Source organism: Pelophylax lessonae (genome assembly GCF_965119305.1).
Source record: "Pelophylax lessonae genome assembly, chromosome: 6".
In the NCBI taxonomy this organism is placed as follows: Eukaryota; Metazoa; Chordata; class Amphibia; order Anura; family Ranidae; genus Pelophylax; species Pelophylax lessonae.
Genome location: NC_138773.1, coordinates 152147275 through 152291453, shown reverse-complemented (window position 1 = coordinate 152291453; position 144179 = coordinate 152147275).

Here is a 144179-nt window from a genome sequence, read left to right as displayed (position 1 = left end):
TGAGACTCTAAAAGACAAAAATCCAGTCATTTTGGCTACAATAGTTTTTCAGACCTTTGTTGACCAAACGTAGTTATTATGACTAAAAAGGGCTTTTTAGACACTTGGAGACCTAGATAGAGTCATTTTGACCAAAAACATTTTTTCATGCCATTGGTTACCAAATGCAATTATCTTGTCCAAAACCGGTTTTTAAGACTCTAATAGACGAAAATACAATCATTTTGACTAAATTTTTTTTCATACCTTTGCTGACCAAATGCAGTTATTTTGACTTAAAAGGGCTTCTTAGACACTTGGAGACCAAAATAGAGTCATTTTGACCAAAAAAAGTTTTCATATCACTGGTTACGAAATGCAATTATCTTGTCTAAACCCGGCTTTTTAAGACTCTAAAAGACAAAAATACAGTCATTTTGGCTAAAAAAGTTTTTCAGACCTTTGGTGACCAAATGCAGTTATTTTGACTAAAAAAAGGCTTTTTAGACACTTGGAGACCAAAATAGAGTCATTTTGACCCAAACAAATACCAAATCTAAATGCGGAGTTTTCAGACTCTAAAAGACAAAAATACAGTCGTTTTGGCTGAAAAAAGGTTTTCAGACCTTTGGTGACCAAACGTAGTTATTTTGACTAAAAAAGGCTTTTTAGACACTTGGAGACCAAAATAGAGTCATTTTGACCAAAAAAATTTCAGATCACTGGTTATAAAATGCAATTATCTTGTCTAAACCCGGCTTTTTAAGACTCTAAAAGACAAAAATACAGTCATTTTGGCTAAAAAAGTTTTTCAGACCTTTGGTGACCAAATGCAGTTATTTTGACTAAAAAGGCTTTTTAGACACTTGGTGACCAAAATAGAGTCATTTTGACCCAAACAAATACCACATCTAAATGTGGAGTTTTGAGACTCTAAAAGACAAAAATACAGTCATTTTGGCTAAAATAGTTTTTCAGACCTTTGTTGACCAAACGTAGTTATTATGACTAAAAAGGGCTTTTTAGACACTTGGAGACCTAAATAGAGTCATTTTGACCAAAAACATTTTATCAGGCCATTGGTTACCAAATGTAGTTTATCTTGTCTAAAAGCAGTGTTTTAAGACTCTAAAAGACAAAAATACAGTTATTTTGGCTAAAAAAAGGTTTTCAGACCTTTGGTGACCAAACGTAGTTATTTTGACTAAAAAGGGCTTTTCAGACACTTGGACACCAAAATAGAATCATTTTGACCAAAAAAAATGTTTTCAGATCACTGGGCACGAAATGCAATTATCTTGTCTAAAACCGGCTTTTTAAGACTCTAAAAGACAAAAATACAGTCATTTTGGCTGAAAAAAGTTTTTCAGTCCTTTGGTGACCAAACGTAGTTATTTTGACTAAAAAAGGCTTTTTAGACACTTGGAGACCAAAATAGAGTCATTTTGACCAAAAAAAGTTTTCAGATCACTGGTTAGGAAATGCAATTATCTTGTCTAAACCCGGCTTTTTAAGACTCTAAAAGACAAAAATACAGTCATTTTGGCTAAAAAAGTTTTTCAGACCTTTGGTGACCAAATGCAGTTATTTTGACTAAAAAGGCTTTTTAGACACTTGGAGACCAAAATAGAGTCATTTTGACCCAAACAAATACCAAATCTAAATGCGGAGTTTTGAGACTCTAAAAGACAAAAATACAGTCATTTTGGCTAAAATAGTTTTTCAGACCTTTGTTGACCAAACGTAGGTATTATGACTAAAAAGGGCTTTTTAGACACTTGGAGACCTAAATAGAGTCATTTTGACCAAAAACATTTTTTAGGCCATTGGTTACCAAATGCAATTATCTTGTCCAAAACCGGTTTTTAAAACTCTAATTGACGAAAATACAATCATTTTGACTAAATTTTTATTCATACCTTTGCTGACCAAATGCAGTTATTTTGACTTAAAGGGGCTTCTTAGACACTTGGAGACCAAAATAGAGTCATTTTGACCGAAAAAGTTTTCAGATCACTGGTTACGAAATGCAATTATCTTGTCTAAACCCGGCTTTTTAAGACTCTAAAAGACAAAAATACAGTCATTTTGGCCAAAAAAGTTTTCAGACCTTTGGTGACCAAATGCAGTTATTTTGACTAAAAAAGGCTTTTTAGACACTTGGAGACCAAAATAGAGTAATTTTGACCCAAACAAATACAAAATCTAAATGCGGAGTTTTGAGACTCTAAAATAGTTTATCAGACCTTTGGTGACCAAACGTAGTTGTTTTGACTAAAAAGGGCTTTATAGACACTTGGAAACCTAAATAGAGTCATTTTGACCAAAAACATTTTTTCAGGCCATTGGTTACCAAATGTAGTTTATCTTGTCTAAAAGCAGTGTTTTAAGACTCTAAAAGACAAAAATACAGTCATTTTGGCTGAAAAAAGGTTTTCAGTCCTTTGGTGACCAAACGTAGTTATTTTGACTAAAAAAGGCTTTTTAGACACTTGGAGAGCAAAATAGAGTCATTTTGACCAAAAAAAGTTTTCAGATCACTGGTTAGGAAATGCAATTATCTTGTCTAAACCCGGCTTTTTAAGACTCTAAAAGACAAAAATACAGTCATTTTGGCTAAAAAAGTTTTTCAGACCTTTGGTGACCAAATGCAGTTATTTTGACTAAAAAGGCTTTTTAGACACTTGGAGACCAAAATAGAGTCATTTTGACCCAAACAAATACCAAATCTAAATGCGGAGTTTTGAGACTCTAAAAGACAAAAATACAGTCATTTTGGCTAAAATAGTTTTTCAGACCTTTGTTGACCAAACGTAGGTATTATGACTAAAAAGGGCTTTTTAGACACTTGGAGACCTAAATAGTCATTTTGACCAAAAACATTTTTTAGGCCATTGGTTACCAAATGCAATTATCTTGTCCAAAACCGGTTTTTAAAACTCTAATTGACGAAAATACAATCATTTTGACTAAATTTTTATTCATACCTTTGCTGACCAAATGCAGTTATTTTGACTTAAAAGGGCTTCTTAGACACTTGGAGACCAAAATAGAGTCATTTTGACCAAAAAAGTTTTCAGATCACTGGTTACGAAATGCAATTATCTTGTCTAAACCCGGCTTTTTAAGACTCTAAAAGACAAAAATACAGTCATTTTGGCCAAAAAAGTTTTCAGACCTTTGGTGACCAAATGCAGTTATTTTGACTAAAAAAGGCTTTTTAGACACTTGGAGACCAAAATAGAGTAATTTTGACCCAAACAAATACAAAATCTAAATGCGGAGTTTTGAGACTCTAAAATAGTTTTTCAGACCTTTGGTGACCAAACGTAGTTATTTTGACTAAAAATGGCTTTATAGACACGTGGAGACCTAAATAGAGTCATTTTGACCAAAAACATTTTTTCAGGCCATTGGTTACCCAAATGTAGTTTATCTTGTCTAAAAGCGGTGTTTTAAGACTCTAAAAGACAAAAATACAGTTATTTTGGCTAAAAAAAGGTTTTCAGACCTTTGGTGACCAAATGCAGTTATTTTGACTATAAAAGGCTTTTTAGACACTCTGAGACCAAAATAGAGTCATTTTGACCCAAACAAATGTTTCAGGTGATTGGTTACCAAATGCAATTATCTTGTCCAAAACCGGCTTTTTAAGACTCTAATAGACGAAAATACAATCATTTTGACTAAATTTTTTTTCAGACCTTTGGTAACCAAATGCAGTTATTTTGACTAAAAAGGGCTTTTTAGACACTTGGAGACCAAAATAGAGTCATTTTGACCAAAAAAATGTTTTCAGATCACTGGTTACGAAATGCAATTATCCTGTCTAAACCCTTCTTTTTAAGACTCTAAAAGACAAAAATACAGTCATTTTGGCTAAAAAAGTTTTTCAGACCTTTGGTGACCAAATGCAGTTATTTTGACTAAAAAGGCTTTTTAGACACTTGGAGACCAAAATAGAGTCATTTTGACCCAAACAAATACCAAATCTAAATGCGGAGTTTTGAGACTCTAAAAGACAAAAATACAGTCATTTTGGCTGAAAAAAGGTTTTCAGACCTTTGGTGACCAAACGTAGTTATTTTGACTAAAAAAGGCTTTTTAGACACTTGGAGACCAAAATAGAGTCATTTTGACCAAAAAAAATTTCAGATCACTGGTTATGAAATGCAATTATCTTGTCTAAACCCGGCTTTTTAAGACTCTAAAAGACAAAAATACAGTCATTTTGGCTAAAAAAGTTTTTCAGACCTTTGGTGACCAAATGCAGTTATTTTGACTAAAAAGGCTTTTTAGACACTTGGAGACCAAAATAGAGTCATTTTGACCCAAACAAATACCAAATTTAAATGCGGAGTTTTGAGACTCTAAAAGACAAAAATACAGTCATTTTGGCTAAAATAGTTTTTCAGACCTTTGTTGACCAAACGTAGTTATTATGACTAAAAAGGGCTTTTTAGACACTTGGAGACCTAAATAGAGTCATTTTGACCAAAAACATTTTATCAGGCCATTGGTTACCAAATGTAGTTTATCTTGTCTAAAAGCGGTGTTTTAAGACTCTAAAAGACAAAAATACAGTCATTTTGGCTAAAAAAAGGTTTTCAGACCTTTGGTGACCAAACGTAGTTATTTTGACAAAAAATGGCTTTTCAGACACTTGGAGACCAAAATAGAGTCATTTTTACCAAAAAAATGTTTTCAGATCACTGGGCACGAAATGCAATTATCTTGTCTAAAACCGGCTTTTTAAGACTCTAAAGGACAAAAATACTGTTATTTTGGCAAAAAAAAGGTTTTCAGACCTTTGGTGACCAAATGCAGTTATTTTGACTTAAAAGGCCTTTTTAGACACTTGGAGACCAAAATAGAGTCATTTTGACCAAAAAAAGTTTTCATATCACTGGTTACGAAATGCAATTATCTTGTCTAAACCCGGCTTTTTAAGACTCTAAAAGACAAAAATACAGTCATTTTGGCTAAAAAAAAGGTTTTCAGACCTTTGGTGACCAAACATAGTTATTTTGACTAAAAAGGGCTTTATAGACACTTGGAGACCTAAATAGAGTCATTTTGACCAAAAACATTTTTTCAGGCCATTGGTTACCAAATGTAGTTTATCTTGTCTAAAAGAGGTGTTTTAAGACTCTAAAAGACAAAAATACAGTCATTTTGGCTAAAAAAAGGTTTTCAGACCTTTGGTGACCAAACGTAGTTATTTTGACAAAAAATGGCTTTTCAGACACTTGGAGACCAAAATAGAGTCATTTTTACCAAAAAAATGTTTTCAGATCACTGGGCACGAAATGCAATTATCTTGTCTAAAACCGGCTTTTTAAGACTCTAAAGGACAAAAATACTGTTATTTTGGCTAAAAAAAAGGTTTTCAGACCTTTGGTGACCAAATGCAGTTATTTTGACTAAAAAAGGATTTTTAGACACTTGGAGACCAAAATAGAGTAATTTTGACCCAAACAAGTGTTTCAGGCGATTGGTTACCAAATGCAATTATCTTGTCCAAAACTGGCTTTTTAAAACTCTAATAGACGAAAATACAATCATTTTGACTAAATTTTTTTCAGACCTTTGGTAACCAAATGCAGTTATTTTGACTAAAAAGGGCTTTTTAGACACTTGGAGACCAAAATAGAGTCATTTTGACCAAAAAATGTTTTCAGATCACTGGTTACGAAATGCAATTATCTTGTCTAAACCCGGCTTTTTAAGACTCTAAAAGACAAAAATACAGTCATTTTGGCTAAAAAAGTTTTTCAGACCTTTGGTGACCAAATGCAGTTATTTTGACTAAAAAGGCTTTTTAGACACTTGGAGACAAAAATAGAGTCATTTTGACCCAAACAAATACCAAATCTAAATGCGGAGTTTTGAGACTCTAAAAGACAAAAATACAGTCATTTTGGCTAAAATAGTTTTTCAGACCTTTGTTGACCAAACATAGTTATTATGACTAAAAAGGGCTTTTTAGACACTTGGAGACCTAGATAGAGTCATTTTGACCAAAAACATTTTTTCAGGCCATTGGTTACCAAATGCAATTATCTTGTCCAAAACCGGTTTTTAAGACTCTAATAGACGAAAATACAATTATTTTGACTAAATTTTTTTTCATACCTTTGCTGACCAAATGCAGTTATTTTGACTTGAAAGTGCTTCTTAGACACTTGGAGACCAAAATAGAGTCATTTTGACCAAAAAAAGTTTTCATATCACTGATTACGAAATGCAATTATCTTGTCTAAACCCGGCTTTTTAAGACTCTAAAAGACAAAAATACAGTCATTTTGGCTAAAAAAGTTTTTCAGACCTTTGGTGACCAAATGCAGTTATTTTGACTAAAAAGGCTTTTTAGACACTTGGAGACCAAAATAGAGTCATTTTGACCCAAACAAATACCAAATCTAAATGCGGAGTTTTGAGACTCTAAAAGACAAAAATACAGTCATTTTGGCTGAAAAAAGGTTTTCAGACCTTTGGTGACCAAACGTAGTTATTTTGACTAAAAAAGGCTTTTTAGACACTTGGAGACCAAAATAGAGTCATTTTGACCAAAAAAATTTCAGATCACTGGTTATAAAATGCAATTATCTTGTCTAAACCCGGCTTTTTAAGACTCTAAAAGACAAAAATACAGTCATTTTGGCTAAAAAAGTTTTTCAGACCTTTGGTGACCAAATGCAGTTATTTTGACTAAAAAGGCTTTTTAGACACTTGGTGACCAAAATAGAGTCATTTTGACCCAAACAAATACCACATCTAAATGTGGAGTTTTGAGACTCTAAAAGACAAAAATACAGTCATTTTGGCTAAAATAGTTTTTCAGACCTTTGTTGACCAAACGTAGTTATTATGACTAAAAAGGGCTTTTTAGACACTTGGAGACCTAAATAGAGTCATTTTGACCAAAAACATTTTATCAGGCCATTGGTTACCAAATGTAGTTTATCTTGTCTAAAAGCAGTGTTTTAAGACTCTAAAAGACAAAAATACAGTTATTTTGGCTAAAAAAAGGTTTTCAGACCTTTGGTGACCAAACGTAGTTATTTTGACTAAAAAGGGCTTTTCAGACACTTGGACACCAAAATAGAATCATTTTGACCAAAAAAAATGTTTTCAGATCACTGGGCACGAAATGCAATTATCTTGTCTAAAACCGGCTTTTTAAGACTCTAAAAGACAAAAATACAGTCATTTTGGCTGAAAAAAGTTTTTCAGTCCTTTGGTGACCAAACGTAGTTATTTTGACTAAAAAAGGCTTTTTAGACACTTGGAGACCAAAATAGAGTCATTTTGACCAAAAAAAGTTTTCAGATCACTGGTTAGGAAATGCAATTATCTTGTCTAAACCCGGCTTTTTAAGACTCTAAAAGACAAAAATACAGTCATTTTGGCTAAAAAAGTTTTTCAGACCTTTGGTGACCAAATGCAGTTATTTTGACTAAAAAGGCTTTTTAGACACTTGGAGACCAAAATAGAGTCATTTTGACCCAAACAAATACCAAATCTAAATGCGGAGTTTTGAGACTCTAAAAGACAAAAATACAGTCATTTTGGCTAAAATAGTTTTTCAGACCTTTGTTGACCAAACGTAGGTATTATGACTAAAAAGGGCTTTTTAGACACTTGGAGACCTAAATAGAGTCATTTTGACCAAAAACATTTTTTAGGCCATTGGTTACCAAATGCAATTATCTTGTCCAAAACCGGTTTTTAAAACTCTAATTGACGAAAATACAATCATTTTGACTAAATTTTTATTCATACCTTTGCTGACCAAATGCAGTTATTTTGACTTAAAGGGGCTTCTTAGACACTTGGAGACCAAAATAGAGTCATTTTGACCAAAAAAGTTTTCAGATCACTGGTTACGAAATGCAATTATCTTGTCTAAACCCGGCTTTTTAAGACTCTAAAAGACAAAAATACAGTCATTTTGGCCAAAAAAGTTTTCAGACCTTTGGTGACCAAATGCAGTTATTTTGACTAAAAAAGGCTTTTTAGACACTTGGAGACCAAAATAGAGTAATTTTGACCCAAACAAATACAAAATCTAAATGCGGAGTTTTGAGACTCTAAAATAGTTTATCAGACCTTTGGTGACCAAACGTAGTTGTTTTGACTAAAAAGGGCTTTATAGACACTTGGAAACCTAAATAGAGTCATTTTGACCAAAAACATTTTTTCAGGCCATTGGTTACCAAATGTAGTTTATCTTGTCTAAAAGCAGTGTTTTAAGACTCTAAAAGACAAAAATACAGTCATTTTGGCTGAAAAAAGGTTTTCAGTCCTTTGGTGACCAAACGTAGTTATTTTGACTAAAAAAGGCTTTTTAGACACTTGGAGACCAAAATAGAGTCATTTTGACCAAAAAAAGTTTTCAGATCACTGGTTAGGAAATGCAATTATCTTGTCTAAACCCGGCTTTTTAAGACTCTAAAAGACAAAAATACAGTCATTTTGGCTAAAAAAGTTTTTCAGACCTTTGGTGACCAAATGCAGTTATTTTGACTAAAAAGGCTTTTTAGACACTTGGAGACCAAAATAGAGTCATTTTGACCCAAACAAATACCAAATCTAAATGCGGAGTTTTGAGACTCTAAAAGACAAAAATACAGTCATTTTGGCTAAAATACTTTTTCAGACCTTTGTTGACCAAACGTAGGTATTATGACTAAAAAGGGCTTTTTAGACACTTGGAGACCTAAATAGTCATTTTGACCAAAAACATTTTTTAGGCCATTGGTTACCAAATGCAATTATCTTGTCCAAAACCGGTTTTTAAAACTCTAATTGACGAAAATACAATCATTTTGACTAAATTTTTATTCATACCTTTGCTGACCAAATGCAGTTATTTTGACTTAAAAGGGCTTCTTAGACACTTGGAGACCAAAATAGAGTCATTTTGACCAAAAAAGTTTTCAGATCACTGGTTACGAAATGCAATTATCTTGTCTAAACCCGGCTTTTTAAGACTCTAAAAGACAAAAATACAGTCATTTTGGCCAAAAAAGTTTTCAGACCTTTGGTGACCAAATGCAGTTATTTTGACTAAAAAAGGCTTTTTAGACACTTGGAGACCAAAATAGAGTAATTTTGACCCAAACAAATACCAAATCTAAATGCGGAGTTTTGAGACTCTAAAATAGTTTTTCAGACCTTTGGTGACCAAACGTAGTTATTTTGACTAAAAATGGCTTTATAGACACGTGGAGACCTAAATAGAGTCATTTTGACCAAAAACATTTTTTCAGGCCATTGGTTACCCAAATGTAGTTTATCTTGTCTAAAAGCGGTGTTTTAAGACTCTAAAAGACAAAAATACAGTTATTTTGGCTAAAAAAAGGTTTTCAGACCTTTGGTGACCAAATGCAGTTATTTTGACTATAAAAGGCTTTTTAGACACTCTGAGACCAAAATAGAGTCATTTTGACCCAAACAAATGTTTCAGGTGATTGGTTACCAAATGCAATTATCTTGTCCAAAACCGGCTTTTTAAGACTCTAATAGACGAAAATACAATCATTTTGACTAAATTTTTTTTCAGACCTTTGGTAACCAAATGCAGTTATTTTGACTAAAAAGGGCTTTTTAGACACTTGGAGACCAAAATAGAGTCATTTTGACCAAAAAAATGTTTTCAGATCACTGGTTACGAAATGCAATTATCCTGTCTAAACCCTTCTTTTTAAGACTCTAAAAGACAAAAATACAGTCATTTTGGCTAAAAAAGTTTTTCAGACCTTTGGTGACCAAATGCAGTTATTTTGACTAAAAAGGCTTTTTAGACACTTGGAGACCAAAATAGAGTCATTTTGACCCAAACAAATACCAAATCTAAATGCGGAGTTTTGAGACTCTAAAAGACAAAAATACAGTCATTTTGGCTGAAAAAAGGTTTTCAGACCTTTGGTGACCAAACGTAGTTATTTTGACTAAAAAAGGCTTTTTAGACACTTGGAGACCAAAATAGTCATTTTGACCAAAAAAAATTTCAGATCACTGGTTATGAAATGCAATTATCTTGTCTAAACCCGGCTTTTTAAGACTCTAAAAGACAAAAATACAGTCATTTTGGCTAAAAAAGTTTTTCAGACCTTTGGTGACCAAATGCAGTTATTTTGACTAAAAAGGCTTTTTAGACACTTGGAGACCAAAATAGAGTCATTTTGACCCAAACAAATACCAAATTTAAATGCGGAGTTTTGAGACTCTAAAAGACAAAAATACAGTCATTTTGGCTAAAATAGTTTTTCAGACCTTTGTTGACCAAACGTAGTTATTATGACTAAAAAGGGCTTTTTAGACACTTGGAGACCTAAATAGAGTCATTTTGACCAAAAACATTTTATCAGGCCATTGGTTACCAAATGTAGTTTATCTTGTCTAAAAGCGGTGTTTTAAGACTCTAAAAGACAAAAATACAGTCATTTTGGCTAAAAAAAGGTTTTCAGACCTTTGGTGACCAAACGTAGTTATTTTGACAAAAAATGGCTTTTCAGACACTTGGAGACCAAAATAGAGTCATTTTTACCAAAAAAATGTTTTCAGATCACTGGGCACGAAATGCAATTATCTTGTCTAAAACCGGCTTTTTAAGACTCTAAAGGACAAAAATACTGTTATTTTGGCAAAAAAAAGGTTTTCAGACCTTTGGTGACCAAATGCAGTTATTTTGACTTAAAAGGGCTTTTTAGACACTTGGAGACCAAAATAGAGTCATTTTGACCAAAAAAAGTTTTCATATCACTGGTTACGAAATGCAATTATCTTGTCTAAACCCGGCTTTTTAAGACTCTAAAAGACAAAAATACAGTCATTTTGGCTAAAAAAAAGGTTTTCAGACCTTTGGTGACCAAACATAGTTATTTTGACTAAAAAGGGCTTTATAGACACTTGGAGACCTAAATAGAGTCATTTTGACCAAAAACATTTTTTCAGGCCATTGGTTACCAAATGTAGTTTATCTTGTCTAAAAGAGGTGTTTTAAGACTCTAAAAGACAAAAATACAGTCATTTTGGCTAAAAAAAGGTTTTCAGACCTTTGGTGACCAAACGTAGTTATTTTGACAAAAAATGGCTTTTCAGACACTTGGAGACCAAAATAGAGTCATTTTTACCAAAAAAATGTTTTCAGATCACTGGGCACGAAATGCAATTATCTTGTCTAAAACCGGCTTTTTAAGACTCTAAAGGACAAAAATACTGTTATTTTGGCTAAAAAAAAGGTTTTCAGACCTTTGGTGACCAAATGCAGTTATTTTGACTAAAAAATGATTTTTAGACACTTGGAGACCAAAATAGAGTAATTTTGACCCAAACAAGTGTTTCAGGCGATTGGTTACCAAATGCAATTATCTTGTCCAAAACTGGCTTTTTAAAACTCTAATAGACGAAAATACAATCATTTTGACTAAATTTTTTTCAGACCTTTGGTAACCAAATGCAGTTATTTTGACTAAAAAGGGCTTTTTAGACACTTGGAGACCAAAATAGAGTCATTTTGACCAAAAAATGTTTTCAGATCACTGGTTACGAAATGCAATTATCTTGTCTAAACCCGGCTTTTTAAGACTCTAAAAGACAAAAATACAGTCATTTTGGCTAAAAAAGTTTTTCAGACCTTTGGTGACCAAATGCAGTTATTTTGACTAAAAAGGCTTTTTAGACACTTGGAGACAAAAATAGAGTCATTTTGACCCAAACAAATACCAAATCTAAATGCGGAGTTTTGAGACTCTAAAAGACAAAAATACAGTCATTTTGGCTAAAATAGTTTTTCAGACCTTTGTTGACCAAACATAGTTATTATGACTAAAAAGGGCTTTTTAGACACTTGGAGACCTAGATAGAGTCATTTTGACCAAAAACATTTTTTCAGGCCATTGGTTACCAAATGCAATTATCTTGTCCAAAACCGGTTTTTAAGACTCTAATAGACGAAAATACAATTATTTTGACTAAATTTTTTTTCATACCTTTGCTGACCAAATGCAGTTATTTTGACTTAAAAGTGCTTCTTAGACACTTGGAGACCAAAATAGAGTCATTTTGACCAAAAAAAGTTTTCATATCACTGATTACGAAATGCAATTATCTTGTCTAAACCCGGCTTTTTAAGACTCTAAAAGACAAAAATACAGTCATTTTGGCTAAAAAAGTTTTTCAGACCTTTGGTGACCAAATGCAGTTATTTTGACTAAAAAGGCTTTTTAGACACTTGGAGACAAAAATAGAGTCATTTTGACCCAAACAAATACCAAATCTAAATGCGGAGTTTTGAGACTCTAAAAGACAAAAATACAGTCATTTTGGCTAAAATAGTTTTTCAGACCTTTGTTGACCAAACGTAGTTATTATGACTAAAAAGGGCTTTTTAGACACTTGGAGACCTAAATAGAGTCATTTTGACCAAAAACATTTTATCAGGCCATTGGTTACCAAATGTAGTTTATCTTGTCTAAAAGCAGTGTTTTAAGACTCTAAAAGACAAAAATACAGTTATTTTGGCTAAAAAAAGGTTTTCAGACCTTTGGTGACCAAATGCAGTTATTTTGACTAAAAAAGGCTTTTTAGACACTCTGAGACCAAAAAAAGTCATTTTGACCCAAACAAATGTTTCAGGTGATTGGTTACCAAATGCAATTATCTTGTCCAAAACCGGCTTTTTAAGACTCTAATAGACGAAAATACAATCATTTTGACTAAATTTTTTTTCAGACCTTTGGTAACCAAATGCAGTTATTTTGACTAAAAAGGGCTTTTTAGACACTTGGAGACCAAAATAGAGTCATTTTGACCAAAAAAATGTTTTCAGATCACTGGTTACGAAATGCAATTATCCTGTCTAAACCCTTCTTTTTAAGACTCTAAAAGACAAAAATACAGTCATTTTGGCTAAAAAAAATTTCAGACCTTTGGTGACCAAATGCAGTTATTTTGACTAAAAAGGCTTTTTAGACACTTGGAGACCAAAATAGAGTCATTTTGACCCAAACAAATAGCAAATCTAAATGCGGAGTTTTGAGACTCTAAAAGACAAAAATACAGTCATTTTGGCTGAAAAAAGGTTTTCAGACCTTTGGTGACCAAACATAGTTATTTTGACTAAAAAAGGCTTTTTAGACACTTGGAGACCAAAATAGAGTCATTTTGACCAAAAAAAATTTCAGATCACTGGTTATGAAATGCAATTATCTTGTCTAAACCCGGCTTTTTAAGACTCTAAAAGACAAAAATACAGTCATTTTGGCTAAAAAAGTTTTTCAGACCTTTGGTGACCAAATGCAGTTATTTTGACTAAAAAGGCTTTTTAGACACTTGGTGACCAAAATAGAGTCATTTTGACCCAAACAAATACCACATCTAAATGCGGAGTTTTGAGACTCTAAAAGACAAAAATACAGTCATTTTGGCTAAAATAGTTTTTCAGACCTTTGTTGACCAAACGTAGTTATTATGACTAAAAAGGGCTTTTTAGACACTTGGAGACCTAAATAGAGTCATTTTGACCAAAAACATTTTATCAGGCCATTGGTTACCAAATGTAGTTTATCTTGTCTAAAAGCAGTGTTTTAAGACTCTAAAAGACAAAAATACAGTTATTTTGGCTAAAAAAAGGTTTTCAGACCTTTGGTGACCAAACGTAGTTATTTTGACTAAAAAGGGCTTTTCAGACACTTGGACACCAAAATAGAATCATTTTGACCAAAAAAATGTTTTCAGATCACTGGGCACGAAATGCAATTATCTTGTCTAAAACCGGCTTTTTAAGACTCTAAAAGACAAAAATACAGTCATTTTGGCTGAAAAAAGTTTTTCAGTCCTTTGGTGACCAAACGTAGTTATTTTGACTAAAAAAGGCTTTTTAGACACTTGGAGACCAAAATAGAGTCATTTTGACCAAAAAAAGTTTTCAGATCACTGGTTAGGAAATGCAATTATCTTGTCTAAACCCGGCTTTTTAAGACTCTAAAAGACAAAAATACAGTCATTTTGGCTAAAAAAGTTTTTCAGACCTTTGGTGACCAAATGCAGTTATTTTGACTAAAAAGGCTTTTTAGACACTTGGAGACCAAAATAGAGTCATTTTGACCCAAACAAATACCAAATCTAAATGCGGAGTTTTGAGACTCTAAAAGACAAAAATACAGTCATTTTGGCTAAAATAGTTTTTCAGACCTTTGTTGACCAAACGTAGGTATTATGACTAAAAAGGGCTTTTTAGACACTTGGAGACCTAAATAGAGTCATTTTGACCAAAAACATTTTTTAGGCCATTGGTTACCAAATGCAATTATCTTGTCCAAAACCGGTTTTTGAAACTCTAATTGACGAAAATACAATCATTTTGACTAAATTTTTATTCATACCTTTGCTGACCAAATGCAGTTATTTTGACTTAAAGGGGCTTCTTAGACACTTGGAGACCAAAATAGAGTCATTTTGACCAAAAAAGTTTTCAGATCACTGGTTACGAAATGCAATTATCTTGTCTAAACCCGGCTTTTTAAGACTCTAAAAGACAAAAATACAGTCATTTTGGCCAAAAAAGTTTTCAGACCTTTGGTGACCAAATGCAGTTATTTTGACTAAAAAAGGCTTTTTAGACACTTGGAGACCAAAATAGAGTAATTTTGACCCAAACAAATACAAAATCTAAATGCGGAGTTTTGAGACTCTAAAATAGTTTTTCAGACCTTTGGTGACCAAACGTAGTTGTTTTGACTAAAAAGGGCTTTATAGACACTTGGAGACCTAAATAGAGTCATTTTGACCAAAAACATTTTTTCAGGCCATTGGTTACCAAATGTAGTTTATCTTGTCTAAAAGCAGTGTTTTAAGACTTTAAAAGACAAAAATACAGTCATTTTGGCTGAAAAAAGGTTTTCAGTCCTTTGGTGACCAAACGTAGTTATTTTGACTAAAAAAGGCTTTTTAGACACTTGGAGACCAAAATAGAGTCATTTTGACCAAAAAAAGTTTTCAGATCACTGGGCACGAAATGCAATTATCTTGTCTAAAACCGGCTTTTTAAGACTCTAAAAGACAAAAATACAGTCATTTTGGCTAAAAAAGTTTTTCAGACCTTTGGTGACCAAATGCAGTTATTTTGACTAAAAAGGCTTTTTAGACACTTGGAGACCAAAATAGAGTCATTTTGACCCAAACAAATACCAAATCTAAATGCGGAGTTTTGAGACTCTAAAAGACAAAAATACAGTCATTTTGGCTAAAATAGTTTTTCAGACCTTTGTTGACCAAACGTAGGTATTATGACTAAAAAGGGCTTTTTAGACACTTGGAGACCTAAATAGTCATTTTGACCAAAAACATTTTTTAGGCCATTGGTTACCAAATGCAATTATCTTGTCCAAAACCGGTTTTTAAAACTCTAATTGACGAAAATACAATCATTTTGACTAAATTTTTATTCATACCTTTGCTGACCAAATGCAGTTATTTTGACTTAAAAGGGCTTCTTAGACACTTGGAGACCAAAATAGAGTCATTTTGACCAAAAAAGTTTTCAGATCACTGGTTACGAAATGCAATTATCTTGTCTAAACCCGGCATTTTAAGACTCTAAAAGACAAAAATACAGTCATTTTGGCCAAAAAAGTTTTCAGACCTTTGGTGACCAAATGCAGTTATTTTGACTAAAAAAGGCTTTTTAGACACTTGGAGACCAAAATAGAGTAATTTTGACCCAAACAAATACAAAATCTAAATGCGGAGTTTTGAGACTCTAAAATAGTTTTTCAGACCTTTGGTGACCAAACGTAGTTATTTTGACTAAAAATGGCTTTATAGACACGTGGAGACCTAAATAGAGTCATTTTGACCAAAAACATTTTTTCAGGCCATTGGTTACCCAAATGTAGTTTATCTTGTCTAAAAGCGGTGTTTTAAGACTCTAAAAGACAAAAATACAGTTATTTTGGCTAAAAAAAGGTTTTCAGACCTTTGGTGACCAAATGCAGTTATTTTGACTATAAAAGGCTTTTTAGACACTCTGAGACCAAAATAGAGTCATTTTGACCCAAACAAATGTTTCAGGTGATTGGTTACCAAATGCAATTATCTTGTCCAAAACCGGCTTTTTAAGACTCTAATAGACGAAAATACAATCATTTTGACTAAATTTTTTTTCAGACCTTTGGTAACCAAATGCAGTTATTTTGACTAAAAAGGGCTTTTTAGACACTTGGAGACCAAAATAGAGTCATTTTGACCAAAAAAGTTTTCAGATCACTGGTTACGAAATGCAATTATCTTGTCTAAACCCGGCTTTTTAAGACTCTAAAAGACAAAAATACAGTCATTTTGGCCAAAAAAGTTTTCAGACCTTTGGTGACCAAATGCAGTTATTTTGACTAAAAAAGGCTTTTTAGACACTTGGAGACCAAAATAGAGTAATTTTGACCCAAACAAATACAAAATCTAAATGCGGAGTTTTGAGACTCTAAAATAGTTTTTCAGACCTTTGGTGACCAAACGTAGTTATTTTGACTAAAAATGGCTTTATAGACACGTGGAGACCTAAATAGAGTCATTTTGACCAAAAACATTTTTTCAGGCCATTGGTTACCCAAATGTAGTTTATCTTGTCTAAAAGCGGTGTTTTAAGACTCTAAAAGACAAAAATACAGTTATTTTGGCTAAAAAAAGGTTTTCAGACCTTTGGTGACCAAATGCAGTTATTTTGACTATAAAAGGCTTTTTAGACACTCTGAGACCAAAATAGAGTCATTTTGACCCAAACAAATGTTTCAGGTGATTGGTTACCAAATGCAATTATCTTGTCCAAAACCGGCTTTTTAAGACTCTAATAGACGAAAATACAATCATTTTGACTAAATTTTTTTTCAGACCTTTGGTAACCAAATGCAGTTATTTTGACTAAAAAGGGCTTTTTAGACACTTGGAGACCAAAATAGAGTCATTTTGACCAAAAAAATGTTTTCAGATCACTGGTTAGGAAATGCAATTATCTTGTCTAAACCCGGCTTTTTAAGACTCTAAAAGACAAAAATACAGTCATTTTGGCTAAAAAAGTTTTTCAGACCTTTGGTGACCAAATGCAGTTATTTTGACTAAAAAGGCTTTTTAGACACTTGGAGACCAAAATAGAGTCATTTTGACCCAAACAAATACCAAATCTAAATGCGGAGTTTTGAGACTCTAAAAGACAAAAATACAGTCATTTTGGCTAAAATACTTTTTCAGACCTTTGTTGACCAAACGTAGGTATTATGACTAAAAAGGGCTTTTTAGACACTTGGAGACCTAAATAGTCATTTTGACCAAAAACATTTTTTAGGCCATTGGTTACCAAATGCAATTATCTTGTCCAAAACCGGTTTTTAAAACTCTAATTGACGAAAATACAATCATTTTGACTAAATTTTTATTCATACCTTTGCTGACCAAATGCAGTTATTTTGACTTAAAAGGGCTTCTTAGACACTTGGAGACCAAAATAGAGTCATTTTGACCAAAAAAGTTTTCAGATCACTGGTTACGAAATGCAATTATCTTGTCTAAACCCGGCTTTTTAAGACTCTAAAAGACAAAAATACAGTCATTTTGGCCAAAAAAGTTTTCAGACCTTTGGTGACCAAATGCAGTTATTTTGACTAAAAAAGGCTTTTTAGACACTTGGAGACCAAAATAGAGTAATTTTGACCCAAACAAATACCAAATCTAAATGCGGAGTTTTGAGACTCTAAAATAGTTTTTCAGACCTTTGGTGACCAAACGTAGTTATTTTGACTAAAAATGGCTTTATAGACACGTGGAGACCTAAATAGAGTCATTTTGACCAAAAACATTTTTTCAGGCCATTGGTTACCCAAATGTAGTTTATCTTGTCTAAAAGCGGTGTTTTAAGACTCTAAAAGACAAAAATACAGTTATTTTGGCTAAAAAAAGGTTTTCAGACCTTTGGTGACCAAATGCAGTTATTTTGACTATAAAAGGCTTTTTAGACACTCTGAGACCAAAATAGAGTCATTTTGACCCAAACAAATGTTTCAGGTGATTGGTTACCAAATGCAATTATCTTGTCCAAAACCGGCTTTTTAAGACTCTAATAGACGAAAATACAATCATTTTGACTAAATTTTTTTTCAGACCTTTGGTAACCAAATGCAGTTATTTTGACTAAAAAGGGCTTTTTAGACACTTGGAGACCAAAATAGAGTCATTTTGACCAAAAAAATGTTTTCAGATCACTGGTTACGAAATGCAATTATCCTGTCTAAACCCTTCTTTTTAAGACTCTAAAAGACAAAAATACAGTCATTTTGGCTAAAAAAGTTTTTCAGACCTTTGGTGACCAAATGCAGTTATTTTGACTAAAAAGGCTTTTTAGACACTTGGAGACAAAAATAGAGTCATTTTGACCCAAACAAATACCAAATCTAAATGCGGAGTTTTGAGACTCTAAAAGACAAAAATACAGTCATTTTGGCTGAAAAAAGGTTTTCAGACCTTTGGTGACCAAACGTAGTTATTTTGACTAAAAAAGGCTTTTTAGACACTTGGAGACCAAAATAGTCATTTTGACCAAAAAAAATTTCAGATCACTGGTTATGAAATGCAATTATCTTGTCTAAACCCGGCTTTTTAAGACTCTAAAAGACAAAAATACAGTCATTTTGGCTAAAAAAGTTTTTCAGACCTTTGGTGACCAAATGCAGTTATTTTGACTAAAAAGGCTTTTTAGACACTTGGAGACCAAAATAGAGTCATTTTGACCCAAACAAATACCAAATTTAAATGCGGAGTTTTGAGACTCTAAAAGACAAAAATACAGTCATTTTGGCTAAAATAGTTTTTCAGACCTTTGTTGACCAAACGTAGTTATTATGACTAAAAAGGGCTTTTTAGACACTTGGAGACCTAAATAGAGTCATTTTGACCAAAAACATTTTATCAGGCCATTGGTTACCAAATGTAGTTTATCTTGTCTAAAAGCGGTGTTTTAAGACTCTAAAAGACAAAAATACAGTCATTTTGGCTAAAAAAAGGTTTTCAGACCTTTGGTGACCAAACGTAGTTATTTTGACAAAAAATGGCTTTTCAGACACTTGGAGACCAAAATAGAGTCATTTTTACCAAAAAAATGTTTTCAGATCACTGGGCACGAAATGCAATTATCTTGTCTAAAACCGGCTTTTTAAGACTCTAAAGGACAAAAATACTGTTATTTTGGCAAAAAAAAGGTTTTCAGACCTTTGGTGACCAAATGCAGTTATTTTGACTTAAAAGGGCTTTTTAGACACTTGGAGACCAAAATAGAGTCATTTTGACCAAAAAAAGTTTTCATATCACTGGTTACGAAATGCAATTATCTTGTCTAAACCCGGCTTTTTAAGACTCTAAAAGACAAAAATACAGTCATTTTGGCTAAAAAAAAGGTTTTCAGACCTTTGGTGACCAAACATAGTTATTTTGACTAAAAAGGGCTTTATAGACACTTGGAGACCTAAATAGAGTAATTTTGACCAAAAACATTTTTTCAGGCCATTGGTTACCAAATGTAGTTTATCTTGTCTAAAAGAGGTGTTTTAAGACTCTAAAAGACAAAAATACAGTCATTTTGGCTAAAAAAAGGTTTTCAGACCTTTGGTGACCAAACGTAGTTATTTTGACAAAAAATGGCTTTTCAGACACTTGGAGACCAAAATAGAGTCATTTTTACCAAAAAAATGTTTTCAGATCACTGGGCACGAAATGCAATTATCTTGTCTAAAACCGGCTTTTTAAGACTCTAAAGGACAAAAATACTGTTATTTTGGCTAAAAAAAAGGTTTTCAGACCTTTGGTGACCAAATGCAGTTATTTTGACTAAAAAATGATTTTTAGACACTTGGAGACCAAAATAGAGTAATTTTGACCCAAACAAGTGTTTCAGGCGATTGGTTACCAAATGCAATTATCTTGTCCAAAACTGGCTTTTTAAAACTCTAATAGACGAAAATACAATCATTTTGACTAAATTTTTTTCAGACCTTTGGTAACCAAATGCAGTTATTTTGACTAAAAAGGGCTTTTTAGACACTTGGAGACCAAAATAGAGTCATTTTGACCAAAAAATGTTTTCAGATCACTGGTTACGAAATGCAATTATCTTGTCTAAACCCGGCTTTTTAAGACTCTAAAAGACAAAAATACAGTCATTTTGGCTAAAAAAGTTTTTCAGACCTTTGGTGACCAAATGCAGTTATTTTGACTAAAAAGGCTTTTTAGACACTTGGAGACAAAAATAGAGTCATTTTGACCCAAACAAATACCAAATCTAAATGCGGAGTTTTGAGACTCTAAAAGACAAAAATACAGTCATTTTGGCTAAAATAGTTTTTCAGACCTTTGTTGACCAAACATAGTTATTATGACTAAAAAGGGCTTTTTAGACACTTGGAGACCTAGATAGAGTCATTTTGACCAAAAACATTTTTTCAGGCCATTGGTTACCAAATGCAATTATCTTGTCCAAAACCGGTTTTTAAGACTCTAATAGACGAAAATACAATTATTTTGACTAAATTTTTTTTCATACCTTTGCTGACCAAATGCAGTTATTTTGACTTAAAAGTGCTTCTTAGACACTTGGAGACCAAAATAGAGTCATTTTGACCAAAAAAAGTTTTCATATCACTGATTACGAAATGCAATTATCTTGTCTAAACCCGGCTTTTTAAGACTCTAAAAGACAAAAATACAGTCATTTTGGCTAAAAAAGTTTTTCAGACCTTTGGTGACCAAATGCAGTTATTTTGACTAAAAAGGCTTTTTAGACACTTGGAGACAAAAATAGAGTCATTTTGACCCAAACAAATACCAAATCTAAATGCGGAGTTTTGAGACTCTAAAAGACAAAAATACAGTCATTTTGGCTAAAATAGTTTTTCAGACCTTTGTTGACCAAACGTAGTTATTATGACTAAAAAGGGCTTTTTAGACACTTGGAGACCTAAATAGAGTCATTTTGACCAAAAACATTTTATCAGGCCATTGGTTACCAAATGTAGTTTATCTTGTCTAAAAGCAGTGTTTTAAGACTCTAAAAGACAAAAATACAGTTATTTTGGCTAAAAAAAGGTTTTCAGACCTTTGGTGACCAAATGCAGTTATTTTGACTAAAAAAGGCTTTTTAGACACTCTGAGACCAAAAAAAGTCATTTTGACCCAAACAAATGTTTCAGGTGATTGGTTACCAAATGCAATTATCTTGTCCAAAACCGGCTTTTTAAGACTCTAATAGACGAAAATACAATCATTTTGACTAAATTTTTTTTCAGACCTTTGGTAACCAAATGCAGTTATTTTGACTAAAAAGGGCTTTTTAGACACTTGGAGACCAAAATAGAGTCATTTTGACCAAAAAAATGTTTTCAGATCACTGGTTACGAAATGCAATTATCCTGTCTAAACCCTTCTTTTTAAGACTCTAAAAGACAAAAATACAGTCATTTTGGCTAAAAAAAATTTCAGACCTTTGGTGACCAAATGCAGTTATTTTGACTAAAAAGGCTTTTTAGACACTTGGAGACCAAAATAGAGTCATTTTGACCCAAACAAATAGCAAATCTAAATGCGGAGTTTTGAGACTCTAAAAGACAAAAATACAGTCATTTTGGCTGAAAAAAGGTTTTCAGACCTTTGGTGACCAAACATAGTTATTTTGACTAAAAAAGGCTTTTTAGACACTTGGAGACCAAAATAGAGTCATTTTGACCAAAAAAAAATTCAGATCACTGGTTATGAAATGCAATTATCTTGTCTAAACCCGGCTTTTTAAGACTCTAAAAGACAAAAATACAGTCATTTTGGCTAAAAAAGTTTTTCAGACCTTTGGTGACCAAATGCAGTTATTTTGACTAAAAAGGCTTTTTAGACACTTGGTGACCAAAATAGAGTCATTTTGACCCAAACAAATACCACATCTAAATGCGGAGTTTTGAGACTCTAAAAGACAAAAATACAGTCATTTTGGCTAAAATAGTTTTTCAGACCTTTGTTGACCAAACGTAGTTATTATGACTAAAAAGGGCTTTTTAGACACTTGGAGACCTAAATAGAGTCATTTTGACCAAAAACATTTTATCAGGCCATTGGTTACCAAATGTAGTTTATCTTGTCTAAAAGCAGTGTTTTAAGACTCTAAAAGACAAAAATACAGTTATTTTGGCTAAAAAAAGGTTTTCAGACCTTTGGTGACCAAACGTAGTTATTTTGACTAAAAAGGGCTTTTCAGACACTTGGACACCAAAATAGAATCATTTTGACCAAAAAAATGTTTTCAGATCACTGGGCACGAAATGCAATTATCTTGTCTAAAACCGGCTTTTTAAGACTCTAAAAGACAAAAATACAGTCATTTTGGCTGAAAAAAGTTTTTCAGTCCTTTGGTGACCAAACGTAGTTATTTTGACTAAAAAAGGCTTTTTAGACACTTGGAGACCAAAATAGAGTCATTTTGACCAAAAAAAGTTTTCAGATCACTGGTTAGGAAATGCAATTATCTTGTCTAAACCCGGCTTTTTAAGACTCTAAAAGACAAAAATACAGTCATTTTGGCTAAAAAAGTTTTTCAGACCTTTGGTGACCAAATGCAGTTATTTTGACTAAAAAGGCTTTTTAGACACTTGGAGACCAAAATAGAGTCATTTTGACCCAAACAAATACCAAATCTAAATGCGGAGTTTTGAGACTCTAAAAGACAAAAATACAGTCATTTTGGCTAAAATAGTTTTTCAGACCTTTGTTGACCAAACGTAGGTATTATGACTAAAAAGGGCTTTTTAGACACTTGGAGACCTAAATAGAGTCATTTTGACCAAAAACATTTTTTAGGCCATTGGTTACCAAATGCAATTATCTTGTCCAAAACCGGTTTTTAAAACTCTAATTGACGAAAATACAATCATTTTGACTAAATTTTTATTCATACCTTTGCTGACCAAATGCAGTTATTTTGACTTAAAGGGGCTTCTTAGACACTTGGAGACCAAAATAGAGTCATTTTGACCAAAAAAGTTTTCAGATCACTGGTTACGAAATGCAATTATCTTGTCTAAACCCGGCTTTTTAAGACTCTAAAAGACAAAAATACAGTCATTTTGGCCAAAAAAGTTTTCAGACCTTTGGTGACCAAATGCAGTTATTTTGACTAAAAAAGGCTTTTTAGACACTTGGAGACCAAAATAGAGTAATTTTGACCCAAACAAATACAAAATCTAAATGCGGAGTTTTGAGACTCTAAAATAGTTTTTCAGACCTTTGGTGACCAAACGTAGTTGTTTTGACTAAAAAGGGCTTTATAGACACTTGGAGACCTAAATAGAGTCATTTTGACCAAAAACATTTTTTCAGGCCATTGGTTACCAAATGTAGTTTATCTTGTCTAAAAGCAGTGTTTTAAGACTTTAAAAGACAAAAATACAGTCATTTTGGCTGAAAAATGTTTTCAGTCCTTTGGTGACCAAACGTAGTTATTTTGACTAAAAAAGGCTTTTTAGACACTTGGAGACCAAAATAGAGTCATTTTGACCAAAAAAAGTTTTCAGATCACTGGGCACGAAATGCAATTATCTTGTCTAAAACCGGCTTTTTAAGACTCTAAAAGACAAAAATACAGTCATTTTGGCTAAAAAAGTTTTTCAGACCTTTGGTGACCAAATGCAGTTATTATGACTAAAAAGGGCTTTTTAGACACTTGGAGACCTAAATAGAGTCATTTTGACCAAAATACCAAATCTAAATGCGGAGTTTTGAGACTCTAAAAGACAAAAATACAGTCATTTTGGCTAAAATAGTTTTTCAGACCTTTGTTGACCAAACGTAGGTATTATGACTAAAAAGGGCTTTTTAGACACTTGGAGACCTAAATAGTCATTTTGACCAAAAACATTTTTTAGGCCATTGGTTACCAAATGCAATTATCTTGTCCAAAACCGGTTTTTAAAACTCTAATTGACGAAAATACAATCATTTTGACTAAATTTTTATTCATACCTTTGCTGACCAAATGCAGTTATTTTGACTTAAAAGGGCTTCTTAGACACTTGGAGACCAAAATAGAGTCATTTTGACCAAAAAAGTTTTCAGATCACTGGTTACGAAATGCAATTATCTTGTCTAAACCCGGCATTTTAAGACTCTAAAAGACAAAAATACAGTCATTTTGGCCAAAAAAGTTTTCAGACCTTTGGTGACCAAATGCAGTTATTTTGACTAAAAAAGGCTTTTTAGACACTTGGAGACCAAAATAGAGTAATTTTGACCCAAACAAATACAAAATCTAAATGCGGAGTTTTGAGACTCTAAAATAGTTTTTCAGACCTTTGGTGACCAAACGTAGTTATTTTGACTAAAAATGGCTTTATAGACACGTGGAGACCTAAATAGAGTCATTTTGACCAAAAACATTTTTTCAGGCCATTGGTTACCCAAATGTAGTTTATCTTGTCTAAAAGCGGTGTTTTAAGACTCTAAAAGACAAAAATACAGTTATTTTGGCTAAAAAAAGGTTTTCAGACCTTTGGTGACCAAATGCAGTTATTTTGACTATAAAAGGCTTTTTAGACACTCTGAGACCAAAATAGAGTCATTTTGACCCAAACAAATGTTTCAGGTGATTGGTTACCAAATGCAATTATCTTGTCCAAAACCGGCTTTTTAAGACTCTAATAGACGAAAATACAATCATTTTGACTAAATTTTTTTTCAGACCTTTGGTAACCAAATGCAGTTATTTTGACTAAAAAGGGCTTTTTAGACACTTGGAGACCAAAATAGAGTCATTTTGACCAAAAAAATGTTTTCAGATCACTGGTTACGAAATGCAATTATCCTGTCTAAACCCTTCTTTTTAAGACTCTAAAAGACAAAAATACAGTCATTTTGGCTAAAAAAGTTTTTCAGACCTTTGGTGACCAAATGCAGTTATTTTGACTAAAAAGGCTTTTTAGACACTTGGAGACCAAAATAGAGTCATTTTGACCCAAACAAATACCAAATCTAAATGCGGAGTTTTGAGACTCTAAAAGACAAAAATACAGTCATTTTGGCTGAAAAAAGGTTTTCAGACCTTTGGTGACCAAACGTAGTTATTTTGACTAAAAAAGGCTTTTTAGACACTTGGAGACCAAAATAGAGTCATTTTGACCAAAAAAATTTCAGATCACTGGTTATAAAATGCAATTATCTTGTCTAAACCCGGCTTTTTAAGACTCTAAAAGACAAAAATACAGTCATTTTGGCTAAAAAAGTTTTTCAGACCTTTGGTGACCAAATGCAGTTATTTTGACTAAAAAGGCTTTTTAGACACTTGGTGACCAAAATAGAGTCATTTTGACCCAAACAAATACCACATCTAAATGTGGAGTTTTGAGACTCTAAAAGACAAAAATACAGTCATTTTGGCTAAAATAGTTTTTCAGACCTTTGTTGACCAAACGTAGTTATTATGACTAAAAAGGGCTTTTTAGACACTTGGAGACCTAAATAGAGTCATTTTGACCAAAAACATTTTATCAGGCCATTGGTTACCAAATGTAGTTTATCTTGTCTAAAAGCAGTGTTTTAAGACTCTAAAAGACAAAAATACAGTTATTTTGGCTAAAAAAAGGTTTTCAGACCTTTGGTGACCAAACGTAGTTATTTTGACTAAAAAGGGCTTTTCAGACACTTGGACACCAAAATAGAATCATTTTGACCAAAAAAAATGTTTTCAGATCACTGGGCACGAAATGCAATTATCTTGTCTAAAACCGGCTTTTTAAGACTCTAAAAGACAAAAATACAGTCATTTTGGCTGAAAAAAGTTTTTCAGTCCTTTGGTGACCAAACGTAGTTATTTTGACTAAAAAAGGCTTTTTAGACACTTGGAGACCAAAATAGAGTCATTTTGACCAAAAAAAGTTTTCAGATCACTGGTTAGGAAATGCAATTATCTTGTCTAAACCCGGCTTTTTAAGACTCTAAAAGACAAAAATACAGTCATTTTGGCTAAAAAAGTTTTTCAGACCTTTGGTGACCAAATGCAGTTATTTTGACTAAAAAGGCATTTTAGACACTTGGAGACCAAAATAGAGTCATTTTGACCCAAACAAATACCAAATCTAAATGCGGAGTTTTGAGACTCTAAAAGACAAAAATACAGTCATTTTGGCTAAAATAGTTTTTCAGACCTTTGTTGACCAAACGTAGGTATTATGACTAAAAAGGGCTTTTTAGACACTTGGAGACCTAAATAGAGTCATTTTGACCAAAAACATTTTTTAGGCCATTGGTTACCAAATGCAATTATCTTGTCCAAAACCGGTTTTTAAAACTCTAATTGACGAAAATACAATCATTTTGACTAAATTTTTATTCATACCTTTGCTGACCAAATGCAGTTATTTTGACTTAAAGGGGCTTCTTAGACACTTGGAGACCAAAATAGAGTCATTTTGACCAAAAAAGTTTTCAGATCAATGGTTACGAAATGCAATTATCTTGTCTAAACCCGGCTTTTTAAGACTCTAAAAGACAAAAATACAGTCATTTTGGCCAAAAAAGTTTTCAGACCTTTGGTGACCAAATGCAGTTATTTTGACTAAAAAAGGCTTTTTAGACACTTGGAGACCAAAATAGAGTAATTTTGACCCAAACAAATACAAAATCTAAATGCGGAGTTTTGAGACTCTAAAATAGTTTATCAGACCTTTGGTGACCAAACGTAGTTGTTTTGACTAAAAAGGGCTTTATAGACACTTGGAAACCTAAATAGAGTCATTTTGACCAAAAACATTTTTTCAGGCCATTGGTTACCAAATGTAGTTTATCTTGTCTAAAAGCAGTGTTTTAAGACTCTAAAAGACAAAAATACAGTCATTTTGGCTGAAAAAAGGTTTTCAGTCCTTTGGTGACCAAACGTAGTTATTTTGACTAAAAAAGGCTTTTTAGACACTTGGAGACCAAAATAGAGTCATTTTGACCAAAAAAAGTTTTCAGATCACTGGTTAGGAAATGCAATTATCTTGTCTAAACCCGGCTTTTTAAGACTCTAAAAGACAAAAATACAGTCATTTTGGCTAAAAAAGTTTTTCAGACCTTTGGTGACCAAATGCAGTTATTTTGACTAAAAAGGCTTTTTAGACACTTGGAGACCAAAACAGAGTCATTTTGACCCAAACAAATACCAAATCTAAATGCGGAGTTTTGAGACTCTAAAAGACAAAAATACAGTCATTTTGGCTAAAATAGTTTTTCAGACCTTTGTTGACCAAACGTAGGTATTATGACTAAAAAGGGCTTTTTAGACACTTGGAGACCTAAATAGTCATTTTGACCAAAAACATTTTTTAGGCCATTGGTTACCAAATGCAATTATCTTGTCCAAAACCGGTTTTTAAAACTCTAATTGACGAAAATACAATCATTTTGACTAAATTTTTATTCATACCTTTGCTGACCAAATGCAGTTATTTTGACTTAAAAGGGCTTCTTAGACACTTGGAGACCAAAATAGAGTCATTTTGACCAAAAAAGTTTTCAGATCACTGGTTACGAAATGCAATTATCTTGTCTAAACCCGGCTTTTTAAGACTCTAAAAGACAAAAATACAGTCATTTTGGCCAAAAAAGTTTTCAGACCTTTGGTGACCAAATGCAGTTATTTTGACTAAAAAAGGCTTTTTAGACACTTGGAGACCAAAATAGAGTAATTTTGACCCAAACAAATACAAAATCTAAATGCGGAGTTTTGAGACTCTAAAATAGTTTTTCAGACCTTTGGTGACCAAACGTAGTTATTTTGACTAAAAATGGCTTTATAGACACGTGGAGACCTAAATAGAGTCATTTTGACCAAAAACATTTTTTCAGGCCATTGGTTACCCAAATGTAGTTTATCTTGTCTAAAAGCGGTGTTTTAAGACTCTAAAAGACAAAAATACAGTTATTTTGGCTAAAAAAAGGTTTTCAGACCTTTGGTGACCAAATGCAGTTATTTTGACTATAAAAGGCTTTTTAGACACTCTGAGACCAAAATAGAGTCATTTTGACCCAAACAAATGTTTCAGGTGATTGGTTACCAAATGCAATTATCTTGTCCAAAACCGGCTTTTTAAGACTCTAATAGACGAAAATACAATCATTTTGACTAAATTTTTTTTCAGACCTTTGGTAACCAAATGCAGTTATTTTGACTAAAAAGGGCTTTTTAGACACTTGGAGACCAAAATAGAGTCATTTTGACCAAAAAAATGTTTTCAGATCACTGGTTACGAAATGCAATTATCCTGTCTAAACCCTTCTTTTTAAGACTCTAAAAGACAAAAATACAGTCATTTTGGCTAAAAAAGTTTTTCAGACCTTTGGTGACCAAATGCAGTTATTTTGACTAAAAAGGCTTTTTAGACACTTGGAGACCAAAATAGAGTCATTTTGACCCAAACAAATACCAAATCTAAATGCGGAGTTTTGAGACTCTAAAAGACAAAAATACAGTCATTTTGGCTGAAAAAAGGTTTTCAGACCTTTGGTGACCAAACGTAGTTATTTTGACTAAAAAAGGCTTTTTAGACACTTGGAGACCAAAATAGAGTCATTTTGACCAAAAAAAATTTCAGATCACTGGTTATGAAATGCAATTATCTTGTCTAAACCCGGCTTTTTAAGACTCTAAAAGACAAAAATACAGTCATTTTGGCTAAAAAAGTTTTTCAGACCTTTGGTGACCAAATGCAGTTATTTTGACTAAAAAGGCTTTTTAGACACTTGGAGACCAAAATAGAGTCATTTTGACCCAAACAAATACCAAATTTAAATGCGGAGTTTTGAGACTCTAAAAGACAAAAATACAGTCATTTTGGCTAAAATAGTTTTTCAGACCTTTGTTGACCAAACGTAGTTATTATGACTAAAAAGGGCTTTTTAGACACTTGGAGACCTAAATAGAGTCATTTTGACCAAAAACATTTTATCAGGCCATTGGTTACCAAATGTAGTTTATCTTGTCTAAAAGCGGTGTTTTAAGACTCTAAAAGACAAAAATACAGTCATTTTGGCTAAAAAAAGGTTTTCAGACCTTTGGTGACCAAACGTAGTTATTTTGACAAAAAATGGCTTTTCAGACACTTGGAGACCAAAATAGAGTCATTTTTACCAAAAAAATGTTTTCAGATCACTGGGCACGAAATGCAATTATCTTGTCTAAAACCGGCTTTTTAAGACTCTAAAGGACAAAAATACTGTTATTTTGGCAAAAAAAAGGTTTTCAGACCTTTGGTGACCAAATGCAGTTATTTTGACTTAAAAGGGCTTTTTAGACACTTGGAGACCAAAATAGAGTCATTTTGACCAAAAAAAGTTTTCATATCACTGGTTACGAAATGCAATTATCTTGTCTAAACCCGGCTTTTTAAGACTCTAAAAGACAAAAATACAGTCATTTTGGCTAAAAAAAAGGTTTTCAGACCTTTGGTGACCAAACATAGTTATTTTGACTAAAAAGGGCTTTATAGACACTTGGAGACCTAAATAGAGTCATTTTGACCAAAAACATTTTTTCAGGCCATTGGTTACCAAATGTAGTTTATCTTGTCTAAAAGAGGTGTTTTAAGACTCTAAAAGACAAAAATACAGTCATTTTGGCTAAAAAAGGTTTTCAGACCTTTGGTGACCAAACGTAGTTATTTTGACAAAAAATGGCTTTTCAGACACTTGGAGACCAAAATAGAGTCATTTTTACCAAAAAAATGGTTTCAGATCACTGGGCACGAAATGCAATTATCTTGTCTAAAACCGGCTTTTTAAGACTCTAAAGGACAAAAATACTGTTATTTTGGCTAAAAAAAAGGTTTTCAGACCTTTGGTGACCAAATGCAGTTATTTTGACTAAAAAAGGATTTTTAGACACTTGGAGACCAAAATAGAGTAATTTTGACCCAAACAAGTGTTTCAGGCGATTGGTTACCAAATGCAATTATCTTGTCCAAAACTGGCTTTTTAAAACTCTAATAGACGAAAATACAATCATTTTGACTAAATTTTTTTCAGACCTTTGGTAACCAAATGCAGTTATTTTGACTAAAAAGGGCTTTTTAGACACTTGGAGACCAAAATAGAGTCATTTTGACCAAAAAAATGTTTTCAGATCACTGGTTACGAAATGCAATTATCTTGTCTAAACCCGGCTTTTTAAGACTCTAAAAGACAAAAATACAGTCATTTTGGCTAAAAAAGTTTTTCAGACCTTTGGTGACCAAATGCAGTTATTTTGACTAAAAAGGCTTTTTAGACACTTGGAGACAAAAATAGAGTCATTTTGACCCAAACAAATACCAAATCTAAATGCGGAGTTTTGAGACTCTAAAAGACAAAAATACAGTCATTTTGGCTAAAATAGTTTTTCAGACCTTTGTTGACCAAACATAGTTATTATGACTAAAAAGGGCTTTTTAGACACTTGGAGACCTAGATAGAGTCATTTTGACCAAAAACATTTTTTCAGGCCATTGGTTACCAAATGCAATTATCTTGTCCAAAACCGGTTTTTAAGACTCTAATAGACGAAAATACAATTATTTTGACTAAATTTTTTTTCATACCTTTGCTGACCAAATGCATTTATTTTGACTTAAAAGTGCTTCTTAGACACTTGGAGACCAAAATAGAGTCATTTTGACCAAAAAAAGTTTTCATATCACTGATTACGAAATGCAATTATCTTGTCTAAACCCGGCTTTTTAAGACTCTAAAAGACAAAAATACAGTCATTTTGGCTAAAAAAGTTTTTCAGACCTTTGGTGACCAAATGCAGTTATTTTGACTAAAAAGGCTTTTTAGACACTTGGAGACAAAAATAGAGTCATTTTGACCCAAACAAATACCAAATCTAAATGCGGAGTTTTGAGACTCTAAAAGACAAAAATACAGTCATTTTGGCTAAAATAGTTTTTCAGACCTTTGTTGACCAAACGTAGTTATTATGACTAAAAAGGGCTTTTTAGACACTTGGAGACCTAAATAGAGTCATTTTGACCAAAAACATTTTATCAGGCCATTGGTTACCAAATGTAGTTTATCTTGTCTAAAAGCAGTGTTTTAAGACTCTAAAAGACAAAAATACAGTTATTTTGGCTAAAAAAAGGTTTTCAGACCTTTGGTGACCAAATGCAGTTATTTTGACTAAAAAAGGCTTTTTAGACACTCTGAGACCAAAAAAAGTCATTTTGACCCAAACAAATGTTTCAGGTGATTGGTTACCAAATGCAATTATCTTGTCCAAAACCGGCTTTTTAAGACTCTAATAGACGAAAATACAATCATTTTGACTAAATTTTTTTTCAGACCTTTGGTAACCAAATGCAGTTATTTTGACTAAAAAGGGCTTTTTAGACACTTGGAGACCAAAATAGAGTCATTTTGACCAAAAAAATGTTTTCAGATCACTGGTTACGAAATGCAATTATCCTGTCTAAACCCTTCTTTTTAAGACTCTAAAAGACAAAAATACAGTCATTTTGGCTAAAAAAAATTTCAGACCTTTGGTGACCAAATGCAGTTATTTTGACTAAAAAGGCTTTTTAGACACTTGGAGACCAAAATAGAGTCATTTTGACCCAAACAAATAGCAAATCTAAATGCGGAGTTTTGAGACTCTAAAAGACAAAAATACAGTCATTTTGGCTGAAAAAAGGTTTTCAGACCTTTGGTGACCAAACATAGTTATTTTGACTAAAAAAGGCTTTTTAGACACTTGGAGACCAAAATAGAGTCATTTTGACCAAAAAAAATTTCAGATCACTGGTTATGAAATGCAATTATCTTGTCTAAACCCGGCTTTTTAAGACTCTAAAAGACAAAAATACAGTCATTTTGGCTAAAAAAGTTTTTCAGACCTTTGGTGACCAAATGCAGTTATTTTGACTAAAAAGGCTTTTTAGACACTTGGTGACCAAAATAGAGTCATTTTGACCCAAACAAATACCACATCTAAATGCGGAGTTTTGAGACTCTAAAAGACAAAAATACAGTCATTTTGGCTAAAATAGTTTTTCAGACCTTTGTTGACCAAACGTAGTTATTATGACTAAAAAGGGCTTTTTAGACACTTGGAGACCTAAATAGAGTCATTTTGACCAAAAACATTTTATCAGGCCATTGGTTACCAAATGTAGTTTATCTTGTCTAAAAGCAGTGTTTTAAGACTCTAAAAGACAAAAATACAGTTATTTTGGCTAAAAAAAGGTTTTCAGACCTTTGGTGACCAAACGTAGTTATTTTGACTAAAAAGGGCTTTTCAGACACTTGGACACCAAAATAGAATCATTTTGACCAAAAAAATGTTTTCAGATCACTGGGCACGAAATGCAATTATCTTGTCTAAAACCGGCTTTTTAAGACTCTAAAAGACAAAAATACAGTCATTTTGGCTGAAAAAAGTTTTTCAGTCCTTTGGTGACCAAACGTAGTTATTTTGACTAAAAAAGGCTTTTTAGACACTTGGAGACCAAAATAGAGTCATTTTGACCAAAAAAAGTTTTCAGATCACTGGTTAGGAAATGCAATTATCTTGTCTAAACCCGGCTTTTTAAGACTCTAAAAGACAAAAATACAGTCATTTTGGCTAAAAAAGTTTTTCAGACCTTTGGTGACCAAATGCAGTTATTTTGACTAAAAAGGCTTTTTAGACACTTGGAGACCAAAATAGAGTCATTTTGACCCAAACAAATACCAAATCTAAATGCGGAGTTTTGAGACTCTAAAAGACAAAAATACAGTCATTTTGGCTAAAATAGTTTTTCAGACCTTTGTTGACCAAACGTAGGTATTATGACTAAAAAGGGCTTTTTAGACACTTGGAGACCTAAATAGAGTCATTTTGACCAAAAACATTTTTTAGGCCATTGGTTACCAAATGCAATTATCTTGTCCAAAACCGGTTTTTAAAACTCTAATTGACGAAAATACAATCATTTTGACTAAATTTTTATTCATACCTTTGCTGACCAAATGCAGTTATTTTGACTTAAAGGGGCTTCTTAGACACTTGGAGACCAAAATAGAGTCATTTTGACCAAAAAAGTTTTCAGATCACTGGTTACGAAATGCAATTATCTTGTCTAAACCCGGCTTTTTAAGACTCTAAAAGACAAAAATACAGTCATTTTGGCCAAAAAAGTTTTCAGACCTTTGGTGACCAAATGCAGTTATTTTGACTAAAAAAGGCTTTTTAGACACTTGGAGACCAAAATAGAGTAATTTTGACCCAAACAAATACAAAATCTAAATGCGGAGTTTTGAGACTCTAAAATAGTTTTTCAGACCTTTGGTGACCAAACGTAGTTGTTTTGACTAAAAAGGGCTTTATAGACACTTGGAGACCTAAATAGAGTCATTTTGACCAAAAACATTTTTTCAGGCCATTGGTTACCAAATGTAGTTTATCTTGTCTAAAAGCAGTGTTTTAAGACTCTAAAAGACAAAAATACAGTCATTTTGGCTGAAAAAAGGTTTTCAGTCCTTTGGTGACCAAACGTAGTTATTTTGACTAAAAAAGGCTTTTTAGACACTTGGAGACCAAAATAGTCATTTTGACCAAAAAAAGTTTTCAGATCACTGGGCACGAAATGCAATTATCTTGTCTAAAACCGGCTTTTTAAGACTCTAAAAGACAAAAATACAGTCATTTTGGCTAAAAAAGTTTTTCAGACCTTTGGTGACCAAATGCAGTTATTTTGACTAAAAAGGCTTTTTAGACACTTGGAGACCAAAATAGAGTCATTTTGACCCAAACAAATACCAAATCTAAATGCGGAGTTTTGAGACTCTAAAAGACAAAAATACAGTCATTTTGGCTAAAATAGTTTTTCAGACCTTTGTTGACCAAACGTAGGTATTATGACTAAAAAGGGCTTTTTAGACACTTGGAGACCTAAATAGTCATTTTGACCAAAAACATTTTTTAGGCCATTGGTTACCAAATGCAATTATCTTGTCCAAAACCGGTTTTTAAAACTCTAATTGACGAAAATACAATCATTTTGACTAAATTTTTATTCATACCTTTGCTGACCAAATGCAGTTATTTTGACTTAAAAGGGCTTCTTAGACACTTGGAGACCAAAATAGAGTCATTTTGACCAAAAAAGTTTTCAGATCACTGGTTACGAAATGCAATTATCTTGTCTAAACCCGGCATTTTAAGACTCTAAAAGACAAAAATACAGTCATTTTGGCCAAAAAAGTTTTCAGACCTTTGGTGACCAAATGCAGTTATTTTGACTAAAAAAGGCTTTTTAGACACTTGGAGACCAAAATAGAGTCATTTTGACCCAAACAAATACAAAATCTAAATGCGGAGTTTTGAGACTCTAAAATAGTTTTTCAGACCTTTGGTGACCAAACGTAGTTATTTTGACTAAAAATGGCTTTATAGACACGTGGAGACCTAAATAGAGTCATTTTGACCAAAAACATTTTTTCAGGCCATTGGTTACCCAAATGTAGTTTATCTTGTCTAAAAGCGGTGTTTTAAGACTCTAAAAGACAAAAATACAGTTATTTTGGCTAAAAAAAGGTTTTCAGACCTTTGGTGACCAAATGCAGTTATTTTGACTATAAAAGGCTTTTTAGACACTCTGAGACCAAAATAGAGTCATTTTGACCCAAACAAATGTTTCAGGTGATTGGTTACCAAATGCAATTATCTTGTCCAAAACCGGCTTTTTAAGACTCTAATAGACGAAAATACAATCATTTTGACTAAATTTTTTTTCAGACCTTTGGTAACCAAATGCAGTTATTTTGACTAAAAAGGGCTTTTTAGACACTTGGAGACCAAAATAGAGTCATTTTGACCAAAAAAATGTTTTCAGATCACTGGTTACGAAATGCAATTATCCTGTCTAAACCCTTCTTTTTAAGACTCTAAAAGACAAAAATACAGTCATTTTGGCTAAAAAAGTTTTTCAGACCTTTGGTGACCAAATGCAGTTATTTTGACTAAAAAGGCTTTTTAGACACTTGGAGACCAAAATAGAGTCATTTTGACCCAAACAAATACCAAATCTAAATGCGGAGTTTTGAGACTCTAAAAGACAAAAATACAGTCATTTTGGCTGAAAAAAGGTTTTCAGACCTTTGGTGACCAAACGTAGTTATTTTGACTAAAAAAGGCTTTTTAGACACTTGGAGACCAAAATAGAGTCATTTTGACCAAAAAAAATTTCAGATCACTGGTTATGAAATGCAATTATCTTGTCTAAACCCGGCTTTTTAAGACTCTAAAAGACAAAAATACAGTCATTTTGGCTAAAAAAGTTTTTCAGACCTTTGGTGACCAAATGCAGTTATTTTGACTAAAAAGGCTTTTTAGACACTTGGAGACCAAAATAGAGTCATTTTGACCCAAACAAATAGCAAATCTAAATGCGGAGTTTTGAGACTCTAAAAGACAAAAATACAGTCATTTTGGCTGAAAAAAGGTTTTCAGACCTTTGGTGACCAAACATAGTTATTTTGACTAAAAAAGGCTTTTTAGACACTTGGAGACCAAAATAGAGTCATTTTGACCAAAAAAAATTTCAGATCACTGGTTATGAAATGCAATTATCTTGTCTAAACCCGGCTTTTTAAGACTCTAAAAGACAAAAATACAGTCATTTTGGCTAAAAAAGTTTTTCAGACCTTTGGTGACCAAATGCAGTTATTTTGACTAAAAAGGCTTTTTAGACACTTGGTGACCAAAATAGAGTCATTTTGACCCAAACAAATACCACATCTAAATGCGGAGTTTTGAGACTCTAAAAGACAAAAATACAGTCATTTTGGCTAAAATAGTTTTTCAGACCTTTGTTGACCAAACGTAGTTATTATGACTAAAAAGGGCTTTTTAGACACTTGGAGACCTAAATAGAGTCATTTTGACCAAAAACATTTTATCAGGCCATTGGTTACCAAATGTAGTTTATCTTGTCTAAAAGCAGTGTTTTAAGACTCTAAAAGACAAAAATACAGTTATTTTGGCTAAAAAAAGGTTTTCAGACCTTTGGTGACCAAACGTAGTTATTTTGACTAAAAAGGGCTTTTCAGACACTTGGACACCAAAATAGAATCATTTTGACCAAAAAAATGTTTTCAGATCACTGGGCACGAAATGCAATTATCTTGTCTAAAACCGGCTTTTTAAGACTCTAAAAGACAAAAATACAGTCATTTTGGCTGAAAAAAGTTTTTCAGTCCTTTGGTGACCAAACGTAGTTATTTTGACTAAAAAAGGCTTTTTAGACACTTGGAGACCAAAATAGAGTCATTTTGACCAAAAAAAGTTTTCAGATCACTGGTTAGGAAATGCAATTATCTTGTCTAAACCCGGCTTTTTAAGACTCTAAAAGACAAAAATACAGTCATTTTGGCTAAAAAAGTTTTTCAGACCTTTGGTGACCAAATGCAGTTATTTTGACTAAAAAGGCTTTTTAGACACTTGGAGACCAAAATAGAGTCATTTTGACCCAAACAAATACCAAATCTAAATGCGGAGTTTTGAGACTCTAAAAGACAAAAATACAGTCATTTTGGCTAAAATAGTTTTTCAGACCTTTGTTGACCAAACGTAGGTATTATGACTAAAAAGGGCTTTTTAGACACTTGGAGACCTAAATAGAGTCATTTTGACCAAAAACATTTTTTAGGCCATTGGTTACCAAATGCAATTATCTTGTCCAAAACCGGTTTTTAAAACTCTAATTGACGAAAATACAATCATTTTGACTAAATTTTTATTCATACCTTTGCTGACCAAATGCAGTTATTTTGACTTAAAGGGGCTTCTTAGACACTTGGAGACCAAAATAGAGTCATTTTGACCAAAAAAGTTTTCAGATCACTGGTTACGAAATGCAATTATCTTGTCTAAACCCGGCTTTTTAAGACTCTAAAAGACAAAAATACAGTCATTTTGGCCAAAAAAGTTTTCAGACCTTTGGTGACCAAATGCAGTTATTTTGACTAAAAAAGGCTTTTTAGACACTTGGAGACCAAAATAGAGTAATTTTGACCCAAACAAATACAAAATCTAAATGCGGAGTTTTGAGACTCTAAAATAGTTTTTCAGACCTTTGGTGACCAAACGTAGTTGTTTTGACTAAAAAGGGCTTTATAGACACTTGGAGACCTAAATAGAGTCATTTTGACCAAAAACATTTTTTCAGGCCATTGGTTACCAAATGTAGTTTATCTTGTCTAAAAGCAGTGTTTTAAGACTCTAAAAGACAAAAATACAGTCATTTTGGCTGAAAAAAGGTTTTCAGTCCTTTGGTGACCAAACGTAGTTATTTTGACTAAAAAAGGCTTTTTAGACACTTGGAGACCAAAATAGTCATTTTGACCAAAAAAAGTTTTCAGATCACTGGGCACGAAATGCAATTATCTTGTCTAAAACCGGCTTTTTAAGACTCTAAAAGACAAAAATACAGTCATTTTGGCTAAAAAAGTTTTTCAGACCTTTGGTGACCAAATGCAGTTATTTTGACTAAAAAGGCTTTTTAGACACTTGGAGACCAAAATAGAGTCATTTTGACCCAAACAAATACCAAATCTAAATGCGGAGTTTTGAGACTCTAAAAGACAAAAATACAGTCATTTTGGCTAAAATAGTTTTTCAGACCTTTGTTGACCAAACGTAGGTATTATGACTAAAAAGGGCTTTTTAGACACTTGGAGACCTAAATAGTCATTTTGACCAAAAACATTTTTTAGGCCATTGGTTACCAAATGCAATTATCTTGTCCAAAACCGGTTTTTAAAACTCTAATTGACGAAAATACAATCATTTTGACTAAATTTTTATTCATACCTTTGCTGACCAAATGCAGTTATTTTGACTTAAAAGGGCTTCTTAGACACTTGGAGACCAAAATAGAGTCATTTTGACCAAAAAAGTTTTCAGATCACTGGTTACGAAATGCAATTATCTTGTCTAAACCCGGCATTTTAAGACTCTAAAAGACAAAAATACAGTCATTTTGGCCAAAAAAGTTTTCAGACCTTTGGTGACCAAATGCAGTTATTTTGACTAAAAAAGGCTTTTTAGACACTTGGAGACCAAAATAGAGTCATTTTGACCCAAACAAATACAAAATCTAAATGCGGAGTTTTGAGACTCTAAAATAGTTTTTCAGACCTTTGGTGACCAAACGTAGTTATTTTGACTAAAAATGGCTTTATAGACACGTGGAGACCTAAATAGAGTCATTTTGACCAAAAACATTTTTTCAGGCCATTGGTTACCCAAATGTAGTTTATCTTGTCTAAAAGCGGTGTTTTAAGACTCTAAAAGACAAAAATACAGTTATTTTGGCTAAAAAAAGGTTTTCAGACCTTTGGTGACCAAATGCAGTTATTTTGACTATAAAAGGCTTTTTAGACACTCTGAGACCAAAATAGAGTCATTTTGACCCAAACAAATGTTTCAGGTGATTGGTTACCAAATGCAATTATCTTGTCCAAAACCGGCTTTTTAAGACTCTAATAGACGAAAATACAATCATTTTGACTAAATTTTTTTTCAGACCTTTGGTAACCAAATGCAGTTATTTTGACTAAAAAGGGCTTTTTAGACACTTGGAGACCAAAATAGAGTCATTTTGACCAAAAAAATGTTTTCAGATCACTGGTTACGAAATGCAATTATCCTGTCTAAACCCTTCTTTTTAAGACTCTAAAAGACAAAAATACAGTCATTTTGGCTAAAAAAGTTTTTCAGACCTTTGGTGACCAAATGCAGTTATTTTGACTAAAAAGGCTTTTTAGACACTTGGAGACCAAAATAGAGTCATTTTGACCCAAACAAATACCAAATCTAAATGCGGAGTTTTGAGACTCTAAAAGACAAAAATACAGTCATTTTGGCTGAAAAAAGGTTTTCAGACCTTTGGTGACCAAACGTAGTTATTTTGACTAAAAAAGGCTTTTTAGACACTTGGAGACCAAAATAGAGTCATTTTGACCAAAAAAAATTTCAGATCACTGGTTATGAAATGCAATTATCTTGTCTAAACCCGGCTTTTTAAGACTCTAAAAGACAAAAATACAGTCATTTTGGCTAAAAAAGTTTTTCAGACCTTTGGTGACCAAATGCAGTTATTTTGACTAAAAAGGCTTTTTAGACACTTGGAGACCAAAATAGAGTCATTTTGACCCAAACAAATACCAAATCTAAATGCGGAGTTTTGAGACTCTAAAAGACAAAAATACAGTCATTTTGGCTAAAATAGTTTTTCAGACCTTTGGTGACCAAACGTAGTTATTTTGACTAAAAATGGCTTTATAGACACGTGGAGACCTAAATAGAGTCATTTTGACCAAAAACATTTTTTCAGGCCATTGGTTACCCAAATGTAGTTTATCTTGTCTAAAAGCGGTGTTTTAAGACTCTAAAAGACAAAAATACAGTTATTTTGGCTAAAAAAAGGTTTTCAGACCTTTGGTGACCAAATGCAGTTATTTTGACTATAAAAGGCTTTTTAGACACTCTGAGACCAAAATAGAGTCATTTTGACCCAAACAAATGTTTCAGGTGATTGGTTACCAAATGCAATTATCTTGTCCAAAACCGGCTTTTTAAGACTCTAATAGACGAAAATACAATCATTTTGACTAAATTTTTTTTCAGACCTTTGGTAACCAAATGCAGTTATTTTGACTAAAAAGGGCTTTTTAGACACTTGGAGACCAAAATAGAGTCATTTTGACCAAAAAAATGTTTTCAGATCACTGGTTACGAAATGCAATTATCCTGTCTAAACCCTTCTTTTTAAGACTCTAAAAGACAAAAATACAGTCATTTTGGCTAAAAAAGTTTTTCAGACCTTTGGTGACCAAATGCAGTTATTTTGACTAAAAAGGCTTTTTAGACACTTGGAGACCAAAATAGAGTCATTTTGACCCAAACAAATACCAAATCTAAATGCGGAGTTTTGAGACTCTAAAAGACAAAAATACAGTCATTTTGGCTGAAAAAAGGTTTTCAGACCTTTGGTGACCAAACGTAGTTATTTTGACTAAAAAAGGCTTTTTAGACACTTGGAGACCAAAATAGAGTCATTTTGACCAAAAAAAATTTCAGATCACTGGTTATGAAATGCAATTATCTTGTCTAAACCCGGCTTTTTAAGACTCTAAAAGACAAAAATACAGTCATTTTGGCTAAAAAAGTTTTTCAGACCTTTGGTGACCAAATGCAGTTATTTTGACTAAAAAGGCTTTTTAGACACTTGGAGACCAAAATAGAGTCATTTTGACCCAAACAAATACCAAATCTAAATGCGGAGTTTTGAGACTCTAAAAGACAAAAATACAGTCATTTTGGCTAAAATAGTTTTTCAGACCTTTGGTGACCAAACGTAGTTATTTTGACTAAAAATGGCTTTATAGACACGTGGAGACCTAAATAGAGTCATTTTGACCAAAAACATTTTTTCAGGCCATTGGTTACCCAAATGTAGTTTATCTTGTCTAAAAGCGGTGTTTTAAGACTCTAAAAGACAAAAATACAGTTATTTTGGCTAAAAAAAGGTTTTCAGACCTTTGGTGACCAAATGCAGTTATTTTGACTATAAAAGGCTTTTTAGACACTCTGAGACCAAAATAGAGTCATTTTGACCCAAACAAATGTTTCAGGTGATTGGTTACCAAATGCAATTATCTTGTCCAAAACCGGCTTTTTAAGACTCTAATAGACGAAAATACAATCATTTTGACTAAATTTTTTTTCAGACCTTTGGTAACCAAATGCAGTTATTTTGACTAAAAAGGGCTTTTTAGACACTTGGAGACCAAAATAGAGTCATTTTGACCAAAAAAATGTTTTCAGATCACTGGTTACGAAATGCAATTATCCTGTCTAAACCCTTCTTTTTAAGACTCTAAAAGACAAAAATACAGTCATTTTGGCTAAAAAAGTTTTTCAGACCTTTGGTGACCAAATGCAGTTATTTTGACTAAAAAGGCTTTTTAGACACTTGGAGACCAAAATAGAGTCATTTTGACCCAAACAAATACCAAATCTACATGCGGAGTTTTGAGACTCTAAAAGACAAAAATACAGTCATTTTGGCTGAAAAAAGGTTTTCAGACCTTTGGTGACCAAACGTAGTTATTTTGACTAAAAAAGGCTTTTTAGACACTTGGAGACCAAAATAGAGTCATTTTGACCAAAAAAATTTTCAGATCACTGGTTATGAAATGCAATTATCTTGTCTAAACCCGGCTTTTTAAGACTCTAAAAGACAAAAATACAGTCATTTTGGCTAAAAAAGTTTTTCAGACCTTTGGTGACCAAATGCAGTTATTTTGACTAAAAAGGCTTTTTAGACACTTGGAGACCAAAATAGAGTCATTTTGACCCAAACAAATACCAAATTTAAATGCGGAGTTTTGAGACTCTAAAAGACAAAAATACAGTCATTTTGGCTAAAATAGTTTTTCAGACCTTTGTTGACCAAACGTAGTTATTATGACTAAAAAGGGCTTTTTAGACACTTGGAGACCTAAATAGAGTCATTTTGACCAAAAACATTTTTTCAGGCCATTGGTTACCAAATGTAGTTTATCTTGTCTAAAAGCGGTGTTTTAAGACTCTAAAAGACAATAATACAGTCATTTTGGCTAAAAAAAAGGTTTTCAGACCTTTGGTGACCAAACGTAGTTATTTTGACAAAAAGTGGCTTTTCAGACACTTGGAGACCAAAATAGAGTCATTTTTACCAAAAAAATGTTTTCAGATCACTGGGCACGAAATGCAATTATCTTGTCTAAAACCGGCTTTTTAAGACTCTAAAGGACAAAAATACTGTTATTTTGGCAAAAAAAAGGTTTTCAGACCTTTGGTGACCAAATGCAGTTATTTTGACTTAAAAGGGCTTCTTAGACACTTGGAGACCAAAATAGAGTCATTTTGACCAAAAAAGTTTTCATATCACTGGTTACGAAATGCAATTATCTTGTCTAAACCCGGCTTTTTAAGACTCTAAAAGACAAAAATACAGTCATTTTGGCTAAAAAAAAGGTTTTCAGACCTTTGGTGACCAAACATAGTTATTTTGACTAAAAAGGGCTTTATAGACACTTGGAGACCTAAATAGAGTCATTTTGACCAAAAACATTTTTTCAGGCCATTGGTTACCAAATGTAGTTTATCTTGTCTAAAAGAGGTGTTTTAAGACTCTAAAAGACAAAAATACAGTCATTTTGGCTAAAAAAAGGTTTTCAGACCTTTGGTGACCAAACGTAGTTATTTTGACAAAAAATGGCTTTTCAGACACTTGGAGACCAAAATAGAGTCATTTTTACCAAAAAAATGGTTTCAGATCACTGGGCACGAAATGCAATTATCTTGTCTAAAACCGGCTTTTTAAGACTCTAAAGGACAAAAATACTGTTATTTTGGCTAAAAAAAAGGTTTTCAGACCTTTGGTGACCAAATGCAGTTATTTTGACTAAAAAAGGATTTTTAGACACTTGGAGACCAAAATAGAGTAATTTTGACCCAAACAAGTGTTTCAGGCGATTGGTTACCAAATGCAATTATCTTGTCCAAAACTGGCTTTTTAAAACTCTAATAGACGAAAATACAATCATTTTGACTAAATTTTTTTCAGACCTTTGGTAACCAAATGCAGTTATTTTGACTAAAAAGGGCTTTTTAGACACTTGGAGACCAAAATAGAGTCATTTTGACCAAAAAAATGTTTTCAGATCACTGGTTACGAAATGCAATTATCTTGTCTAAACCCGGCTTTTTAAGACTCTAAAAGACAAAAATACAGTCATTTTGGCTAAAAAAGTTTTTCAGACCTTTGGTGACCAAATGCAGTTATTTTGACTAAAAAGGCTTTTTAGACACTTGGAGACAAAAATAGAGTCATTTTGACCCAAACAAATACCAAATCTAAATGCGGAGTTTTGAGACTCTAAAAGACAAAAATACAGTCATTTTGGCTAAAATAGTTTTTCAGACCTTTGTTGACCAAACATAGTTATTATGACTAAAAAGGGCTTTTTAGACACTTGGAGACCTAGATAGAGTCATTTTGACCAAAAACATTTTTTCAGGCCATTGGTTACCAAATGCAATTATCTTGTCCAAAACCGGTTTTTAAGACTCTAATAGACGAAAATACAATTATTTTGACTAAATTTTTTTTCATACCTTTGCTGACCAAATGCATTTATTTTGACTTAAAAGTGCTTCTTAGACACTTGGAGACCAAAATAGAGTCATTTTGACCAAAAAAAGTTTTCATATCACTGATTACGAAATGCAATTATCTTGTCTAAACCCGGCTTTTTAAGACTCTAAAAGACAAAAATACAGTCATTTTGGCTAAAAAAGTTTTTCAGACCTTTGGTGACCAAATGCAGTTATTTTGACTAAAAAGGCTTTTTAGACACTTGGAGACAAAAATAGAGTCATTTTGACCCAAACAAATACCAAATCTAAATGCGGAGTTTTGAGACTCTAAAAGACAAAAATACAGTCATTTTGGCTAAAATAGTTTTTCAGACCTTTGTTGACCAAACGTAGTTATTATGACTAAAAAGGGCTTTTTAGACACTTGGAGACCTAAATAGAGTCATTTTGACCAAAAACATTTTATCAGGCCATTGGTTACCAAATGTAGTTTATCTTGTCTAAAAGCAGTGTTTTAAGACTCTAAAAGACAAAAATACAGTTATTTTGGCTAAAAAAAGATTTTCAGACCTTTGGTGACCAAATGCAGTTATTTTGACTAAAAAAGGCTTTTTAGACACTCTGAGACCAAAAAAAGTCATTTTGACCCAAACAAATGTTTCAGGTGATTGGTTACCAAATGCAATTATCTTGTCCAAAACCGGCTTTTTAAGACTCTAATAGACGAAAATACAATCATTTTGACTAAATTTTTTTTCAGACCTTTGGTAACCAAATGCAGTTATTTTGACTAAAAAGGGCTTTTTAGACACTTGGAGACCAAAATAGAGTCATTTTGACCAAAAAAATGTTTTCAGATCACTGGTTACGAAATGCAATTATCCTGTCTAAACCCTTCTTTTTAAGACTCTAAAAGACAAAAATACAGTCATTTTGGCTAAAAAAAATTTCAGACCTTTGGTGACCAAATGCAGTTATTTTGACTAAAAAGGCTTTTTAGACACTTGGAGACCAAAATAGAGTCATTTTGACCCAAACAAATAGCAAATCTAAATGCGGAGTTTTGAGACTCTAAAAGACAAAAATACAGTCATTTTGGCTGAAAAAAGGTTTTCAGACCTTTGGTGACCAAACATAGTTATTTTGACTAAAAAAGGCTTTTTAGACACTTGGAGACCAAAATAGAGTCATTTTGACCAAAAAAAATTTCAGATCACTGGTTATGAAATGCAATTATCTTGTCTAAACCCGGCTTTTTAAGACTCTAAAAGACAAAAATACAGTCATTTTGGCTAAAAAAGTTTTTCAGACCTTTGGTGACCAAATGCAGTTATTTTGACTAAAAAGGCTTTTTAGACACTTGGTGACCAAAATAGAGTCATTTTGACCCAAACAAATACCACATCTAAATGCGGAGTTTTGAGACTCTAAAAGACAAAAATACAGTCATTTTGGCTAAAATAGTTTTTCAGACCTTTGTTGACCAAACGTAGTTATTATGACTAAAAAGGGCTTTTTAGACACTTGGAGACCTAAATAGAGTCATTTTGACCAAAAACATTTTATCAGGCCATTGGTTACCAAATGTAGTTTATCTTGTCTAAAAGCAGTGTTTTAAGACTCTAAAAGACAAAAATACAGTTATTTTGGCTAAAAAAAGGTTTTCAGACCTTTGGTGACCAAACGTAGTTATTTTGACTAAAAAGGGCTTTTCAGACACTTGGACACCAAAATAGAATCATTTTGACCAAAAAAATGTTTTCAGATCACTGGGCACGAAATGCAATTATCTTGTCTAAAACCGGCTTTTTAAGACTCTAAAAGACAAAAATACAGTCATTTTGGCTGAAAAAAGTTTTTCAGTCCTTTGGTGACCAAACGTAGTTATTTTGACTAAAAAAGGCTTTTTAGACACTTGGAGACCAAAATAGAGTCATTTTGACCAAAAAAAGTTTTCAGATCACTGGTTAGGAAATGCAATTATCTTGTCTAAACCCGGCTTTTTAAGACTCTAAAAGACAAAAATACAGTCATTTTGGCTAAAAAAGTTTTTCAGACCTTTGGTGACCAAATGCAGTTATTTTGACTAAAAAGGCTTTTTAGACACTTGGAGACCAAAATAGAGTCATTTTGACCCAAACAAATACCAAATCTAAATGCGGAGTTTTGAGACTCTAAAAGACAAAAATACAGTCATTTTGGCTAAAATAGTTTTTCAGACCTTTGTTGACCAAACGTAGGTATTATGACTAAAAAGGGCTTTTTAGACACTTGGAGACCTAAATAGAGTCATTTTGACCAAAAACATTTTTTAGGCCATTGGTTACCAAATGCAATTATCTTGTCCAAAACCGGTTTTTAAAACTCTAATTGACGAAAATACAATCATTTTGACTAAATTTTTATTCATACCTTTGCTGACCAAATGCAGTTATTTTGACTTAAAGGGGCTTCTTAGACACTTGGAGACCAAAATAGAGTCATTTTGACCAAAAAAGTTTTCAGATCACTGGTTACGAAATGCAATTATCTTGTCTAAACCCGGCTTTTTAAGACTCTAAAAGACAAAAATACAGTCATTTTGGCCAAAAAAGTTTTCAGACCTTTGGTGACCAAATGCAGTTATTTTGACTAAAAAAGGCTTTTTAGACACTTGGAGACCAAAATAGAGTAATTTTGACCCAAACAAATACAAAATCTAAATGCGGAGTTTTGAGACTCTAAAATAGTTTTTCAGACCTTTGGTGACCAAACGTAGTTGTTTTGACTAAAAAGGGCTTTATAGACACTTGGAGACCTAAATAGAGTCATTTTGACCAAAAACATTTTTTCAGGCCATTGGTTACCAAATGTAGTTTATCTTGTCTAAAAGCAGTGTTTTAAGACTTTAAAAGACAAAAATACAGTCATTTTGGCTGAAAAAAGGTTTTCAGTCCTTTGGTGACCAAACGTAGTTATTTTGACTAAAAAAGGCTTTTTAGACACTTGGAGACCAAAATAGAGTCATTTTGACCAAAAAAAGTTTTCAGATCACTGGGCACGAAATGCAATTATCTTGTCTAAAACCGGCTTTTTAAGACTCTAAAAGACAAAAATACAGTCATTTTGGCTAAAAAAGTTTTTCAGACCTTTGGTGACCAAATGCAGTTATTTTGACTAAAAAGGCTTTTTAGACACTTGGAGACCAAAATAGAGTCATTTTGACCCAAACAAATACCAAATCTAAATGCGGAGTTTTGAGACTCTAAAAGACAAAAATACAGTCATTTTGGCTAAAATAGTTTTTCAGACCTTTGTTGACCAAACGTAGGTATTATGACTAAAAAGGGCTTTTTAGACACTTGGAGACCTAAATAGTCATTTTGACCAAAAACATTTTTTAGGCCATTGGTTACCAAATGCAATTATCTTGTCCAAAACCGGTTTTTAAAACTCTAATTGACGAAAATACAATCATTTTGACTAAATTTTTATTCATACCTTTGCTGACCAAATGCAGTTATTTTGACTTAAAAGGGCTTCTTAGACACTTGGAGACCAAAATAGAGTCATTTTGACCAAAAAAGTTTTCAGATCACTGGTTACGAAATGCAATTATCTTGTCTAAACCCGGCATTTTAAGACTCTAAAAGACAAAAATACAGTCATTTTGGCCAAAAAAGTTTTCAGACCTTTGGTGACCAAATGCAGTTATTTTGACTAAAAAAGGCTTTTTAGACACTTGGAGACCAAAATAGAGTCATTTTGACCCAAACAAATACAAAATCTAAATGCGGAGTTTTGAGACTCTAAAATAGTTTTTCAGACCTTTGGTGACCAAACGTAGTTATTTTGACTAAAAATGGCTTTATAGACACGTGGAGACCTAAATAGAGTCATTTTGACCAAAAACATTTTTTCAGGCCATTGGTTACCCAAATGTAGTTTATCTTGTCTAAAAGCGGTGTTTTAAGACTCTAAAAGACAAAAATACAGTTATTTTGGCTAAAAAAAGGTTTTCAGACCTTTGGTGACCAAATGCAGTTATTTTGACTATAAAAGGCTTTTTAGACACTCTGAGACCAAAATAGAGTCATTTTGACCCAAACAAATGTTTCAGGTGATTGGTTACCAAATGCAATTATCTTGTCCAAAACCGGCTTTTTAAGACTCTAATAGACGAAAATACAATCATTTTGACTAAATTTTTTTTCAGACCTTTGGTAACCAAATGCAGTTATTTTGACTAAAAAGGGCTTTTTAGACACTTGGAGACCAAAATAGAGTCATTTTGACCAAAAAAATGTTTTCAGATCACTGGTTACGAAATGCAATTATCCTGTCTAAACCCTTCTTTTTAAGACTCTAAAAGACAAAAATACAGTCATTTTGGCTAAAAAAGTTTTTCAGACCTTTGGTGACCAAATGCAGTTATTTTGACTAAAAAGGCTTTTTAGACACTTGGAGACCAAAATAGAGTCATTTTGACCCAAACAAATACCAAATCTAAATGCGGAGTTTTGAGACTCTAAAAGACAAAAATACAGTCATTTTGGCTGAAAAAAGGTTTTCAGACCTTTGGTGACCAAACGTAGTTATTTTGACTAAAAAAGGCTTTTTAGACACTTGGAGACCAAAATAGAGTCATTTTGACCAAAAAAAATTTCAGATCACTGGTTATGAAATGCAATTATCTTGTCTAAACCCGGCTTTTTAAGACTCTAAAAGACAAAAATACAGTCATTTTGGCTAAAAAAGTTTTTCAGACCTTTGGTGACCAAATGCAGTTATTTTGACTAAAAAGGCTTTTTAGACACTTGGAGACCAAAATAGAGTCATTTTGACCCAAACAAATACCAAATCTAAATGCGGAGTTTTGAGACTCTAAAAGACAAAAATACAGTCATTTTGGCTAAAATAGTTTTTCAGACCTTTGGTGACCAAACGTAGTTATTTTGACTAAAAATGGCTTTATAGACACGTGGAGACCTAAATAGAGTCATTTTGACCAAAAACATTTTTTCAGGCCATTGGTTACCCAAATGTAGTTTATCTTGTCTAAAAGCGGTGTTTTAAGACTCTAAAAGACAAAAATACAGTTATTTTGGCTAAAAAAAGGTTTTCAGACCTTTGGTGACCAAATGCAGTTATTTTGACTATAAAAGGCTTTTTAGACACTCTGAGACCAAAATAGAGTCATTTTGACCCAAACAAATGTTTCAGGTGATTGGTTACCAAATGCAATTATCTTGTCCAAAACCGGCTTTTTAAGACTCTAATAGACGAAAATACAATCATTTTGACTAAATTTTTTTTCAGACCTTTGGTAACCAAATGCAGTTATTTTGACTAAAAAGGGCTTTTTAGACACTTGGAGACCAAAATAGAGTCATTTTGACCAAAAAAATGTTTTCAGATCACTGGTTACGAAATGCAATTATCCTGTCTAAACCCTTCTTTTTAAGACTCTAAAAGACAAAAATACAGTCATTTTGGCTAAAAAAGTTTTTCAGACCTTTGGTGACCAAATGCAGTTATTTTGACTAAAAAGGCTTTTTAGACACTTGGAGACCAAAATAGAGTCATTTTGACCCAAACAAATACCAAATCTAAATGCGGAGTTTTGAGACTCTAAAAGACAAAAATACAGTCATTTTGGCTGAAAAAAGGTTTTCAGACCTTTGGTGACCAAACGTAGTTATTTTGACTAAAAAAGGCTTTTTAGACACTTGGAGACCAAAATAGAGTCATTTTGACCAAAAAAAATTTCAGATCACTGGTTATGAAATGCAATTATCTTGTCTAAACCCGGCTTTTTAAGACTCTAAAAGACAAAAATACAGTCATTTTGGCTAAAAAAGTTTTTCAGACCTTTGGTGACCAAATGCAGTTATTTTGACTAAAAAGGCTTTTTAGACACTTGGAGACCAAAATAGAGTCATTTTGACCCAAACAAATACCAAATCTAAATGCGGAGTTTTGAGACTCTAAAAGACAAAAATACAGTCATTTTGGCTAAAATAGTTTTTCAGACCTTTGGTGACCAAACGTAGTTATTTTGACTAAAAATGGCTTTATAGACACGTGGAGACCTAAATAGAGTCATTTTGACCAAAAACATTTTTTCAGGCCATTGGTTACCCAAATGTAGTTTATCTTGTCTAAAAGCGGTGTTTTAAGACTCTAAAAGACAAAAATACAGTTATTTTGGCTAAAAAAAGGTTTTCAGACCTTTGGTGACCAAATGCAGTTATTTTGACTATAAAAGGCTTTTTAGACACTCTGAGACCAAAATAGAGTCATTTTGACCCAAACAAATGTTTCAGGTGATTGGTTACCAAATGCAATTATCTTGTCCAAAACCGGCTTTTTAAGACTCTAATAGACGAAAATACAATCATTTTGACTAAATTTTTTTTCAGACCTTTGGTAACCAAATGCAGTTATTTTGACTAAAAAGGGCTTTTTAGACACTTGGAGACCAAAATAGAGTCATTTTGACCAAAAAAATGTTTTCAGATCACTGGTTACGAAATGCAATTATCCTGTCTAAACCCTTCTTTTTAAGACTCTAAAAGACAAAAATACAGTCATTTTGGCTAAAAAAGTTTTTCAGACCTTTGGTGACCAAATGCAGTTATTTTGACTAAAAAGGCTTTTTAGACACTTGGAGACAAAAATAGAGTCATTTTGACCCAAACAAATACCAAATCTAAATGCGGAGTTTTGAGACTCTAAAAGACAAAAATACAGTCATTTTGGCTGAAAAAAGGTTTTCAGACCTTTGGTGACCAAACGTAGTTATTTTGACTAAAAAAGGCTTTTTAGACACTTGGAGACCAAAATAGTCATTTTGACCAAAAAAAATTTCAGATCACTGGTTATGAAATGCAATTATCTTGTCTAAACCCGGCTTTTTAAGACTCTAAAAGACAAAAATACAGTCATTTTGGCTAAAAAAGTTTTTCAGACCTTTGGTGACCAAATGCAGTTATTTTGACTAAAAAGGCTTTTTAGACACTTGGAGACCAAAATAGAGTCATTTTGACCCAAACAAATACCAAATTTAAATGCGGAGTTTTGAGACTCTAAAAGACAAAAATACAGTCATTTTGGCTAAAATAGTTTTTCAGACCTTTGTTGACCAAACGTAGTTATTATGACTAAAAAGGGCTTTTTAGACACTTGGAGACCTAAATAGAGTCATTTTGACCAAAAACATTTTATCAGGCCATTGGTTACCAAATGTAGTTTATCTTGTCTAAAAGCGGTGTTTTAAGACTCTAAAAGACAAAAATACAGTCATTTTGGCTAAAAAAAGGTTTTCAGACCTTTGGTGACCAAACGTAGTTATTTTGACAAAAAATGGCTTTTCAGACACTTGGAGACCAAAATAGAGTCATTTTTACCAAAAAAATGTTTTCAGATCACTGGGCACGAAATGCAATTATCTTGTCTAAAACCGGCTTTTTAAGACTCTAAAGGACAAAAATACTGTTATTTTGGCAAAAAAAAGGTTTTCAGACCTTTGGTGACCAAATGCAGTTATTTTGACTTAAAAGGGCTTTTTAGACACTTGGAGACCAAAATAGAGTCATTTTGACCAAAAAAAGTTTTCATATCACTGGTTACGAAATGCAATTATCTTGTCTAAACCCGGCTTTTTAAGACTCTAAAAGACAAAAATACAGTCATTTTGGCTAAAAAAAAGGTTTTCAGACCTTTGGTGACCAAACATAGTTATTTTGACTAAAAAGGGCTTTATAGACACTTGGAGACCTAAATAGAGTAATTTTGACCAAAAACATTTTTTCAGGCCATTGGTTACCAAATGTAGTTTATCTTGTCTAAAAGAGGTGTTTTAAGACTCTAAAAGACAAAAATACAGTCATTTTGGCTAAAAAAAGGTTTTCAGACCTTTGGTGACCAAACGTAGTTATTTTGACAAAAAATGGCTTTTCAGACACTTGGAGACCAAAATAGAGTCATTTTTACCAAAAAAATGTTTTCAGATCACTGGGCACGAAATGCAATTATCTTGTCTAAAACCGGCTTTTTAAGACTCTAAAGGACAAAAATACTGTTATTTTGGCTAAAAAAAAGGTTTTCAGACCTTTGGTGACCAAATGCAGTTATTTTGACTAAAAAATGATTTTTAGACACTTGGAGACCAAAATAGAGTAATTTTGACCCAAACAAGTGTTTCAGGCGATTGGTTACCAAATGCAATTATCTTGTCCAAAACTGGCTTTTTAAAACTCTAATAGACGAAAATACAATCATTTTGACTAAATTTTTTTCAGACCTTTGGTAACCAAATGCAGTTATTTTGACTAAAAAGGGCTTTTTAGACACTTGGAGACCAAAATAGAGTCATTTTGACCAAAAAATGTTTTCAGATCACTGGTTACGAAATGCAATTATCTTGTCTAAACCCGGCTTTTTAAGACTCTAAAAGACAAAAATACAGTCATTTTGGCTAAAAAAGTTTTTCAGACCTTTGGTGACCAAATGCAGTTATTTTGACTAAAAAGGCTTTTTAGACACTTGGAGACAAAAATAGAGTCATTTTGACCCAAACAAATACCAAATCTAAATGCGGAGTTTTGAGACTCTAAAAGACAAAAATACAGTCATTTTGGCTAAAATAGTTTTTCAGACCTTTGTTGACCAAACATAGTTATTATGACTAAAAAGGGCTTTTTAGACACTTGGAGACCTAGATAGAGTCATTTTGACCAAAAACATTTTTTCAGGCCATTGGTTACCAAATGCAATTATCTTGTCCAAAACCGGTTTTTAAGACTCTAATAGACGAAAATACAATTATTTTGACTAAATTTTTTTTCATACCTTTGCTGACCAAATGCAGTTATTTTGACTTAAAAGTGCTTCTTAGACACTTGGAGACCAAAATAGAGTCATTTTGACCAAAAAAAGTTTTCATATCACTGATTACGAAATGCAATTATCTTGTCTAAACCCGGCTTTTTAAGACTCTAAAAGACAAAAATACAGTCATTTTGGCTAAAAAAGTTTTTCAGACCTTTGGTGACCAAATGCAGTTATTTTGACTAAAAAGGCTTTTTAGACACTTGGAGACAAAAATAGAGTCATTTTGACCCAAACAAATACCAAATCTAAATGCGGAGTTTTGAGACTCTAAAAGACAAAAATACAGTCATTTTGGCTAAAATAGTTTTTCAGACCTTTGTTGACCAAACGTAGTTATTATGACTAAAAAGGGCTTTTTAGACACTTGGAGACCTAAATAGAGTCATTTTGACCAAAAACATTTTATCAGGCCATTGGTTACCAAATGTAGTTTATCTTGTCTAAAAGCAGTGTTTTAAGACTCTAAAAGACAAAAATACAGTTATTTTGGCTAAAAAAAGGTTTTCAGACCTTTGGTGACCAAATGCAGTTATTTTGACTAAAAAAGGCTTTTTAGACACTCTGAGACCAAAAAAAGTCATTTTGACCCAAACAAATGTTTCAGGTGATTGGTTACCAAATGCAATTATCTTGTCCAAAACCGGCTTTTTAAGACTCTAATAGACGAAAATACAATCATTTTGACTAAATTTTTTTTCAGACCTTTGGTAACCAAATGCAGTTATTTTGACTAAAAAGGGCTTTTTAGACACTTGGAGACCAAAATAGAGTCATTTTGACCAAAAAAATGTTTTCAGATCACTGGTTACGAAATGCAATTATCCTGTCTAAACCCTTCTTTTTAAGACTCTAAAAGACAAAAATACAGTCATTTTGGCTAAAAAAAATTTCAGACCTTTGGTGACCAAATGCAGTTATTTTGACTAAAAAGGCTTTTTAGACACTTGGAGACCAAAATAGAGTCATTTTGACCCAAACAAATAGCAAATCTAAATGCGGAGTTTTGAGACTCTAAAAGACAAAAATACAGTCATTTTGGCTGAAAAAAGGTTTTCAGACCTTTGGTGACCAAACATAGTTATTTTGACTAAAAAAGGCTTTTTAGACACTTGGAGACCAAAATAGAGTCATTTTGACCAAAAAAAATTTCAGATCACTGGTTATGAAATGCAATTATCTTGTCTAAACCCGGCTTTTTAAGACTCTAAAAGACAAAAATACAGTCATTTTGGCTAAAAAAGTTTTTCAGACCTTTGGTGACCAAATGCAGTTATTTTGACTAAAAAGGCTTTTTAGACACTTGGTGACCAAAATAGAGTCATTTTGACCCAAACAAATACCACATCTAAATGCGGAGTTTTGAGACTCTAAAAGACAAAAATACAGTCATTTTGGCTAAAATAGTTTTTCAGACCTTTGTTGACCAAACGTAGTTATTATGACTAAAAAGGGCTTTTTAGACACTTGGAGACCTAAATAGAGTCATTTTGACCAAAAACATTTTATCAGGCCATTGGTTACCAAATGTAGTTTATCTTGTCTAAAAGCAGTGTTTTAAGACTCTAAAAGACAAAAATACAGTTATTTTGGCTAAAAAAAGGTTTTCAGACCTTTGGTGACCAAACGTAGTTATTTTGACTAAAAAGGGCTTTTCAGACACTTGGACACCAAAATAGAATCATTTTGACCAAAAAAATGTTTTCAGATCACTGGGCACGAAATGCAATTATCTTGTCTAAAACCGGCTTTTTAAGACTCTAAAAGACAAAAATACAGTCATTTTGGCTGAAAAAAGTTTTTCAGTCCTTTGGTGACCAAACGTAGTTATTTTGACTAAAAAAGGCTTTTTAGACACTTGGAGACCAAAATAGAGTCATTTTGACCAAAAAAAGTTTTCAGATCACTGGTTAGGAAATGCAATTATCTTGTCTAAACCCGGCTTTTTAAGACTCTAAAAGACAAAAATACAGTCATTTTGGCTAAAAAAGTTTTTCAGACCTTTGGTGACCAAATGCAGTTATTTTGACTAAAAAGGCTTTTTAGACACTTGGAGACCAAAATAGAGTCATTTTGACCCAAACAAATACCAAATCTAAATGCGGAGTTTTGAGACTCTAAAAGACAAAAATACAGTCATTTTGGCTAAAATAGTTTTTCAGACCTTTGTTGACCAAACGTAGGTATTATGACTAAAAAGGGCTTTTTAGACACTTGGAGACCTAAATAGAGTCATTTTGACCAAAAACATTTTTTAGGCCATTGGTTACCAAATGCAATTATCTTGTCCAAAACCGGTTTTTAAAACTCTAATTGACGAAAATACAATCATTTTGACTAAATTTTTATTCATACCTTTGCTGACCAAATGCAGTTATTTTGACTTAAAGGGGCTTCTTAGACACTTGGAGACCAAAATAGAGTCATTTTGACCAAAAAAGTTTTCAGATCACTGGTTACGAAATGCAATTATCTTGTCTAAACCCGGCTTTTTAAGACTCTAAAAGACAAAAATACAGTCATTTTGGCCAAAAAAGTTTTCAGACCTTTGGTGACCAAATGCAGTTATTTTGACTAAAAAAGGCTTTTTAGACACTTGGAGACCAAAATAGAGTAATTTTGACCCAAACAAATACAAAATCTAAATGCGGAGTTTTGAGACTCTAAAATAGTTTTTCAGACCTTTGGTGACCAAACGTAGTTGTTTTGACTAAAAAGGGCTTTATAGACACTTGGAGACCTAAATAGAGTCATTTTGACCAAAAACATTTTTTCAGGCCATTGGTTACCAAATGTAGTTTATCTTGTCTAAAAGCAGTGTTTTAAGACTTTAAAAGACAAAAATACAGTCATTTTGGCTGAAAAATGTTTTCAGTCCTTTGGTGACCAAACGTAGTTATTTTGACTAAAAAAGGCTTTTTAGACACTTGGAGACCAAAATAGAGTCATTTTGACCAAAAAAAGTTTTCAGATCACTGGGCACGAAATGCAATTATCTTGTCTAAAACCGGCTTTTTAAGACTCTAAAAGACAAAAATACAGTCATTTTGGCTAAAAAAGTTTTTCAGACCTTTGGTGACCAAATGCAGTTATTTTGACTAAAAAGGCTTTTTAGACACTTGGAGACCAAAATAGAGTCATTTTGACCCAAACAAATACCAAATCTAAATGCGGAGTTTTGAGACTCTAAAAGACAAAAATACAGTCATTTTGGCTAAAATAGTTTTTCAGACCTTTGTTGACCAAACGTAGGTATTATGACTAAAAAGGGCTTTTTAGACACTTGGAGACCTAAATAGTCATTTTGACCAAAAACATTTTTTAGGCCATTGGTTACCAAATGCAATTATCTTGTCCAAAACCGGTTTTTAAAACTCTAATTGACGAAAATACAATCATTTTGACTAAATTTTTATTCATACCTTTGCTGACCAAATGCAGTTATTTTGACTTAAAAGGGCTTCTTAGACACTTGGAGACCAAAATAGAGTCATTTTGACCAAAAAAGTTTTCAGATCACTGGTTACGAAATGCAATTATCTTGTCTAAACCCGGCATTTTAAGACTCTAAAAGACAAAAATACAGTCATTTTGGCCAAAAAAGTTTTCAGACCTTTGGTGACCAAATGCAGTTATTTTGACTAAAAAAGGCTTTTTAGACACTTGGAGACCAAAATAGAGTAATTTTGACCCAAACAAATACAAAATCTAAATGCGGAGTTTTGAGACTCTAAAATAGTTTTTCAGACCTTTGGTGACCAAACGTAGTTATTTTGACTAAAAATGGCTTTATAGACACGTGGAGACCTAAATAGAGTCATTTTGACCAAAAACATTTTTTCAGGCCATTGGTTACCCAAATGTAGTTTATCTTGTCTAAAAGCGGTGTTTTAAGACTCTAAACGACAAAAATACAGTTATTTTGGCTAAAAAAAGGTTTTCAGACCTTTGGTGACCAAATGCAGTTATTTTGACTATAAAAGGCTTTTTAGACACTCTGAGACCAAAATAGAGTCATTTTGACCCAAACAAATGTTTCAGGTGATTGGTTACCAAATGCAATTATCTTGTCCAAAACCGGCTTTTTAAGACTCTAATAGACGAAAATACAATCATTTTGACTAAATTTTTTTTCAGACCTTTGGTAACCAAATGCAGTTATTTTGACTAAAAAGGGCTTTTTAGACACTTGGAGACCAAAATAGAGTCATTTTGACCAAAAAAATGTTTTCAGATCACTGGTTACGAAATGCAATTATCCTGTCTAAACCCTTCTTTTTAAGACTCTAAAAGACAAAAATACAGTCATTTTGGCTAAAAAAGTTTTTCAGACCTTTGGTGACCAAATGCAGTTATTTTGACTAAAAAGGCTTTTTAGACACTTGGAGACCAAAATAGAGTCATTTTGACCCAAACAAATACCAAATCTAAATGCGGAGTTTTGAGACTCTAAAAGACAAAAATACAGTCATTTTGGCTGAAAAAAGGTTTTCAGACCTTTGGTGACCAAACGTAGTTATTTTGACTAAAAAAGGCTTTTTAGACACTTGGAGACCAAAATAGAGTCATTTTGACCAAAAAAATTTCAGATCACTGGTTATAAAATGCAATTATCTTGTCTAAACCCGGCTTTTTAAGACTCTAAAAGACAAAAATACAGTCATTTTGGCTAAAAAAGTTTTTCAGACCTTTGGTGACCAAATGCAGTTATTTTGACTAAAAAGGCTTTTTAGACACTTGGTGACCAAAATAGAGTCATTTTGACCCAAACAAATACCACATCTAAATGTGGAGTTTTGAGACTCTAAAAGACAAAAATACAGTCATTTTGGCTAAAATAGTTTTTCAGACCTTTGTTGACCAAACGTAGTTATTATGACTAAAAAGGGCTTTTTAGACACTTGGAGACCTAAATAGAGTCATTTTGACCAAAAACATTTTATCAGGCCATTGGTTACCAAATGTAGTTTATCTTGTCTAAAAGCAGTGTTTTAAGACTCTAAAAGACAAAAATACAGTTATTTTGGCTAAAAAAAGGTTTTCAGACCTTTGGTGACCAAACGTAGTTATTTTGACTAAAAAGGGCTTTTCAGACACTTGGACACCAAAATAGAATCATTTTGACCAAAAAAAATGTTTTCAGATCACTGGGCACGAAATGCAATTATCTTGTCTAAAACCGGCTTTTTAAGACTCTAAAAGACAAAAATACAGTCATTTTGGCTGAAAAAAGTTTTTCAGTCCTTTGGTGACCAAACGTAGTTATTTTGACTAAAAAAGGCTTTTTAGACACTTGGAGACCAAAATAGAGTCATTTTGACCAAAAAAAGTTTTCAGATCACTGGTTAGGAAATGCAATTATCTTGTCTAAACCCGGCTTTTTAAGACTCTAAAAGACAAAAATACAGTCATTTTGGCTAAAAAAGTTTTTCAGACCTTTGGTGACCAAATGCAGTTATTTTGACTAAAAAGGCTTTTTAGACACTTGGAGACCAAAATAGAGTCATTTTGACCCAAACAAATACCAAATCTAAATGCGGAGTTTTGAGACTCTAAAAGACAAAAATACAGTCATTTTGGCTAAAATAGTTTTTCAGACCTTTGTTGACCAAACGTAGGTATTATGACTAAAAAGGGCTTTTTAGACACTTGGAGACCTAAATAGAGTCATTTTGACCAAAAACATTTTTTAGGCCATTGGTTACCAAATGCAATTATCTTGTCCAAAACCGGTTTTTAAAACTCTAATTGACGAAAATACAATCATTTTGACTAAATTTTTATTCATACCTTTGCTGACCAAATGCAGTTATTTTGACTTAAAGGGGCTTCTTAGACACTTGGAGACCAAAATAGAGTCATTTTGACCAAAAAAGTTTTCAGATCAATGGTTACGAAATGCAATTATCTTGTCTAAACCCAGCTTTTTAAGACTCTAAAAGACAAAAATACAGTCATTTTGGCCAAAAAAGTTTTCAGACCTTTGGTGACCAAATGCAGTTATTTTGACTAAAAAAGGCTTTTTAGACACTTGGAGACCAAAATAGAGTAATTTTGACCCAAACAAATACAAAATCTAAATGCGGAGTTTTGAGACTCTAAAATAGTTTATCAGACCTTTGGTGACCAAACGTAGTTGTTTTGACTAAAAAGGGCTTTATAGACACTTGGAAACCTAAATAGAGTCATTTTGACCAAAAACATTTTTTCAGGCCATTGGTTACCAAATGTAGTTTATCTTGTCTAAAAGCAGTGTTTTAAGACTCTAAAAGACAAAAATACAGTCATTTTGGCTGAAAAAAGGTTTTCAGTCCTTTGGTGACCAAACGTAGTTATTTTGACTAAAAAAGGCTTTTTAGACACTTGGAGACCAAAATAGAGTCATTTTGACCAAAAAAAGTTTTCAGATCACTGGTTAGGAAATGCAATTATCTTGTCTAAACCCGGCTTTTTAAGACTCTAAAAGACAAAAATACAGTCATTTTGGCTAAAAAAGTTTTTCAGACCTTTGGTGACCAAATGCAGTTATTTTGACTAAAAAGGCTTTTTAGACACTTGGAGACCAAAACAGAGTCATTTTGACCCAAACAAATACCAAATCTAAATGCGGAGTTTTGAGACTCTAAAAGACAAAAATACAGTCATTTTGGCTAAAATAGTTTTTCAGACCTTTGTTGACCAAACGTAGGTATTATGACTAAAAAGGGCTTTTTAGACACTTGGAGACCTAAATAGTCATTTTGACCAAAAACATTTTTTAGGCCATTGGTTACCAAATGCAATTATCTTGTCCAAAACCGGTTTTTAAAACTCTAATTGACGAAAATACAATCATTTTGACTAAATTTTTATTCATACCTTTGCTGACCAAATGCAGTTATTTTGACTTAAAAGGGCTTCTTAGACACTTGGAGACCAAAATAGAGTCATTTTGACCAAAAAAGTTTTCAGATCACTGGTTACGAAATGCAATTATCTTGTCTAAACCCGGCTTTTTAAGACTCTAAAAGACAAAAATACAGTCATTTTGGCCAAAAAAGTTTTCAGACCTTTGGTGACCAAATGCAGTTATTTTGACTAAAAAAGGCTTTTTAGACACTTGGAGACCAAAATAGAGTAATTTTGACCCAAACAAATACAAAATCTAAATGCGGAGTTTTGAGACTCTAAAATAGTTTTTCAGACCTTTGGTGACCAAACGTAGTTATTTTGACTAAAAATGGCTTTATAGACACGTGGAGACCTAAATAGAGTCATTTTGACCAAAAACATTTTTTCAGGCCATTGGTTACCCAAATGTAGTTTATCTTGTCTAAAAGCGGTGTTTTAAGACTCTAAAAGACAAAAATACAGTTATTTTGGCTAAAAAAAGGTTTTCAGACCTTTGGTGACCAAATGCAGTTATTTTGACTATAAAAGGCTTTTTAGACACTCTGAGACCAAAATAGAGTCATTTTGACCCAAACAAATGTTTCAGGTGATTGGTTACCAAATGCAATTATCTTGTCCAAAACCGGCTTTTTAAGACTCTAATAGACGAAAATACAATCATTTTGACTAAATTTTTTTTCAGACCTTTGGTAACCAAATGCAGTTATTTTGACTAAAAAGGGCTTTTTAGACACTTGGAGACCAAAATAGAGTCATTTTGACCAAAAAAATGTTTTCAGATCACTGGTTACGAAATGCAATTATCCTGTCTAAACCCTTCTTTTTAAGACTCTAAAAGACAAAAATACAGTCATTTTGGCTAAAAAAGTTTTTCAGACCTTTGGTGACCAAATGCAGTTATTTTGACTAAAAAGGCTTTTTAGACACTTGGAGACCAAAATAGAGTCATTTTGACCCAAACAAATACCAAATCTAAATGCGGAGTTTTGAGACTCTAAAAGACAAAAATACAGTCATTTTGGCTGAAAAAAGGTTTTCAGACCTTTGGTGACCAAACGTAGTTATTTTGACTAAAAAAGGCTTTTTAGACACTTGGAGACCAAAATAGAGTCATTTTGACCAAAAAAAATTTCAGATCACTGGTTATGAAATGCAATTATCTTGTCTAAACCCGGCTTTTTAAGACTCTAAAAGACAAAAATACAGTCATTTTGGCTAAAAAAGTTTTTCAGACCTTTGGTGACCAAATGCAGTTATTTTGACTAAAAAGGCTTTTTAGACACTTGGAGACCAAAATAGAGTCATTTTGACCCAAACAAATACCAAATTTAAATGCGGAGTTTTGAGACTCTAAAAGACAAAAATACAGTCATTTTGGCTAAAATAGTTTTTCAGACCTTTGTTGACCAAACGTAGTTATTATGACTAAAAAGGGCTTTTTAGACACTTGGAGACCTAAATAGAGTCATTTTGACCAAAAACATTTTATCAGGCCATTGGTTACCAAATGTAGTTTATCTTGTCTAAAAGCGGTGTTTTAAGACTCTAAAAGACAAAAATACAGTCATTTTGGCTAAAAAAAGGTTTTCAGACCTTTGGTGACCAAACGTAGTTATTTTGACAAAAAATGGCTTTTCAGACACTTGGAGACCAAAATAGAGTCATTTTTACCAAAAAAATGTTTTCAGATCACTGGGCACGAAATGCAATTATCTTGTCTAAAACCGGCTTTTTAAGACTCTAAAGGACAAAAATACTGTTATTTTGGCAAAAAAAAGGTTTTCAGACCTTTGGTGACCAAATGCAGTTATTTTGACTTAAAAGGGCTTTTTAGACACTTGGAGACCAAAATAGAGTCATTTTGACCAAAAAAAGTTTTCATATCACTGGTTACGAAATGCAATTATCTTGTCTAAACCCGGCTTTTTAAGACTCTAAAAGACAAAAATACAGTCATTTTGGCTAAAAAAAAGGTTTTCAGACCTTTGGTGACCAAACATAGTTATTTTGACTAAAAAGGGCTTTATAGACACTTGGAGACCTAAATAGAGTCATTTTGACCAAAAACATTTTTTCAGGCCATTGGTTACCAAATGTAGTTTATCTTGTCTAAAAGAGGTGTTTTAAGACTCTAAAAGACAAAAATACAGTCATTTTGGCTAAAAAAAGGTTTTCAGACCTTTGGTGACCAAACGTAGTTATTTTGACAAAAAATGGCTTTTCAGACACTTGGAGACCAAAATAGAGTCATTTTTACCAAAAAAATGGTTTCAGATCACTGGGCACGAAATGCAATTATCTTGTCTAAAACCGGCTTTTTAAGACTCTAAAGGACAAAAATACTGTTATTTTGGCTAAAAAAAAGGTTTTCAGACCTTTGGTGACCAAATGCAGTTATTTTGACTAAAAAAGGATTTTTAGACACTTGGAGACCAAAATAGAGTAATTTTGACCCAAACAAGTGTTTCAGGCGATTGGTTACCAAATGCAATTATCTTGTCCAAAACTGGCTTTTTAAAACTCTAATAGACGAAAATACAATCATTTTGACTAAATTTTTTTCAGACCTTTGGTAACCAAATGCAGTTATTTTGACTAAAAAGGGCTTTTTAGACACTTGGAGACCAAAATAGAGTCATTTTGACCAAAAAAATGTTTTCAGATCACTGGTTACGAAATGCAATTATCTTGTCTAAACCCGGCTTTTTAAGACTCTAAAAGACAAAAATACAGTCATTTTGGCTAAAAAAGTTTTTCAGACCTTTGGTGACCAAATGCAGTTATTTTGACTAAAAAGGCTTTTTAGACACTTGGAGACAAAAATAGAGTCATTTTGACCCAAACAAATACCAAATCTAAATGCGGAGTTTTGAGACTCTAAAAGACAAAAATACAGTCATTTTGGCTAAAATAGTTTTTCAGACCTTTGTTGACCAAACATAGTTATTATGACTAAAAAGGGCTTTTTAGACACTTGGAGACCTAGATAGAGTCATTTTGACCAAAAACATTTTTTCAGGCCATTGGTTACCAAATGCAATTATCTTGTCCAAAACCGGTTTTTAAGACTCTAATAGACGAAAATACAATTATTTTGACTAAATTTTTTTTCATACCTTTGCTGACCAAATGCATTTATTTTGACTTAAAAGTGCTTCTTAGACACTTGGAGACCAAAATAGAGTCATTTTGACCAAAAAAAGTTTTCATATCACTGATTACGAAATGCAATTATCTTGTCTAAACCCGGCTTTTTAAGACTCTAAAAGACAAAAATACAGTCATTTTGGCTAAAAAAGTTTTTCAGACCTTTGGTGACCAAATGCAGTTATTTTGACTAAAAAGGCTTTTTAGACACTTGGAGACAAAAATAGAGTCATTTTGACCCAAACAAATACCAAATCTAAATGCGGAGTTTTGAGACTCTAAAAGACAAAAATACAGTCATTTTGGCTAAAATAGTTTTTCAGACCTTTGTTGACCAAACGTAGTTATTATGACTAAAAAGGGCTTTTTAGACACTTGGAGACCTAAATAGAGTCATTTTGACCAAAAACATTTTATCAGGCCATTGGTTACCAAATGTAGTTTATCTTGTCTAAAAGCAGTGTTTTAAGACTCTAAAAGACAAAAATACAGTTATTTTGGCTAAAAAAAGGTTTTCAGACCTTTGGTGACCAAATGCAGTTATTTTGACTAAAAAAGGCTTTTTAGACACTCTGAGACCAAAAAAAGTCATTTTGACCCAAACAAATGTTTCAGGTGATTGGTTACCAAATGCAATTATCTTGTCCAAAACCGGCTTTTTAAGACTCTAATAGACGAAAATACAATCATTTTGACTAAATTTTTTTTCAGACCTTTGGTAACCAAATGCAGTTATTTTGACTAAAAAGGGCTTTTTAGACACTTGGAGACCAAAATAGAGTCATTTTGACCAAAAAAATGTTTTCAGATCACTGGTTACGAAATGCAATTATCCTGTCTAAACCCTTCTTTTTAAGACTCTAAAAGACAAAAATACAGTCATTTTGGCTAAAAAAAATTTCAGACCTTTGGTGACCAAATGCAGTTATTTTGACTAAAAAGGCTTTTTAGACACTTGGAGACCAAAATAGAGTCATTTTGACCCAAACAAATAGCAAATCTAAATGCGGAGTTTTGAGACTCTAAAAGACAAAAATACAGTCATTTTGGCTGAAAAAAGGTTTTCAGACCTTTGGTGACCAAACATAGTTATTTTGACTAAAAAAGGCTTTTTAGACACTTGGAGACCAAAATAGAGTCATTTTGACCAAAAAAAATTTCAGATCACTGGTTATGAAATGCAATTATCTTGTCTAAACCCGGCTTTTTAAGACTCTAAAAGACAAAAATACAGTCATTTTGGCTAAAAAAGTTTTTCAGACCTTTGGTGACCAAATGCAGTTATTTTGACTAAAAAGGCTTTTTAGACACTTGGTGACCAAAATAGAGTCATTTTGACCCAAACAAATACCACATCTAAATGCGGAGTTTTGAGACTCTAAAAGACAAAAATACAGTCATTTTGGCTAAAATAGTTTTTCAGACCTTTGTTGACCAAACGTAGTTATTATGACTAAAAAGGGCTTTTTAGACACTTGGAGACCTAAATAGAGTCATTTTGACCAAAAACATTTTATCAGGCCATTGGTTACCAAATGTAGTTTATCTTGTCTAAAAGCAGTGTTTTAAGACTCTAAAAGACAAAAATACAGTTATTTTGGCTAAAAAAAGGTTTTCAGACCTTTGGTGACCAAACGTAGTTATTTTGACTAAAAAGGGCTTTTCAGACACTTGGACACCAAAATAGAATCATTTTGACCAAAAAAATGTTTTCAGATCACTGGGCACGAAATGCAATTATCTTGTCTAAAACCGGCTTTTTAAGACTCTAAAAGACAAAAATACAGTCATTTTGGCTGAAAAAAGTTTTTCAGTCCTTTGGTGACCAAACGTAGTTATTTTGACTAAAAAAGGCTTTTTAGACACTTGGAGACCAAAATAGAGTCATTTTGACCAAAAAAAGTTTTCAGATCACTGGTTAGGAAATGCAATTATCTTGTCTAAACCCGGCTTTTTAAGACTCTAAAAGACAAAAATACAGTCATTTTGGCTAAAAAAGTTTTTCAGACCTTTGGTGACCAAATGCAGTTATTTTGACTAAAAAGGCTTTTTAGACACTTGGAGACCAAAATAGAGTCATTTTGACCCAAACAAATACCAAATCTAAATGCGGAGTTTTGAGACTCTAAAAGACAAAAATACAGTCATTTTGGCTAAAATAGTTTTTCAGACCTTTGTTGACCAAACGTAGGTATTATGACTAAAAAGGGCTTTTTAGACACTTGGAGACCTAAATAGAGTCATTTTGACCAAAAACATTTTTTAGGCCATTGGTTACCAAATGCAATTATCTTGTCCAAAACCGGTTTTTAAAACTCTAATTGACGAAAATACAATCATTTTGACTAAATTTTTATTCATACCTTTGCTGACCAAATGCAGTTATTTTGACTTAAAGGGGCTTCTTAGACACTTGGAGACCAAAATAGAGTCATTTTGACCAAAAAAGTTTTCAGATCACTGGTTACGAAATGCAATTATCTTGTCTAAACCCGGCTTTTTAAGACTCTAAAAGACAAAAATACAGTCATTTTGGCCAAAAAAGTTTTCAGACCTTTGGTGACCAAATGCAGTTATTTTGACTAAAAAAGGCTTTTTAGACACTTGGAGACCAAAATAGAGTAATTTTGACCCAAACAAATACAAAATCTAAATGCGGAGTTTTGAGACTCTAAAATAGTTTTTCAGACCTTTGGTGACCAAACGTAGTTGTTTTGACTAAAAAGGGCTTTATAGACACTTGGAGACCTAAATAGAGTCATTTTGACCAAAAACATTTTTTCAGGCCATTGGTTACCAAATGTAGTTTATCTTGTCTAAAAGCAGTGTTTTAAGACTCTAAAAGACAAAAATACAGTCATTTTGGCTGAAAAAAGGTTTTCAGTCCTTTGGTGACCAAACGTAGTTATTTTGACTAAAAAAGGCTTTTTAGACACTTGGAGACCAAAATAGTCATTTTGACCAAAAAAAGTTTTCAGATCACTGGGCACGAAATGCAATTATCTTGTCTAAAACCGGCTTTTTAAGACTCTAAAAGACAAAAATACAGTCATTTTGGCTAAAAAAGTTTTTCAGACCTTTGGTGACCAAATGCAGTTATTTTGACTAAAAAGGCTTTTTAGACACTTGGAGACCAAAATAGAGTCATTTTGACCCAAACAAATACCAAATCTAAATGCGGAGTTTTGAGACTCTAAAAGACAAAAATACAGTCATTTTGGCTAAAATAGTTTTTCAGACCTTTGTTGACCAAACGTAGGTATTATGACTAAAAAGGGCTTTTTAGACACTTGGAGACCTAAATAGTCATTTTGACCAAAAACATTTTTTAGGCCATTGGTTACCAAATGCAATTATCTTGTCCAAAACCGGTTTTTAAAACTCTAATTGACGAAAATACAATCATTTTGACTAAATTTTTATTCATACCTTTGCTGACCAAATGCAGTTATTTTGACTTAAAAGGGCTTCTTAGACACTTGGAGACCAAAATAGAGTCATTTTGACCAAAAAAGTTTTCAGATCACTGGTTACGAAATGCAATTATCTTGTCTAAACCCGGCATTTTAAGACTCTAAAAGACAAAAATACAGTCATTTTGGCCAAAAAAGTTTTCAGACCTTTGGTGACCAAATGCAGTTATTTTGACTAAAAAAGGCTTTTTAGACACTTGGAGACCAAAATAGAGTCATTTTGACCCAAACAAATACAAAATCTAAATGCGGAGTTTTGAGACTCTAAAATAGTTTTTCAGACCTTTGGTGACCAAACGTAGTTATTTTGACTAAAAATGGCTTTATAGACACGTGGAGACCTAAATAGAGTCATTTTGACCAAAAACATTTTTTCAGGCCATTGGTTACCCAAATGTAGTTTATCTTGTCTAAAAGCGGTGTTTTAAGACTCTAAAAGACAAAAATACAGTTATTTTGGCTAAAAAAAGGTTTTCAGACCTTTGGTGACCAAATGCAGTTATTTTGACTATAAAAGGCTTTTTAGACACTCTGAGACCAAAATAGAGTCATTTTGACCCAAACAAATGTTTCAGGTGATTGGTTACCAAATGCAATTATCTTGTCCAAAACCGGCTTTTTAAGACTCTAATAGACGAAAATACAATCATTTTGACTAAATTTTTTTTCAGACCTTTGGTAACCAAATGCAGTTATTTTGACTAAAAAGGGCTTTTTAGACACTTGGAGACCAAAATAGAGTCATTTTGACCAAAAAAATGTTTTCAGATCACTGGTTACGAAATGCAATTATCCTGTCTAAACCCTTCTTTTTAAGACTCTAAAAGACAAAAATACAGTCATTTTGGCTAAAAAAGTTTTTCAGACCTTTGGTGACCAAATGCAGTTATTTTGACTAAAAAGGCTTTTTAGACACTTGGAGACCAAAATAGAGTCATTTTGACCCAAACAAATACCAAATCTAAATGCGGAGTTTTGAGACTCTAAAAGACAAAAATACAGTCATTTTGGCTGAAAAAAGGTTTTCAGACCTTTGGTGACCAAACGTAGTTATTTTGACTAAAAAAGGCTTTTTAGACACTTGGAGACCAAAATAGAGTCATTTTGACCAAAAAAAATTTCAGATCACTGGTTATGAAATGCAATTATCTTGTCTAAACCCGGCTTTTTAAGACTCTAAAAGACAAAAATACAGTCATTTTGGCTAAAAAAGTTTTTCAGACCTTTGGTGACCAAATGCAGTTATTTTGACTAAAAAGGCTTTTTAGACACTTGGAGACCAAAATAGAGTCATTTTGACCCAAACAAATACCAAATCTAAATGCGGAGTTTTGAGACTCTAAAAGACAAAAATACAGTCATTTTGGCTAAAATAGTTTTTCAGACCTTTGGTGACCAAACGTAGTTATTTTGACTAAAAATGGCTTTATAGACACGTGGAGACCTAAATAGAGTCATTTTGACCAAAAACATTTTTTCAGGCCATTGGTTACCCAAATGTAGTTTATCTTGTCTAAAAGCGGTGTTTTAAGACTCTAAAAGACAAAAATACAGTTATTTTGGCTAAAAAAAGGTTTTCAGACCTTTGGTGACCAAATGCAGTTATTTTGACTATAAAAGGCTTTTTAGACACTCTGAGACCAAAATAGAGTCATTTTGACCCAAACAAATGTTTCAGGTGATTGGTTACCAAATGCAATTATCTTGTCCAAAACCGGCTTTTTAAGACTCTAATAGACGAAAATACAATCATTTTGACTAAATTTTTTTTCAGACCTTTGGTAACCAAATGCAGTTATTTTGACTAAAAAGGGCTTTTTAGACACTTGGAGACCAAAATAGAGTCATTTTGACCAAAAAAATGTTTTCAGATCACTGGTTACGAAATGCAATTATCCTGTCTAAACCCTTCTTTTTAAGACTCTAAAAGACAAAAATACAGTCATTTTGGCTAAAAAAGTTTTTCAGACCTTTGGTGACCAAATGCAGTTATTTTGACTAAAAAGGCTTTTTAGACACTTGGAGACCAAAATAGAGTCATTTTGACCCAAACAAATACCAAATCTAAATGCGGAGTTTTGAGACTCTAAAAGACAAAAATACAGTCATTTTGGCTGAAAAAAGGTTTTCAGACCTTTGGTGACCAAACGTAGTTATTTTGACTAAAAAAGGCTTTTTAGACACTTGGAGACCAAAATAGAGTCATTTTGACCAAAAAAAATTTCAGATCACTGGTTATGAAATGCAATTATCTTGTCTAAACCCGGCTTTTTAAGACTCTAAAAGACAAAAATACAGTCATTTTGGCTAAAAAAGTTTTTCAGACCTTTGGTGACCAAATGCAGTTATTTTGACTAAAAAGGCTTTTTAGACACTTGGAGACCAAAATAGAGTCATTTTGACCCAAACAAATACCAAATCTAAATGCGGAGTTTTGAGACTCTAAAAGACAAATATACAGTCATTTTGGCTAAAATAGTTTTTCAGACCTTTGGTGACCAAACGTAGTTATTTTGACTAAAAATGGCTTTATAGACACGTGGAGACCTAAATAGAGTCATTTTGACCAAAAACATTTTTTCAGGCCATTGGTTACCCAAATGTAGTTTATCTTGTCTAAAAGCGGTGTTTTAAGACTCTAAAAGACAAAAATACAGTTATTTTGGCTAAAAAAAGGTTTTCAGACCTTTGGTGACCAAATGCAGTTATTTTGACTATAAAAGGCTTTTTAGACACTCTGAGACCAAAATAGAGTCATTTTGACCCAAACAAATGTTTCAGGTGATTGGTTACCAAATGCAATTATCTTGTCCAAAACCGGCTTTTTAAGACTCTAATAGACGAAAATACAATCATTTTGACTAAATTTTTTTTCAGACCTTTGGTAACCAAATGCAGTTATTTTGACTAAAAAGGGCTTTTTAGACACTTGGAGACCAAAATAGAGTCATTTTGACCAAAAAAATGTTTTCAGATCACTGGTTACGAAATGCAATTATCCTGTCTAAACCCTTCTTTTTAAGACTCTAAAAGACAAAAATACAGTCATTTTGGCTAAAAAAGTTTTTCAGACCTTTGGTGACCAAATGCAGTTATTTTGACTAAAAAGGCTTTTTAGACACTTGGAGACCAAAATAGAGTCATTTTGACCCAAACAAATACCAAATCTACATGCGGAGTTTTGAGACTCTAAAAGACAAAAATACAGTCATTTTGGCTGAAAAAAGGTTTTCAGACCTTTGGTGACCAAACGTAGTTATTTTGACTAAAAAAGGCTTTTTAGACACTTGGAGACCAAAATAGAGTCATTTTGACCAAAAAAATTTTCAGATCACTGGTTATGAAATGCAATTATCTTGTCTAAACCCGGCTTTTTAAGACTCTAAAAGACAAAAATACAGTCATTTTGGCTAAAAAAGTTTTTCAGACCTTTGGTGACCAAATGCAGTTATTTTGACTAAAAAGGCTTTTTAGACACTTGGAGACCAAAATAGAGTCATTTTGACCCAAACAAATACCAAATTTAAATGCGGAGTTTTGAGACTCTAAAAGACAAAAATACAGTCATTTTGGCTAAAATAGTTTTTCAGACCTTTGTTGACCAAACGTAGTTATTATGACTAAAAAGGGCTTTTTAGACACTTGGAGACCTAAATAGAGTCATTTTGACCAAAAACATTTTTTCAGGCCATTGGTTACCAAATGTAGTTTATCTTGTCTAAAAGCGGTGTTTTAAGACTCTAAAAGACAATAATACAGTCATTTTGGCTAAAAAAAAGGTTTTCAGACCTTTGGTGACCAAACGTAGTTATTTTGACAAAAAGTGGCTTTTCAGACACTTGGAGACCAAAATAGAGTCATTTTTACCAAAAAAATGTTTTCAGATCACTGGGCACGAAATGCAATTATCTTGTCTAAAACCGGCTTTTTAAGACTCTAAAGGACAAAAATACTGTTATTTTGGAAAAAAAAAGGTTTTCAGACCTTTGGTGACCAAATGCAGTTATTTTGACTTAAAAGGGCTTCTTAGACACTTGGAGACCAAAATAGAGTCATTTTGACCAAAAAAGTTTTCAGATCACTGGTTACGAAATGCAATTATCTTGTCTAAACCCGGCTTTTTAAGACTCTAAAAGACAGAAATACAGTCATTTTGGCTAAAAAAGTTTTTCAGACCTTTGGTGACCAAATGCAGTTATTTTGACTAAAAAGGCTTTTTAGACACTTGGAGACAAAAATAGAGTCATTTTGACCCAAACAAATACCAAATCTAAATGCGGAGTTTTGAGACTCTAAAAGACAAAAATACAGTCATTTTGGCTAAAATAGTTTTTCAGACCTTTGTTGACCAAACGTAGTTATTATGACTAAAAAGGGCTTTTTAGACACTTGGAGACCTAAATAGAGTCATTTTGACCAAAAACATTTTATCAGGCCATTGGTTACCAAATGTAGTTTATCTTGTCTAAAAGCAGTGTTTTAAGACTCTAAAAGACAAAAATACAGTTATTTTGGCTAAAAAAAGGTTTTCAGACCTTTGGTGACCAAACGTAGTTATTTTGACTAAAAAGGGCTTTTCAGACACTTGGAGACCAAAATAGAATCATTTTGACCAAAAAAATGTTTTCAGATCACTGGGCACGAAATGCAATTATCTTGTCTAAAACCGGCTTTTTAAGACTCTAAAAGACAAAAATACAGTCATTTTGGCTGAAAAAAGGTTTTCAGTCCTTTGGTGACCAAACGTAGTTATTTTGACTAAAAAAGGCTTTTTAGACACTTGGAGACCAAAATAGAGTCATTTTGACCAAAAAAAGTTTTCAGATCACTGGTTAGGAAATGCAATTATCTTGTCTAAACCCGGCTTTTTAAGACTCTAAAAGACAAAAATACAGTCATTTTGGCTAAAAAAGTTTTTCAGACCTTTGGTGACCAAATGCAGTTATTTTGACTAAAAAGGCTTTTTAGACACTTGGAGACCAAAATAGAGTCATTTTGACCCAAACAAATACCAAATCTAAATGCGGAGTTTTGAGACTCTAAAAGACAAAAATACAGTCATTTTGGCTAAAATAGTTTTTCAGACCTTTGTTGACCAAACGTAGGTATTATGACTAAAAAGGGCTTTTTAGACACTTGGAGACCTAAATAGAGTCATTTTGACCAAAAACATTTTTTAGGCCATTGGTTACCAAATGCAATTATCTTGTCCAAAACCGGTTTTTAAAACTCTAATTGACGAAAATACAATCATTTTGACTAAATTTTTATTCATACCTTTGCTGACCAAATGCAGTTATTTTGACTTAAAAGGGCTTCTTAGACACTTGGAGACCAAAATAGAGTCATTTTGACCAAAAAAGTTTTCAGATCACTGGTTACGAAATCTTGTCTAAACCTGGCTTTTTAAGACTCTAAAAGACAAAAATACAGTCATTTTGGCCAAAAAAGTTTTCAGACCTTTGGTGACCAAATGCAGTTATTTTGACTAAAAAAGGCTTTTTAGACACTTGGAGACCAAAATAGAGTAATTTTGACCCAAACAAATACAAAATCTAAATGCGGAGTTTTGAGACTCTAAAATAGTTTTTCAGACCTTTGGTGACCAAACGTAGTTATTTTGACTAAAAATGGCTTTATAGACACGTGGAGACCTAAATAGAGTCATTTTGACCAAAAACATTTTTTCAGGCCATTGGTTACCCAAATGTAGTTTATCTTGTCTAAAAGCGGTGTTTTAAGACTCTAAAAGACAAAAATACAGTTATTTTGGCTAAAAAAAGGTTTTCAGACCTTTGGTGACCAAATGCAGTTATTTTGACTATAAAAGGCTTTTTAGACACTCTGAGACCAAAATAGAGTCATTTTGACCCAAACAAATGTTTCAGGTGATTGGTTACCAAATGCAATTATCTTGTCCAAAACCGGCTTTTTAAGACTCTAATAGACGAAAATACAATCATTTTGACTAAATTTTTTTTCAGACCTTTGGTAACCAAATGCAGTTATTTTGACTAAAAAGGGCTTTTTAGACACTTGGAGACCAAAATAGAGTCATTTTGACCAAAAACATTTTTTCAGGCCATTGGTTACCAAATGTAGTTTATCTTGTCTAAAAGCGGTGTTTTAAGACTCTAAAAGACAAAAATACAGTCATTTTGGCTAAAAAAAGGTTTTCAGACCTTTGGTGACCAAACGTAGTTATTTTGACAAAAAATGGCTTTTCAGACACTTGGAGACCAAAATAGAGTCATTTTTACCAAAAAAATGTTTTCAGATCACTGGGCACGAAATGCAATTATCTTGTCTAAAACCGGCTTTTTAAGACTCTAAAGGACAAAAATACTGTTATTTTGGCTAAAAAAAAGGTTTTCAGACCTTTGGTGACCAAATGCAGTTATTTTGACTAAAAAAGGATTTTTAGACACTTGGAGACCAAAATAGAGTAATTTTGACCCAAACAAGTGTTTCAGGCGATTGGTTACCAAATGCAATTATCTTGTCCAAAACCGGCTTTTTAAAACTCTAATAGACGAAAATACAATCATTTTGACTAAATTTTTTTTCAGACCTTTGGTAACCAAATGCAGTTATTTTGACTAAAAAGGGCTTTTTAGACACTTGGAGACCAAAATAGAGTCATTTTGACCAAAAAAATGTTTTCAGATCACTGGTTACGAAATGCAATTATCTTGTCTGAACCCCGGCTTTTTAAGACTCTAAAAGACAAAAATACAGTCATTTTGGCTAAAAAAGTTTTTCAGACCTTTGGTGACCAAATGCAGTTATTTTGACTAAAAAGGCTTTTTAGACACTTGGAGACAAAAATAGAGTCACTTTGACCCAAACAAATACCAAATCTAAATGCGGAGTTTTGAGACTCTAAAAGACAAAAATACAGTCATTTTGGCTACAATAGTTTTTCAGACCTTTGTTGACCAAACGTAGTTATTATGACTAAAAAGGGCTTTTTAGACACTTGGAGACCTAGATAGAGTCATTTTGACCAAAAACATTTTTTCATGCCATTGGTTACCAAATGCAATTATCTTGTCCAAAACCGGTTTTTAAGACTCTAATAGACGAGAATACAATCATTTTGACTTAATTTTTTTATACCTTTGCTGACCAAATGCAGTTATTTTGACTTAAAAGGGCTTCTTAGACACTTGGGGACCAAAATAGAGTCATTTTGACCAAAAAAAGTTTTCATATCACTGGTTACGAAATGCAATTATCTTGTCTAAACCCGGCTTTTTAAGACTCTAAAAGACAAAAATACAGTCATTTTGGCTAAAAAAGTTTTTCAGACCTTTGGTGACCAAATGCAGTTATTTTGACTAAAAAAGGCTTTTTAGACACTTGGAGACCAAAATAGAGTAATTTTGACCCAAACAAATACCAAATCTAAATGCGGAGTTTTGAGACTCTAAAATAGTTTTTCAGACCTTTGGTGACCAAACGTAGTTATTTTGACTAAAAAGGGCTTTATAGACACTTGGAGACCTAAATAGAGTCATTTTGACCAAAAACATTTTTTCAGGCCATTGGTTACCAAATGTAGTTTATCTTGTCTAAAAGCAGTGTTTTAAGACTCTAAAAGACAAAAATACAGTCATTTTGGCTGAAAAAAGGTTTTCAGTCCTTTGGTGACCAAACGTAGTTATTTTGACTAAAAAAGGCTTTTTAGACACTTGGAGACCAAAATAGAGTCATTTTGACCAAAAAAAGTTTTCAGATCACTGGGCACGAAATGCAATTATCTTGTCTAAAACCGGCTTTTTAAGACTCTAAAAGACAAAAATACAGTCATTTTGGCTAAAAAAGTTTTTCAGACCTTTGGTGACCAAATGCAGTTATTTTGACTAAAAAGGCTTTTTAGACACTTGGAGACCAAAATAGAGTCATTTTGACCCAAACAAATACCAAATTTAAATGCGGAGTTTTGAGACTCTAAAAGACAAAAATACAGTCATTTTGGCTAAAATAGTTTTTCAGACCTTTGTTGACCAAACGTAGTTATTATGACTAAAAAGGGCTTTTTAGACACTTGGAGACCTAAATAGAGTCATTTTGACCAAAAACATTTTTTCAGGCCATTGGTTACCAAATGTAGTTTATCTTGTCTAAAAGCGGTGTTTTAAGACTCTAAAAGACAAAAATACAGTCATTTTGGCTAAAAAAAGGTTTTCAGACCTTTGGTGACCAAACGTAGTTATTTTGACAAAAAATGGCTTTTCAGACACTTGGAGACCAAAATAGAGTCATTTTTACCAAAAAAATGTTTTCAGATCACTGGGCACGAAATGCAATTATCTTGTCTAAAACCGGCTTTTTAAGACTCTAAAGGACAAAAATACTGTTATTTTGGCAAAAAAAAGGTTTTCAGACCTTTGGTGACCAAATGCAGTTATTTTGACTAAAAAAGGATTTTTAGACACTTGGAGACCAAAATAGAGTAATTTTGACCCAAACAAGTGTTTCAGGCGATTGGTTACCAAATGCAATTATTTTGTCCAAAACCGGCTTTTTAAAACTCTAATAGACGAAAATACAATCATTTTGACTAAATTTTTTTCAGACCTTTGGTAACCAAATGCAGTTATTTTGACTAAAAAGGGCTTTTTAGACACTTGGAGACCAAAATAGAGTCATTTTGACCAAAAAAATGTTTTCAGATCACTGGTTACGAAATGCAATTATCTTGTCTAAACCCGGCTTTTTAAGACTCTAAAAGACAAAAATACAGTCATTTTGGCTAAAAAAGTTTTTCAGACCTTTGGTGACCAAATGCAGTTATTTTGACTAAAAAAGGCTTTTTAGACACTTGGAGACCAAAATAGAGTAATTTTGACCCAAACAAATACCAAATCTAAATGCGGAGTTTTGAGACTCTAAAATAGTTTTTCAGACCTTTGGTAACCAAATGCAGTTATTTTGACTAAAAAGGGCTTTTTAGACACTTGGAGACCAAAATAGAGTCATTTTGACCAAAAAATGTTTTCAGATCACTGGTTACGAAATGCAATTATCTTGTCTAAACCCGGCTTTTTAAGACTCTAAAAGACAAAAATACAGTCATTTTGGCTAAAAAAGTTTTTCAGACCTTTGGTGACCAAATGCAGTTATTTTGACTAAAAAGGCTTTTTAGACACTTGGAGACAAAAATAGAGTCATTTTGACCCAAACAAATACCAAATCTAAATGCGGAGTTTTGAGACTCTAAAAGACAAAAATACAGTCATTTTGGCTAAAATAGTTTTTCAGACCTTTGTTGACCAAACGTAGTTATTATGACTAAAAAGGGCTTTTTAGACACTTGGAGACCTAGATCGAGTCATTTTGACCAAAAACATTTTTTCAGGCCATTGTTTACCAAATGCAATTATCTTGTCCAAAACCGGTTTTTAAGACTCTAATAGACGAAAATACAATTATTTTGACTAAATTTTTTTTCATACCTTTGCTGACCAAATGCAGTTATTTTGACTTAAAAGGGCTTCTTAGACACTTGGAGACCAAAATAGAGTCATTTTGACCAAAAAAAGTTTTCATATCACTGGTTACGAAATGCAATTATCTTGTCTAAACCCGGCTTTTTAAGACTCTAAAAGACAAAAATACAGTCATTTTGGCTAAAAAAAAGGTTTTCAGACCTTTGGTGACCAAACGTAGTTATTTTGACTAAAAAGGGCTTTTCAGACACTTGGAGACCAAAATAGAGTAATTTTGACCCAAACAAATACCAAATCTAAATGCGGAGTTTTGAGACTCTAAAATAGTTTTTCAGACCTTCGGTGACCAAACGTAGTTATTTTGACTAAAAAGGGCTTTATAGACACTTGGAGACCTAAATAGAGTCATTTTGACCAAAAACATTTTTTCAGGCCATTGGTTACCAAATGTAGTTTATCTTGTCTAAAAGCGGTGTTTTAAGACTCTAAAAGACAAAAATACAGTCATTTTGGCTAAAAAAGGTTTTCAGACCTTTGGTGACCAAACGTAGTTATTTTGACAAAAAATGGCTTTTCAGACACTTGGAGACCAAAATAGAGTCATTTTTACCAAAAAAATGTTTTCAGATCACTGGGCACGAAATGCAATTATCTTGTCTAAAACCGGCTTTTTAAGACTCTAAAGGACAAAAATACTGTTATTTTGGCTAAAAAAAAGGTTTTCAGACCTTTGGTGACCAAATGCAGTTATTTTGACTAAAAAAGGATTTTTAGACACTTGGAGACCAAAATAGAGTAATTTTGACCCAAACAAGTGTTTCAGGCGATTGGTTACCAAATGCAATTATCTTGTCCAAAACCGGCTTTTTAAAACTCTAATAGACGAAAATACAATCATTTTGACTAAATTTTTTTCAGACCTTTGGTAACCAAATGCAGTTATTTTGACTAAAAAGGGCTTTTTAGACACTTGGAGACCAAAATAGAGTCATTTTGACCAAAAAAATGTTTTCAGATCACTGGTTACGAAATGCAATTATCTTGTCTAAACCCGGCTTTTTAAGACTCTAAAAGACAAAAATACAGTCATTTTGGCTAAAAAAGTTTTTCAGACCTTTGGTGACCAAATGCAGTTTTTTTGACTAAAAAGGGCTTTTTAGACACTTGGAGACCTAGATAGAGTCATTTTGACCAAAAACATTTTTTCAGGCCATTGGTTACCAAATGCAATTATCTTGTCCAAAACCGGTTTTTAAGACTCTAATAGACGAAAATACAATTATTTTGACTAAATTTTTTTTCATACCTTTGCTGACCAAATGCAGTTATTTTGACTTAAAAGGGCTTCTTAGACACTTGGAGACCAAAATAGAGTCATTTTGACCAAAAAAAGTTTTCATATCACTGGTTACGAAATGCAATTATCTTGTCTAAACCCGGCTTTTTAAGACTCTAAAAGACAAAAATACAGTCATTTTGGCTAAAAAAAAGGTTTTCAGACCTTTGGTGACCAAACGTAGTTATTTTGACTAAAAAGGGCTTTTCAGACACTTGGAGACCAAAATAGAGTAATTTTGACCCAAACAAATACCAAATCTAAATGCGGAGTTTTGAGACTCTAAAATAGTTTTTCAGACCTTCGGTGACCAAACGTAGTTATTTTGACTAAAAAGGGCTTTATAGACACTTGGAGACCTAAATAGAGTCATTTTGACCAAAAACATTTTTTCAGGCCATTGGTTACCAAATGTAGTTTATCTTGTCTAAAAGCGGTGTTTTAAGACTCTAAAAGACAAAAATACAGTCATTTTGGCTAAAAAAAGGTTTTCAGACCTTTGGTGACCAAACGTAGTTATTTTGACAAAAAATGGCTTTTCAGACACTTGGAGACCAAAATAGAGTCATTTTTACCAAAAAAATGTTTTCAGATCACTGGGCACGAAATGCAATTATCTTGTCTAAAACCGGCTTTTTAAGACTCTAAAGGACAAAAATACTGTTATTTTGGCAAAAAAAAGGTTTTCAGACCTTTGGTGACCAAATGCAGTTATTTTGACTAAAAAAGGATTTTTAGACACTTGGAGACCAAAATAGAGTAATTTTGACCCAAACAAGTGTTTCAGGCGATTGGTTACCAAATGCAATTATTTTGTCCAAAACCGGCTTTTTAAAACTCTAATAGACGAAAATACAATCATTTTGACTAAATTTTTTTCAGACCTTTGGTAACCAAATGCAGTTATTTTGACTAAAAAGGGCTTTTTAGACACTTGGAGACCAAAATAGAGTCATTTTGACCAAAAAAATGTTTTCAGATCACTGGTTACGAAATGCAATTATCTTGTCTAAACCCGGCTTTTTAAGACTCTAAAAGACAAAAATACAGTCATTTTGGCTAAAAAAGTTTTTCAGACCTTTGGTGACCAAATGCAGTTATTTTGACTAAAAAAGGCTTTTTAGACACTTGGAGACCAAAATAGAGTAATTTTGACCCAAACAAATACCAAATCTAAATGCGGAGTTTTGAGACTCTAAAATCGTTTTTCAGACCTTTGGTAACCAAATGCAGTTATTTTGACTAAAAAGGGCTTTTTAGACACTTGGAGACCAAAATAGAGTCATTTTGACCAAAAAATGTTTTCAGATCACTGGTTACGAAATGCAATTATCTTGTCTAAACCCGGCTTTTTAAGACTCTAAAAGACAAAAATACAGTCATTTTGGCTAAAAAAGTTTTTCAGACCTTTGGTGACCAAATGCAGTTATTTTGACTAAAAAGGCTTTTTAGACACTTGGAGACAAAAATAGAGTCATTTTGACCCAAACAAATACCAAATCTAAATGCGGAGTTTTGAGACTCTAAAAGACAAAAATACAGTCATTTTGGCTAAAATAGTTTTTCAGACCTTTGTTGACCAAACGTAGTTATTATGACTAAAAAGGGCTTTTTAGACACTTGGAGACCTAGATCGAGTCATTTTGACCAAAAACATTTTTTCAGGCCATTGTTTACCAAATGCAATTATCTTGTCCAAAACCGGTTTTTAAGACTCTAATAGACGAAAATACAATTATTTTGACTAAATTTTTTTTCATACCTTTGCTGACCAAATGCAGTTATTTTGACTTAAAAGGGCTTCTTAGACACTTGGAGACCAAAATAGAGTCATTTTGACCAAAAAAAGTTTTCATATCACTGGTTACGAAATGCAATTATCTTGTCTAAACCCGGCTTTTTAAGACTCTAAAAGACAAAAATACAGTCATTTTGGCTAAAAAAAAGGTTTTCAGACCTTTGGTGACCAAACGTAGTTATTTTGACTAAAAGGGGCTTTTCAGACACTTGGAGACCAAAATAGAGTAATTTTGACCCAAACAAATACCAAATCTAAATGCGGAGTTTTGAGACTCTAAAATAGTTTTTCAGACCTTCGGTGACCAAACGTAGTTATTTTGACTAAAAAGGGCTTTATAGACACTTGGAGACCTAAATAGAGTCATTTTGACCAAAAACATTTTTTCAGGCCATTGGTTACCAAATGTAGTTTATCTTGTCTAAAAGCGGTGTTTTAAGACTCTAAAAGACAAAAATACAGTCATTTTGGCTAAAAAAGGTTTTCAGACCTTTGGTGACCAAACGTAGTTATTTTGACAAAAAATGGCTTTTCAGACACTTGGAGACCAAAATAGAGTCATTTTTACCAAAAAAATGTTTTCAGATCACTGGGCACGAAATGCAATTATCTTGTTTAAAACCGGCTTTTTAAGACTCTAAAGGACAAAAATACTGTTATTTTGGCTAAAAAAAAGGTTTTCAGACCTTTGGTGACCAAATGCAGTTATTTTGACTAAAAAAGGATTTTTAGACACTTGGAGACCAAAATAGAGTAATTTTGACCCAAACAAGTGTTTCAGGCGATTGGTTACCAAATGCAATTATCTTGTCCAAAACCGGCTTTTTAAAACTCTAATAGACGAAAATACAATCATTTTGACTAAATTTTTTTCAGACCTTTGGTAACCAAATGCAGTTATTTTGACTAAAAAGGGCTTTTTAGACACTTGGAGACCAAAATAGAGTCATTTTGACCAAAAAAATGTTTTCAGATCACTGGTTACGAAATGCAATTATCTTGTCTAAACCCGGCTTTTTAAGACTCTAAAAGACAAAAATACAGTCATTTTGGCTAAAAAAGTTTTTCAGACCTTTGGTGACCAAATGCAGTTTTTTTGACTAAAAAGGGCTTTTTAGACACTTGGAGACCTAGATAGAGTCATTTTGACCAAAAACATTTTTTCAGGCCATTGGTTACCAAATGCAATTATCTTGTCCAAAACCGGTTTTTAAGACTCTAATAGACGAAAATACAATTATTTTGACTAAATTTTTTTTCATACCTTTGCTGACCAAATGCAGTTATTTTGACTTAAAAGGGCTTCTTAGACACTTGGAGACCAAAATAGAGTCATTTTGACCAAAAAAAGTTTTCATATCACTGGTTACGAAATGCAATTATCTTGTCTAAACCCGGCTTTTTAAGACTCTAAAAGACAAAAATACAGTCATTTTGGCTAAAAAAAAGGTTTTCAGACCTTTGGTGACCAAACGTAGTTATTTTGACTAAAAAGGGCTTTTCAGACACTTGGAGACCAAAATAGAGTAATTTTGACCCAAACAAATACCAAATCTAAATGCGGAGTTTTGAGACTCTAAAATAGTTTTTCAGACCTTCGGTGACCAAACGTAGTTATTTTGACTAAAAAGGGCTTTATAGACACTTGGAGACCTAAATAGAGTCATTTTGACCAAAAACATTTTTTCAGGCCATTGGTTACCAAATGTAGTTTATCTTGTCTAAAAGCGGTGTTTTAAGACTCTAAAAGACAAAAATACAGTCATTTTGGCTAAAAAAAGGTTTTCAGACCTTTGGTGACCAAACGTAGTTATTTTGACAAAAAATGGCTTTTCAGACACTTGGAGACCAAAATAGAGTCATTTTTACCAAAAAAATGTTTTCAGATCACTGGGCACGAAATGCAATTATCTTGTCTAAAACCGGCTTTTTAAGACTCTAAAGGACAAAAATACTGTTATTTTGGCAAAAAAAAGGTTTTCAGACCTTTGGTGACCAAATGCAGTTATTTTGACTAAAAAAGGATTTTTAGACACTTGGAGACCAAAATAGAGTAATTTTGACCCAAACAAGTGTTTCAGGCGATTGGTTACCAAATGCAATTATTTTGTCCAAAACCGGCTTTTTAAAACTCTAATAGACGAAAATACAATCATTTTGACTAAATTTTTTTCAGACCTTTGGTAACCAAATGCAGTTATTTTGACTAAAAAGGGCTTTTTAGACACTTGGAGACCAAAATAGAGTCATTTTGACCAAAAAAATGTTTTCAGATCACTGGTTACGAAATGCAATTATCTTGTCTAAACCCGGCTTTTTAAGACTCTAAAAGACAAAAATACAGTCATTTTGGCTAAAAAAGTTTTTCAGACCTTTGGTGACCAAATGCAGTTATTTTGACTAAAAAAGGCTTTTTAGACATTTGGAGACCAAAATAGAGTAATTTTGACCCAAACAAATACCAAATCTAAATGCGGAGTTTTGAGACTCTAAAATCGTTTTTCAGACCTTTGGTAACCAAATGCAGTTATTTTGACTAAAAAGGGCTTTTTAGACACTTGGAGACCAAAATAGAGTCATTTTGACCAAAAAATGTTTTCAGATCACTGGTTACGAAATGCAATTATCTTGTCTAAACCCGGCTTTTTAAGACTCTAAAAGACAAAAATACAGTCATTTTGGCTAAAAAAGTTTTTCAGACCTTTGGTGACCAAATGCAGTTATTTTGACTAAAAAGGCTTTTTAGACACTTGGAGACAAAAATAGAGTCATTTTGACCCAAACAAATACCAAATCTAAATGCGGAGTTTTGAGACTCTAAAAGACAAAAATACAGTCATTTTGGCTAAAATAGTTTTTCAGACCTTTGTTGACCAAACATAGTTATTATGACTAAAAAGGGCTTTTTAGACACTTGGAGACCTAGATCGAGTCATTTTGACCAAAAACATTTTTTCAGGCCATTGTTTACCAAATGCAATTATCTTGTCCAAAACCGGTTTTTAAGACTCTAATAGACGAAAATACAATTATTTTGACTAAATTTTTTTTCATACCTTTGCTGACCAAATGCAGTTATTTTGACTTAAAAGGGCTTCTTAGACACTTGGAGACCAAAATAGAGTCATTTTGACCAAAAAAAGTTTTCATATCACTGGTTACGAAATGCAATTATCTTGTCTAAACCCGGCTTTTTAAGACTCTAAAAGACAAAAATACAGTCATTTTGGCTAAAAAAAAGGTTTTCAGACCTTTGGTGACCAAACGTAGTTATTTTGACTAAAAGGGGCTTTTCAGACACTTGGAGACCAAAATAGAGTAATTTTGACCCAAACAAATACCAAATCTAAATGCGGAGTTTTGAGACTCTAAAATAGTTTTTCAGACCTTCGGTGACCAAACGTAGTTATTTTGACTAAAAAGGGCTTTATAGACACTTGGAGACCTAAATAGAGTCATTTTGACCAAAAACATTTTTTCAGGCCATTGGTTACCAAATGTAGTTTATCTTGTCTAAAAGCGGTGTTTTAAGACTCTAAAAGACAAAAATACAGTCATTTTGGCTAAAAAAGGTTTTCAGACCTTTGGTGACCAAACGTAGTTATTTTGACAAAAAATGGCTTTTCAGACACTTGGAGACCAAAATAGAGTCATTTTTACCAAAAAAATGTTTTCAGATCACTGGGCACGAAATGCAATTATCTTGTCTAAAACCGGCTTTTTAAGACTCTAAAGGACAAAAATACTGTTATTTTGGCTAAAAAAAAGGTTTTCAGACCTTTGGTGACCAAATGCAGTTATTTTGACTAAAAAAGGATTTTTAGACACTTGGAGACCAAAATAGAGTAATTTTGACCCAAACAAGTGTTTCAGGCGATTGGTTACCAAATGCAATTATCTTGTCCAAAACCGGCTTTTTAAAACTCTAATAGACGAAAATACAATCATTTTGACTAAATTTTTTTCAGACCTTTGGTAACCAAATGCAGTTATTTTGACTAAAAAGGGCTTTTTAGACACTTGGAGACCAAAATAGAGTCATTTTGACCAAAAAAATGTTTTCAGATCACTGGTTACGAAATGCAATTATCTTGTCTAAACCCGGCTTTTTAAGACTCTAAAAGACAAAAATACAGTCATTTTGGCTAAAAAAGTTTTTCAGACCTTTGGTGACCAAATGCAGTTTTTTTGACTAAAAAGGGCTTTTTAGACACTTGGAGACCTAGATAGAGTCATTTTGACCAAAAACATTTTTTCAGGCCATTGGTTACCAAATGCAATTATCTTGTCCAAAACCGGTTTTTAAGACTCTAATAGACGAAAATACAATTATTTTGACTAAATTTTTTTTCATACCTTTGCTGACCAAATGCAGTTATTTTGACTTAAAAGGGCTTCTTAGACACTTGGAGACCAAAATAGAGTCATTTTGACCAAAAAAAGTTTTCATATCACTGGTTACGAAATGCAATTATCTTGTCTAAACCCGGCTTTTTAAGACTCTAAAAGACAAAAATACAGTCATTTTGGCTAAAAAAAAGGTTTTCAGACCTTTGGTGACCAAACGTAGTTATTTTGACTAAAAAGGGCTTTTCAGACACTTGGAGACCAAAATAGAGTAATTTTGACCCAAACAAATACCAAATCTAAATGCGGAGTTTTGAGACTCTAAAATAGTTTTTCAGACCTTCGGTGACCAAACGTAGTTATTTTGACTAAAAAGGGCTTTATAGACACTTGGAGACCTAAATAGAGTCATTTTGACCAAAAACATTTTTTCAGGCCATTGGTTACCAAATGTAGTTTATCTTGTCTAAAAGCGGTGTTTTAAGACTCTAAAAGACAAAAATACAGTCATTTTGGCTAAAAAAAGGTTTTCAGACCTTTGGTGACCAAACGTAGTTATTTTGACAAAAAATGGCTTTTCAGACACTTGGAGACCAAAATAGAGTCATTTTTACCAAAAAAATGTTTTCAGATCACTGGGCACGAAATGCAATTATCTTGTCCAAAACCGGCTTTTTAAAACTCTAATAGACGAAAATACAATCATTTTGACTAAATTTTTTTTCAGACCTTTGGTAACCAAATGCAGTTATTTTGACTAAAAAGGGCTTTTTAGACACTTGGAGACCAAAATAGAGTCATTTTGACCAAAAAAATGTTTTCAGATCACTGGTTACGAAATGCAATTATCTTGTCTGAACCCGGCTTTTTAAGACTCTAAAAGACAAAAATACAGTCATTTTGGCTAAAAAAGTTTTTCAGACCTTTGGTGACCAAATGCAGTTATTTTGACTAAAAAGGCTTTTTAGACACTTGGAGACAAAAATAGAGTCATTTTGACCCAAACAAATACCAAATCTAAATGCGGAGTTTTGAGACTCTAAAAGACAAAAATACAGTCATTTTGGCTACAATAGTTTTTCAGACCTTTGTTGACCAAACGTAGTTATTATGACTAAAAAGGGCTTTTTAGACACTTGGAGACCTAGATAGAGTCATTTTGACCAAAAACATTTTTTCATGCCATTGGTTACCAAATGCAATTATCTTGTCCAAAACCGGTTTTTAAGACTCTAATAGACGAGAATACAATCATTTTGACTTAATTTTTTTATACCTTTGCTGACCAAATGCAGTTATTTTGACTTAAAAGGGCTTCTTAGACACTTGGGGACCAAAATAGAGTCATTTTGACCAAAAAAAGTTTTCATATCACTGGTTACGAAATGCAATTATCTTGTCTAAACCCGGCTTTTTAAGACTCTAAAAGACAAAAATACAGACATTTTGGGTAAAAAAGTTTTTCAGACCTTTGGTGACCAAATGCAGTTATTTTGACTAAAAAAGGCTTTTTAGACACTTGGAGACCAAAATAGAGTAATTTTGACCCAAACAAATACCAAATCTAAATGCGGAGTTTTGAGACTCTAAAATAGTTTTTCAGACCTTTGGTGACCAAACGTAGTTATTTTGACTAAAAAGGGCTTTATAGACACTTGGAGACCTAAATAGAGTCATTTTGACCAAAAACATTTTTTCAGGCCATTGGTTACCAAATGTAGTTTATCTTGTCTAAAAGCAGTGTTTTAAGACTCTAAAAGACAAAAATACAGTCATTTTGGCTGAAAAAAGGTTTTCAGTCCTTTGGTGACCAAACGTAGTTATTTTGACTAAAAAAGGCTTTTTAGACACTTGGAGACCAAAATAGAGTCATTTTGACCAAAAAAAGTTTTCAGATCACTGGGCACGAAATGCAATTATCTTGTCTAAAACCGGCTTTTTAAGACTCTAAAAGACAAAAATACAGTCATTTTGGCTAAAAAAGTTTTTCAGACCTTTGGTGACCAAATGCAGTTATTTTGACTAAAAAGGCTTTTTAGACACTTGGAGACCAAAATAGAGTCATTTTGACCCAAACAAATACCAAATTTAAATGCGGAGTTTTGAGACTCTAAAAGACAAAAATACAGTCATTTTGGCTAAAATAGTTTTTCAGACCTTTGTTGACCAAACGTAGTTATTATGACTAAAAAGGGCTTTTTAGACACTTGGAGACCTAAATAGAGTCATTTTGACCAAAAACATTTTTTCAGGCCATTGGTTACCAAATGTAGTTTATCTTGTCTAAAAGCGGTGTTTTAAGACTCTAAAAGACAAAAATACAGTCATTTTGGCTAAAAAAAGGTTTTCAGACCTTTGGTGACCAAACGTAGTTATTTTGACAAAAAATGGCTTTTCAGACACTTGGAGACCAAAATAGAGTCATTTTTACCAAAAAAATGTTTTCAGATCACTGGGCACGAAATGCAATTATCTTGTCTAAAACCGGCTTTTTAAGACTCTAAAGGACAAAAATACTGTTATTTTGGCAAAAAAAAGGTTTTCAGACCTTTGGTGACCAAATGCAGTTATTTTGACTAAAAAAGGATTTTTAGACACTTGGAGACCAAAATAGAGTAATTTTGACCCAAACAAGTGTTTCAGGCGATTGGTTACCAAATGCAATTATTTTGTCCAAAACCGGCTTTTTAAAACTCTAATAGACGAAAATACAATAATTTTGACTAAATTTTTTTCAGACCTTTGGTAACCAAATGCAGTTATTTTGACTAAAAAGGGCTTTTTAGACACTTGGAGACCAAAATAGAGTCATTTTGACCAAAAAAATGTTTTCAGATCACTGGTTACGAAATGCAATTATCTTGTCTAAACCCAGCTTTTTAAGACTCTAAAAGACAAAAATACAGTCATTTTGGCTAAAAAAGTTTTTCAGACCTTTGGTGACCAAATGCAGTTATTTTGACTAAAAAGGCTTTTTAGACACTTGGAGACAAAAATAGAGTCATTTTGACCCAAACAAATACCAAATCTAAATGCGGAGTTTTGAGACTCTAAAAGACAAAAATACAGTCATTTTGGCTAAAATAGTTTTTCAGACCTTTGTTGACCAAACGTAGTTATTATGACTAAAAAGGGCTTTTTAGACACTTGGAGACCTAGATAGAGTCATTTTGACCAAAAACATTTTTTCAGGCCATTGGTTACCAAATGCAATTATCTTGTCCAAAACCGGTTTTAAGACTCTAATAGACGAAAATACAATTATTTTGACTAAATTTTTTTTCATACCTTTGCTGACCAAATGCAGTTATTTTGACTTAAAAGGGCTTCTTAGACACTTGGAGACCAAAATAGAGTCATTTTGACCAAAAAAAGTTTTCATATCACTGGTTACGAAATGCAATTATCTTGTCTAAACCCGGCTTTTTAAGACTCTAAAAGACAAAAATACAGTCATTTTGGCTAAAAAAAAGGTTTTCAGACCTTTGGTGACCAAACGTAGTTATTTTGACTAAAAAGGGCTTTTCAGACACTTGGAGACCAAAATAGAGTAATTTTGACCCAAACAAATACCAAATCTAAATGCGGAGTTTTGAGACTCTAAAATAGTTTTTCAGACCTTCGGTGACCAAACGTAGTTATTTTGACTAAAAAGGGCTTTATAGACACTTGGAGACCTAAATAGAGTCATTTTGACCAAAAACATTTTTTCAGGCCATTGGTTACCAAATGTAGTTTATCTTGTCTAAAAGCGGTGTTTTAAGACTCTAAAAGACAAAAATACAGTCATTTTGGCTAAAAAAAGGTTTTCAGACCTTTGGTGACCAAACGTAGTTATTTTGACAAAAAATGGCTTTTCAGACACTTGGAGACCAAAATAGAGTCATTTTTACCAAAAAAATGTTTTCAGATCACTGGGCACGAAATGCAATTATCTTGTCTAAAACCGGCTTTTTAAGACTCTAAAGGACAAAAATACTGTTATTTTGGCAAAAAAAAGGTTTTCAGACCTTTGGTGACCAAATGCAGTTATTTTGACTAAAAAAGGATTTTTAGACACTTGGAGACCAAAATAGAGTAATTTTGACCCAAACAAGTGTTTCAGGCGATTGGTTACCAAATGCAATTATTTTGTCCAAAACCGGCTTTTTAAAACTCTAATAGACGAAAATACAATCATTTTGACTAAATTTTTTTCAGACCTTTGGTAACCAAATGCAGTTATTTTGACTAAAAAGGGCTTTTTAGACACTTGGAGACCAAAATAGAGTCATTTTGACCAAAAAAATGTTTTCAGATCACTGGTTACGAAATGCAATTATCTTGTCTAAACCCGGCTTTTTAAGACTCTAAAAGACAAAAATACAGTCATTTTGGCTAAAAAAGTTTTTCAGACCTTTGGTGACCAAATGCAGTTATTTTGACTAAAAAAGGCTTTTTAGACACTTGGAGACCAAAATAGAGTAATTTTGACCCAAACAAATACCAAATCTAAATGCGGAGTTTTGAGACTCTAAAATAGTTTTTCAGACCTTTGGTAACCAAATGCAGTTATTTTGACTAAAAAGGGCTTTTTAGACACTTGGAGACCAAAATAGAGTCATTTTGACCCAAACAAGTGTTTCAGGCGATTGGTTACCAAATGCAATTATTTTGTCCAAAACCGGCTTTTTAAAACTCTAATAGACGAAAATACAATAATTTTGACTAAATTTTTTTCAGACCTTTGGTAACCAAATGCAGTTATTTTGACTAAAAAGGGCTTTTTAGACACTTGGAGACCAAAATAGAGTCATTTTGACCAAAAAAATGTTTTCAGATCACTGGTTACGAAATGCAATTATCTTGTCTAAACCCAGCTTTTTAAGACTCTAAAAGACAAAAATACAGTCATTTTGGCTAAAAAAGTTTTTCAGACCTTTGGTGACCAAATGCAGTTATTTTGACTAAAAAGGCTTTTTAGACACTTGGAGACAAAAATAGAGTCATTTTGACCCAAACAAATACCAAATCTAAATGCGGAGTTTTGAGACTCTAAAAGACAAAAATACAGTCATTTTGGCTAAAATAGTTTTTCAGACCTTTGTTGACCAAACGTAGTTATTATGACTAAAAAGGGCTTTTTAGACACTTGGAGACCTAGATAGAGTCATTTTGACCAAAAACATTTTTTCAGGCCATTGGTTACCAAATGCAATTATCTTGTCCAAAACCGGTTTTAAGACTCTAATAGACGAAAATACAATTATTTTGACTAAATTTTTTTTCATACCTTTGCTGACCAAATGCAGTTATTTTGACTTAAAAGGGCTTCTTAGACACTTGGAGACCAAAATAGAGTCATTTTGACCAAAAAAAGTTTTCATATCACTGGTTACGAAATGCAATTATCTTGTCTAAACCCGGCTTTTTAAGACTCTAAAAGACAAAAATACAGTCATTTTGGCTAAAAAAAAGGTTTTCAGACCTTTGGTGACCAAACGTAGTTATTTTGACTAAAAAGGGCTTTTCAGACACTTGGAGACCAAAATAGAGTAATTTTGACCCAAACAAATACCAAATCTAAATGCGGAGTTTTGAGACTCTAAAATAGTTTTTCAGACCTTCGGTGACCAAACGTAGTTATTTTGACTAAAAAGGGCTTTATAGACACTTGGAGACCTAAATAGAGTCATTTTGACCAAAAACATTTTTTCAGGCCATTGGTTACCAAATGTAGTTTATCTTGTCTAAAAGCGGTGTTTTAAGACTCTAAAAGACAAAAATACAGTCATTTTGGCTAAAAAAAGGTTTTCAGACCTTTGGTGACCAAACGTAGTTATTTTGACAAAAAATGGCTTTTCAGACACTTGGAGACCAAAATAGAGTCATTTTTACCAAAAAAATGTTTTCAGATCACTGGGCACGAAATGCAATTATCTTGTCTAAAACCGGCTTTTTAAGACTCTAAAGGACAAAAATACTGTTATTTTGGCAAAAAAAAGGTTTTCAGACCTTTGGTGACCAAATGCAGTTATTTTGACTAAAAAAGGATTTTTAGACACTTGGAGACCAAAATAGAGTAATTTTGACCCAAACAAGTGTTTCAGGCGATTGGTTACCAAATGCAATTATTTTGTCCAAAACCGGCTTTTTAAAACTCTAATAGACGAAAATACAATCATTTTGACTAAATTTTTTTCAGACCTTTGGTAACCAAATGCAGTTATTTTGACTAAAAAGGGCTTTTTAGACACTTGGAGACCAAAATAGAGTCATTTTGACCAAAAAAATGTTTTCAGATCACTGGTTACGAAATGCAATTATCTTGTCTAAACCCGGCTTTTTAAGACTCTAAAAGACAAAAATACAGTCATTTTGGCTAAAAAAGTTTTTCAGACCTTTGGTGACCAAATGCAGTTATTTTGACTAAAAAAGGCTTTTTAGACACTTGGAGACCAAAATAGAGTAATTTTGACCCAAACAAATACCAAATCTAAATGCGGAGTTTTGAGACTCTAAAATAGTTTTTCAGACCTTTGGTAACCAAATGCAGTTATTTTGACTAAAAAGGGCTTTTTAGACACTTGGAGACCAAAATAGAGTCATTTTGACCAAAAAATGTTTTCAGATCACTGGTTACGAAATGCAATTATCTTGTCTAAACCCGGCTTTTTAAGACTCTAAAAGACAAAAATACAGTCATTTTGGCTAAAAAAGTTTTTCAGACCTTTGGTGACCAAATGCAGTTATTTTGACTAAAAAGGCTTTTTAGACACTTGGAGACAAAAATAGAGTAATTTTGACCCAAACAAATACCAAATCTAAATGCGGAGTTTTGAGACTCTAAAAGACAAAAATACAGTCATTTTGGCTAAAATAGTTTTTCAGACCTTTGTTGACCAAACGTAGTTATTATGACTAAAAAGGGCTTTTTAGACACTTGGAGACCTAGATCGAGTCATTTTGACCAAAAACATTTTTTCAGGCCATTGTTTACCAAATGCAATTATCTTGTCCAAAACCGGTTTTTAAGACTCTAATAGACGAAAATACAATTATTTTGACTAAATTTTTTTTCATACCTTTGCTGACCAAATGCAGTTATTTTGACTTAAAAGGGCTTCTTAGACACTTGGAGACCAAAATAGAGTCATTTTGACCAAAAAAAGTTTTCATATCACTGGTTACGAAATGCAATTATCTTGTCTAAACCCGGCTTTTTAAGACTCTAAAAGACAAAAATACAGTCATTTTGGCTAAAAAAAAGGTTTTCAGACCTTTGGTGACCAAACGTAGTTATTTTGACTAAAAGGGGCTTTTCAGACACTTGGAGACCAAAATAGAGTAATTTTGACCCAAACAAATACCAAATCTAAATGCGGAGTTTTGAGACTCTAAAATAGTTTTTCAGACCTTCGGTGACCAAACGTAGTTATTTTGACTAAAAAGGGCTTTATAGACACTTGGAGACCTAAATAGAGTCATTTTGACCAAAAACATTTTTTCAGGCCATTGGTTACCAAATGTAGTTTATCTTGTCTAAAAGCGGTGTTTTAAGACTCTAAAAGACAAAAATACAGTCATTTTGGCTAAAAAAGGTTTTCAGACCTTTGGTGACCAAACGTAGTTATTTTGACAAAAAATGGCTTTTCAGACACTTGGAGACCAAAATAGAGTCATTTTTACCAAAAAAATGTTTTCAGATCACTGGGCACGAAATGCAATTATCTTGTCTAAAACCGGCTTTTTAAGACTCTAAAGGACAAAAATACTGTTATTTTGGCTAAAAAAAAAGGTTTTCAGACCTTTGGTGACCAAATGCAGTTATTTTGACTAAAAAAGGATTTTTAGACACTTGGAGACCAAAATAGAGTAATTTTGACCCAAACAAGTGTTTCAGGCGATTGGTTACCAAATGCAATTATCTTGTCCAAAACCGGCTTTTTAAAACTCTAATAGACGAAAATACAATCATTTTGACTAAATTTTTTTCAGACCTTTGGTAACCAAATGCAGTTATTTTGACTAAAAAGGGCTTTTTAGACACTTGGAGACCAAAATAGAGTCATTTTGACCAAAAAAATGTTTTCAGATCACTGGTTACGAAATGCAATTATCTTGTCTAAACCCGGCTTTTTAAGACTCTAAAAGACAAAAATACAGTCATTTTGGCTAAAAAAGTTTTTCAGACCTTTGGTGACCAAATGCAGTTTTTTTGACTAAAAAGGGCTTTTTAGACACTTGAAGACCTAGATAGAGTCATTTTGACCAAAAACATTTTTTCAGGCCATTGGTTACCAAATGCAATTATCTTGTCCAAAACCGGTTTTCAAGACTCTAATAGACGAAAATACAATTATTTTGACTAATTTTTTTTCATACCTTTGCTGACCAAATGCAGTTATTTTGACTTAAAAGGGCTTCTTAGACACTTGGAGACCAAAATAGAGTCATTTTGACCAAAAAAAGTTTTCATATCACTGGTTACGAAATGCAATTATCTTGTCTAAACCCGGCTTTTTAAGACTCTAAAAGACAAAAATACAGTCATTTTGGCTAAAAAAAAGGTTTTCAGACCTTTGGTGACCAAACGTAGTTATTTTGACTAAAAAGGGCTTTTCAGACACTTGGAGACCAAAATAGAGTAATTTTGACCCAAACAAATACCAAATCTAAATGCGGAGTTTTGAGACTCTAAAATAGTTTTTCAGACCTTCGGTGACCAAACGTAGTTATTTTGACTAAAAAGGGCTTTATAGACACTTGGAGACCTAAATAGAGTCATTTTGACCAAAAACATTTTTTCAGGCCATTGGTTACCAAATGTAGTTTATCTTGTCTAAAAGCGGTGTTTTAAGACTCTAAAAGACAAAAATACAGTCATTTTGGCTAAAAAAAGGTTTTCAGACCTTTGGTGACCAAACGTAGTTATTTTGACAAAAAATGGCTTTTCAGACACTTGGAGACCAAAATAGAGTCATTTTTACCAAAAAAATGTTTTCAGATCACTGGGCACGAAATGCAATTATCTTGTCTAAAACTGGCTTTTTAAGACTCTAAAGGACAAAAATACTGTTATTTTGGCTAAAAAAAAAGGTTTTCAGACCTTTGGTGACCAAATGCAGTTATTTTGACTAAAAAAGGATTTTTAGACACTTGGAGACCAAAATAGAGTAATTTTGACCCAAACAAGTGTTTCAGGCGATTGGTTACCAAATGCAATTATCTTGTCCAAAACTGGCTTTTTAAAACTCTAATAGACGAAAATACAATCATTTTGACTAAATTTTTTTTCAGACCTTTGGTAACCAAATGCAGTTATTTTGACTAAAAAGGGCTTTTTAGACACTTGGAGACCAAAATAGAGTCATTTTGACCAAAAAAATGTTTTCAGATCACTGGGCACGAAATGCAATTATCTTGTCTAAAACTGGCTTTTTAAGACTCTAAAGGACAAAAATACTGTTATTTTGGCTAAAAAAAAAGGTTTTCAGACCTTTGGTGACCAAATGCAGTTATTTTGACTAAAAAAGGATTTTTAGACACTTGGAGACCAAAATAGAGTAATTTTGACCCAAACAAGTGTTTCAGGCGATTGGTTACCAAATGCAATTATCTTGTCCAAAACCGGCTTTTTAAAACTCTAATAGACGAAAATACAATCATTTTGACTAAATTTTTTTTCAGACCTTTGGTAACCAAATGCAGTTATTTTGACTAAAAAGGGCTTTTTAGACACTTGGAGACCAAAATAGAGTCATTTTGACCAAAAAAATGTTTTCAGAATACTGGTTACGAAATGCAATTATCTTGTCTGAACCCGGCTTTTTAAGACTCTAAAAGACAAAAATACAGTCATTTTGGCTAAAAAAGTTTTTCAGACCTTTGGTGACCAAATGCAGTTATTTTGACTAAAAAGGCTTTTTAGACACTTGGAGACAAAAATAGAGTCATTTTGACCCAAACAAATACCAAATCTAAATGCGGAGTTTTGAGACTCTAAAAGACAAAAATACAGTCATTTTGGCTACAATAGTTTTTCAGACCTTTGTTGACCAAACGTAGTTATTATGACTAAAAAGGGCTTTTTAGACACTTGGAGACCTAGATAGAGTCATTTTGACCAAAAACATTTTTTCATGCCATTGGTTACCAAATGCAATTATCTTGTCCAAAACCGGTTTTTAAGACTCTAATAGACGAGAATACAATCATTTTGACTTAATTTTTTTATACCTTTGCTGACCAAATGCAGTTATTTTGACTTAAAAGGGCTTCTTAGACACTTGGGGACCAAAATAGAGTCATTTTGACCAAAAAAAGTTTTCATATCACTGGTTACGAAATGCAATTATCTTGTCTAAACCCGGCTTTTTAAGACTCTAAAAGACAAAAATACAGTCATTTTGGGTAAAAAAGTTTTTCAGACCTTTGGTGACCAAATGCAGTTATTTTGACTAAAAAAGGCTTTTTAGACACTTGGAGACCAAAATAGAGTAATTTTGACCCAAACAAATACCAAATCTAAATGCGGAGTTTTGAGACTCTAAAATAGTTTTTCAGACCTTTGGTGACCAAATGCAGTTATTTTGACTAAAAAGGGCTTCTTAGACACTTGGAGACCAAAATAGAGTCATTTTGACCAAAAAAAGTTTTCATATCACTGGTTACGAAATGCAATTATCTTGTCTAAACCCGGCTTTTTAAGACTCTAAAAGACAAAAATACAGTCATTTTGGCTAAAAAAAAGGTTTTCAGACCTTTGGTGACCAAACGTAGTTATTTTGACTAAAAAGGGCTTTTCAGACACTTGGAGACCAAAATAGAGTAATTTTGACCCAAACAAATACCAAATCTAAATGCGGAGTTTTGAGACTCTAAAATAGTTTTTCAGACCTTCGGTGACCAAACGTAGTTATTTTGACTAAAAAGGGCTTTATAGACACTTGGAGACCTAAATAGAGTCATTTTGACCAAAAACATTTTTTCAGGCCATTGGTTACCAAATGTAGTTTATCTTGTCTAAAAGCGGTGTTTTAAGACTCTAAAAGACAAAAATACAGTCATTTTGGCTAAAAAAAGGTTTTCAGACCTTTGGTGACCAAACGTAGTTATTTTGACAAAAAATGGCTTTTCAGACACTTGGAGACCAAAATAGAGTCATTTTTACCAAAAAAATGTTTTCAGATCACTGGGCACGAAATGCAATTATCTTGTCTAAAACCGGCTTTTTAAGACTCTAAAGGACAAAAATACTGTTATTTTGGCAAAAAAAAGGTTTTCAGACCTTTGGTGACCAAATGCAGTTATTTTGACTAAAAAAGGATTTTTAGACACTTGGAGACCAAAATAGAGTAATTTTGACCCAAACAAGTGTTTCAGGCGATTGGTTACCAAATGCAATTATTTTGTCCAAAACCGGCTTTTTAAAACTCTAATAGACGAAAATACAATCATTTTGACTAAATTTTTTTCAGACCTTTGGTAACCAAATGCAGTTATTTTGACTAAAAAGGGCTTTTTAGACACTTGGAGACCAAAATAGAGTCATTTTGACCAAAAAAATGTTTTCAGATCACTGGTTACGAAATGCAATTATCTTGTCTAAACCCGGCTTTTTAAGACTCTAAAAGACAAAAATACAGTCATTTTGGCTAAAAAAGTTTTTCAGACCTTTGGTGACCAAATGCAGTTATTTTGACTAAAAAAGGCTTTTTAGACACTTGGAGACCAAAATAGAGTAATTTTGACCCAAACAAATACCAAATCTAAATGCGGAGTTTTGAGACTCTAAAATAGTTTTTCAGACCTTTGGTAACCAAATGCAGTTATTTTGACTAAAAAGGGCTTTTTAGACACTTGGAGACCAAAATAGAGTCATTTTGACCAAAAAATGTTTTCAGATCACTGGTTACGAAATGCAATTATCTTGTCTAAACCCGGCTTTTTAAGACTCTAAAAGACAAAAATACAGTCATTTTGGCTAAAAAAGTTTTTCAGACCTTTGGTGACCAAATGCAGTTATTTTGACTAAAAAGGCTTTTTAGACACTTGGAGACAAAAATAGAGTAATTTTGACCCAAACAAATACCAAATCTAAATGCGGAGTTTTGAGACTCTAAAAGACAAAAATACAGTCATTTTGGCTAAAATAGTTTTTCAGACCTTTGTTGACCAAACGTAGTTATTATGACTAAAAAGGGCTTTTTAGACACTTGGAGACCTAGATCGAGTCATTTTGACCAAAAACATTTTTTCAGGCCATTGTTTACCAAATGCAATTATCTTGTCCAAAACCGGTTTTTAAGACTCTAATAGACGAAAATACAATTATTTTGACTAAATTTTTTTTCATACCTTTGCTGACCAAATGCAGTTATTTTGACTTAAAAGGGCTTCTTAGACACTTGGAGACCAAAATAGAGTCATTTTGACCAAAAAAAGTTTTCATATCACTGGTTACGAAATGCAATTATCTTGTCTAAACCCGGCTTTTTAAGACTCTAAAAGACAAAAATACAGTCATTTTGGCTAAAAAAAAGGTTTTCAGACCTTTGGTGACTAAACGTAGTTATTTTGACTAAAAGGGGCTTTTCAGACACTTGGAGACCAAAATAGAGTAATTTTGACCCAAACAAATACCAAATCTAAATGCGGAGTTTTGAGACTCTAAAATAGTTTTTCAGACCTTCGGTGACCAAACGTAGTTATTTTGACTAAAAAGGGCTTTATAGACACTTGGAGACCTAAATAGAGTCATTTTGACCAAAAACATTTTTTCAGGCCATTGGTTACCAAATGTAGTTTATCTTGTCTAAAAGCGGTGTTTTAAGACTCTAAAAGACAAAAATACAGTCATTTTGGCTAAAAAAGGTTTTCAGACCTTTGGTGACCAAACGTAGTTATTTTGACAAAAAATGGCTTTTCAGACACTTAGAGACCAAAATAGAGTCATTTTTACCAAAAAAATGTTTTCAGATCACTGGGCACGAAATGCAATTATCTTGTCTAAAACCGGCTTTTTAAGACTCTAAAGGACAAAAATACTGTTATTTTGGCTAAAAAAAAAGGATTTCAGACCTTTGGTGACCAAATGCAGTTATTTTGACTAAAAAAGGATTTTTAGACACTTGGAGACCAAAATAGAGTAATTTTGACCCAAACAAGTGTTTCAGGCGATTGGTTACCAAATGCAATTATCTTGTCCAAAACCGGCTTTTTAAAACTCTAATAGACGAAAATACAATCATTTTGACTAAATTTTTTTCAGACCTTTGGTAACCAAATGCAGTTATTTTGACTAAAAAGGGCTTTTTAGACACTTGGAGACCAAAATAGAGTCATTTTGACCAAAAAAAATGTTTTCAGATCACTGGTTACGAAATGCAATTATCTTGTCTAAACCCGGCTTTTTAAGACTCTAAAAGACAAAAATACAGTCATTTTGGCTAAAAAAGTTTTTCAGACCTTTGGTGACCAAATGCAGTTTTTTTTGACTAAAAAGGGCTTTTTAGACACTTGGAGACCTAGATAGAGTCATTTTGACCAAAAACATTTTTTCAGGCCATTGGTTACCAAATGCAATTATCTTGTCCAAAACCGGTTTTTAAGACTCTAATAGACGAAAATACAATTATTTTGACTAATTTTTTTCATACCTTTGCTGACCAAATGCAGTTATTTTGACTTAAAAGGGCTTCTTAGACACTTGGAGACCAAAATAGAGTCATTTTGACCAAAAAAAGTTTTCATATCACTGGTTACGAAATGCAATTATCTTGTCTAAAACCCGGCTTTTTAAGACTCTAAAAGACAAAAATACAGTCATTTTGGCTAAAAAAAAGGTTTTCAGACCTTTGGTGACCAAACGTAGTTATTTTGACTAAAAAGGGCTTTTCAGACACTTGGAGACCAAAATAGAGTAATTTTGACCCAAACAAATACCAAATCTAAATGCGGAGTTTTGAGACTCTAAAATAGTTTTTCAGACCTTCGGTGACCAAACGTAGTTATTTTGACTAAAAAGGGCTTTATAGACACTTGGAGACCTAAATAGAGTCATTTTGACCAAAAACATTTTTTCAGGCCATTGGTTACCAAATGTAGTTTATCTTGTCTAAAAGCGGTGTTTTAAGACTCTAAAAGACAAAAATACAGTCATTTTGGCTAAAAAAAGGTTTTCAGACCTTTGGTGACCAAACGTAGTTATTTTGACAAAAAATGGCTTTTCAGACACTTGGAGACCAAAATAGAGTCATTTTTACCAAAAAAATGTTTTCAGATCACTGGGCACGAAATGCAATTATCTTGTCTAAAACTGGCTTTTTAAGACTCTAAAGGACAAAAATACTGTTATTTTGGCTAAAAAAAAAGGTTTTCAGACCTTTGGTGACCAAATGCAGTTATTTTGACTAAAAAGGATTTTTAGACACTTGGAGACCAAAATAGAGTAATTTTGACCCAAACAAGTGTTTCAGGCGATTGGTTACCAAATGCAATTATCTTGTCCAAAACCGCTTTTTAAAACTCTAATAGACGAAAATACAATCATTTTGACTAAATTTTTTTTCAGACCTTTGGTAACCAAATGCAGTTATTTTGACTAAAAAGGGCTTTTTAGACACTTGGAGACCAAAATAGAGTCATTTTGACCAAAAAAATGTTTTCAGATCACTGGGCACGAAATGCAATTATCTTGTCTAAAACTGGCTTTTTAAGACTCTAAAGGACAAAAATACTGTTATTTTGGCTAAAAAAAAAGGTTTTCAGACCTTTGGTGACCAAATGCAGTTATTTTGACTAAAAAAGGATTTTTAGACACTTGGAGACCAAAATAGAGTAATTTTGACCCAAACAAGTGTTTCAGGCGATTGGTTACCAAATGCAATTATCTTGTCCAAAACCGGCTTTTTAAAACTCTAATAGACGAAAATACAATCATTTTGACTAAATTTTTTTTCAGACCTTTGGTAACCAAATGCAGTTATTTTGACTAAAAAGGGCTTTTTAGACACTTGGAGACCAAAATAGAGTCATTTTGACCAAAAAAATGTTTTCAGAATACTGGTTACGAAATGCAATTATCTTGTCTGAACCCGGCTTTTTAAGACTCTAAAAGACAAAAATACAGTCATTTTGGCTAAAAAAGTTTTTCAGACCTTTGGTGACCAAATGCAGTTATTTTGACTAAAAAGGCTTTTTAGACACTTGGAGACAAAAATAGAGTCATTTTGACCCAAACAAATACCAAATCTAAATGCGGAGTTTTGAGACTCTAAAAGACAAAAATACAGTCATTTTGGCTACAATAGTTTTTCAGACCTTTGTTGACCAAACGTAGTTATTATGACTAAAAAGGGCTTTTTAGACACTTGGAGACCTAGATAGAGTCATTTTGACCAAAAACATTTTTTCATGCCATTGGTTACCAAATGCAATTATCTTGTCCAAAACCGGTTTTTAAGACTCTAATAGACGAGAATACAATCATTTTGACTTAATTTTTTTATACCTTTGCTGACCAAATGCAGTTATTTTGACTTAAAAGGGCTTCTTAGACACTTGGGGACCAAAATAGAGTCATTTTGACCAAAAAAAGTTTTCATATCACTGGTTACGAAATGCAATTATCTTGTCTAAACCCGGCTTTTTAAGACTCTAAAAGACAAAAATACAGTCATTTTGGGTAAAAAAGTTTTTCAGACCTTTGGTGACCAAATGCAGTTATTTTGACTAAAAAAGGCTTTTTAGACACTTGGAGACCAAAATAGAGTAATTTTGACCCAAACAAATACCAAATCTAAATGCGGAGTTTTGAGACTCTAAAATAATTTTTCAGACCTTTGGTGACCAAATGCAGTTATTTTGACTAAAAAGGGCTTTTTAGACACTTGGAGACCAAAATAGAGTCATTTTGACCCAAACAAATACCAAATTTAAATGCGGAGTTTTGAGACTCTAAAAGACAAAAATACAGTCATTTTGGCTAAAATAGTTTTTCAGACCTTTGTTGACCAAACGTAGTTATTATGACTAAAAAGGGCTTTTTAGACACTTGGAGACCTAAATAGAGTCATTTTGACCAAAAACATTTTTTCAGGCCATTGGTTACCAAATGTAGTTTATCTTGTCTAAAAGCGGTGTTTTAAGACTCTAAAAGACAAAAATACAGTCATTTTGGCTAAAAAAAGGTTTTCAGACCTTTGGTGACCAAACGTAGTTATTTTGACAAAAAATGGCTTTTCAGACACTTGGAGACCAAAATAGAGTAATTTTGACCCAAACAAGTGTTTCAGGCGATTGGTTACCAAATGCAATTATTTTGTCCAAAACCGGCTTTTTAAAACTCTAAAGGACAAAAATACTGTTATTTTGGCAAAAAAAAGGTTTTCAGACCTTTGGTGACCAAATGCAGTTATTTTGACTAAAAAAGGATTTTTAGACACTTGGAGACCAAAATAGAGTAATTTTGACCCAAACAAGTGTTTCAGGCGATTGGTTACCAAATGCAATTATTTTGTCCAAAACCGGCTTTTTAAAACTCTAATAGACGAAAATACAATAATTTCGACTAAATTTTTTTCAGACCTTTGGTAACCAAATGCAGTTATTTTGACTAAAAAGGGCTTTTTAGACACTTGGAGACCAAAATAGAGTCATTTTGACCAAAAAAATGTTTTCAGATCACTGGTTACGAAATGCAATTATCTTGTCTAAACCCGGCTTTTTAAGACTCTAAAAGACAAAAATACAGTCATTTTGGCTAAAAAAGTTTTTCAGACCTTTGGTGACCAAATGCAGTTATTTTGACTAAAAAGGCTTTTTAGACACTTGGAGACAAAAATAGAGTCATTTTGACCCAAACAAATACCAAATCTAAATGCGGAGTTTTGAGACTCTAAAAGACAAAAATACAGTCATTTTGGCTAAAATAGTTTTTCAGACCTTTGTTGACCAAACGTAGTTATTATGACTAAAAAGGGCTTTTTAGACACTTGGAGACCTAGATAGAGTCATTTTGACCAAAAACATTTTTTCATGCCATTGGTTACCAAATGCAATTATCTTGTCCAAAACCGGTTTTTAAGACTCTAATAGACGAGAATACAATCATTTTGACTTAATTTTTTTATACCTTTGCTGACCAAATGCAGTTATTTTGACTTAAAAGGGCTTCTTAGACACTTGGGGACCAAAATAGAGTCATTTTGACCAAAAAAAGTTTTCATATCACTGGTTACGAAATGCAATTATCTTGTCTAAACCCGGCTTTTTAAGACTCTAAAAGACAAAAATACAGTCATTTTGGCTAAAAAAGTTTTTCAGACCTTTGGTGACCAAATGCAGTTATTTTGACTAAAAAAGGCTTTTTAGACACTTGGAGACCAAAATAGAGTAATTTTGACCCAAACAAATACCAAATCTAAATGCGGAGTTTTGAGACTCTAAAATAGTTTTTCAGACCTTTGGTGACCAAACGTAGTTATTTTGACTAAAAAGGGCTTTATAGACACTTGGAGACCTAAATAGAGTCATTTTGACCAAAAACATTTTTTCAGGCCATTGGTTACCAAATGTAGTTTATCTTGTCTAAAAGCAGTGTTTTAAGACTCTAAAAGACAAAAATACAGTCATTTTGGCTGAAAAAAGGTTTTCAGTCCTTTGGTGACCAAACGTAGTTATTTTGACTAAAAAAGGCTTTTTAGACACTTGGAGACCAAAATAGAGTCATTTTGACCAAAAAAAGTTTTCAGATCACTGGGCACGAAATGCAATTATCTTGTCTAAAACCGGCTTTTTAAGACTCTAAAAGACAAAAATACAGTCATTTTGGCTAAAAAAGTTTTTCAGACCTTTGGTGACCAAGTGCAGTTATTTTGACTAAAAAGGCTTTTTAGACACTTGGAGACCAAAATAGAGTCATTTTGACCCAAACAAATACCAAATTTAAATGCGGAGTTTTGAGACTCTAAAAGACAAAAATACAGTCATTTTGGCTAAAATAGTTTTTCAGACCTTTGTTGACCAAACGTAGTTATTATGACTAAAAAGGGCTTTTTAGACACTTGGAGACCTAAATAGAGTCATTTTGACCAAAAACATTTTTTCAGGCCATTGGTTACCAAATGTAGTTTATCTTGTCTAAAAGCGGTGTTTTAAGACTCTAAAAGACAAAAATACAGTCATTTTGGCTAAAAAAAGGTTTTCAGACCTTTGGTGACCAAACGTAGTTATTTTGACAAAAAATGGCTTTTCAGACACTTGGAGACCAAAATAGAGTCATTTTTACCAAAAAAATGTTTTCAGATCACTGGGCACGAAATGCAATTATCTTGTCTAAAACCGGCTTTTTAAGACTCTAAAGGACAAAAATACTGTTATTTTGGCAAAAAAAAGGTTTTCAGACCTTTGGTGACCAAATGCAGTTATTTTGACTAAAAAAGGATTTTTAGACACTTGGAGACCAAAATAGAGTAATTTTGACCCAAACAAGTGTTTCAGGCGATTGGTTACCAAATGCAATTATTTTGTCCAAAACCGGCTTTTTAAAACTCTAATAGACGAAAATACAATAATTTCGACTAAATTTTTTTCAGACCTTTGGTAACCAAATGCAGTTATTTTGACTAAAAAGGGCTTTTTAGACACTTGGAGACCAAAATAGAGTCATTTTGACCAAAAAAAATTTCAGATCACTGGGCACGAAATGCAATTATCTTGTCTAAAACCGGCTTTTTAAGACTCTAAAAGACAAAAATACAGTCATTTTGGCTGAAAAAGGTTTTCAGTCCTTTGGTGACCAAACGTAGTTATTTTGACTAAAAAAGGCTTTTTAGACACTTGGAGACCAAAATAGAGTCATTTTGACCAAAAAAATTTCAGATCACTGGGCACGAAATGCAATTATCTTGTCTAAAACCGGCTTTTTAAGACTCTAAAAGACAAAAATACAGTCATTTTGGCTAAAAAAGTTTTTCAGACCTTTGGTGACCAAATGCAGTTATTTTGACTAAAAAGGCTTTTTAGACACTTGGAGACCAAAATAGAGTCATTTTGACCCAAACAAATACCAAATCTAAATGCGGAGTTTTGAGACTCTAAAAGACAAAAATACAGTCATTTTGGCTAAAATAGTTTTTCAGACCTTTGTTGACCAAACGTAGGTATTATGACTAAAAAGGGCTTTTTAGACACTTGGAGACCTAAATAGAGTCATTTTGACCAAAAACATTTTTTAGGCCATTGGCTACCAAATGCAATTATCTTGTCCAAAACCGGTTTTTAAAACTCTAATTGACGAAAATACAATCATTTTTGACTAAATTTTTATTCATACCTTTGCTGACCAAATGCAGTTATTTTGACTTAAAAGGGCTTCTTAGACACTTGGAGACCAAAATAGAGTCATTTTGACCAAAAAAGTTTTCAGATCACTGGTTACGAAATGCAATTATCTTGTCTAAACCCGGCTTTTTAAGACTCTAAAAGACAAAAATACAGTCATTTTGGCTAAATAAGTTTTCAGACCTTTGGTGACCAAATGCAGTTATTTTGACTAAAAAAGGCTTTTTAGACACTTGGAGACCAAAATAGAGTAATTTTGACCCAAACAAATACCAAATCTAAATGCGGAGTTTTGAGACTCTAAAATAGTTTTTCAGACCTTTGGTGACCAAACGTAGTTATTTTGACTAAAAAGGGCTTTATAGACACTTGGAGACCTAAATAGAGTCATTTTGACCAAAACATTTTTTCAGGAAATTGGTTACAAAATGTAGTTTATCTTGTCTAAAAGCGGTGTTTTAAGACTCTAAAAGACAAAAATACAGTTATTTTGGCTAAAAAAAGGTTTTCAGACCTTTGGTGACCAAATGCAGTTATTTTGACTAAAAAAGGCTTTATAGACACTCTGAGACCAAAAAAAGTCATTTTGACCCAAACAAATGTTTCAGGTGATTGGTTACCAAATGTAATTATCTTGTCCAAAACCGGCTTTTTAAGACTCTAATAGACGAAAATACAATCATTTTGACTAAATTTTTTTTCAGACCTTTGGTAACCAAATGCAGTTATTTTGACTAAAAAGGGCTTTTTAGACACTTGGAGACCAAAATAGAGTCATTTTGACCAAAAAAATGTTTTCAGTTCACTGGTTACGAAATGCAATTATCCTGTCTAAACCCTTCTTTTTAAGACTCTAAAAGACAAAAATACAGTCATTTTGGCTAAAAAAAATTTTCAGACCTTTGGTGACCAAATGCAGTTATTTTGACTAAAAAGGCTTTTTAGACACTTGGAGACCAAAATAGAGTCATTTTGACCAAAAAAATGTTTTCAGATCACTGGTTACGAAATGCAATTATCTTGTCTAAACCCGGCTTTTTAAGACTCTAAAAGACAAAAATACAGTCATTTTGGCCAAAAAAGTTTTTCAGACCTTTGGTGACCAAATGCAGTTATTTTGACTAAAAAGGCTTTGTAGACACTTGGAGACAAAAATAGTCATTTTGACCCAAACAAATACCAAATCTAAATGCGGAGTTTTGAGACTCTAAAAGACAAAAATACAGTCATTTTGGCTAAAATAGTTTTTCAGACCTTTGTTGACCAAACGTAGTTATTATGACTAAAAAGGGCTTTTTAGACACTTGGAGACCTAGATAGAGTCATTTTGACCAAAAACATTTTTTCAGGCCATTGGTTACCAAATGCAATTATCTTGTCCAAAACCGGTTTTTAAGACTCTAATAGACGAAAATACAATTATTTTGACTAAATTTTTTTTCATACCTTTGCTGACCAAATGCAGTTATTTTGACTTAAAAGGGCTTCTTAGACACTTGGAGACCAAAATAGAGTCATTTTGACCAAAAAAAGTTTTCATATCACTGGTTACGAAATGCAATTATCTTGTCTAAACCCGGCTTTTTAAGACTCTAAAAGACAAAAATACAGTCATTTTGGCTAAAAAAAGGTTTTCAGACCTTTGGTGACCAAACGTAGTTATTTTGACTAAAAAGGGCTTTTCAGACACTTGGAGACCAAAATAGAGTAATTTTGACCCAAACAAATACCAAATCTAAATGCGGAGTTTTGAGACTCTAAAATAGTTTTTCAGACCTTCGGTGACCAAACGTAGTTATTTTGACTAAAAAGGGCTTTATAGACACTTGGAGACCTAAATAGAGTCATTTTGACCAAAAACATTTTTTCAGGCCATTGGTTACCAAATGTAGTTTATCTTGTCTAAAAGCGGTGTTTTAAGACTCTAAAAGACAAAAATACAGTCATTTTGGCTAAAAAAAGGTTTTCAGACCTTTGGTGACCAAACGTAGTTATTTTGACAAAAAATGGCTTTTCAGACACTTGGAGACCAAAATAGAGTCATTTTTACCAAAAAAATGTTTTCAGATCACTGGGCACGAAATGCAATTATCTTGTCTAAAACCGGCTTTTTAAGACTCTAAAGGACAAAAATACTGTTATTTTGGCTAAAAAAAAGGTTTTCAGACCTTTGGTGACCAAATGCAGTTATTTTGACTAAAAAAGGATTTTTAGACACTTGGAGACCAAAATAGAGTAATTTTGACCCAAACAAATACCAAATCTAAATGCGGAGTTTTGAGACTCTAAAATAGTTTTTCAGACCTTTGGTGACCAAACGTAGTTATTTTGACTAAAAAGGGCTTTATAGACACTTGGAGACCTAAATAGAGTCATTTTGACCAAAAACATTTTTTCAGGCCATTGGTTACCAAATGTAGTTTATCTTGTCTAAAAGCAGTGTTTTAAGACTCTAAAAGACAAAAATACAGTCATTTTGGCTGAAAAAGGTTTTCAGTCCTTTGGTGACCAAACGTAGTTATTTTGACTAAAAAAGGCTTTTTAGACACTTGGAGACCAAAATAGAGTCATTTTGACCAAAAAAAATTTCAGATCACTGGGCACGAAATGCAATTATCTTGTCTAAAACCGGCTTTTTAAGACTCTAAAAGACAAAAATACAGTCATTTTGGCTAAAAAAGTTTTTCAGACCTTTGTTGACCAAACGTAGGTATTATGACTAAAAAGGGCTTTTTAGACACTTGGAGACCTAAATAGAGTCATTTTGACCAAAAACATTTTTTAGGCCATTGGCTACCAAATGCAATTATCTTGTCCAAAACCGGTTTTTAAAACTCTAATTGACGAAAATACAATCATTTTTGACTAAATTTTTATTCATACCTTTGCTGACCAAATGCAGTTATTTTGACTTAAAAGGGCTTCTTAGACACTTGGAGACCAAAATAGAGTCATTTTGACCAAAAAAGTTTTCAGATCACTGGTTACGAAATGCAATTATCTTGTCTAAACCCAGCTTTTTAAGACTCTAAAAGACAAAAATACAGTCATTTTGGCTAAATAAGTTTTCAGACCTTTGGTGACCAAATGCAGTTATTTTGACTAAAAAAGGCTTTTTAGACACTTGGAGACCAAAATAGAGTAATTTTGACCCAAACAAATACCAAATCTAAATGCGGAGTTTTGAGACTCTAAAATAGTTTTTCAGACCTTTGGTGACCAAACGTAGTTATTTTGACTAAAAAGGGCTTTATAGACACTTGGAGACCTAAATAGAGTCATTTTGACCAAAACATTTTTTCAGGAAATTGGTTACAAAATGTAGTTTATCTTGTCTAAAAGCGGTGTTTTAAGACTCTAAAAGACAAAAATACAGTTATTTTGGCTAAAAAAAGGTTTTCAGACCTTTGGTGACCAAATGCAGTTATTTTGACTAAAAAAGGCTTTATAGACACTCTGAGACCAAAAAAAGTCATTTTGACCCAAACAAATGTTTCAGGTGATTGGTTACCAAATGCAATTATCTTGTCCAAAACCGGCTTTTTAAGACTCTAATAGACGAAAATACAATCATTTTGACTAAATTTTTTTCAGACCTTTGGTAACCAAATGCAGTTATTTTGACTAAAAAGGGCTTTTTAGACACTTGGAGACCAAAATAGAGTCATTTTGACCAAAAAAATGTTTTCAGATCACTGGTTACGAAATGCAATTATCCTGTCTAAACCCTTCTTTTTAAGACTCTAAAAGACAAAAATACAGTCATTTTGGCTGAAAAAAGGTTTTCAGACCTTTGGTGACCAAACGTAGTTATTTTGACTAATAAAGGCTTTTTAGACACTTGGAGACCAAAATAGAGTCATTTTGACCAAAAAAAATTTCAGATCACTGGTTATGAAATGCAATTATCTTGTCTAAACCCGGCTTTTTAAGACTCTAAAAGACAAAAATACAGTCATTTTGGCTAAAAAAGGTTTTCAGACCTTTGGTGACCAAATGCAGTTATTTTGACTAAAAAGGCTTTTTAGACACTTGGTGACCAAAATAGAGTCATTTTGACCCAAACAAATACCACATCTAAATGCGGAGTTTTGAGACTCTAAAAGACAAAAATACAGTCATTTTGGCTAAAATAGTTTTTCAGACCTTTGTTGACCAAACGTAGTTATTATGACTAAAAAGGGCTTTTTAGACACTTGGAGACCTAAATAGAGTCATTTTGACCAAAAACATTTTATCAGGCCATTGGTTACCAAATGTAGTTTATCTTGTCTAAAAGCAGTGTTTTAAGACTCTAAAAGACAAAAATACAGTTATTTTGGCTAAAAAAAGGTTTTCAGACCTTTGGTGACCAAACGTAGTTATTTTGACTAAAAAGGGCTTTTCAGACACTTGGACACCAAAATAGAATCATTTTGACCAAAAAAATGTTTTCAGATCACTGGGCACGAAATGCAATTATCTTGTCTAAAACCGGCTTTTTAAGACTCTAAAAGACAAAAATACAGTCATTTTGGCTGAAAAAAGTTTTTCAGTCCTTTGGTGACCAAACGTAGTTATTTTGACTAAAAAAGGCTTTTTAGACACTTGGAGACCAAAATAGAGTCATTTTGACCAAAAAAAGTTTTCAGATCACTGGTTAGGAAATGCAATTATCTTGTCTAAACCCGGCTTTTTAAGACTCTAAAAGACAAAAATACAGTCATTTTGGCTAAAAAAGTTTTTCAGACCTTTGGTGACCAAATGCAGTTATTTTGACTAAAAAGGCTTTTTAGACACTTGGAGACCAAAATAGAGTCATTTTGACCCAAACAAATACCAAATCTAAATGCGGAGTTTTGAGACTCTAAAAGACAAAAATACAGTCATTTTGGCTAAAATAGTTTTTCAGACCTTTGGTGACCAAACGTAGTTATTTTGACTAAAAAGGGCTTTATAGACACTTGGAGACCTAAATAGAGTCATTTTGACCAAAACATTTTTTCAGGAAATTGGTTACAAAATTTAGTTTATCTTGTCTAAAAGCGGTGTTTTAAGACTCTAAAAGACAAAAATACAGTTATTTTGGCTAAAAAAAGGTTTTCAGACCTTTGGTGACCAAATGCAGTTATTTTGACTAAAAAAGGCTTTTTAGACACTCTGAGACCAAAAAAAGTCATTTTGACCCAAACAAATGTTTCAGGTGATTGGTTACCAAATGCAATTATCTTGTCCAAAACCGGCTTTTTAAGACTCTAATAGACGAAAATACAATCATTTTGACTAAATTTTTTTTCAGACCTTTGGTAACCAAATGCAGTTATTTTGACTAAAAAGGGCTTTTTAGACACTTGGAGACCAAAATAGAGTCATTTTGACCAAAAAAATGTTTTCAGATCACGTTACGAAATGCAATTATCCTGCCTAAACCCTTCTTTTTAAGACTCTAAAAGACAAAAATACAGTCATTTTGGCTAAAAAAATTTTTCAGACCTTTGGTGACCAAATGCAGTTATTTTGACTAAAAAGGCTTTTTAGACACTTGGAGACCAAAATAGAGTCATTTTGACCCAAACAAATAGCAAATCTAAATGCGGAGTTTTGAGACTCTAAAAGACAAAAATACAGTCATTTTGGCTGAAAAAAGGTTTTCAGACCTTTGGTGACCAAACGTAGTTATTTTGACTAAAAAAGGCTTTTTAGACACTTGGAGACCAAAATAGAGTCATTTTGACCAAAAAAATTTCAGATCACTGGTTATGAAATGCAATTATCTTGTCTAAACCCGGCTTTTTAAGACTCTAAAAGACAAAAATACAGTCATTTTGGCTAAAAAAGTTTTTCAGACCTTTGGTGACCAAATGCAGTTATTTTGACTAAAAAGGCTTTTTAGACACTTGGTGACCAAAATAGAGTCATTTTGACCCAAACAAATACCACATCTAAATGCGGAGTTTTGAGACTCTAAAAGACAAAAATACAGTCATTTTGGCTAAAATAGTTTTTCAGACCTTTGTTGACCAAACGTAGTTATTATGACTAAAAAGGGCTTTTTAGACACTTGGAGACCTAAATAGAGTCATTTTGACCAAAAACATTTTATCAGGCCATTGGTTACCAAATGTAGTTTATCTTGTCTAAAAGCAGTGTTTTAAGACTCTAAAAGACAAAAATACAGTTATTTTGGCTAAAAAAAGGTTTTCAGACCTTTGGTGACCAAACGTAGTTATTTTGACTAAAAAGGGCTTTTCAGACACTTGGACACCAAAATAGAATCATTTTGACCAAAAAAAATGTTTTCAGATCACTGGGCACGAAATGCAATTATCTTGTCTAAAACCGGCTTTTTAAGACTCTAAAAGACAAAAATACAGTCATTTTGGCTGAAAAAAGTTTTTCAGTCCTTTGGTGACCAATGTAGTTATTTTGACTAAAAAAGGCTTTTTAGACACTTGGAGACCAAAATAGAGTCATTTTGACCAAAAAAACTTTTCAGATCACTGGTTAGGAAATGCAATTATCTTGTCTAAACCCGGCTTTTTAAGACTCTAAAAGACAAAAATACAGTCATTTTGGCTAAAAAAGTTTTTCAGACCTTTGGTGACCAAATGCAGTTATTTTGACTAAAAAGGCTTTTTAGACACTTGGAGACCAAAATAGAGTCATTTTGACCCAAACAAATACCAAATCTAAATGCGGAGTTTTGAGACTCTAAAAGACAAAAATACAGTCATTTTGGCTAAAATAGTTTTTCAGACCTTTGTTGACCAAACGTAGGTATTATGACTAAAAACGGCTTTTTAGACACTTGGAGACCTAAATAGAGTAATTTTGACCAAAAACATTTTTTAGGCCATTGGTTACCAAATGCAATTATCTTGTCCAAAACCGGTTTTTAAAACTCTAATTGACGAAAATACAATCATTTTGACTAAATTTTTATTCATACCTTTGCTGACCAAATGCAGTTATTTTGACTTAAAGGGGCTTCTTAGACACTTGGAGACCAAAATAGAGTCATTTTGACCAAAAAAGTTTTCAGATCACTGGTTACGAAATGCAATTATCTTGTCTAAACCCGGCTTTTTAAGACTCTAAAAGACAAAAATACAGTCATTTTGGCCAAAAAAGTTTTCAGACCTTTGGTGACCAAATGCAGTTATTTTGACTAAAAAAAGCTTTTTAGACACTTGGAGACCAAAATAGAGTAATTTTGACCCAAACAAATACCAAATCTAAATGCGGAGTTTTGAGACTCTAAAATAGTTTTTCAGACCTTTGGTGACCAAACGTAGTTGTTTTGACTAAAAAGGGCTTTATAGACACTTGGAGACCTAAATAGAGTCATTTTGACCAAAAACATTTTTTCAGGCCATTGGTTACCAAATGTAGTTTATCTTGTCTAAAAGCAGTGTTTTAAGACTCTAAAAGACAAAAATACAGTCATTTTGGCTGAAAAAAGGTTTTCAGTCCTTTGGTGACCAAACGTAGTTATTTTGACTAAAAAAGGCTTTCTAGACACTTGGAGACCAAAATAGAGTCATTTTGACCAAAAAAAGTTTTCAGATCACTGGTTAGGAAATGCAATTATCTTGTCTAAACCCGGCTTTTTAAGACTCTAAAAGTCAAAAATACAGTCATTTTGGCTAAAAAAGTTTTTCAGACCTTTGGTGACCAAATGCAGTTATTTTGACTAAAAAGGCTTTTTTAGACACTTGGAGACCAAAATAGAGTCATTTTGACCCAAACAAATACCAAATCTAAATGCGGAGTTTTGAGACTCTAAAAGACAAAAATACAGTCATTTTGGCTAAAATAGTTTTTCAGACCCTTGTTGACCAAACGTAGGTATTATGACTAAAAAGGGCTTTTTAGACACTTGGAGACCTAAATAGTCATTTTGACCAAAAACATTTTTTAGGCCATTGGTTACCATATGCAATTATCTTGTCCAAAACCGGTTTTTAAAACTCTAATTGACGAAAATACAATCATTTTGACTAAATTTTTATTCATACCTTTGCTGACCAAATGCAGTTATTTTGACTTAAAAGGGCTTCTTAGACACTTGGAGACCAAAATAGAGTCATTTTGACCAAAAAAGTTTTCAGATCACTGGTTACGAAATGCAATTATCTTTTTGAAACCCGGCTTTTTAAGACTCTAAAAGACAAAAATACAGTCATTTTGGCCAAAAAAGTTTTCAGACCTTTGGTGACCAAATGCAGTTATTTTGACTAAAAAAGGCTTTTTAGACACTTGGAGACCAAAATAGAGTAATTTTGACCCAAACAAATACAAAATCTAAATGCGGAGTTTTGAGACTCTAAAATAGTTTTTCAGACCTTTGGTGACCAAACGTAGTTATTTTGACTAAAAATGGCTTTATAGACACGTGGAGACCTAAATAGAGTCATTTTGACCAAAAACATTTTTTCAGGCCATTGGTTACCCAAATGTAGTTTATCTTGTCTAAAAGCGGTGTTTTAAGACTCTAAAAGACAAAAATACAGTTATTTTGGCTAAAAAAAGGTTTTCAGACCTTTGGTGACCAAATGCAGTTATTTTGACTATAAAAGGCTTTTTAGACACTCTGAGACCAAAATAGAGTCATTTTGACCCAAACAAATGTTTCAGGTGATTGGTTACCAAATGCAATTATCTTGTCCAAAACCGGCTTTTTAAGACTCTAATAGACGAAAATACAATCATTTTGACTAAATTTTTTTTTCAGACCTTTGGTAACCAAATGCAGTTATTTTGACTAAAAAGGGCTTTTTAGACACTTGGAGACCAAAATAGAGTCATTTTGACCAAAAAAATGTTTTCAGATCACTGGTTACGAAATGCAATTATCCTGTCTAAACCCTTCTTTTTAAGACTCTAAAAGACAAAAATACAGTCATTTTGGCTAAAAAAGTTTTTCAGACCTTTGGTGACCAAATGCAGTTATTTTGACTAAAAAGGCTTTTTAGACACTTGGAGACCAAAATAGAGTCATTTTGACCCAAACAAATACCAAATCTAAATGCGGAGTTTTGAGACTCTAAAAGACAAAAATACAGTCATTTTGGCTGAAAAAAGGTTTTCAGACCTTTGGTGACCAAACGTAGTTATTTTGACTAAAAAAGGCTTTTTAGACACTTGGAGACCAAAATAGAGTCATTTTGACCAAAAAAATTTCAGATCACTGGTTATGAAATGCAATTATCTTGTCTAAACCCGGCTTTTTAAGACTCTAAAAGACAAAAATACAGTCATTTTGGCTAAAAAAGTTTTTCAGACCTTTGGTGACCAAATGCAGTTATTTTGACTAAAAAGGCTTTTTAGACACTTGGAGACCAAAATAGAGTCATTTTGACCCAAACAAATACCAAATTTAAATGCGGAGTTTTGAGACTCTAAAAGACAAAAATACAGTCATTTTGGCTAAAATAGTTTTTCAGACCTTTGTTGACCAAACGTAGTTATTATGACTAAAAAGGGCTTTTTAGACACTTGGAGACCTAAATAGAGTCATTTTGACCAAAAACATTTTATCAGGCCATTGGTTACCAAATGTAGTTTATCTTGTCTAAAAGCGGTGTTTTAAGACTCTAAAAGACAAAAATACAGTCATTTTGGCTAAAAAAAGGTTTTCAGACCTTTGGTGACCAAACGTAGTTATTTTGACAAAAAATGGCTTTTCAGACACTTGGAGACCAAAATAGAGTCATTTTTACCAAAAAAATGTTTTCAGATCACTGGGCACGAAATGCAATTATCTTGTCTAAAACCGGCTTTTTAAGACTCTAAAGGACAAAAATACTGTTATTTTGGCAAAAAAAAGGTTTTCAGACCTTTGGTGACCAAACATAGTTATTTTGACTAAAAAGGGCTTTATAGACACTTGGAGACCTAAATAGAGTCATTTTGACCAAAAACATTTTTTCAGGCCATTGGTTACCAAATGTAGTTTATCTTGTCTAAAAGAGGTGTTTTAAGACTCTAAAAGACAAAAATACAGTCATTTTGGCTAAAAAAAGGTTTTCAGACCTTTGGTGACCAAACGTAGTTATTTTGACAAAAAATGGCTTTTCAGACACTTGGAGACCAAAATAGAGTCATTTTTACCAAAAAAATGTTTTCAGATCACTGGGCACGAAATGCAATTATCTTGTCTAAAACCGGCTTTTTAAGACTCTAAAGGACAAAAATACTGTTATTTTGGCTAAAAAAAAGGTTTTCAGACCTTTGGTGACCAAATGCAGTTATTTTGACTAAAAAAGGATTTTTAGACACTTGGAGACCAAAATAGAGTAATTTTGACCCAAACAAGTGTTTCAGGCGATTGGTTACCAAATGCAATTATCTTGTCCAAAACTGGCTTTTTAAAACTCTAATAGACGAAAATACAATCATTTTGACTAAATTTTTTTCAGACCTTTGGTAACCAAATGCAGTTATTTTGACTTAAAAGGGCTTTTTAGACACTTGGAGACCAAAATAGAGTCATTTTGACCAAAAAAAGTTTTCATATCACTGGTTACGAAATGCAATTATCTTGTCTAAACCCGGCTTTTTAAGACTCTAAAAGACAAAAATACAGTCATTTTGGCTAAAAAAAAGGTTTTCAGACCTTTGGTGACCAAACATAGTTATTTTGACTAAAAAGGGCTTTATAGACACTTGGAGACCTAAATAGAGTCATTTTGACCAAAAACATTTTTTCAGGCCATTGGTTACCAAATGTAGTTTATCTTGTCTAAAAGCGGTGTTTTAAGACTCTAAAAGACAAAAATACAGTCATTTTGGCTAAAAAAAGGTTTTCAGACCTTTGGTGACCAAACGTAGTTATTTTGACAAAAAATGGCTTTTCAGACACTTGGAGACCAAAATAGAGTCATTTTTACCAAAAAAATGTTTTCAGATCACTGGGCACGAAATGCAATTATCTTGTCTAAAACCGGCTTTTTAAGACTCTAAAGGACAAAAATACTGTTATTTTGGCTAAAAAAAAGGTTTTCAGACCTTTGGTGACCAAATGCAGTTATTTTGACTAAAAAAGGATTTTTAGACACTTGGAGACCAAAATAGAGTAATTTTGACCCAAACAAGTGTTTCAGGCGATTGGTTACCAAATGCAATTATCTTGTCCAAAACTGGCTTTTTAAAACTCTAATAGACGAAAATACAATCATTTTGACTAAATTTTTTTCAGACCTTTGGTAACCAAATGCAGTTATTTTGACTAAAAAGGGCTTTTTAGACACTTGGAGACCAAAATAGAGTCATTTTGACCAAAAAAATGTTTTCAGATCACTGGTTACGAAATGCAATTATCTTGTCTAAACCCGGCTTTTTAAGACTCTAAAAGACAAAAATACAGTCATTTTGGCTAAAAAAGTTTTTCAGACCTTTGGTGACCAAATGCAGTTATTTTGACTAAAAAGGCTTTTTAGACACTTGGAGACAAAAATAGAGTCATTTTGACCCAAACAAATACCAAATCTAAATGCGGAGTTTTGAGACTCTAAAAGACAAAAATACAGTCATTTTGGCTAAAATAGTTTTTCAGACCTTTGTTGACCAAACATAGTTATTATGACTAAAAAGGGCTTTTTAGACACTTGGAGACCTAGATAGAGTCATTTTGACCAAAAACATTTTTTCAGGCCATTGGTTACCAAATGCAATTATCTTGTCCAAAACCGGTTTTTAAGACTCTAATAGACGAAAATACAATTATTTTGACTAAATTTTTTTTCATACCTTTGCTGACCAAATGCAGTTATTTTGACTTAAAAGTGCTTCTTAGACACTTGGAGACCAAAATAGAGTCATTTTGACCAAAAAAAGTTTTCATATCACTGATTACGAAATGCAATTATCTTGTCTAAACCCGGCTTTTTAAGACTCTAAAAGACAAAAATACAGTCATTTTGGCTAAAAAAAGTTTTTCAGACCTTTGGTGACCAAATGCAGTTATTTTGACTAAAAAGGCTTTTTAGACACTTGGAGACAAAAATAGAGTCATTTTGACCCAAACAAATACCAAATCTAAATGCGGAGTTTTGAGACTCTAAAAGACAAAAATACAGTCATTTTGGCTAAAATAGTTTTTCAGACCTTTGTTGACCAAACGTAGTTATTATGACTAAAAAGGGCTTTTTAGACACTTGGAGACCTAAATAGAGTCATTTTGACCAAAAACATTTTATCAGGCCATTGGTTACCAAATGTAGTTTATCTTGTCTAAAAGCAGTGTTTTAAGACTCTAAAAGACAAAAATACAGTTATTTTGGCTAAAAAAAGGTTTTCAGACCTTTGGTGACCAAATGCAGTTATTTTGACTAAAAAAGGCTTTTTAGACACTCTGAGACCAAAAAAAGTCATTTTGACCCAAACAAATGTTTCAGGTGATTGGTTACCAAATGCAATTATCTTGTCCAAAACCGGCTTTTTAAGACTCTAATAGACGAAAATACAAACATTTTGACTAAATTTTTTTTCAGACCTTTGGTAACCAAATGCAGTTATTTTGACTAAAAAGGGCTTTTTAGACACTTGGAGACCAAAATAGAGTCATTTTGACCAAAAAAATGTTTTCAGATCACTGGTTACGAAATGCAATTATCCTGTCTAAACCCTTCTTTTTAAGACTCTAAAAGACAAAAATACAGTCATTTTGGCTAAAAAAAATTTCAGACCTTTGGTGACCAAATGCAGTTATTTTGACTAAAAAGGCTTTTTAGACACTTGGAGACCAAAATAGAGTCATTTTGACCCAAACAAATAGCAAATCTAAATGCGGAGTTTTGAGACTCTAAAAGACAAAAATACAGTCATTTTGGCTGAAAAAAGGTTTTCAGACCTTTGGTGACCAAACGTAGTTATTTTGACTAAAAAAGGCTTTTTAGACACTTGGAGACCAAAATAGAGTCATTTTGACCAAAAAAACTTTTCAGATCACTGGTTAGGAAATGCAATTATCTTGTCTAAACCCGGCTTTTTAAGACTCTAAAAGACAAAAATACAGTCATTTTGGCTAAAAAAGTTTTTCAGACCTTTGGTGACCAAATGCAGTTATTTTGACTAAAAAGGCTTTTTAGACACTTGGAGACCAAAATAGAGTCATTTTGACCCAAACAAATACCAAATCTAAATGCGGAGTTTTGAGACTCTAAAAGACAAAAATACAGTCATTTTGGCTAAAATAGTTTTTCAGACCTTTGTTGACCAAACGTAGGTATTATGACTAAAAAGGGCTTTTTAGACACTTGGAGACCTAAATAGAGTAATTTTGACCAAAAACATTTTTTAGGCCATTGGTTACCAAATGCAATTATCTTGTCCAAAACCGGTTTTTAAAACTCTAATTGACGAAAATACAATCATTTTGACTAAATTTTTATTCATACCTTTGCTGACCAAATGCAGTTATTTTGACTTAAAGGGGCTTCTTAGACACTTGGAGACCAAAATAGAGTCATTTTGACCAAAAAAGTTTTCAGATCACTGGTTACGAAATGCAATTATCTTGTCTAAACCCGGCTTTTTAAGACTCTAAAAGACAAAAATACAGTCATTTTGGCCAAAAAAGTTTTCAGACCTTTGGTGACCAAATGCAGTTATTTTGACTAAAAAAAGCTTTTTAGACACTTGGAGACCAAAATAGAGTAATTTTGACCCAAACAAATACAAAATCTAAATGCGGAGTTTTGAGACTCTAAAATAGTTTTTCAGACCTTTGGTGACCAAACGTAGTTGTTTTGACTAAAAAGGGCTTTATAGACACTTGGAGACCTAAATAGAGTCATTTTGACCAAAAACATTTTTTCAGGCCATTGGTTACCAAATGTAGTTTATCTTGTCTAAAAGCAGTGTTTTAAGACTCTAAAAGACAAAAATACAGTCATTTTGGCTGAAAAAAGGTTTTCAGTCCTTTGGTGACCAAACGTAGTTATTTTGACTAAAAAAGGCTTTCTAGACACTTGGAGACCAAAATAGAGTCATTTTGACCAAAAAAAGTTTTCAGATCACTGGTTAGGAAATGCAATTATCTTGTCTAAACCCGGCTTTTTAAGACTCTAAAAGTCAAAAATACAGTCATTTTGGCTAAAAAAGTTTTTCAGACCTTTGGTGACCAAATGCAGTTATTTTGACTAAAAAGGCTTTTTTAGACACTTGGAGACCAAAATAGAGTCATTTTGACCCAAACAAATACCAAATCTAAATGCGGAGTTTTGAGACTCTAAAAGACAAAAATACAGTCATTTTGGCTAAAATAGTTTTTCAGACCTTTGTTGACCAAACGTAGGTATTATGACTAAAAAGGGCTTTTTAGACACTTGGAGACCTAAATAGTCATTTTGACCAAAAACATTTTTTAGGCCATTGGTTACCATATGCAATTATCTTGTCCAAAACCGGTTTTTAAAACTCTAATTGACGAAAATACAATCATTTTGACTAAATTTTTATTCATACCTTTGCTGACCAAATGCAGTTATTTTGACTTAAAAGGGCTTCTTAGACACTTGGAGACCAAAATAGAGTCATTTTGACCAAAAAAGTTTTCAGATCACTGGTTACGAAATGCAATTATCTTTTTGAAACCCGGCTTTTTAAGACTCTAAAAGACAAAAATACAGTCATTTTGGCCAAAAAAGTTTTCAGACCTTTGGTGACCAAATGCAGTTATTTTGACTAAAAAAGGCTTTTTAGACACTTGGAGACCAAAATAGAGTAATTTTGACCCAAACAAATACAAAATCTAAATGCGGAGTTTTGAGACTCTAAAATAGTTTTTCAGACCTTTGGTGACCAAACGTAGTTATTTTGACTAAAAATGGCTTTATAGACACGTGGAGACCTAAATAGAGTCATTTTGACCAAAAACATTTTTTCAGGCCATTGGTTACCCAAATGTAGTTTATCTTGTCTAAAAGCGGTGTTTTAAGACTCTAAAAGACAAAAATACAGTTATTTTGGCTAAAAAAAGGTTTTCAGACCTTTGGTGACCAAATGCAGTTATTTTGACTATAAAAGGCTTTTTAGACACTCTGAGACCAAAATAGAGTCATTTTGACCCAAACAAATGTTTCAGGTGATTGGTTACCAAATGCAATTATCTTGTCCAAAACCGGCTTTTTAAGACTCTAATAGACGAAAATACAATCATTTTGACTAAATTTTTTTTTCAGACCTTTGGTAACCAAATGCAGTTATTTTGACTAAAAAGGGCTTTTTAGACACTTGGAGACCAAAATAGAGTCATTTTGACCAAAAAAATGTTTTCAGATCACTGGTTACGAAATGCAATTATCCTGTCTAAACCCTTCTTTTTAAGACTCTAAAAGACAAAAATACAGTCATTTTGGCTAAAAAAGTTTTTCAGACCTTTGGTGACCAAATGCAGTTATTTTGACTAAAAAGGCTTTTTAGACACTTGGAGACCAAAATAGAGTCATTTTGACCCAAACAAATACCAAATCTAAATGCGGAGTTTTGAGACTCTAAAAGACAAAAATACAGTCATTTTGGCTGAAAAAAGGTTTTCAGACCTTTGGTGACCAAACGTAGTTATTTTGACTAAAAAAGGCTTTTTAGACACTTGGAGACCAAAATAGAGTCATTTTGACCAAAAAAATTTCAGATCACTGGTTATGAAATGCAATTATCTTGTCTAAACCCGGCTTTTTAAGACTCTAAAAGACAAAAATACAGTCATTTTGGCTAAAAAAGTTTTTCAGACCTTTGGTGACCAAATGCAGTTATTTTGACTAAAAAGGCTTTTTAGACACTTGGAGACCAAAATAGAGTCATTTTGACCCAAACAAATACCAAATTTAAATGCGGAGTTTTGAGACTCTAAAAGACAAAAATACAGTCATTTTGGCTAAAATAGTTTTTCAGACCTTTGTTGACCAAACGTAGTTATTATGACTAAAAAGGGCTTTTTAGACACTTGGAGACCTAAATAGAGTCATTTTGACCAAAAACATTTTATCAGGCCATTGGTTACCAAATGTAGTTTATCTTGTCTAAAAGCGGTGTTTTAAGACTCTAAAAGACAAAAATACAGTCATTTTGGCTAAAAAAAGGTTTTCAGACCTTTGGTGACCAAACGTAGTTATTTTGACAAAAAATGGCTTTTCAGACACTTGGAGACCAAAATAGAGTCATTTTTACCAAAAAAATGTTTTCAGATCACTGGGCACGAAATGCAATTATCTTGTCTAAAACCGGCTTTTTAAGACTCTAAAGGACAAAAATACTGTTATTTTGGCAAAAAAAAGGTTTTCAGACCTTTGGTGACCAAATGCAGTTATTTTGACTTAAAAGGGCTTTTTAGACACTTGGAGACCAAAATAGAGTCATTTTGACCAAAAAAAGTTTTCATATCACTGGTTACGAAATGCAATTATCTTGTCTAAACCCGGCTTTTTAAGACTCTAAAAGACAAAAATACAGTCATTTTGGCTAAAAAAAAGGTTTTCAGACCTTTGGTGACCAAACATAGTTATTTTGACTAAAAAGGGCTTTATAGACACTTGGAGACCTAAATAGAGTCATTTTGACCAAAAACATTTTTTCAGGCCATTGGTTACCAAATGTAGTTTATCTTGTCTAAAAGCGGTGTTTTAAGACTCTAAAAGACAAAAATACAGTCATTTTGGCTAAAAAAAAGGTTTTCAGACCTTTGGTGACCAAACGTAGTTATTTTGACAAAAAATGGCTTTTCAGACACTTGGAGACCAAAATAGAGTCATTTTTACCAAAAAAATGTTTTCAGATCACTGGGCACGAAATGCAATTATCTTGTCTAAAACCGGCTTTTTAAGACTCTAAAGGACAAAAATACTGTTATTTTGGCTAAAAAAAAGGTTTTCAGACCTTTGGTGACCAAATGCAGTTATTTTGACTAAAAAAGGATTTTTAGACACTTGGAGACCAAAATAGAGTAATTTTGACCCAAACAAGTGTTTCAGGCGATTGGTTACCAAATGCAATTATCTTGTCCAAAACTGGCTTTTTAAAACTCTAATAGACGAAAATACAATCATTTTGACTAAATTTTTTTCAGACCTTTGGTAACCAAATGCAGTTATTTTGACTAAAAAGGGCTTTTTAGACACTTGGAGACCAAAATAGAGTCATTTTGACCAAAAAAATGTTTTCAGATCACTGGTTACGAAATGCAATTATCTTGTCTAAACCCGGCTTTTTAAGACTCTAAAAGACAAAAATACAGTCATTTTGGCTAAAAAAGTTTTTCAGACCTTTGGTGACCAAATGCAGTTATTTTGACTAAAAAGGCTTTTTAGACACTTGGAGACAAAAATAGAGTCATTTTGACCCAAACAAATACCAAATCTAAATGCGGAGTTTTGAGACTCTAAAAGACAAAAATACAGTCATTTTGGCTAAAATAGTTTTTCAGACCTTTGTTGACCAAACATAGTTATTATGACTAAAAAGGGCTTTTTAGACACTTGGAGACCTAGATAGAGTCATTTTGACCAAAAACATTTTTTCAGGCCATTGGTTACCAAATGCAATTATCTTGTCCAAAACCGGTTTTTAAGACTCTAATAGACGAAAATACAATTATTTTGACTAAATTTTTTTTCATACCTTTGCTGACCAAATGCAGTTATTTTGACTTAAAAGTGCTTCTTAGACACTTGGAGACCAAAATAGAGTCATTTTGACCAAAAAAAGTTTTCATATCACTGATTACGAAATGCAATTATCTTGTCTAAACCCGGCTTTTTAAGACTCTAAAAGACAAAAATACAGTCATTTTGGCTAAAAAAAGTTTTTCAGACCTTTGGTGACCAAATGCAGTTATTTTGACTAAAAAGGCTTTTTAGACACTTGGAGACAAAAATAGAGTCATTTTGACCCAAACAAATACCAAATCTAAATGCGGAGTTTTGAGACTCTAAAAGACAAAAATACAGTCATTTTGGCTAAAATAGTTTTTCAGACCTTTGTTGACCAAACGTAGTTATTATGACTAAAAAGGGCTTTTTAGACACTTGGAGACCTAAATAGAGTCATTTTGACCAAAAACATTTTATCAGGCCATTGGTTACCAAATGTAGTTTATCTTGTCTAAAAGCAGTGTTTTAAGACTCTAAAAGACAAAAATACAGTTATTTTGGCTAAAAAAAGGTTTTCAGACCTTTGGTGACCAAATGCAGTTATTTTGACTAAAAAAGGCTTTTTAGACACTCTGAGACCAAAAAAAGTCATTTTGACCCAAACAAATGTTTCAGGTGATTGGTTACCAAATGCAATTATCTTGTCCAAAACCGGCTTTTTAAGACTCTAATAGACGAAAATACAAACATTTTGACTAAATTTTTTTTCAGACCTTTGGTAACCAAATGCAGTTATTTTGACTAAAAAGGGCTTTTTAGACACTTGGAGACCAAAATAGAGTCATTTTGACCAAAAAAATGTTTTCAGATCACTGGTTACGAAATGCAATTATCCTGTCTAAACCCTTCTTTTTAAGACTCTAAAAGACAAAAATACAGTCATTTTGGCTAAAAAAAATTTCAGACCTTTGGTGACCAAATGCAGTTATTTTGACTAAAAAGGCTTTTTAGACACTTGGAGACCAAAATAGAGTCATTTTGACCCAAACAAATAGCAAATCTAAATGCGGAGTTTTGAGACTCTAAAAGACAAAAATACAGTCATTTTGGCTGAAAAAAGGTTTTCAGACCTTTGGTGACCAAACGTAGTTATTTTGACTAAAAAAGGCTTTTTAGACACTTGGAGACCAAAATAGAGTCATTTTGACCAAAAAAATTTCAGATCACTGGTTATGAAATGCAATTATCTTGTCTAAACCCGGCTTTTTAAGACTCTAAAAGACAAAAATACAGTCATTTTGGCTAAAAAAGTTTTTCAGACCTTTGGTGACCAAATGCAGTTATTTTGACTAAAAAGGCTTTTTAGACACTTGGTGACCAAAATAGAGTCATTTTGACCCAAACAAATACCACATCTAAATGCGGAGTTTTGAGACTCTAAAAGACAAAAATACAGTCATTTTGGCTAAAATAGTTTTTCAGACCTTTGTTGACCAAACGTAGTTATTATGACTAAAAAGGGCTTTTTAGACACTTGGAGACCTAAATAGAGTCATTTTGACCAAAAACATTTTATCAGGCCATTGGTTACCAAATGTAGTTTATCTTGTCTAAAAGCAGTGTTTTAAGACTCTAAAAGACAAAAATACAGTTATTTTGGCTAAAAAAAGGTTTTCAGACCTTTGGTGACCAAACGTAGTTATTTTGACTAAAAAGGGCTTTTCAGACACTTGGACACCAAAATAGAATCATTTTGACCAAAAAAAATGTTTTCAGATCACTGGGCACGAAATGCAATTATCTTGTCTAAAACCGGCTTTTTAAGACTCTAAAAGACAAAAATACAGTCATTTTGGCTGAAAAAAGTTTTTCAGTCCTTTGGTGACCAAACGTAGTTATTTTGACTAAAAAAGGCTTTTTAGACACTTGGAGACCAAAATAGAGTCATTTTGACCAAAAAAACTTTTCAGATCACTGGTTAGGAAATGCAATTATCTTGTCTAAACCCGGCTTTTTAAGACTCTAAAAGACAAAAATACAGTCATTTTGGCTAAAAAAGTTTTTCAGACCTTTGGTGACCAAATGCAGTTATTTTGACTAAAAAGGCTTTTTAGACACTTGGAGACCAAAATAGAGTCATTTTGACCCAAACAAATACCAAATCTAAATGCGGAGTTTTGAGACTCTAAAAGACAAAAATACAGTCATTTTGGCTAAAATAGTTTTTCAGACCTTTGTTGACCAAACGTAGGTATTATGACTAAAAAGGGCTTTTTAGACACTTGGAGACCTAAATAGAGTAATTTTGACCAAAAACATTTTTTAGGCCATTGGTTACCAAATGCAATTATCTTGTCCAAAACCGGTTTTTAAAACTCTAATTGACGAAAATACAATCATTTTGACTAAATTTTTATTCATACCTTTGCTGACCAAATGCAGTTATTTTGACTTAAAGGGGCTTCTTAGACACTTGGAGACCAAAATAGAGTCATTTTGACCAAAAAAGTTTTCAGATCACTGGTTACGAAATGCAATTATCTTGTCTAAACCCGGCTTTTTAAGACTCTAAAAGACAAAAATACAGTCATTTTGGCCAAAAAAGTTTTCAGACCTTTGGTGACCAAATGCAGTTATTTTGACTAAAAAAAGCTTTTTAGACACTTGGAGACCAAAATAGAGTAATTTTGACCCAAACAAATACAAAATCTAAATGCGGAGTTTTGAGACTCTAAAATAGTTTTTCAGACCTTTGGTGACCAAACGTAGTTGTTTTGACTAAAAAGGGCTTTATAGACACTTGGAGACCTAAATAGAGTCATTTTGACCAAAAACATTTTTTCAGGCCATTGGTTACCAAATGTAGTTTATCTTGTCTAAAAGCAGTGTTTTAAGACTCTAAAAGACAAAAATACAGTCATTTTGGCTGAAAAAAGGTTTTCAGTCCTTTGGTGACCAAACGTAGTTATTTTGACTAAAAAAGGCTTTCTAGACACTTGGAGACCAAAATAGAGTCATTTTGACCAAAAAAAGTTTTCAGATCACTGGTTAGGAAATGCAATTATCTTGTCTAAACCCGGCTTTTTAAGACTCTAAAAGACAAAAATACAGTCATTTTGGCTAAAAAAGTTTTTCAGACCTTTGGTGACCAAATGCAGTTATTTTGACTAAAAAGGCTTTTTTAGACACTTGGAGACCAAAATAGAGTCATTTTGACCCAAACAAATACCAAATCTAAATGCGGAGTTTTGAGACTCTAAAAGACAAAAATACAGTCATTTTGGCTAAAATAGTTTTTCAGACCTTTGTTGACCAAACGTAGGTATTATGACTAAAAAGGGCTTTTTAGACACTTGGAGACCTAAATAGTCATTTTGACCAAAAACATTTTTTAGGCCATTGGTTACCATATGCAATTATCTTGTCCAAAACCGGTTTTTAAAACTCTAATTGACGAAAATACAATCATTTTGACTAAATTTTTATTCATACCTTTGCTGACCAAATGCAGTTATTTTGACTTAAAAGGGCTTCTTAGACACTTGGAGACCAAAATAGAGTCATTTTGACCAAAAAAGTTTTCAGATCACTGGTTACGAAATGCAATTATCTTGTCTAAACCCGGCTTTTTAAGACTCTAAAAGACAAAAATACAGTCATTTTGGCCAAAAAAGTTTTCAGACCTTTGGTGACCAAATGCAGTTATTTTGACTAAAAAAGGCTTTTTAGACACTTGGAGACCAAAATAGAGTAATTTTGACCCAAACAAATACAAAATCTAAATGCGGAGTTTTGAGACTCTAAAATAGTTTTTCAGACCTTTGGTGACCAAACGTAGTTATTTTGACTAAAAATGGCTTTATAGACACGTGGAGACCTAAATAGAGTCATTTTGACCAAAAACATTTTTTCAGGCCATTGGTTACCCAAATGTAGTTTATCTTGTCTAAAAGCTGTGTTTTAAGACTCTAAAAGACAAAAATACAGTTATTTTGGCTAAAAAAAGGTTTTCAGACCTTTGGTGACCAAATGCAGTTATTTTGACTATAAAAGGCTTTTTAGACACTCTGAGACCAAAATAGAGTCATTTTGACCCAAACAAATGTTTCAGGTGATTGGTTACCAAATGCAATTATCTTGTCCAAAACCGGCTTTTTAAGACTCTAATAGACGAAAATACAATCATTTTGACTAAATTTTTTTTTCAGACCTTTGGTAACCAAATGCAGTTATTTTGACTAAAAAGGGCTTTTTAGACACTTGGAGACCAAAATAGAGTCATTTTGACCAAAAAAATGTTTTCAGATCACTGGTTACGAAATGCAATTATCCTGTCTAAACCCTTCTTTTTAAGACTCTAAAAGACAAAAATACAGTCATTTTGGCTAAAAAAGTTTTTCAGACCTTTGGTGACCAAATGCAGTTATTTTGACTAAAAAGGCTTTTTAGACACTTGGAGACCAAAATAGAGTCATTTTGACCCAAACAAATACCAAATCTAAATGCGGAGTTTTGAGACTCTAAAAGACAAAAATACAGTCATTTTGGCTGAAAAAAGGTTTTCAGACCTTTGGTGACCAAACGTAGTTATTTTGACTAAAAAAGGCTTTTTAGACACTTGGAGACCAAAATAGAGTCATTTTGACCAAAAAAATTTCAGATCACTGGTTATGAAATGCAATTATCTTGTCTAAACCCGGCTTTTTAAGACTCTAAAAGACAAAAATACAGTCATTTTGGCTAAAAAAGTTTTTCAGACCTTTGGTGACCAAATGCAGTTATTTTGACTAAAAAGGCTTTTTAGACACTTGGAGACCAAAATAGAGTCATTTTGACCCAAACAAATACCAAATTTAAATGCGGAGTTTTGAGACTCTAAAAGACAAAAATACAGTCATTTTGGCTAAAATAGTTTTTCAGACCTTTGTTGACCAAACGTAGTTATTATGACTAAAAAGGGCTTTTTAGACACTTGGAGACCTAAATAGAGTCATTTTGACCAAAAACATTTTATCAGGCCATTGGTTACCAAATGTAGTTTATCTTGTCTAAAAGCGGTGTTTTAAGACTCTAAAAGACAAAAATACAGTCATTTTGGCTAAAAAAAGGTTTTCAGACCTTTGGTGACCAAACGTAGTTATTTTGACAAAAAATGGCTTTTCAGACACTTGGAGACCAAAATAGAGTCATTTTTACCAAAAAAATGTTTTCAGATCACTGGGCACGAAATGCAATTATCTTGTCTAAAACCGGCTTTTTAAGACTCTAAAGGACAAAAATACTGTTATTTTGGCAAAAAAAAGGTTTTCAGACCTTTGGTGACCAAATGCAGTTATTTTGACTTAAAAGGGCTTTTTAGACACTTGGAGACCAAAATAGAGTCATTTTGACCAAAAAAAGTTTTCATATCACTGGTTACGAAATGCAATTATCTTGTCTAAACCCGGCTTTTTAAGACTCTAAAAGACAAAAATACAGTCATTTTGGCTAAAAAAAAGGTTTTCAGACCTTTGGTGACCAAACATAGTTATTTTGACTAAAAAGGGCTTTATAGACACTTGGAGACCTAAATAGAGTCATTTTGACCAAAAACATTTTTTCAGGCCATTGGTTACCAAATGTAGTTTATCTTGTCTAAAAGCGGTGTTTTAAGACTCTAAAAGACAAAAATACAGTCATTTTGGCTAAAAAAAGGTTTTCAGACCTTTGGTGACCAAACGTAGTTATTTTGACAAAAAATGGCTTTTCAGACACTTGGAGACCAAAATAGAGTCATTTTTACCAAAAAAATGTTTTCAGATCACTGGGCACGAAATGCAATTATCTTGTCTAAAACCGGCTTTTTAAGACTCTAAAGGACAAAAATACTGTTATTTTGGCTAAAAAAAAGGTTTTCAGACCTTTGGTGACCAAATGCAGTTATTTTGACTAAAAAAGGATTTTTAGACACTTGGAGACCAAAATAGAGTAATTTTGACCCAAACAAGTGTTTCAGGCGATTGGTTACCAAATGCAATTATCTTGTCCAAAACTGGCTTTTTAAAACTCTAATAGACGAAAATACAATCATTTTGACTAAATTTTTTTCAGACCTTTGGTAACCAAATGCAGTTATTTTGACTAAAAAGGGCTTTTTAGACACTTGGAGACCAAAATAGAGTCATTTTGACCAAAAAAAGTTTTCATATCACTGATTACGAAATGCAATTATCTTGTCTAAACCCGGCTTTTTAAGACTCTAAAAGACAAAAATACAGTCATTTTGGCTAAAAAAAGTTTTTCAGACCTTTGGTGACCAAATGCAGTTATTTTGACTAAAAAGGCTTTTTAGACACTTGGAGACAAAAATAGAGTCATTTTGACCCAAACAAATACCAAATCTAAATGCGGAGTTTTGAGACTCTAAAAGACAAAAATACAGTCATTTTGGCTAAAATAGTTTTTCAGACCTTTGTTGACCAAACGTAGTTATTATGACTAAAAAGGGCTTTTTAGACACTTGGAGACCTAAATAGAGTCATTTTGACCAAAAACATTTTATCAGGCCATTGGTTACCAAATGTAGTTTATCTTGTCTAAAAGCAGTGTTTTAAGACTCTAAAAGACAAAAATACAGTTATTTTGGCTAAAAAAAGGTTTTCAGACCTTTGGTGACCAAATGCAGTTATTTTGACTAAAAAAGGCTTTTTAGACACTCTGAGACCAAAAAAAGTCATTTTGACCCAAACAAATGTTTCAGGTGATTGGTTACCAAATGCAATTATCTTGTCCAAAACCGGCTTTTTAAGACTCTAATAGACGAAAATACAATCATTTTGACTAAATTTTTTTTCAGACCTTTGGTAACCAAATGCAGTTATTTTGACTAAAAAGGGCTTTTTAGACACTTGGAGACCAAAATAGAGTCATTTTGACCAAAAAAATGTTTTCAGATCACTGGTTACGAAATGCAATTATCCTGTCTAAACCCTTCTTTTTAAGACTCTAAAAGACAAAAATACAGTCATTTTGGCTAAAAAAAATTTCAGACCTTTGGTGACCAAATGCAGTTATTTTGACTAAAAAGGCTTTTTAGACACTTGGAGACCAAAATAGAGTCATTTTGACCCAAACAAATAGCAAATCTAAATGCGGAGTTTTGAGACTCTAAAAGACAAAAATACAGTCATTTTGGCTGAAAAAAGGTTTTCAGACCTTTGGTGACCAAACGTAGTTATTTTGACTAAAAAAGGCTTTTTAGACACTTGGAGACCAAAATAGAGTCATTTTGACCAAAAAAAATTTCAGATCACTGGTTATGAAATGCAATTATCTTGTCTAAAAGCAGTGTTTTAAGACTCTAAAAGACAAAAATACAGTTATTTTGGCTAAAAAAAGGTTTTCAGACCTTTGGTGACCAAACGTAGTTATTTTGACTAAAAAGGGCTTTTCAGACACTTGGACACCAAAATAGAATCATTTTGACCAAAAAAATGTTTTCAGATCACTGGGCACGAAATGCAATTATCTTGTCTAAAACCGGCTTTTTAAGACTCTAAAAGACAAAAATACAGTCATTTTGGCTGAAAAAAGTTTTTCAGTCCTTTGGTGACCAAACGTAGTTATTTTGACTAAAAAAGGCTTTTTAGACACTTGGAGACCAAAATAGAGTCATTTTGACCAAAAAAAGTTTTCAGATCACTGGTTAGGAAATGCAATTATCTTGTCTAAACCCGGCTTTTTAAGACTCTAAAAGACAAAAATACAGTCATTTTGGCTAAAAAAGTTTTTCAGACCTTTGGTGACCAAATGCAGTTATTTTGACTAAAAAGGCTTTTTAGACACTTGGAGACCAAAATAGAGTCATTTTGACCCAAACAAATACCAAATCTAAATGCGGAGTTTTGAGACTCTAAAAGACAAAAATACAGTCATTTTGGCTAAAATAGTTTTTCAGACCTTTGTTGACCAAACGTAGGTATTATGACTAAAAAGGGCTTTTTAGACACTTGGAGACCTAAATAGAGTAATTTTGACCAAAAACATTTTTTAGGCCATTGGTTACCAAATGCAATTATCTTGTCCAAAACCGGTTTTTAAAACTCTAATTGACGAAAATACAATCATTTTGACTAAATTTTTATTCATACCTTTGCTGACCAAATGCAGTTATTTTGACTTAAAGGGGCTTCTTAGACACTTGGAGACCAAAATAGAGTCATTTTGACCAAAAAAGTTTTCAGATCACTGGTTACGAAATGCAATTATCTTGTCTAAACCCGGCTTTTTAAGACTCTAAAAGACAAAAATACAGTCATTTTGGCCAAAAAAGTTTTCAGACCTTTGGTGACCAAATGCAGTTATTTTGACTAAAAAAAGCTTTTTAGACACTTGGAGACCAAAATAGAGTAATTTTGACCCAAACAAATACAAAATCTAAATGCGGAGTTTTGAGACTCTAAAATAGTTTTTCAGACCTTTGGTGACCAAACGTAGTTGTTTTGACTAAAAAGGGCTTTATAGACACTTGGAGACCTAAATAGAGTCATTTTGACCAAAAACATTTTTTCAGGCCATTGGTTACCAAATGTAGTTTATCTTGTCTAAAAGCAGTGTTTTAAGACTCTAAAAGACAAAAATACAGTCATTTTGGCTGAAAAAAGGTTTTCAGTCCTTTGGTGACCAAACGTAGTTATTTTGACTAAAAAAGGCTTTCTAGACACTTGGAGACCAAAATAGAGTCATTTTGACCAAAAAAAGTTTTCAGATCACTGGTTAGGAAATGCAATTATCTTGTCTAAACCCGGCTTTTTAAGACTCTAAAAGACAAAAATACAGTCATTTTGGCTAAAAAAGTTTTTCAGACCTTTGGTGACCAAATGCAGTTATTTTGACTAAAAAGGCTTTTTTAGACACTTGGAGACCAAAATAGAGTCATTTTGACCCAAACAAATACCAAATCTAAATGCGGAGTTTTGAGACTCTAAAAGACAAAAATACAGTCATTTTGGCTAAAATAGTTTTTCAGACCTTTGTTGACCAAACGTAGGTATTATGACTAAAAAGGGCTTTTTAGACACTTGGAGACCTAAATAGTCATTTTGACCAAAAACATTTTTTAGGCCATTGGTTACCATATGCAATTATCTTGTCCAAAACCGGTTTTTAAAACTCTAATTGACGAAAATACAATCATTTTGACTAAATTTTTATTCATACCTTTGCTGACCAAATGCAGTTATTTTGACTTAAAAGGGCTTCTTAGACACTTGGAGACCAAAATAGAGTCATTTTGACCAAAAAAGTTTTCAGATCACTGGTTACGAAATGCAATTATCTTGTCTAAACCCGGCTTTTTAAGACTCTAAAAGACAAAAATACAGTCATTTTGGCCAAAAAAGTTTTCAGACCTTTGGTGACCAAATGCAGTTATTTTGACTAAAAAAGGCTTTTTAGACACTTGGAGACCAAAATAGAGTAATTTTGACCCAAACAAATACAAAATCTAAATGCGGAGTTTTGAGACTCTAAAATAGTTTTTCAGACCTTTGGTGACCAAACGTAGTTATTTTGACTAAAAATGGCTTTATAGACACGTGGAGACCTAAATAGAGTCATTTTGACCAAAAACATTTTTTCAGGCCATTGGTTACCCAAATGTAGTTTATCTTGTCTAAAAGCTGTGTTTTAAGACTCTAAAAGACAAAAATACAGTTATTTTGGCTAAAAAAAGGTTTTCAGACCTTTGGTGACCAAATGCAGTTATTTTGACTATAAAAGGCTTTTTAGACACTCTGAGACCAAAATAGAGTCATTTTGACCCAAACAAATGTTTCAGGTGATTGGTTACCAAATGCAATTATCTTGTCCAAAACCGGCTTTTTAAGACTCTAATAGACGAAAATACAATCATTTTGACTAAATTTTTTTTTCAGACCTTTGGTAACCAAATGCAGTTATTTTGACTAAAAAGGGCTTTTTAGACACTTGGAGACCAAAATAGAGTCATTTTGACCAAAAAAATGTTTTCAGATCACTGGTTACGAAATGCAATTATCCTGTCTAAACCCTTCTTTTTAAGACTCTAAAAGACAAAAATACAGTCATTTTGGCTAAAAAAGTTTTTCAGACCTTTGGTGACCAAATGCAGTTATTTTGACTAAAAAGGCTTTTTAGACACTTGGAGACCAAAATAGAGTCATTTTGACCCAAACAAATACCAAATCTAAATGCGGAGTTTTGAGACTCTAAAAGACAAAAATACAGTCATTTTGGCTGAAAAAAGGTTTTCAGACCTTTGGTGACCAAACGTAGTTATTTTGACTAAAAAAGGCTTTTTAGACACTTGGAGACCAAAATAGAGTCATTTTGACCAAAAAAATTTCAGATCACTGGTTATGAAATGCAATTATCTTGTCTAAACCCGGCTTTTTAAGACTCTAAAAGACAAAAATACAGTCATTTTGGCTAAAAAAGTTTTTCAGACCTTTGGTGACCAAATGCAGTTATTTTGACTAAAAAGGCTTTTTAGACACTTGGAGACCAAAATAGAGTCATTTTGACCCAAACAAATACCAAATTTAAATGCGGAGTTTTGAGACTCTAAAAGACAAAAATACAGTCATTTTGGCTAAAATAGTTTTTCAGACCTTTGTTGACCAAACGTAGTTATTATGACTAAAAAGGGCTTTTTAGACACTTGGAGACCTAAATAGAGTCATTTTGACCAAAAACATTTTATCAGGCCATTGGTTACCAAATGTAGTTTATCTTGTCTAAAAGCGGTGTTTTAAGACTCTAAAAGACAAAAATACAGTCATTTTGGCTAAAAAAAGGTTTTCAGACCTTTGGTGACCAAACGTAGTTATTTTGACAAAAAATGGCTTTTCAGACACTTGGAGACCAAAATAGAGTCATTTTTACCAAAAAAATGTTTTCAGATCACTGGGCACGAAATGCAATTATCTTGTCTAAAACCGGCTTTTTAAGACTCTAAAGGACAAAAATACTGTTATTTTGGCAAAAAAAAGGTTTTCAGACCTTTGGTGACCAAATGCAGTTATTTTGACTTAAAAGGGCTTTTTAGACACTTGGAGACCAAAATAGAGTCATTTTGACCAAAAAAAGTTTTCATATCACTGGTTACGAAATGCAATTATCTTGTCTAAACCCGGCTTTTTAAGACTCTAAAAGACAAAAATACAGTCATTTTGGCTAAAAAAAAGGTTTTCAGACCTTTGGTGACCAAACATAGTTATTTTGACTAAAAAGGGCTTTATAGACACTTGGAGACCTAAATAGAGTCATTTTGACCAAAAACATTTTTTCAGGCCATTGGTTACCAAATGTAGTTTATCTTGTCTAAAAGCGGTGTTTTAAGACTCTAAAAGACAAAAATACAGTCATTTTGGCTAAAAAAAGGTTTTCAGACCTTTGGTGACCAAACGTAGTTATTTTGACAAAAAATGGCTTTTCAGACACTTGGAGACCAAAATAGAGTCATTTTTACCAAAAAAATGTTTTCAGATCACTGGGCACGAAATGCAATTATCTTGTCTAAAACCGGCTTTTTAAGACTCTAAAGGACAAAAATACTGTTATTTTGGCTAAAAAAAAGGTTTTCAGACCTTTGGTGACCAAATGCAGTTATTTTGACTAAAAAAGGATTTTTAGACACTTGGAGACCAAAATAGAGTAATTTTGACCCAAACAAGTGTTTCAGGCGATTGGTTACCAAATGCAATTATCTTGTCCAAAATTGGCTTTTTAAAACTCTAATAGACGAAAATACAATCATTTTGACTAAATTTTTTTCAGACCTTTGGTAACCAAATGCAGTTATTTTGACTAAAAAGGGCTTTTTAGACACTTGGAGACCAAAATAGAGTCATTTTGACCAAAAAAATGTTTTCAGATCACTGGTTACGAAATGCAATTATCTTGTCTAAACCCGGCTTTTTAAGACTCTAAAAGACAAAAATACAGTCATTTTGGCTAAAAAAGTTTTTCAGACCTTTGGTGACCAAATGCAGTTATTTTGACTAAAAAGGCTTTTTAGACACTTGGAGACAAAAATAGAGTCATTTTGACCCAAACAAATACCAAATCTAAATGCGGAGTTTTGAGACTCTAAAAGACAAAAATACAGTCATTTTGGCTAAAATAGTTTTTCAGACCTTTGTTGACCAAACATAGTTATTATGACTAAAAAGGGCTTTTTAGACACTTGGAGACCTAGATAGAGTCATTTTGACCAAAAACATTTTTTCAGGCCATTGGTTACCAAATGCAATTATCTTGTCCAAAACCGGTTTTTAAGACTCTAATAGACGAAAATACAATTATTTTGACTAAATTTTTTTTCATACCTTTGCTGACCAAATGCAGTTATTTTGACTTAAAAGTGCTTCTTAGACACTTGGAGACCAAAATAGAGTCATTTTGACCAAAAAAAGTTTTCATATCACTGATTACGAAATGCAATTATCTTGTCTAAACCCGGCTTTTTAAGACTCTAAAAGACAAAAATACAGTCATTTTGGCTAAAAAAAGTTTTTCAGACCTTTGGTGACCAAATGCAGTTATTTTGACTAAAAAGGCTTTTTAGACACTTGGAGACAAAAATAGAGTCATTTTGACCCAAACAAATACCAAATCTAAATGCGGAGTTTTGAGACTCTAAAAGACAAAAATACAGTCATTTTGGCTAAAATAGTTTTTCAGACCTTTGTTGACCAAACGTAGTTATTATGACTAAAAAGGGCTTTTTAGACACTTGGAGACCTAAATAGAGTCATTTTGACCAAAAACATTTTATCAGGCCATTGGTTACCAAATGTAGTTTATCTTGTCTAAAAGCAGTGTTTTAAGACTCTAAAAGACAAAAATACAGTTATTTTGGCTAAAAAAAGGTTTTCAGACCTTTGGTGACCAAATGCAGTTATTTTGACTAAAAAAGGCTTTTTAGACACTCTGAGACCAAAAAAAGTCATTTTGACCAAAACAAATGTTTCAGGTGATTGGTTACCAAATGCAATTATCTTGTCCAAAACCGGCTTTTTAAGACTCTAATAGACGAAAATACAATCATTTTGACTAAATTTTTTTTCAGACCTTTGGTAACCAAATGCAGTTATTTTGACTAAAAAGGGCTTTTTAGACACTTGGAGACCAAAATAGAGTCATTTTGACCAAAAAAATGTTTTCAGATCACTGGTTACGAAATGCAATTATCCTGTCTAAACCCTTCTTTTTAAGACTCTAAAAGACAAAAATACAGTCATTTTGGCTAAAAAAAATTTCAGACCTTTGGTGACCAAATGCAGTTATTTTGACTAAAAAGGCTTTTTAGACACTTGGAGACCAAAATAGAGTCATTTTGACCCAAACAAATAGCAAATCTAAATGCGGAGTTTTGAGACTCTAAAAGACAAAAATACAGTCATTTTGGCTGAAAAAAGGTTTTCAGACCTTTGGTGACCAAACGTAGTTATTTTGACTAAAAAAGGCTTTTTAGACACTTGGAGACCAAAATAGAGTCATTTTGACCAAAAAAAATTTCAGATCACTGGTTATGAAATGCAATTATCTTGTCTAAAAGCAGTGTTTTAAGACTCTAAAAGACAAAAATACAGTTATTTTGGCTAAAAAAAGGTTTTCAGACCTTTGGTGACCAAACGTAGTTATTTTGACTAAAAAGGGCTTTTCAGACACTTGGACACCAAAATAGAATCATTTTGACCAAAAAAATGTTTTCAGATCACTGGGCACGAAATGCAATTATCTTGTCTAAAACCGGCTTTTTAAGACTCTAAAAGACAAAAATACAGTCATTTTGGCTGAAAAAAGTTTTTCAGTCCTTTGGTGACCAAACGTAGTTATTTTGACTAAAAAAGGCTTTTTAGACACTTGGAGACCAAAATAGAGTCATTTTGACCAAAAAAAGTTTTCAGATCACTGGTTAGGAAATGCAATTATCTTGTCTAAACCCGGCTTTTTAAGACTCTAAAAGACAAAAATACAGTCATTTTGGCTAAAAAAGTTTTTCAGACCTTTGGTGACCAAATGCAGTTATTTTGACTAAAAAGGCTTTTTAGACACTTGGAGACCAAAATAGAGTCATTTTGACCCAAACAAATACCAAATCTAAATGCGGAGTTTTGAGACTCTAAAAGACAAAAATACAGTCATTTTGGCTAAAATAGTTTTTCAGACCTTTGTTGACCAAACGTAGGTATTATGACTAAAAAGGGCTTTTTAGACACTTGGAGACCTAAATAGAGTCATTTTGACCAAAAACATTTTTTAGGCCATTGGTTACCAAATGCAATTATCTTGTCCAAAACCGGTTTTTAAAACTCTAATTGACGAAAATACAATCATTTTGACTAAATTTTTATTCATACCTTTGCTGACCAAATGCAGTTATTTTGACTTAAAGGGGCTTCTTAGACACTTGGAGACCAAAATAGAGTCATTTTGACCAAAAAAGTTTTCAGATCACTGGTTACGAAATGCAATTATCTTGTCTAAACCCGGCATTTTAAGACTCTAAAAGACAAAAATACAGTCATTTTGGCCAAAAAAGTTTTCAGACCTTTGGTGACCAAATGCGGTTATTTTGACTAAAAAAGGCTTTTTAGACACTTGGAGACCAAAATAGAGTAATTTTGACCCAAACAAATACAAAATCTAAATGCGGAGTTTTGAGACTCTAAAATAGTTTTTCAGACCTTTGGTGACCAAACGTAGTTATTTTGACTAAAAATGGCTTTATAGACACGTGGAGACCTAAATAGAGTCATTTTGACCAAAAACATTTTTTCAGGCCATTGGTTACCCAAATGTAGTTTATCTTGTCTAAAAGCGGTGTTTTAAGACTCTAAAAGACAAAAATACAGTTATTTTGGCTAAAAAAAGGTTTTCAGACCTTTGGTGACCAAATGCAGTTATTTTGACTATAAAAGGCTTTTTAGACACTCTGAGACCAAAATAGAGTCATTTTGACCCAAACAAATGTTTCAGGTGATTGGTTACCAAATGCAATTATCTTGTCCAAAACCGGCTTTTTAAGACTCTAATAGACGAAAATACAATCATTTTGACTAAATTTTTTTTCAGACCTTTGGTAACCAAATGCAGTTATTTTGACTAAAAAGGGCTTTTTAGACACTTGGAGACCAAAATAGAGTCATTTTGACCAAAAAAATGTTTTCAGATCACTGGTTACGAAATGCAATTATCCTGTCTAAACCCTTCTTTTTAAGAATCTAAAAGACAAAAATACAGTCATTTTGGCTAAAAAAGTTTTTCAGACCTTTGGTGACCAAATGCAGTTATTTTGACTAAAAAGGCTTTTTAGACACTTGGAGACCAAAATAGAGTCATTTTGACCCAAACAAATACCAAATCTAAATGCGGAGTTTTGAGACTCTAAAAGACAAAAATACAGTCATTTTGGCTGAAAAAAGGTTTTCAGACCTTTGGTGACCAAACGTAGTTATTTTGACTAAAAAAGGCTTTTTAGACACTTGGAGACCAAAATAGAGTCATTTTGACCAAAAAAAATTTCAGATCACTGGTTATGAAATGCAATTATCTTGTCTAAACCCGGCTTTTTAAGACTCTAAAAGACAAAAATACAGTCATTTTGGCTAAAAAAGTTTTTCAGACCTTTGGTGACCAAATGCAGTTATTTTGACTAAAAAGGCTTTTTAGACACTTGGAGACCAAAATAGAGTCATTTTGACCCAAACAAATACCAAATCTAAATGCGGAGTTTTGAGACTCTAAAAGACAAAAATACAGTCATTTTGGCTAAAATAGTTTTTCAGACCTTTGGTGACCAAACGTAGTTATTTTGACTAAAAAGGGCTTTATAGACACTTGGAGACCTAAATAGAGTCATTTTGACCAAAACATTTTTTCAGGAAATTGGTTACAAAATTTAGTTTATCTTGTCTAAAAGCGGTGTTTTAAGACTCTAAAAGACAAAAATACAGTTATTTTGGCTAAAAAAAGGTTTTCAGACCTTTGGTGACCAAATGCAGTTATTTTGACTAAAAAAGGCTTTTTAGACACTCTGAGACCAAAAAAAGTCATTTTGACCCAAACAAATGTTTCAGGTGATTGGTTACCAAATGCAATTATCTTGTCCAAAACCGGCTTTTTAAGACTCTAATAGACGAAAATACAATCATTTTGACTAAATTTTTTTTCAGACCTTTGGTAACCAAATGCAGTTATTTTGACTAAAAAGGGCTTTTTAGACACTTGGAGACCAAAATAGAGTCATTTTGACCAAAAAAATGTTTTCAGATCACTGGTTACGAAATGCAATTATCCTGTCTAAACCCTTCTTTTTAAGACTCTAAAAGACAAAAATACAGTCATTTTGGCTAAAAAAAATTTTCAGACCTTTGGTGACCAAATGCAGTTATTTTGACTAAAAAGGCTTTTTAGACACTTGGAGACCAAAATAGAGTCATTTTGACCCAAACAAATAGCAAATCTAAATGCGGAGTTTTGAGACTCTAAAAGACAAAAATACAGTCATTTTGGCTGAAAAAAGGTTTTCAGACCTTTGGTGACCAAACGTAGTTATTTTGACTAAAAAAGGCTTTTTAGACACTTGGAGACCAAAATAGAGTCATTTTGACCAAAAAAAATTTCAGATCACTGGTTATGAAATGCAATTATCTTGTCTAAACCCGGCTTTTTAAGACTCTAAAAGACAAAAATACAGTCATTTTGGCTAAAAAAGTTTTTCAGACCTTTGGTGACCAAATGCAGTTATTTTGACTAAAAAGGCTTTTTAGACACTTGGTGACCAAAATAGAGTCATTTTGACCCAAACAAATACCACATCTAAATGCGGAGTTTTGAGACTCTAAAAGACAAAAATACAGTCATTTTGGCTAAAATAGTTTTTCAGACCTTTGTTGACCAAACGTAGTTATTATGACTAAAAAGGGCTTTTTAGACACTTGGAGACCTAAATAGAGTCATTTTGACCAAAAACATTTTATCAGGCCATTGGTTACCAAATGTAGTTTATCTTGTCTAAAAGCAGTGTTTTAAGACTCTAAAAGACAAAAATACAGTTATTTTGGCTAAAAAAAGGTTTTCAGACCTTTGGTGACCAAACGTAGTTATTTTGACTAAAAAGGGCTTTTCAGACACTTGGACACCAAAATAGAATCATTTTGACCAAAAAAATGTTTTCAGATCACTGGGAACGAAATGCAATTATCTTGTCTAAAACCGGCTTTTTAAGACTCTAAAAGACAAAAATACAGTCATTTTGGCTGAAAAAAGTTTTTCAGTCCTTTGGTGACCAAACGTAGTTATTTTGACTAAAAAAGGCTTTTTAGACACTTGGAGACCAAAATAGAGTCATTTTGACCAAAAAAAGTTTTCAGATCACTGGTTAGGAAATGCAATTATCTTGTCTAAACCCGGCTTTTTAAGACTCTAAAAGACAAAAATACAGTCATTTTGGCTAAAAAAGTTTTTCAGACCTTTGGTGACCAAATGCAGTTATTTTGACTAAAAAGGCTTTTTAGACACTTGGAGACCAAAATAGAGTCATTTTGACCCAAACAAATACCAAATCTAAATGCGGAGTTTTGAGACTCTAAAAGACAAAAATACAGTCATTTTGGCTAAAATAGTTTTTCAGACCTTTGGTGACCAAACGTAGTTATTTTGACTAAAAAGGGCTTTATAGACACTTGAAGACCTAAATAGAGTCATTTTGACCAAAACATTTTTTCAGGAAATTGGTTACAAAATTTAGTTTATCTTGTCTAAAAGCGGTGTTTTAAGACTCTAAAAGACAAAAATACAGTTATTTTGGCTAAAAAAAGGTTTTCAGACCTTTGGTGACCAAATGCAGTTATTTTGACTAAAAAAGGCTTTTTAGACACTCTGAGACCAAAAAAAGTCATTTTGACCCAAACAAATGTTTCAGGTGATTGGTTACCAAATGCAATTATCTTGTCCAAAACCGGCTTTTTAAGACTCTAATAGACGAAAATACAATCATTTTGACTAAATTTTTTTTCAGACCTTTGGTAACCAAATGCAGTTATTTTGACTAAAAAGGGCTTTTTAGACACTTGGAGACCAAAATAGAGTCATTTTGACCAAAAAAATGTTTTCAGATCACTGGTTACGAAATGCAATTATCCTGTCTAAACCCTTCTTTTTAAGACTCTAAAAGACAAAAATACAGTCATTTTGGCTAAAAAAAATTTTCAGACCTTTGGTGACCAAATGCAGTTATTTTGACTAAAAAGGCTTTTTAGACACTTGGAGACCAAAATAGAGTCATTTTGACCCAAACAAATAGCAAATCTAAATGCGGAGTTTTGAGACTCTAAAAGACAAAAATACAGTCATTTTGGCTGAAAAAAGGTTTTCAGACCTTTGGTGACCAAACGTAGTTATTTTGACTAAAAAAGGCTTTTTAGACACTTGGAGACCAAAATAGAGTCATTTTGACCAAAAAAATTTTCAGATCACTGGTTATGAAATGCAATTATCTTGTCTAAACCCGGCTTTTTAAGACTCTAAAAGACAAAAATACAGTCATTTTGGCTAAAAAAGTTTTTCAGACCTTTGGTGACCAAATGCAGTTATTTTGACTAAAAAGGCTTTTTAGACACTTGGTGACCAAAATAGAGTCATTTTGACCCAAACAAATACCACATCTAAATGCGGAGTTTTGAGACTCTAAAAGACAAAAATACAGTCATTTTGGCTAAAATAGTTTTTCAGACCTTTGTTGACCAAACGTAGTTATTATGACTAAAAAGGGCTTTTAGACACTTGGAGACCTAAATAGAGTCATTTTGACCAAAAACATTTTATCAGGCCATTGGTTACCAAATGTAGTTTATCTTGTCTAAAAGCAGTGTTTTAAGACTCTAAAAGACAAAAATACAGTTATTTTGGCTAAAAAAAGGTTTTCAGACCTTTGGTGACCAAACGTAGTTATTTTGACTAAAAAGGGCTTTTCAGACACTTGGACACCAAAATAGAATCATTTTGACCAAAAAAAATGTTTTCAGATCACTGGGCACGAAATGCAATTATCTTGTCTAAAACCGGCTTTTTAAGACTCTAAAAGACAAAAATACAGTCATTTTGGCTGAAAAAAGTTTTTCAGTCCTTTGGTGACCAAACGTAGTTATTTTGACTAAAAAAGGCTTTTTAGACACTTGGAGACCAAAATAGAGTCATTTTGACCAAAAAAAAGTTTTCAGATCACTGGTTAGGAAATGCAATTATCTTGTCTAAACCCGGCTTTTTAAGACTCTAAAAGACAAAAATACAGTCATTTTGGCTAAAAAAGTTTTTCAGACCTTTGGTGACCAAATGCAGTTATTTTGACTAAAAAGGCTTTTTAGACACTTGGAGACCAAAATAGAGTCATTTTGACCCAAACAAATACCAAATCTAAATGCGGAGTTTTGAGACTCTAAAAGACAAAAATACAGTCATTTTGGCTAAAATAGTTTTTCAGACCTTTGTTGACCAAACGTAGGTATTATGACTAAAAAGGGCTTTTTAGACACTTGGAGACCTAAATAGAGTCATTTTGACCAAAAACATTTTTTAGGCCATTGGTTACCAAATGCAATTATCTTGTCCAAAACCGGTTTTTAAAACTCTAATTGACGAAAATACAATCATTTTGACTAAATTTTTATTCATACCTTTGCTGACCAAATGCAGTTATTTTGACTTAAAGGGGCTTCTTAGACACTTGGAGACCAAAATAGAGTCATTTTGACCAAAAAAGTTTTCAGATCACTGGTTACGAAATGCAATTATCTTGTCTAAACCCGGCTTTTTAAGACTCTAAAAGACAAAAATACAGTCATTTTGGCCAAAAAAGTTTTCAGACCTTTGGTGACCAAATGCAGTTATTTTGACTAAAAAAGGCTTTTTAGACACTTGGAGACCAAAATAGAGTAATTTTGACCCAAACAAATACAAAATCTAAATGCGGAGTTTTGAGACTCTAAAATAGTTTTTCAGACCTTTGGTGACCAAACGTAGTTGTTTTGACTAAAAAGGGCTTTATAGACACTTGGAGACCTAAATAGAGTCATTTTGACCAAAAACATTTTTTCAGGCCATTGGTTACCAAATGTAGTTTATCTTGTCTAAAAGCAGTGTTTTAAGACTCTAAAAGACAAAAATACAGTCATTTTGGCTGAAAAAAGGTTTTCAATCCTTTGGTGACCAAACGTAGTTATTTTGACTAAAAAAGGCTTTTTAGACACTTGGAGACCAAAATAGAGTCATTTTGACCAAAAAAAGTTTTCAGATCACTGGTTAGGAAATGCAATTATCTTGTCTAAACCCGGCTTTTTAAGACTCTAAAAGACAAAAATACAGTCATTTTGGCTAAAAAAGGTTTTTCAGACCTTTGGTGACCAAACGTAGTTATTTTGACTAAAAATGGCTTTATAGACACGTGGAGACCTAAATAGAGTCATTTTGACCAAAAACATTTTTTCAGGCCATTGGTTACCCAAATGTAGTTTATCTTGTCTAAAAGCGGTGTTTTAAGACTCTAAAAGACAAAAATACAGTCATTTTGGCTAAAAAAAGGTTTTCAGACCTTTGGTGACCAAATGCAGTTATTTTGACTATAAAAGGCTTTTTAGACACTCTGAGACCAAAATAGAGTCATTTTGACCCAAACAAATGTTTCAGGTGATTGGTTACCAAATGCAATTATCTTGTCCAAAACCGGCTTTTTAAGACTCTAATAGACGAAAATACAATCATTTTGACTAAATTTTTTTTCAGACCTTTGGTAACCAAATGCAGTTATTTTGACTAAAAAGGGCTTTTTAGACACTTGGAGACCAAAATAGAGTCATTTTGACCAAAAAAATGTTTTCAGATCACTGGTTACGAAATGCAATTATCCTGTCTAAACCATTCTTTTTAAGACTCTAAAAGACAAAAATACAGTCATTTTGGCTAAAAAAGTTTTTCAGACCTTTGGTGACCAAATGCAATTATTTTGACTAAAAAGGCTTTTTAGACACTTGGAGACCAAAATAGAGTCATTTTGACCCAAACAAATACCAAATCTAAATGCGGAGTTTTGAGACTCTAAAAGACAAAAATATAGTCATTTTGGCTGAAAAAAGGTTTTCAGACCTTTGGTGACCAAACGTAGTTATTTTGACTAAAAAAGGCTTTTTAGACACTTGGAGACCAAAATAGAGTCATTTTGACCAAAAAATTTTTCAGATCACTGGTTATGAAATGCAATTATCTTGTCTAAACCCGGCTTTTTAAGACTCTAAAAGACAAAAATACAGTCATTTTGGCTAAAAAAGTTTTTCAGACCTTTGGTGACCAAATGCAGTTATTTTGACTAAAAAGGCTTTTTAGACACTTGGAGACCAAAATAGAGTCATTTTGACCCAAACAAATACCAAATTTAAATGCGGAGTTTTGAGACTCTAAAAGACAAAAATACAGTCATTTTGGCTAAAATAGTTTTTCAGACCTTTGTTGACCAAACGTAGTTATTATGACTAAAAAGGGCTTTTTAGACACTTGGAGACCTAAATAGAGTCATTTTGACCAAAAACATTTTATCAGGCCATTGGTTACCAAATGTAGTTTATCTTGTCTAAAAGCGGTGTTTTAAGACTCTAAAAGACAAAAATACAGTCATTTTGGCTAAAAAAAGGTTTTCAGACCTTTGGTGACCAAACGTAGTTATTTTGACAAAAAATGGCTTTTCAGACACTTGGAGACCAAAATAGAGTCATTTTTACCAAAAAAATGTTTTCAGATCACTGGGCACGAAATGCAATTATCTTGTCTAAAACCGGCTTTTTAAGACTCTAAAGGACAAAAATACTGTTATTTTGGCAAAAAAAAGGTTTTCAGACCTTTGGTGACCAAATGCAGTTATTTTGACTTAAAAGGGCTTTTTAGACACTTGGAGACCAAAATAGAGTCATTTTGACCAAAAAAAAGTTTTCATATCACTGGTTACGAAATGCAATTATCTTGTCTAAACCCGGCTTTTTAAGACTCTAAAAGACAAAAATACAGTCATTTTGGCTAAAAAAAAGGTTTTCAGACCTTTGGTGACCAAACATAGTTATTTTGACTAAAAATGGCTTTATAGACACTTGGAGACCTAAATAGAGTCATTTTGACCAAAAACATTTTTTCAGGCCATTGGTTACCAAATGTAGTTTATCTTGTCTAAAAGAGGTGTTTTAAGACTCTAAAAGACAAAAATACAGTCATTTTGGCTAAAAAAAGGTTTTCAGACCTTTGGTGACCAAACGTAGTTATTTTGACAAAAAATGGCTTTTCAGACACTTGGAGACCAAAATAGAGTCATTTTTACCAAAAAAATGTTTTCAGATCACTGGGCACGAAATGCAATTATCTTGTCTAAAACCGGCTTTTTAAGACTCTAAAGGACAAAAATACTGTTATTTTGGCTAAAAAAAAGGTTTTCAGACCTTTGGTGACCAAATGCAGTTATTTTGACTAAAAAAGGATTTTTAGACACTTGGAGACCAAAATAGAGTAATTTTGACCCAAACAAGTGTTTCAGGCGATTGGTTACCAAATGCAATTATCTTGTCCAAAACTGGCTTTTTAAAACTCTAATAGACGAAAATACAATCATTTTGACTAAAATTTTTTCAGACCTTTGGTAACCAAATGCAGTTATTTTGACTAAAAAGGGCTTTTTAGACACTTGGAGACCAAAATAGAGTCATTTTGACCAAAAAAATGTTTTCAGATCACTGGTTAAGAAATGCAATTATCTTGTCTAAACCCGGCTTTTTAAGACTCTAAAAGACAAAAATACAGTCATTTTGGCTAAAAAAGTTTTTCAGACCTTTGGTGACCAAATGCAGTTATTTTGACTAAAAAGGCTTTTTAGACACTTGGAGACAAAAATAGAGTCATTTTGACCCAAACAAATACCAAATCTAAATGCGGAGTTTTGAGACTCTAAAAGACAAAAATACAGTCATTTTGGCTAAAATAGTTTTTCAGACCTTTGTTGACCAAACATAGTTATTATGACTAAAAAGGGCTTTTTAGACACTTGGAGACCTAGATAGAGTCATTTTGACCAAAAACATTTTTTCAGGCCATTGGTTACCAAATGCAATTATCTTGTCCAAAACCGGTTTTTAAGACTCTAATAGACGAAAATACAATTATTTTGACTAAATTTTTTTTCATACCTTTGCTGACCAAATGCAGTTATTTTGACTTAAAAGTGCTTCTTAGACACTTGGAGACCAAAATAGAGTCATTTTGACCAAAAAAAGTTTTCATATCACTGATTACGAAATGCAATTATCTTGTCTAAACCCGGCTTTTTAAGACTCTAAAAGACAAAAATACAGTCATTTTGGCTAAAAAAAAGGTTTTCAGACCTTTGGTGACCAAACATAGTTATTTTGACTAAAAAGGGCTTTATAGACACTTGGAGACCTAAATAGAGTCATTTTGACCAAAAACATTTTTTCAGGCCATTGGTTACCAAATGTAGTTTATCTTGTCTAAAAGAGGTGTTTTAAGACTCTAAAAGACAAAAATACAGTCATTTTGGCTAAAAAAAGGTTTTCAGACCTTTGGTGACCAAACGTAGTTATTTTGACAAAAAATGGCTTTTCAGACACTTGGAGACCAAAATAGAGTCATTTTTACCAAAAAAATGTTTTCAGATCACTGGGCACGAAATGCAATTATCTTGTCTAAAACCGGCTTTTTAAGACTCTAAAGGACAAAAATACTGTTATTTTGGCTAAAAAAAAGGTTTTCAGACCTTTGGTGACCAAATGCAGTTATTTTGACTAAAAAAGGATTTTTAGACACTTGGAGACCAAAATAGAGTAATTTTGACCCAAACAAGTGTTTCAGGCGATTGGTTACCAAATGCAATTATCTTGTCCAAAACTGGCTTTTTAAAACTCTAATAGACGAAAATACAATCATTTTGACTAAATTTTTTTCAGACCTTTGGTAACCAAATGCAGTTATTTTGACTAAAAAGGGCTTTTTAGACACTTGGAGACCAAAATAGAGTCATTTTGACCAAAAAAATGTTTTCAGATCACTGGTTACGAAATGCAATTATCTTGTCTAAACCCGGCTTTTTAAGACTCTAAAAGACAAAAATACAGTCATTTTGGCTAAAAAAGTTTTTCAGACCTTTGGTGACCAAATGCAGTTTTTTTGACTAAAAAGGCTTTTTAGACACTTGGAGACAAAAATAGAGTCATTTTGACCCAAACAAATACCAAATCTAAATGCGGAGTTTTGAGACTCTAAAAGACAAAAATACAGTCATTTTGGCTAAAATAGTTTTTCAGACCTTTGTTGACCAAACATAGTTATTATGACTAAAAAGGGCTTTTTAGACACTTGGAGACCTAGATAGAGTCATTTTGACCAAAAACATTTTTTCAGGCCATTGGTTACCAAATGCAATTATCTTGTCCAAAACCGGTTTTTAAGACTCTAATAGACGAAAATACAATTATTTTGACTAAATTTTTTTTCATACCTTTGCTGACCAAATGCAGTTATTTTGACTTAAAAGTGCTTCTTAGACACTTGGAGACCAAAATAGAGTCATTTTGACCAAAAAAAGTTTTCATATCACTGATTACGAAATGCAATTATCTTGTCTAAACCCGGCTTTTTAAGACTCTAAAAGACAAAAATACAGTCATTTTGGCTAAAAAAGTTTTTCAGACCTTTGGTGA